Consider the following 143,722-nt stretch of genomic DNA (forward strand, 5'->3'; position numbering starts at 1 on the left):
CTGAAACATCCCCTCGTCCATACAGCATACAAAAAGACAGTAGGCAAGCAATCCTGATGGCCCACTCAGTCTGTTTCACCAGGCTCGGCTTCATCGAGGCCGTAGTTCCTGCCTGGGAAGCCCTGCCTCCATAACCCTAACCCTAATTTGTGTTTTAATGCTAATGTTCTTCTGCAATGGAAACATCCCCCCATGGATACGGTGTACTAAAACGAAGTAGGGAAGCCATCCTGATGGCCCACTCAAGTCTGTTTCACCAAGCTAGGCTTCACAGAGGGTCTGGTTCCCTGCAGGGAAGCCTAGCCTCCCCAACCTTACCCCTAACTAGAGTCTTGGCCCTAATTTTCTTGTGCAACTGAAACATTCCCCCGTCCAAACGGTGTACAAAAAGAAAGTAGGCAAGCTATCCCGATGGCCCACTCAGTCTTTTTCACCAAGCTGGCCTGCACCGAAGCCCAGGATCACGCTTGGGATCCGCAGTCTCCCCAACCCTAACCCTAACTTGAGTTTTTACACAAATTTTCTTGTGCAACTGAAAAGATACCCTGTCCTTACAGTGCACAGAAAGCCAGAAGGAAAGCTATCCCGATGGCCCACTCAGTCTGTTTCACCAAGCTAGGCTACACCGAAGCCCAGGATCCCGCCTGGGAAGCCCAGTCTCCCCAACCCTAACACTAACTTGAGTCTTAACCCTACTTTTCTTGTGCAAGTGAAACATCCCCCCGTCCATACGGTTTAGAAAAAGTCAGTAGGCAAGCCATCCCGATTGCCAACTCAATCTGTTCCACCAAGCTAGCCTTCACAGAGGCCCTGGTTCCTGCCTGGGAAGCCCGGTCTCACCAACCCTAACCCTAACTTCAGTCTTCTTAACCCTAATTTTCTTGTGCAAGTGAAACATCCCCCCGTCCATACGGTTTAGAAAAAGTCAGTAGGCAAGCCATCCCGATTGCCAACTCAATCTGTTCCACCAAGCTAGCCTTCACAGAGGCCCTGGTTCCTGCCTGGGAAGCACAGTCTCCCCAACCCAGACCTACCTTGGGTATTAATCCTAATTTTCCTGTGCAACTGAAACATCCCCTCGTCCATACAGCGTACAAAAAGACAGTAGGCAAGCAATCCTGATGGCCCACTCAGTCTGTTTCACCAGGCTCGGCTTCATCGAGGCCGTAGTTCCTGCCTGGGAAGCCCTGCCTCCATAACCCTAACCCTAATTTGTGTTTTAATGCTAATGTTCTTCTGCAATGGAAACATCCCCCCATGGATACGGTGTACTAAAACGAAGTAGGGAAGCCATCCTGATGGCCCACTCAAGTCTGTTTCACCAAGCTAGGCTTCACAGAGGGTCTGGTTCCCTGCAGGGAAGCCTAGCCTCCCCAACCTTAACCCTAACTAGAGTCTTGGCCCTAATTTTCTTGTGCAACTGAAACATTCCCCCGTCCAAACGGTGTACAAAAAGAAAGTAGGCAAGCTATCCCGATGGCCCACTCAGTCTTTTTCACCAAGCTGGCCTGCACCGAAGCCCAGGATCACGCTTGGGATCCGCAGTCTCCCCAACCCTAACCCTAACTTGAGTTTTTACACAAATTTTCTTGTGCAACTGAAAAGATACCCTGTCCTTACAGTGCACAGAAAGCCAGAAGGAAAGCTATCCCGATGGCCCACTCAGTCTGTTTCACCAAGCTAGGCTACACCGAAGCCCAGGATCCCGCCTGGGAAGCCCAGTCTCCCCAACCCTAACACTAACTTGAGTCTTAACCCTACTTTTCTTGTGCAAGTGAAACATCCCCCCGTCCATACGGTTTAGAAAAAGTCAGTAGGCAAGCCATCCCGATTGCCAACTCAATCTGTTCCACCAAGCTAGCCTTCACAGAGGCCCTGGTTCCTGCCTGGGAAGCCCGGTCTCACCAACCCTAACCCTAACTTCAGTCTTCTTAACCCTAATTTTCTTGTGCAAGTGAAACATCCCCCCGTCCATACGGTTTAGAAAAAGTCAGTAGGCAAGCCATCCCGATTGCCAACTCAATCTGTTCCACCAAGCTAGCCTTCACAGAGGCCCTGGTTCCTGCCTGGGAAGCACAGTCTCCCCAACCCAGACCTACCTTGGGTATTAATCCTAATTTTCCTGTGCAACTGAAACATCCCCTCGTCCATACAGCGTACAAAAAGACAGTAGGCAAGCAATCCTGATGGCCCACTCAGTCTGTTTCACCAGGCTCGGCTTCATCGAGGACGTAGTTCCTGCCTGGGAAGCCCAGCCTCCATAACCCTAACCCTAATTTGGGTCTTAGGGCTAATGTACTTCTGCAACGGAAACATCCCCCCATGGACACGATGTACTAAAACGGAGTAGGGAAGCCATCCTGGTGGCCCACTCAAGTCTGTTTCACCAAGCTAGGCTTCACAGAGGGTCTGGTTCCCTGCAGAGAAGCCTAGCCTCCACAACCTTAACCCTAACTAGAGTCTTGGCCCTAATTTTCTTGTGCAACTGAAACATTCCCCCGTCCAAACGGTGTACAAAAAGAAAGTAGGCAAGCTATCCCGATGGCCCACTCAGTCTTTTTCACCAAGCTGGCCTGCACCGAAGCCCAGGATCACGCTTGGGATCCGCAGTCTCCCCAACCCTAACCCTAACTTGAGTTTTTACACAAATTTTCTTGTGCAACTGAAACGATACCCTGTCCTTACAGTGCACAGAAAGCCAGAAGGAAAGCTATCCCGATGGCCCACTCAGTCTGTTTCACCAAGCTAGGCTACACCGAAACCCAGGATACCGCCTGGGAAGCCCAGTCTCCCCAACCCTAACCCTAAATTGAGTCTTAACCCTAATTTTCTTGTGCAAGTGAAACCTCCCCCTGTCCATACGGTTTAGAAAAAGTCAGGAGGCAAGCCATCCCGATTGCCAACTCAATCTGTTCCACCAAGCTATCCTTCACAGAGGCCCTGGTTCCTGCCTGGGAAGCCCGGTCTCACCAACCCTAACCCTAACTTGAGTCTTCTTAACCCTAATTTTCTTGTGCAAGTGAAACCTCCCCCCGTCCATACGGTTTAGAAAAAGTCAGTAGGCAAGCCATCCCGATGGCCAACTCAATCTGTTCCACCAAGCTAGCATTCACAGAGGCCCTGGTTGCTGCCTGGGAAGCACAGTCTCCCCAACCCAGCCCTACCTTGGGTATTAATCCTAATTTTCCTGTGCAACTGAAACATCCCCTCGTCCATACAGCGTACAAAAAGACCTTAGGCAAGCAATCCTGATGGCCCACTCAGTCTGTTTCACCAGGCTCGGCTTCATCGAGGCCGTAGTTCCTGCCTGGGAAGCCCAGCCTCCATAACCCTAACCCTAATTTGGGTTTTAATGCTAATGTTCTTCTGCAATGGAAACATCCCCCCATGGATACGGTGTACTAAAACGGAGTAGGAAAGCCATCCTGGTGGCCCACTCAAGTCTGTTTCACCAAGCTAGGCTTCACAGAGGGTCTGGTTCCCTCCAGGGAAGCCTAGCCTCCCCAACCTTACCCCTAACTAGAGTCTTGGCCCTAATTTTCTTGTGCAACTGAAACATTCCCCCGTCCAAACGGTGTACAAAAAGAAAGTAGGCAAGCTATCCCGATGGCCCACTCAGTCTTTTTCACCAAGCTGGCCTGCACCGAAGCCCAGGATCACGCTTGGGATCCGCAGTCTCCCCAACCCTAACCCTAACTTGAGTTTTTACACAAATTTTCTTGTGCAACTGAAACGATACCCTGTCCTTACAGTGCACAGAAAGCCAGAAGGAAAGCTATCCCAATGGCCCACTCAGTCTGTTTCACCAAGCTAGGCTACACCGAAGCCCAGGATCCCGCCTGGGAAGCCCAGTCTCCCCAACCCTAACCCTAACTTGAGTCTTAACCCTAATTTTCTTGTGCAAGTGAAACATCCCCCCGTCCATACGGTTTAGAAAAAGTCAGTAGGCAAGCCATCCCGATTGCCAACTCAATCTGTTCCACCAAGCTAGCATTCACAGAGGCCCTGGTTCCTGCCTGGGAAGCCCGGTCTCACCAACCCTAACCCTAACTTGAGTCTTCTTAACCCTAATTTTCTTGGTCAAGTGAAACATCCCCCCGTCCATACGGTTTAGAAAAAGTCAGTAGGCAAGCCATCCCGATTGCCAACTCAATCTGTTCCACCAAGCTAGCATTCACAGAGGCCCTGGTTGCTGCCTGGGAACCACAGTCTCCCCAACCCAGCCCTACCTTGGGTATTAATCCTAATTTTCCTGTGCGACTGAAACATCCCCTCGTCCATACAGCATACAAAAAGACAGTAGGCAAGCAATCCTGATGGCCCACTCAGTCTGTTTCACCAGGCTCGGCTTCATCGAGGACGTAGTTCCTGCCTGGGAAGCCCAGCCTCCATAACCCTAACCCTAATTTGGGTCTTAAGGCTAATGTACTTCTGCAATGGAAACATCCCCCCATGGACACGATGTACTAAAACGGAGTAGGGAAGGCATCCTGGTGGCCCACTCAAGTCTGTTTCACCAAGCTAGGCTTTACAGAGTGTCTGGTTCCCTGCAGGGAAGCCTAGCCTCCCCAACCTTAACCCTAACTAGAGTCTTGGCCCTAATTTTCTTGTGCAACTGAAACATTCCCCCGTCCAAACGGTGTACAAAAAGAAAGTAGGCAAGCTATCCCGATGGCCCACTCAGTCTTTTTCACCAAGCTGGCCTGCACCGAAGCCCAGGATCACGCTTGGGATCCGCAGTCTCCCCAACCCTAACCCTAACTTGAGTTTTTACACAAATTTTCTTGTGCAACTGAAACGATACCCTGTCCTTACAGTGCACAGAAAGCCAGAAGGAAAGCTATCCCGATGGCCCACTCAGTCTGTTTCACCAAGTTAGGCTACACCGAAGCCCAGGATCCTGCCTGGGAAGCCCGGTCTCACCAACCCTAACCCTAACTTGAGTCTTCTTAACCCTAATTTTCTTGTGCAAGTGAAACCTCCCCCCGTCCATACGGTTTAGAAAAAGTCAGTAGGCAAGCCATCCCGATTGCCAACTCAATCTGTTCCACCAAGCTAGCATTCACGGAGGCCCTGGTTCCTGCCTGGGAACCACAGTCTCCCCAACCCAGCCCTCACTTGGGTATTAATCCTAATTTTCCTGTGCAACTGAAACATCCCCTCGTCCATACAGCATACAAAAAGACAGTAGGCAAGCAATCCTGATGGCCCACTCAGTTTGTTTCACCAGGCTCGGCTTCATCGAGGCCGTAGTTCCTGCCTGGGAAGCCCTGCCTCCATAACCCTAACCCTAATTTGGCTTTTAATGCTAATGTTCTTCTGCAATGGAAACATCCCCCCATGGATAGGGTGTACTAAAACGGAGTAGGAAAGCCATCCTGGTGGCCCACTCAAGTCTGTTTCACCAAGCTAGGCTTCACAGAGTGTCTGGTTCCCTCCAAGGAAGCCTAACCTCCCCAACCTTACCCCTAACTACAGTCTTGGCCCTAATTTTCTTGTGCAACTGAAACATTCCGCCGTCCAAACGGTGTACAAAAAGAAAGTAGGCAAGCTATCCCGATGGCCCACTCAGTCTTTTTCACCAAGCTAGGCTGCACCGAAGCCCAGGATCACGCTTGGGATCCGCAGTCTCCCCAACCCTAACCCTAACTTGAGTTTTAACACAAATTTTCTTGTGCAACTGAAACGATACCCCGTCCTCACAGTGCACAGAAAGCCAGTAGGAAAGCTATCCCGATGGCCCACTCAGTCTGTTTCACCAAGCTGGCCTGCACCGAAGCCCAGGATCCCGCCTGGGAAGCCCAGTCTCCCCAACCCTAACACTAACTTGAGTCTTAACCCTAATTTTCTTGTGTAAGTGAAACATCCTCCCGTCCTTACGGTTTAGAAAATGTCAGTAGGCAAGCCATCCCGATTGCCAACTCAATCTGTTCCACCAAGCTAGCCTTCACAGAGGCCCTGGTTCCTGCCTGGGAAGCCCGGTCTCACCAACCCTAACCCTAACTTCAGTCTTCTTAACCCTAATTTTCTTGTGCAAGTGAAACATCCCCCCGTCCATACGGTTTAGAAAAAGTCAGTAGGCAAGCCATCCCGATTGCCAACTCAATCTGTTCCACCAAGCTAGCCTTCACAGAGGCCCTGGTTCCTGCCTGGGAAGCACAGTCTCCCCAACCCAGACCTACCTTGGGTATTAATCCTAATTTTCCTGTGCAACTGAAACATCCCCTCGTCCATACAGCGTACAAAAAGACAGTAGGCAAGCAATCCTGATGGCCCACTCAGTTAGTTTCACCAGGCTCGGCTTCATCGAGGCCGTAGTTCCTGCCTGGGAAGCCCAGCCTCCATAACCCTAACCCTAATTTGGGTCTTAAGGCTAATGTACTTCTGCAACGGAAACATCCCCCCATGGACACGATGTACTAAAACGGAGTAGGGAAGCCATCCTGGTGGCCCACTCAAGTCTGTTTCACCAAGCTAGGCTTCACAGAGGGTCTGGTTCCCTGCAGGGAAGCCTAGCCTCTCCAACGTTAACCCTAACTAGAGTCTTGGCCCTAATTTTCTTGTGCAACTGAAACATTCCCCCGTCCAAACGGTGTACAAAAAGAAAGTAGGCAAGCTATCCCGATGGCCCACTCAGTCTTTTTCACCAAGCTGGGCTGCACCGAAGCCCAGGATCACGCTTGGGATCCGCAGTCTCCCCAACCCTAACCCTAACTTGAGTTTTTACACAAATTTTCTTGTGCAACTGAAACGATACCCTGTCCTTACAGTGCACAGAAAGCCAGAAGGAAAGCTATCCCGATGGCCCACTCAGTCTGTTTCACCAAGCTAGGCTACACCGAAGCCCAGGATCCCGCCTGGGAAGCCCAGTCTCCCCAACCCTAACCCTAACTTGAGTCTTAACCCTAATTTTCTTGTGCAAGTGAAACATCCCCCCGTCCATACGGTTTAGAAAAAGTCAGTAGGCAAGCCATCCCGATTGCCAACTCAATCTGTTCCACCAAGCTAGCATTCACAGAGGCCCTGGTTCCTACCTGGGAAGCCCGGTCTCACCAACCCTAACCCTAACTTGAGTCTTCTTAACCCTAATTTTCTTGTGCAAGTGAAACATCCCCCCGTCCATACGGTTTAGAAAAAGTCAGTAGGCAAGCCATCCCGATTGCCAACTCAATCTGTTCCACCAAGCTAGCATTCACAGAGGCCCTGGTTGCTGCCTGGGAACCACAGTCTCCCCAACCCAGCCCTACCTTGGGTATTAATCCTAATTTTCCTGTGCGACTGAAACATCCCCTCGTCCATACAGCATACAAAAAGACAGTAGGCAAGCAATCCTGATGGCCCACTCAGTCTGTTTCACCAGGCTCGGCTTCATCGAGGACGTAGTTCCTGCCTGGGAAGCCCAGCCTCCATAACCCTAACCCTAATTTGGGTCTTAAGGCTAATGTACTTCTGCAACGGAAACATCCCCCCATGGACACGATGTACTAAAACGGAGTAGGGAAGCCATCCTGGTGGCCCACTCAAGTCTGTTTCACCAAGCTAGGCTTCACAGAGGGTCTGGTTCCCTGCAGGGAAGCCTAGCCTCCACAACCTTAACCCTAACTAGAGTCTTGGCCCTAATTTTCTTGTGCAACTGAAACATTCCCCCGTCCAAACGGTGTACAAAAAGAAAGTAGGCAAGCTATCCCGATGGCCCACTCAGTCTTTTTCACCAAGCTGGCCTGCACCGAAGCCCAGGATCACGCTTGGGATCCGCAGTCTCCCCAACCCTAACCCTAACTTGAGTTTTTACACAAATTTTCTTGTGCAACTGAAACGATACCCTGTCCTTACAGTGCACAGAAAGCCAGAAGGAAAGCTATCCCGATGGCCCACTCAGTCTGTTTCACCAAGCTAGGCTACACCGAAACCCAGGATACCGCCTGGGAAGCCCAGTCTCCCCAACCCTAACCCTAAATTGAGTCTTAACCCTAATTTTCTTGTGCAAGTGAAACATCCCCCCGTCCATACGGTTTAGAAAAAGGCAGTAGGCAAGCCATCCCGATTGCCAACTGCATCTGTTCCACCAAGCTATCCTTCACAGAGGCCCTGGTTCCTGCCTGGGAAGCCCGGTCTCACCAACCCTAACCCTAACTTCAGTCTTCTTAACCCTAATTTTCTTGTGCAAGTGAAACCTCCCCCCGTCCATACGGTTTAGAAAAAGTCAGTAGGCAAGCCATCCCGATTGCCAACTCAATCTGTTCCACCAAGCTAGCCTTCACAGAGGCCCTGGTTCCTGCCTGGGAAGCACAGTCTCCCCAACCCAGCCCTCACTTGGGTATTAATCCTAATTTTCCTGTGCAACTGAAACATCCCCTCGTCCATACAGCGTACAAAAAGACAGTAGGCAAGCAATCCTGATGGCCCACTCAGTTTGTTTCACCAGGCTCGGCTTCATCGAGGCCGTAGTTCCTGCCTGGGAAGCCCTGCCTCCATAACCCTAACCCTAATTTGTGTTTTAATGCTAATGTTCTTCTGCAATGGAAACATCCCCCCATGGATACGGTGTACTAAAACGGAGTAGGAAAGCCATCCTGGTGTCCCACTCAAGTCTGTTTCACCAAGCTAGGCTTCACAGAGTGTCTGGTTCCCTCCAGGGAAGCCTAACCTCCCCAACCTTACCCCTAACTAGAGTCTTGGCCCTAATTTTCTTGTGCAACTGAAACATTCCCCCGTCCAAACGGTGTACAAAAAGAAAGTAGGCAAGCTATCCCGATGGCCCACTCAGTCTTTTTCACCAAGCTAGGCTGCACCGAAGCCCAGGATCACGCTTGGGATCCGCAGTCTCCCCAACCCTAACCCTAACTTGAGTTTTTACACAAAGTTTCTTGTGCAACTGAAACGATACCCCGTCCTTACAGTGCACAGAAAGCCAGAAGGAAAGCTATCCCGATGGCCCACTCAGTCTGTTTCACCAAGCTAGGCTACACCGAAGCCCAGGATCCCGCCTGGGAAGCCCAGTCTCCCCAACCCTAACCCTAACTTGAGTCTTAACCCTAATTTTCTTGTGCAAGTGAAACATCCCCCCGTCCATACGGTTTAGAAAAAGTCAGTAGGCAAGCCATCCCGATTGCCAACTCAATCTGTTCCACCAAGCTAGCCTTCACAGAGGCCCTGGTTCCTGCCTGGGAAGCCCGGTCTCACCAACCCTAACCCTTACTTGAGTCTTCTTAACCCTAATTTTCTTGTGCAAGTGAAACCTCCCCCCGTCCATACGGTTTAGAAAAAGTCAGTAGGCAAGCCATCCCGATTGCCAACTCAATCTGTTCCACCAAGCTAGCATTCACAGAGGCCCTGGTTGCTGCCTGGGAACCACAGTCTCCCCAACCCAGCCCTCACTTGGGTATTAATCCTAATTTTCCTGTGCGACTGAAACATCCCCTCGTCCATACAGCATACAAAAAGACAGTAGGCAAGCAATCCTGATGGCCCACTCAGTCTGTTTCACCAGGCTCGGCTTCATCGAGGCCGTAGTTCCTGCCTGGGAAGCCCAGCCTCCATAACCCTAACCCTAATTTGGGTCTTAAGGCTAATGTACTTCTGCAACGGAAACATCCCCCCATGGACACGATGTACTAAAACGGAGTAGGGAAGCCATCCTGGTGGCCCACTCAAGTCTGTTTCACCAAGCTAGGCTTCACAGAGGGTCTGGTTCCCTGCAGGGAAGCCTAGCCTCCCCAACCTTAACCCTAACTAGAGTCTTGGCCCTAATTTTCTTGTGCAACTGAAACATTCCCCCGTCCAAACGGTGTACAAAAAGAAAGTAGGCAAGCTATCCCGATGGCCCACTCAGTCTTTTTCACCAAGCTGGCCTGCACCGAAGCCCAGGATCACGCTTGGGATCCGCAGTCTCCCCAACCCTAACCCTAACTTGAGTTTTTACACAAATTTTCTTGTGCAACTGAAACGATACCCTGTCCTTACAGTGCACAGAAAGCCAGAAGGAAAGCTATCCCGATGGCCCACTCAGTCTGTTTCACCAAGCTAGGCTACACCGAAGCCCAGGATCCCGCCTGGGAAGCCCAGTCTCCCCAACCCTAACCCTAACTTGAGTCTTAACCCTAATTTTCTTGTGCAAGTGAAACATCCCCCCGTCCATACGGTTTAGAAAAAGTCAGTAGGCAAGCCATCCCGATTGCCAACTCAATCTGTTCCACCAAGCTATCCTTCACAGAGGCCCTGGTTCCTGCCTGGGAAGCCCGGTCTCACCAACCCTAACCCTAACTTCAGTCTTCTTAACCCTAATTTTCTTGTGCAAGTGAAACCTCCCCCCGTCCATACGGTTTAGAAAAAGTCAGTAGGCAAGCCATCCCGATTGCCAACTCAATCTGTTCCACCAAGCTAGCATTCACAGACGCCCTGGTTGCTGCCTGGGAACCACAGTCTCCCCAACCCAGCCCTACCTTGGGTATTAATCCTAATTTTCCTGTGCGACTGAAACATCCCCTCGTCCATACAGCATACAAAAAGACAGTAGGCAAGCAATCCTGATGGCCCACTCAGTCTGTTTCACCAGGCTCGGCTTCATCGAGGCCGTAGTTCCTGCCTGGGAAGCCCTGCCTCCATAACCCTAACCCTAATTTGTGTTTTAATGCTAATGTTCTTCTGCAATGGAAACATCCCCCCATGGATACGGTGTACTAAAACGAAGTAGGGAAGCCATCCTGATGGCCCACTCAAGTCTGTTTCACCAAGCTAGGCTTCACAGAGGGTCTGGTTCCCTGCAGGGAAGCCTAGCCTCCCCAACCTTAACCCTAACTAGAGTCTTGGCCCTAATTTTCTTGTGCAACTGAAACATTCCCCCGTCCAAACGGTGTACAAAAAGAAAGTAGGCAAGCTATCCCGATGGCCCACTCAGTCTTTTTCACCAAGCTGGCCTGCACCGAAGCCCAGGATCACGCTTGGGATCCGCAGTCTCCCCAACCCTAACCCTAACTTGAGTTTTTACACAAATTTTCTTGTGCAACTGAAAAGATACCCTGTCCTTACAGTGCACAGAAAGCCAGAAGGAAAGCTATCCCGATGGCCCACTCAGTCTGTTTCACCAAGCTAGGCTACACCGAAGCCCAGGATCCCGCCTGGGAAGCCCAGTCTCCCCAACCCTAACACTAACTTGAGTCTTAACCCTACTTTTCTTGTGCAAGTGAAACATCCCCCCGTCCATACGGTTTAGAAAAAGTCAGTAGGCAAGCCATCCCGATTGCCAACTCAATCTGTTCCACCAAGCTAGCCTTCACAGAGGCCCTGGTTCCTGCCTGGGAAGCCCGGTCTCACCAACCCTAACCCTAACTTGAGTCTTCTTAACCCTAATTTTCTTGTGCAAGTGAAACATCCCCCCGTCCATACGGTTTAGAAAAAGTCAGTAGGCAAGCCATCCCGATTGCCAACTCAATCTGTTCCACCAAGCTAGCCTTCACAGAGGCCCTGGTTCCTGCCTGGGAAGCACAGTCTCCCCAACCCAGACCTACCTTGGGTATTAATCCTAATTTTCCTGTGCAACTGAAACATCCCCTCGTCCATACAGCGTACAAAAAGACAGTAGGCAAGCAATCCTGATGGCCCACTCAGTTAGTTTCACCAGGCTCGGCTTCATCGAGGCCGTAGTTCCTGCCTGGGAAGCCCAGCCTCCATAACCCTAACCCTAATTTGGGTCTTAAGGCTAATGTACTTCTGCAACGGAAACATCCCCCCATGGACACGATGTACTAAAACGGAGTAGGGAAGCCATCCTGGTGGCCCACTCAAGTCTGTTTCACCAAGCTAGGCTTCACAGAGGGTCTGGTTCCCTGCAGGGAAGCCTAGCCTCTCCAACGTTAACCCTAACTAGAGTCTTGGCCCTAATTTTCTTGTGCAACTGAAACATTCCCCCGTCCAAACGGTGTACAAAAAGAAAGTAGGCAAGCTATCCCGATGGCCCACTCAGTCTTTTTCACCAAGCTGGGCTGAACCGAAGCCCAGGATCACGCTTGGGATCCGCAGTCTCCCCAACCCTAACCCTAACTTGAGTTTTTACACAAATTTTCTTGTGCAACTGAAACGATACCCTGTCCTTACAGTGCACAGAAAGCCAGAAGGAAAGCTATCCCGATGGCCCACTCAGTCTGTTTCACCAAGCTAGGCTACACCGAAGCCCAGGATCCCGCCTGGGAAGCCCAGTCTCCCCAACCCTAACCCTAACTTGAGTCTTAACCCTAATTTTCTTGTGCAAGTGAAACATCCCCCCGTCCATACGGTTTAGAAAAAGTCAGTAGGCAAGCCATCCCGATTGCCAACTCAATCTGTTCCACCAAGCTAGCATTCACAGAGGCCCTGGTTCCTGCCTGGGAAGCCCGGTCTCACCAACCCTAACCCTAACTTCAGTCTTCTTAACCCTAATTTTCTTGTGCAAGTGAAACATCCCCCCGTCCATACGGTTTAGAAAAAGTCAGTAGGCAAGCCATCCCGATTGCCAACTCAATCTGTTCCACCAAGCTAGCATTCACAGAGGCCCTGGTTGCTGCCTGGGAACCACAGTCTCCCCAACCCAGCCCTACCTTGGGTATTAATCCTAATTTTCCTGTGCGACTGAAACATCCCCTCGTCCATACAGCATACAAAAAGACAGTAGGCAAGCAATCCTGATGGCCCACTCAGTCTGTTTCACCAGGCTCGGCTTCATCGAGGCCGTAGTTCCTGCCTGGGAAGCCCAGCCTCCATAACCCTAACCCTAATTTGGGTCTTAAGGCTAATGTACTTCTGCAACGGAAACATCCCCCCATGGACACGATGTACTAAAACAGAGTAGGGAAGCCATCCTGGTGGCCCACTCAAGTCTGTTTCACCAAGCTAGGCTTCACAGAGGGTCTGGTTCCCTGCAGGGAAGCCTAGCCTCCACAACCTTAACCCTAACTAGAGTCTTGGCCCTAATTTTCTTGTGCAACTGAAACATTCCCCCGTCCAAACGGTGTACAAAAAGAAAGTAGGCAAGCTATCCCGATGGCCCACTCAGTCTTTTTCACCAAGCTGGCCTGCACCGAAGCCCAGGATCACGCTTGGGATCCGCAGTCTCCCCAACCCTAACCCTAACTTGAGTTTTTACACAAATTTTCTTGTGCAACTGAAACGATACCCTGTCCTTACAGTGCACAGAAAGCCAGAAGGAAAGCTATCCCGATGGCCCACTCAGTCTGTTCCACCAAGCTAGCCTTCACAGAGGCCCTGGTTCCTGCCTGGGAAGCACAGTCTCCCTAACCCAGCCCTAACTTGAGTCTTCTTAACCCTAATTTTCTTGTGCAAGTGAAACATCCCCCCGTCCATACGGTTTAGAAAAAGGCAGTACGCAAGCCATCCCGATTGCCAACTCAATCTGTTCCACCAAGCTAGCATTCACAGAGGCCCTGGTTCCTGCCTGGGAAGCCCGGTCTCACCAACCCTAACCCTAACTTCAGTCTTCTTAACCCTAATTTTCTTGTGCAAGTGAAACCTCCCCCCGTCCATACGGTTTAGAAAAAGTCAGTAGGCAAGCCATCCCGATTGCCAACTCAATCTGTTCCACCAAGCTAGCCTTCACAGAGGCCCTGGTTCCTGCCTGGGAAGCACAGTCTCCCCAACCCAGCCCTCACTTGGGTATTAATCCTAATTTTCCTGTGCAACTGAAACATCCCCTCGTCCATACAGCGTACAAAAAGACAGTAAGCAAGCAATCCTGATGGCCCACTCAGTTTGTTTCACCAGGCTCGGCTTCATCGAGGCCGTAGTTCCTGCCTGGGAAGCCCTGCCTCCATAACCCTAACCCTAATTTGGGTTTTAATGCTAATGTTCTTCTGCAATGGAAACATCCCCCCATGGATACGGTGTACTAAAACAGAGTAGGAAAGCCATCCTGGTGGCCCACTCAAGTCTGTTTCACCAAGCTAGGCTTCACAGAGGGTCTGGTTCCCTGCAGGGAAGCCTAGCCTCCCCAACCTTAACCCTAACTAGAGTCTTGGCCCTAATTTTCTTGTGCAACTGAAACATTCCCCCGTCCAAACGGTGTACAAAAAGAAAGTAGGCAAGCTATCCCGATGGCCCACTCAGTCTTTTTCACCAAGCTGGCCTGCACCGAAGCCCAGGATCACGCTTGGGATCCGCAGTCTCCCCAACCCTAACCCTAACTTGAGTTTTTACACAAATTTTCTTGTGCAACTGAAACGATACCCTGTCCTTACAGTGCACAGAAAGCCAGAAGGAAAGCTATCCCGATGGCCCACTCAGTCTGTTTCACCAAGCTAGGCTACACCGAAACCCAGATTCCCGCCTGGGAAGCCCAGTCTCCCCAACCCTAACCCTAACTTGAGTCTTAACCCTAATTTTCTTGTGCAAGTGAAACATCCCCCCGTCCATACGGTTTAGAAAAAGGCAGTAGGCAAGCCATCCCGATTGCCAACTCCATCTGTTCCACCAAGCTATCCTTCACAGAGGCCCTGGTTCCTGCCTGGGAAGCCCGGTCTCACCAACCCTAACCCTAACTTCAGTCTTCTTAACCCTAATTTTCTTGTGCAAGTGAAACCTCCCCCCGTCCATACGGTTTAGAAAAAGTCAGTAGGCAAGCCATCCCGATTGCCAACTCAATCTGTTCCACCAAGCTAGCCTTCACAGAGGCCCTGGTTCCTGCCTGGGAAGCACAGTCTCCCCAACCCAGCCCTCACTTGGGTATTAATCCTAATTTTCCTGTGCAACTGAAACATCCCCTCGTCCATACAGCGTACAAAAAGACAGTAGGCAAGCAATCCTGATGGCCCACTCAGTCTGTTTCACCAGGCTCGGCTTCATCGAGGCCGTAGTTCCTGCCTGGGAAGCCCTGCCTCCATAACCCTAACCCTAATTTGTGTTTTAATGCTAATGTTCTTCTGCAATGGAAACATCCCCCCATGGATACGGTGTACTAAAACGGAGTAGGAAAGCCATCCTGGTGTCCTACTCAAGTCTGTTTCACCAAGCTAGGCTTCACAGAGTGTCTGGTTCCCTCCAGGGAAGCCTAACCTCCCCAACCTTACCCCTAACTAGAGTCTTGGCCCTAATTTTCTTGTGCAACTGAAACATTCCCCCGTCCAAACGGTGTACAAAAAGAAAGTAGGCAAGCTATCCCGATGGCCCACTCAGTCTTTTTCACCAAGCTAGGCTGCACCGAAGCCCAAGATCACGCTTGGGATCCGCAGTCTCCCCAACCCTAACCCTAACTTGAGTTTTTACACAAAGTTTCTTGTGCAACTGAAACGATACCCCGTCCTTACAGTGCACAGAAAGCCAGAAGGAAAGCTATCCCGATGGCCCACTCAGTCTGTTTCACCAAGCTAGGCTACACCGAAGCCCAGGATCCCGCCTGGGAAGCCCAGTCTCCCCAACCCTAACCCTAACTTGAGTCTTAACCCTAATTTTCTTGTGCAAGTGAAACCTCCCCCCGTCCATACGGTTTAGAAAAAGTCAGTAGGCAAGCCATCCCGATTGCCAACTCAATCTGTTCCACCAAGCTAGCATTCACAGAGGCCCTGGTTGCTGCCTGGGAAGCACAGTCTCCCCAACCCAGCCCTACCTTGGGTATTAATCCTAATTTTCCTGTGCAACTGAAACATCCCCTCGTCCATACAGCGTACAAAAAGACAGTAGGCAAGCAATCCTGATGGCCCACTCAGTCTGTTTCACCAGGCTCGGCTTCATCGAGGCCGTAGTTCCTGCCTGGGAAGCCCAGCCTCCATAACCCTAACCCTAATTTGGGTTTTAATGCTAATGTTCTTCTGCAATGGAAACATCCCCCCATGGATACGGTGTACTAAAACGGAGTAGGAAAGCCATCCTGGTGGCCCACTCAAGTCTGTTTCACCAAGCTAGGCTTCACAGAGGGTCTGGTTCCCTCCAGGGAAGCCTAGCCTCCCCAACCTTAACCCTAACTAGAGTCTTGGCCCTAATTTTCTTGTGCAACTGAAACATTCCCCCGTCCAAACGGTGTACAAAAAGAAAGTAGGCAAGCTATCCCGATGGCCCACTCAGTCTTTTTCACCAAGCTGGCCTGCACCGAAGCCCAGGATCACGCTTGGGATCCGCAGTCTCCCCAACCCTAACCCTAACTTGAGTTTTTACACAAATTTTCTTGTGCAACTGAAATGATACCCTGTCCTTACAGTGCACAGAAAGCCAGAAGGAAAGCTATCCCAATGGCCCACTCAGTCTGTTTCACCAAGCTAGGCTACACCGAAGCCCAGGATCCCGCCTGGGAAGCCCAGTCTCCCCAACCCTAACCCTAACTTGAGTCTTAACCCTAATTTTCTTGTGCAAGTGAAACATCCCCCCGTCCATACGGTTTAGAAAAAGTCAGTAGGCAAGCCATCCCGATTGCCAACTCAATCTGTTCCACCAAGCTATCCTTCACAGAGGCCCTGGTTCCTGCCTGGGAAGCCCGGTCTCACCAACCCTAACCCTAACTTCAGTCTTCTTAACCCTAATTTTCTTGTGCAAGTGAAACATCCCCCCGTCCATACGGTTTAGAAAAAGTCAGTAGGCAAGCCATCCCGATTGCCAACTCAATCTGTTCCACCAAGCTAGCATTCACAGAGGCCCTGGTTGCTGCCTGGGAACCACAGTCTCCCCAACCCAGCCCTCACTTGGGTATTAATCCTAATTTTCCTGTGCGACTGAAACATCCCCTCGTCCATACAGCGTACAAAAAGACAGTAGGCAAGCAATCCTGATGGCCCACTCAGTCTGTTTCACCAGGCTCGGCTTCATCGAGGACGTAGTTCCTGCCTGGGAAGCCCAGCCTCCATAACCCTAACCCTAATTTGGGTCTTAAGGCTAATGTACTTCTGCAATGGAAACATCCCCCCATGGACACGATGTACTAAAACGGAGTAGGGAAGGCATCCTGGTGGCCCACTCAAGTCTGTTTCACCAAGCTAGGCTTTACAGAGTGTCTGGTTCCCTGCAGGGAAGCCTAGCCTCCCCAACCTTAACCCTAACTAGAGTCTTGGCCCTAATTTTCTTGTGCAACTGAAACATTCCCCCGTCCAAACGGTGTACAAAAAGAAAGTAGGCAAGCTATCCCGATGGCCCACTCAGTCTTTTTCACCAAGCTGGCCTGCACCGAAGCCCAGGATCACGCTTGGGATCCGCAGTCTCCCCAACCCTAACCCTAACTTGAGTTTTTACACAAATTTTCTTGTGCAACTGAAACGATACCCTGTCCTTACAGTGCACAGAAAGCCAGAAGGAAAGCTATCCCGATGGCCCACTCAGTCTGTTTCACCAAGTTAGGCTACACCGAAGCCCAGGATCCTGCCTGGGAAGCCCGGTCTCACCAACCCTAACCCTAACTTGAGTCTTCTTAACCCTAATTTTCTTGTGCAAGTGAAACCTCCCCCCGTCCATACGGTTTAGAAAAAGTCAGTAGGCAAGCCATCCCGATTGCCAACTCAATCTGTTCCACCAAGCTAGCATTCACAGAGGCCCTGGTTGCTGCCTGGGAAGCACAGTCTCCCCAACCCAGCCCTACCTTGGGTATTAATCCTAATTTTCCTGTGCAACTGAAACATCCCCTCGTCCATACAGCGTACAAAAAGACAGTAGGCAAGCAATCCTGATGGCCCACTCAGTCTGTTTCACCAGGCTCGGCTTCATCGAGGCCGTAGTTCCTGCCTGGGAAGCCCAGCCTCCATAACCCTAACCCTAATTTGGGTCTTAAGGCTAATGTACTTCTGCAATGGAAACATCCCCCCATTGACACGATGTACTAAAACGGAGTAGGGAAGCCATCCTGGTGGCCCACTCAAGTCTGTTTCACCAAGCTAGGCTTCACAGAGGGTCTGGTTCCCTGCAGGGAAGCCTAGCCTCCCCAACCTTACCCCTAACTAGAGTCTTGGCCCTAATTTTCTTGTGCAACCGAAACATTCCCCCGTCCAAACGGTGTACAAAAAGAAAGTAGGCAAGCTATCCCGATGGCCCACTCAGTCTTTTTCACCAAGCTGGCCTGCACCGAAGCCCAGGATCACGCTTGGGATCCGCAGTCTCCCCAACCCTAACCCTAACTTGAGTTTTTACACAAATTTTCTTGTGCAACTGAAACGATACCCCGTCCTTACAGTGCACAGAAAGCCAGTAGGAAAGCTATCCCGATGGCCCACTCAGTCTGTTTCACCAAGCTAGACTACACCGAAGCCCAGGATCCCGCCTGGGAAGCCCAGTCTCCCCAACCCTAACCCTAACTTGAGTATTAACCCTAATTTTCTTGTGCAAGTGAAACATCCCCCCGTCCATACGGTTTAGAAAAAGTCAGTAGGCAAGCCATCCCGATTGCCAACTCAATCTGTTCCACCAAGCTAGCCTTCACAGAGGCCCTGGTTCCTGCCTGGGAAGCCCGGTCTCACCAACCCTAACCCTTACTTGAGTCTTCTTAACCCTAATTTTCTTGTGCAAGTGAAACATCCCCCCGTCCATACGGTTTAGAAAAAGTCAGTAGGCAAGCCATCCCGATTGCCAACTCAATCTGTTCCACCAAGCTAGCATTCACAGAGGCCCTGGTTGCTGCCTGGGAACCACAGTCTCCCCAACCCAGCCCTACCTTGGGTATTAATCCTAATTTTCCTGTGCGACTGAAACATCCCCTCGTCCATACAGCATACAAAAAGACAGTAGGCAAGCAATCCTGATGGCCCACTCAGTCTGTTTCACCAGGCTCGGCTTCATCGAGGCCGTAGTTCCTGCCTGGGAAGCCCAGCCTCCATAACCCTAACCCTAATTTGGGTCTTAAGGCTAATGTACTTCTGCAACGGAAACATCCCCCCATGGACACGATGTACTAAAACGGAGTAGGGAAGCCATCCTGGTGGCCCACTCAAGTCTGTTTCACCAAGCTAGGCTTCACAGAGGGTCTGGTTCCCTGCAGGGAAGCCTAGCCTCCACAACCTTAACCCTAACTAGAGTCTTGGCCCTAATTTTCTTGTGCAACTGAAACATTCCCCCGTCCAAACGGTGTACAAAAAGAAAGTAGGCAAGCTATCCCGATGGCCCACTCAGTCTTTTTCACCAAGCTGGCCTGCACCGAAGCCCAGGATCACGCTTGGGATCCGGAGTCTCCCCAACCCTAACCCTAACTTGAGTTTTTACACAAATTTTCTTGTGCAACTGAAACGATACCCTGTCCTTACAGTGCACAGAAAGCCAGAAGGAAAGCTATCCCGATGGCCCACTCAGTCTGTTTCACCAAGCTAGGCTACACCGAAGCCCAGGATCCCGCCTGGGAAGCCCAGTCTCCCCAACCCTAACCCTAACTTGAGTCTTAACCCTAATTTTCTTGTGCAAGTGAAACATCCCCCCGTCCATACGGTTTAGAAAAAGTCAGTAGGCAAGCCATCCCGATTGCCAACTCAATCTGTTCCACCAAGCTAGCATTCACAGAGGCCCTGGTTCCTGCCTGGGAAGCCCGGTCTCACCAACCCTAACCCTAACTTGAGTCTTCTTAACCCTAATTTTCTTGTGCAAGTGAAACATCCCCCCGTCCATACGGTTTAGAAAAAGTCAGTAGGCAAGCCATCCCGATTGCCAACTCAATCTGTTCCACCAAGCTAGCATTCACAGAGGCCCTGGTTGCTGCCTGGGAACCACAGTCTCCCCAACCCAGCCCTCACTTGGGTATTAATCCTAATTTTCCTGTGCGACTGAAACATCCCCTCGTCCATACAGCATACAAAAAGACAGTAGGCAAGCAATCCTGATGGCCCACTCAGTTTGTTTCACCAGGCTCGGCTTCATCGAGGACGTAGTTCCTGCCTGGGAAGCCCAGCCTCCATAACCCTAACCCTAATTTGGGTCTTAAGGCTAATGTACTTCTGCAACGGAAACATCCCCCCATGGACACGATGTACTAAAACGGAGTAGGGAAGCCATCCTGGTGGCCCACTCAAGTCTGTTTCACCAAGCTAGGCTTCACAGAGGGTCTGGTTCCCTGCAGGGAAGCCTAGCCTCCCCAACCTTAACCCTAACTAGAGTCTTGGCCCTAATTTTCTTGTGCAACTGAAACATTCCCCCGTCCAAACGGTGTACAAAAAGAAAGTAGGCAAGCTATCCCGATGGCCCACTCAGTCTTTTTCACCAAGCTGGCCTGCACCGAAGCCAAGGATCACGCTTGGGATCCGCAGTCTCCCCAACCCTAACCCTAACTTGAGTTTTTACACAAATTTTCTTGTGCAACTGAAACGATACCCTGTCCTTACAGTGCACAGAAAGCCAGAAGGAAAGCTATCCCGATGGCCCACTCAGTCTGTTTCACCAAGCTAGGCTACACCGAAACCCAGATTCCCGCCTGGGAAGCCCAGTCTCCCCAACCCTAACCCTAACTTGAGTCTTAACCCTAATTTTCTTGTGCAAGTGAAACATCCCCCCGTCCATACGGTTTAGAAAAAGGCAGTAGGCAAGCCATCCCGATTGCCAACTCCATCTGTTCCACCAAGCTATCCTTCACAGAGGCCCTGGTTCCTGCCTGGGAAGCCCGGTCTCACCAACCCTAACCCTAACTTCAGTCTTCATAACCCTAATTTTCTTGTGCAAGTGAAACCTCCCCCCGTCCATACGGTTTAGAAAAAGTCAGTAGGCAAGCCATCCCGATTGCCAACTCAATCTGTTCCACCAAGCTAGCCTTCACAGAGGCCCTGGTTCCTGCCTGGGAAGCACAGTCTCCCCAACCCAGCCCTCACTTGGGTATTAATCCTAATTTTCCTGTGCAACTGAAACATCCCCTCGTCCATACAGCGTACAAAAAGACAGTAGGCAAGCAATCCTGATGGCCCACTCAGTTTGTTTCACCAGGCTCGGCTTCATCGAGGCCGTAGTTCCTGCCTGGGAAGCCCTGCCTCCATAACCATAACGCTAATTTGGGTCTTAAGGCTAATGTACTTCTGCAACGGAAACATCCCCCCATGGACACGATGTACTAAAACGGAGTAGGGAAGCCATCCTGGTGGCCCACTCAAGTCTGTTTCACCAAGCTAGGCTTCACAGAGGGTCTGGTTCCCTGCAGGGAAGCCTAGCCTCCCCAACCTTAACCCTAACTAGAGTCTTGGCCCTAATTTTCTTGTGCAACTGAAACATTCCCCCGTCCAAACGGTGTACAAAAAGAAAGTAGGCAAGCTATCCCGATGGCCCACTCAGTCTTTTTCACCAAGCTGGCCTGCACCGAAGCCCAGGATCACGCTTGGGATCCGCAGTCTCCCCAACCCTAACCCTAACTTGAGTTTTTACACAAATTTTCTTGTGCAACTGAAACGATACCCTGTCCTTACAGTGCACAGAAAGCCAGAAGGAAAGCTATCCCGATGGCCCACTCAGTCTGTTTCACCAAGCTAGGCTACACCGAAGCCCAGATTCCCGCCTGGGAAGCCCAGTCTCCCCAACCCTAACCCTAACTTGAGTCTTAACCCTAATTTTCTTGTGCAAGTGAAACATCCCCCCGTCCATACGGTTTAGAAAAAGGCAGTAGGCAAGCCATCCCGATTGCCAACTCCATCTGTTCCACCAAGCTATCCTTCACAGAGGCCCTGGTTCCTGCCTGGGAAGCCCGGTCTCACCAACCCTAACCCTAACTTCAGTCTTCTTAACCCTAATTTTCTTGTGCAAGTGAAACCTCCCCCCGTCCATACGGTTTAGAAAAAGTCAGTAGGCAAGCCATCCCGATTGCCAACTCAATCTGTTCCACCAAGCTAGCCTTCACAGAGGCCCTGGTTCCTGCCTGGGAAGCACAGTCTCCCCAACCCAGCCCTCACTTGGGTATTAATCCTAATTTTCCTGTGCAACTGAAACATCCCCTCGTCCATACAGCGTACAAAAAGACAGTAGGCAAGCAATCCTGATGGCCCACTCAGTTTGTTTCACCAGGCTCGGCTTCATCGAGGCCGTAGTTCCTGCCTGGGAAGCCCTGCCTCCATAACCATAACCCTAATTTGTGTTTTAATGCTAATGTTCTTCTGCAATGGAAACATCCCCCCATGGATACGGTGTACTAAAACGGAGTAGGAAAGCCATCCTGGTGGCCCACTCAAGTCTGTTTCACCAAGCTAGGCTTCACAGAGGGTCTGGTTCCCTCCAGGGAAGCCTAACCTCCCCAACCTTACCCCTAACTAGAGTCTTGGCCCTAATTTTCTTGTGCAACTGAAACATTCCCCCGTCCAAACGGTGTACAAAAAGAAAGTAGGCAAGCTATCCCGATGGCCCACTCAGTCTTTTTCACCAAGCTAGGCTGCACCGAAGCCCAGGATCACGCTTGGGATCCGCAGTCTCCCCAACCCTAACCCTAACTTGAGTTTTTACACAAATTTTCTTGTGCAACTGAAACGATACCCCGTCCTTACAGTGCACAGAAAGCCAGTAGGAAAGCTATCCCGATGGCCCACTCAGTCTGTTTCACCAAGCTAGACTACACCGAAGCCCAGGATCCCACCTGGGAAGCCCAGTCTCCCCAACCCTAACCCTAACTTGAGTCTTAACCCTAATTTTCTTGTGCAAGTGAAACATCCCCCCGTCCATACGGTTTAGAAAAAGTCAGTAGGCAAGCCATCCCGATTGCCAACTCAATCTGTTCCACCAAGCTAGCCTTCACAGAGGCCCTGGTTCCTGCCTGGGAAGCCCGGTCTCACCAACCCTAACCCTTACTTGAGTCTTCTTAACCCTAATTTTCTTGTGCAAGTGAAACATCCCCCCGTCCATACGGTTTAGAAAAAGTCAGTAGGCAAACCATCCCGATTGCCAACTCAATCTGTTCCAACAAGCTAGCATTCACAGAGGCCCTGGTTGCTGCCTGGGAACCACAGTCTCCCCAACCCAGCCCTCACTTGGGTATTAATCCTAATTTTCCTGTGCGACTGAAACATCCCCTCGTCCATACAGCATACAAAAAGACAGTAGGCAAGCAATCCTGATGGCCCACTCAGTCTGTTTCACCAGGCTCGGCTTCATCGAGGCCGTAGTTCCTGCCTGGGAAGCCCAGCCTCCATAACCCTAACCCTAATTTGGGTCTTAAGGCTAATGTACTTCTGCAACGGAAACATCCCCCCATGGACACGATGTACTAAAACGGAGTAGGGAAGCCATCCTGGTGGCCCACTCAAGTCTGTTTCACCAAGCTAGGCTTCACAGAGGGTCTGGTTCCCTGCAGGGAAGCCTAGCCTCCACAACCTTAACCCTAACTAGAGTCTTGGCCCTAATTTTCTTGTGCAACTGAAACATTCCCCCGTACAAACGGTGTACAAAAAGAAAGTAGGCAAGCTATCCCGATGGCCCACTCAGTCTTTTTCACCAAGCTGGCCTGCACCGAAGCCCAGGATCACACTTGGGATCCGGAGTCTCCCCAACCCTAACCCTAACTTGAGTTTTTACACAAATTTTCTTGTGCAACTGAAACGATACCCTGTCCTTACAGTGCACAGAAAGCCAGAAGGAAAGCTATCCCGATGGCCCACTCAGTCTGTTTCACCAAGCTAGGCTACACCGAAGCCCAGGATCCTGCCTGGGAAGCCCAGTCTCCCCAACCCTAACCCTAACTTGAGTCTTAACCCTAATTTTCTTGTGCAAGTGAAACATCCCCCCGTCCATACGGTTTAGAAAAAGTCAGTAGGCAAGCCATCCCGATTGCCAACTCAATCTGTTCCACCAAGCTAGCCTTCACAGAGGCCCTGGTTCCTGCCTGGGAAGCCCGGTCTCACCAACCCTAACCCTAACTTGAGTCTTCTTAACCCTAATTTTCTTGTGCAAGTGAAACATCCCCCCGTCCATACGGTTTAGAAAAAGTCAGTAGGCAAGCCATCCCGATTGCCAACTCAATCTGTTCCACCAAGCTAGCATTCACAGAGGCCCTGGTTGCTGCCTGGGAACCACAGTCTCCCCAACCCAGCCCTCACTTGTGTATTAATCCTAATTTTCCTGTGCGACTGAAACATCCCCTCGTCCATACAGCATACAAAAAGACAGTAGGCAAGCAATCCTGATGGCCCACTCAGTCTGTTTCACCAGGCTCGGCTTCATCGAGGACGTAGTTCCTGCCTGGGAAGCCCAGCCTCCATAACCCTAACCCTAATTTGGGTCTTAAGGCTAATGTACTTCTGCAACGGAAACATCCCCCCATGGACACGATGTACTAAAACGGAGTAGGGAAGCCATCCTGGTGGCCCACTCAAGTCTGTTTCACCAAGCTAGGCTTCACAGAGGGTCTGGTTCCCTGCAGGGAAGCCTAGCCTCCCCAACCTTAACCCTAACTAGAGTCTTGGCCCTAATTTTCTTGTGCAACTGAAACATTCCCCCGTCCAAACGGTGTACAAAAAGAAAGTAGGCAAGCTATCCCGATGGCCCACTCAGTATTTTTCACCAAGCTGGCCTGCACCGAAGCCCAGGATCACGCTTGGGATCCGCAGTCTCCCCAACCCTAACCCTAACTTGAGTTTTTACACAAATTTTCTTGTGCAACTGAAATGATACCCTGTCCTTACAGTGCACAGAAAGCCAGAAGGAAAGCTATCCCGATGGCCCACTCAGTCTGTTTCACCAAGCTAGGCTACACCGAAACCCAGATTCCCGCCTGGGAAGCCCAGTCTCCCCAACCCTAACCCTAACTTGAGTCTTAACCCTAATTTTCTTGTGCAAGTGAAACATCCCCCCGTCCATAGGGTTTAGAAAAAGGCAGTAGGCAAGCCATCCCGATTGCCAACTGCATCTGTTCCACCAAGCTATCCTTCACAGAGGCCCTGGTTCCTGCCTGGGAAGCCCGGTCTCACCAACCCTAACCCTAACTTCAGTCTTCTTAACCCTAATTTTCTTGTGCAAGTGAAACCTCCCCCCGTCCATACGGTTTAGAAAAAGTCAGTAGGCAAGCCATCCCGATTGCCAACTCAATCTGTTCCACCAAGCTAGCCTTCACAGAGGCCCTGGTTCCTGCCTGGGAACCACAGTCTCCCCAACCCAGCCCTCACTTGGGTATTAATCCTAATTTTCCTGTGCGACTGAAACATCCCCTCGTCCATACAGCATACAAAAAGACAGTAGGCAAGCAATCCTGATGGCCCACTCAGTCTGTTTCACCAGGCTCGGCTTCATCGAGGCTGTAGTTCCTGCCTGGGAAGCCCAGCCTCCATAACCCTAACCCTAATTTGGGTCTTAAGGCTAATGTACTTCTGCAACGGAAACATCCCCCCATGGATACGATGTACTAAAACGGAGTAGGGAAGCCATCCTGGTGGCCCACTCAAGTCTGTTTCACCAAGCTAGGCTTCACAGAGGGTCTGGTTCCCTGCAGGGAAGCCTAGCCTCCCCAACCTTAACCCTAACTAGAGTCTTGGCCCTAATTTTCTTGTGCAACTGAAACATTCCCGCGTCCAAACGGTGTACAAAAAGAAAGTAGGCAAGCTATCCCGATGGCCCACTCAGTCTTTTTCACCAAGCTGGCCTGCACCGAAGCCCAGGATCACGCTTGGGATCCGCAGTCTCCCCAACCCTAACCCTAACTTGAGTTTTTACACAAATTTTCTTGTGCAACTGAAAAGATACCCTGTCCTTACAGTGCACAGAAAGCCAGAAGGAAAGCTATCCCGATGGCCCACTCAGTCTGTTTCACCAAGCTAGGCTACACCGAAACCCAGGATACCGCCTGGGAAGCCCAGTCTCCCCAACCCTAACCCTAAATTGAGTCTTAACCCTAATTTTCTTGTGCAAGTGAAACATCCCCCCGTCCATACGGTTTAGAAAAAGGCAGTAGGCAAGCCATCCCGATTGCCAACTGCATCTGTTCCACCAAGCTATCCTTCACAGAGGCCCTGGTTCCTGCCTGGGAAGCCCGGTCTCACCAACCCTAACCCTAACTTCAGTCTTCTTAACCCTAATTTTCTTGTGCAAGTGAAACCTCCCCCCGTCCATACGGTTTAGAAAAAGTCAGGAGGCAAGCCATCCCGATTGCCAACTCAATCTGTTCCACCAAGCTAGCCTTCACAGAGGCCCTGGTTCCTGCCTGGGAAGCACAGTCTCCCCAACCCAGCCCTCACTTGGGTATTAATCCTAATTTTCCTGTGCAACTGAAACATCCCCTCGTCCATACAGCGTACAAAAAGACAGTAGGCAAGCAATCCTGATGGCCCACTCAGTTTGTTTCACCAGGCTCGGCTTCATCGAGGCCGTAGTTCCTGCCTGGGAAGCCCTGCCTCCATAACCCTAACCCTAATTTGTGTTTTAATGCTAATGTTCTTCTGCAATGGAAACATCCCCCCATGGATACGGTGTACTAAAACGGAGTAGGAAAGCCATCCTGGTGTCCCACTCAAGTCTGTTTCACCAAGCTAGGCTTCACAGAGTGTCTGGTTCCCTCCAGGGAAGCCTAACCTCCCCAACCTTACCCCTAACTAGAGTCTTGGCCCTAATTTTCTTGTGCAACTGAAACATTCCCCCGTCCAAACGGTGTACAAAAAGAAAGTAGGCAAGCTATCCCGATGGCCCACTCAGTCTTTTTCACCAAGCTAGGCTGCACCGAAGCCCAGGATCACGCTTGGGATCCGCAGTCTCCCCAACCCTAACCCTAACTTGAGTTTTTACACAAAGTTTCTTGTGCAACTGAAACGATACCCCGTCCTTACAGTGCACAGAAAGCCAGAAGGAAAGCTATCCCGATGGCCCACTCAGTCTGTTTCACCAAGCTAGGCTACACCGAAGCCCAGGATCCCGCCTGGGAAGCCCAGTCTCCCCAACCCTAACCCTAACTTGAGTCTTAACCCTAATTTTCTTGTGCAAGTGAAACATCCCCCCGTCCATACGGTTTAGAAAAAGTCAGTAGGCAAGCCATCCCGATTGCCAACTCAATCTGTTCCACCAAGCTAGCCTTCACAGAGGCCCTGGTTCCTGCCTGGGAAGCCCGGTCTCACCAACCCTAACCCTTACTTGAGTCTTCTTAACCCTAATTTTCTTGTGCAAGTGAAACCTCCCCCCGTCCATACGGTTTAGAAAAAGTCAGTAGGCAAGCCATCCCGATTGCCAACTCAATCTGTTCCACCAAGCTAGCATTCACAGAGGCCCTGGTTGCTGCCTGGGAACCACAGTCTCCCCAACCCAGCCCTCACTTGGGTATTAATCCTAATTTTCCTGTGCGACTGAAACATCCCCTCGTCCATACAGCATACAAAAAGACAGTAGGCAAGCAATCCTGATGGCCCACTCAGTCTGTTTCACCAGGCTCGGCTTCATCGAGGCCGTAGTTCCTGCCTGGGAAGCCCAGCCTCCATAACCCTAACCCTAATTTGGGTCTTAAGGCTAATGTACTTCTGCAACGGAAACATCCCCCCATGGACACGATGTACTAAAACGGAGTAGGGAAGCCATCCTGGTGGCCCACTCAAGTCTGTTTCAGCAAGCTAGGCTTCACAGAGGGTCTGGTTCCCTGCAGGGAAGCCTAGCCTCCACAACCTTAACCCTAACTAGAGTCTTGGCCCTAACTTTCTTGTGCAACTGAAACATTCCCCCGTCCAAACGGTGTACAAAAAGAAAGTAGGCAAGCTATCCCGATGGCCCACTCAGTCTTTTTCACCAAGCTGGCCTGCACCGAAGCCCAGGATCACGCTTGGGATCCGCAGTCTCCCCAACCCTAACCCTAACTTGAGTTTTTACACAAATTTTCTTGTGCAACTGAAACGATACCCTGTCCTTACAGTGCACAGAAAGCCAGAAGGAAAGCTATCCCGATGGCCCACTCAGTCTGTTTCACCAAGCTAGGCTACACCGAAGCCCAGGATCCCGCCTGGGAAGCCCAGTCTCCCCAACCCTAACCCTAACTTGAGTCTTAACCCTAATTTTCTTGTGCAAGTGAAACATCCCCCCGTCCATACGGTTTAGAAAAAGTCAGTAGGCAAGCCATCCCGATTGCCAACTCAATCTGTTCCACCAAGCTATCCTTCACAGAGGCCCTGGTTCCTGCCTGGGAAGCCCGGTCTCACCAACCCTAACCCTAACTTCAGTCTTCTTAACCCTAATTTTCTTGTGCAAGTGAAACCTCCCTCCGTCCATACGGTTTAGAAAAAGTCAGTAGGCAAGCCATCCCGATTGCCAACTCAATCTGTTCCACCAAGCTAGCATTCACAGACGCCCTGGTTGCTGCCTGGGAACCACAGTCTCCCCAACCCAGCCCTACCTTGGGTATTAATCCTAATTTTCCTGTGCGACTGAAACATCCCCTCGTCCATACAGCATACAAAAAGACAGTAGGCAAGCAATCCTGATGGCCCACTCAGTCTGTTTCACCAGGCTCGGCTTCATCGAGGCCGTAGTTCCTGCCTGGGAAGCCCTGCCTCCATAACCCTAACCCTAATTTGTGTTTTAATGCTAATGTTCTTCTGCAATGGAAACATCCCCCCATGGATACGGTGTACTAAAACGAAGTAGGGAAGCCATCCTGATGGCCCACTCAAGTCTGTTTCACCAAGCTAGGCTTCACAGAGGGTCTGGTTCCCTGCAGGGAAGCCTAGCCTCCCCAACCTTAACCCTAACTAGAGTCTTGGCCCTAATTTTCTTGTGCAACTGAAACATTCCCCCGTCCAAACGGTGTACAAAAAGAAAGTAGGCAAGCTATCCCGATGGCCCACTCAGTCTTTTTCACCAAGCTGGCCTGCACCGAAGCCCAGGATCACGCTTGGGATCCGCAGTCTCCCCAACCCTAACCCTAACTTGAGTTTTTACACAAATTTTCTTGTGCAACTGAAAAGATACCCTGTCCTTACAGTGCACAGAAAGCCAGAAGGAAAGCTATCCCGATGGCCCACTCAGTCTGTTTCACCAAGCTAGGCTACACCGAAGCCCAGGATCCCGCCTGGGAAGCCCAGTCTCCCCAACCCTAACACTAACTTGAGTCTTAACCCTACTTTTCTTGTGCAAGTGAAACATCCCCCCGTCCATACGGTTTAGAAAAAGTCAGTAGGCAAGCCATCCCGATTGCCAACTCAATCTGTTCCACCAAGCTAGCCTTCACAGAGGCCCTGGTTCCTGCCTGGGAAGCCCGGTCTCACCAACCCTAACCCTAACTTCAGTCTTCTTAACCCTAATTTTCTTGTGCAAGTGAAACATCCCCCCGTCCATACGGTTTAGAAAAAGTCAGTAGGCAAGCCATCCCGATTGCCAACTCAATCTGTTCCACCAAGCTAGCCTTCACAGAGGCCCTGGTTCCTGCCTGGGAAGCACAGTCTCCCCAACCCAGACCTACCTTGGGTATTAATCCTATTTTTCCTGTGCAACTGAAACATCCCCTCGTCCATACAGCGTACAAAAAGACAGTAGGCAAGCAATCCTGATGGCCCACTCAGTTAGTTTCACCAGGCTCGGCTTCATCGAGGCCGTAGTTCCTGCCTGGGAAGCCCAGCCTCCATAACCCTAACCCTAATTTGGGTCTTAAGGCTAATGTACTTCTGCAACGGAAACATCCCCCCATGGACACGATGTACTAAAACGGAGTAGGGAAGCCATCCTGGTGGCCCACTCAAGTCTGTTTCACCAAGCTAGGCTTCACAGAGGGTCTGGTTCCCTGCAGGGAAGCCTAGCCTCTCCAACGTTAACCCTAACTAGAGTCTTGGCCCTAATTTTCTTGTGCAACTGAAACATTCCCCCGTCCAAACGGTGTACAAAAAGAAAGTAGGCAAGCTATCCCGATGGCCCACTCAGTCTTTTTCACCAAGCTGGGCTGCACCGAAGCCCAGGATCACGCTTGGGATCCGCAGTCTCCCCAACCCTAACCCTAACTTGAGTTTTTACACAAATTTTCTTGTGCAACTGAAACGATACCCTGTCCTTACAGTGCACAGAAAGCCAGAAGGAAAGCTATCCCGATGGCCCACTCAGTCTGTTTCACCAAGCTAGGCTACACCGAAGCCCAGGATCCCGCCTGGGAAGCCCAGTCTCCCCAACCCTAACCCTAACTTGAGTCTTAACCCTAATTTTCTTGTGCAAGTGAAACATCCCCCCGTCCATACGGTTTAGAAAAAGTCAGTAGGCAAGCCATCCCGATTGCCAACTCAATCTGTTCCACCAAGCTAGCATTCACAGAGGCCCTGGTTCCTGCCTGGGAAGCCCGGTCTCACCAACCCTAACCCTAACTTGAGTCTTCTTAACCCTAATTTTCTTGTGCAAGTGAAACATCCCCCCGTCCATACGGTTTAGAAAAAGTCAGTAGGCAAGCCATCCCGATTGCCAACTCAATCTGTTCCACCAAGCTAGCCTTCACAGAGGCCCTGGTTCCTGCCTGGGAAGCACAGTCTCCCCAACCCAGCCCTACCTTGGGTATTAATCCTAATTTTCCTGTGCGACTGAAACATCCCCTCGTCCATACAGCATACAAAAAGACAGTAGGCAAGCAATCCTGATGGCCCACTCAGTCTGTTTCACCAGGCTCGGCTTCATCGAGGACGTAGTTCCTGCCTGGGAAGCCCAGCCTCCATAACCCTAACCCTAATTTGGGTCTTAGGGCTAATGTACTTCTGCAACGGAAACATCCCCCCATGGACACGATGTACTAAAACGGAGTAGGGAAGCCATCCTGGTGGCCCACTCAAGTCTGTTTCACCAAGCTAGGCTTCACAGAGGGTCTGGTTCCCTGCAGAGAAGCCTAGCCTCCACAACCTTAACCCTAACTAGAGTCTTGGCCCTAATTTTCTTGTGCAACTGAAACATTCCCCCGTCCAAACGGTGTACAAAAAGAAAGTAGGCAAGCTATCCCGATGGCCCACTCAGTCTTTTTCACCAAGCTGGCCTGCACCGAAGCCCAGGATCACGCTTGGGATCCGCAGTCTCCCCAACCCTAACCCTAACTTGAGTTTTTACACAAATTTTCTTGTGCAACTGAAACGATACCCTGTCCTTACAGTGCACAGAAAGCCAGAAGGAAAGCTATCCCGATGGCCCACTCAGTCTGTTTCACCAAGCTAGGCTACACCGAAACCCAGGATCCCGCCTGGGAAGCCCAGTCTCCCCAACCCTAACCCTAAATTGAGTCTTAACCCTAATTTTCTTGTGCAAGTGAAACCTCCCCCTGTCCATACGGTTTAGAAAAAGTCAGGAGGCAAGCCATCCCGATTGCCAACTCAATCTGTTCCACCAAGCTATCCTTCACAGAGGCCCTGGTTCCTGCCTGGGAAGCCCGGTCTCACCAACCCTAACCCTAACTTGAGTCTTCTTAACCCTAATTTTCTTGTGCAAGTGAAACCTCCCCCCGTCCATACGGTTTAGAAAAAGTCAGTAGGCAAGCCATCCCGATGGCCAACTCAATCTGTTCCACCAAGCTAGCATTCACAGAGGCCCTGGTTGCTGCCTGGGAACCACAGTCTCCCCAACCCAGCCCTACCTTGGGTATTAATCCTAATTTTCCTGTGCAACTGAAACATCCCCTCGTCCATACAGCGTACAAAAAGACCTTAGGCAAGCAATCCTGATGGCCCACTCAGTCTGTTTCACCAGGCTCGGCTTCATCGAGGCCGTAGTTCCTGCCTGGGAAGCCCAGCCTCCATAACCCTAACCCTAATTTGGGTTTTAATGCTAATGTTCTTCTGCAATGGAAACATCCCCCCATGGATACGGTGTACTAAAACGGAGTAGGAAAGCCATCCTGGTGGCCCACTCAAGTCTGTTTCACCAAGCTAGGCTTCACAGAGGGTCTGGTTCCCTCCAGGGAAGCCTAGCCTCCCCAACCTTACCCCTAACTAGAGTCTTGGCCCTAATTTTCTTGTGCAACTGAAACATTCCCCCGTCCAAACGGTGTACAAAAAGAAAGTAGGCAAGCTATCCCGATGGCCCACTCAGTCTTTTTCACCAAGCTGGCCTGCACCGAAGCCCAGGATCACGCTTGGGATCCGCAGTCTCCCCAACCCTAACCCTAACTTGAGTTTTTACACAAATTTTCTTGTGCAACTGAAACGATACCCTGTCCTTACAGTGCACAGAAAGCCAGAAGGAAAGCTATCCCAATGGCCCACTCAGTCTGTTTCACCAAGCTAGGCTACACCGAAGCCCAGGATCCCGCCTGGGAAGCCCAGTCTCCCCAACCCTAACCCTAACTTGAGTCTTAACCCTAATTTTCTTGTGCAAGTGAAACATCCCCCCGTCCATACGGTTTAGAAAAAGTCAGTAGGCAAGCCATCCCGATTGCCAACTCAATCTGTTCCACCAAGCTAGCCTTCACAGAGGCCCTGGTTCCTGCCTGGGAAGCCCGGTCTCACCAACCCTAACCCTAACTTGAGTCTTCTTAACCCTAATTTTCTTGGTCAAGTGAAACATCCCCCCGTCCATACGGTTTAGAAAAAGTCAGTAGGCAAGCCATCCCGATTGCCAACTCAATCTGTTCCACCAAGCTAGCATTCACAGAGGCCCTGGTTGCTGCCTGGGAACCACAGTCTCCCCAACCCAGCCCTACCTTGGGTATTAATCCTAATTTTCCTGTGCGACTGAAACATCCCCTCGTCCATACAGCATACAAAAAGACAGTAGGCAAGCAATCCTGATGGCCCACTCAGTCTGTTTCACCAGGCTCGGCTTCATCGAGGACGTAGTTCCTGCCTGGGAAGCCCAGCCTCCATAACCCTAACCCTAATTTGGGTCTTAAGGCTAATGTACTTCTGCAATGGAAACATCCCCCCATGGACACGATGTACTAAAACGGAGTAGGGAAGGCATCCTGGTGGCCCACTCAAGTCTGTTTCACCAAGCTAGGCTTTACAGAGTGTCTGGTTCCCTGCAGGGAAGCCTAGCCTCCCCAACCTTAACCCTAACTAGAGTCTTGGCCCTAATTTTCTTGTGCAACTGAAACATTCCCCCGTCCAAACGGTGTACAAAAAGAAAGTAGGCAAGCTATCCCGATGGCCCACTCAGTCTTTTTCACCAAGCTGGCCTGCACCGAAGCCCAGGATCACGCTTGGGATCCGCAGTCTCCCCAACCCTAACCCTAACTTGAGTTTTTACACAAATTTTCTTGTGCAACTGAAACGATACCCTGTCCTTACAGTGCACAGAAAGCCAGAAGGAAAGCTATCCCGATGGCCCACTCAGTCTGTTTCACCAAGTTAGGCTACACCGAAGCCCAGGATCCTGCCTGGGAAGCCCGGTCTCACCAACCCTAACCCTAACTTGAGTCTTCTTAACCCTAATTTTCTTGTGCAAGTGAAACCTCCCCCCGTCCATACGGTTTAGAAAAAGTCAGTAGGCAAGCCATCCCGATTGCCAACTCAATCTGTTCCACCAAGCTAGCATTCACGGAGGCCCTGGTTCCTGCCTGGGAACCACAGTCTCCCCAACCCAGCCCTCACTTGGGTATTAATCCTAATTTTCCTGTGCAACTGAAACATCCCCTCGTCCATACAGCATACAAAAAGACAGTAGGCAAGCAATCCTGATGGCCCACTCAGTTTGTTTCACCAGGCTCGGCTTCATCGAGGCCGTAGTTCCTGCCTGGGAAGCCCTGCCTCCATAACCCTAACCCTAATTTGGCTTTTAATGCTAATGTTCTTCTGCAATGGAAACATCCCCCCATGGATAGGGTGTACTAAAACGGAGTAGGAAAGCCATCCTGGTGGCCCACTCAAGTCTGTTTCACCAAGCTAGGCTTCACAGAGTGTCTGGTTCCCTCCAAGGAAGCCTAACCTCCCCAACCTTACCCCTAACTACAGTCTTGGCCCTAATTTTCTTGTGCAACTGAAACATTCCCCCGTCCAAACGGTGTACAAAAAGAAAGTAGGCAAGCTATCCCGATGGCCCACTCAGTCTTTTTCACCAAGCTAGGCTGCACCGAAGCCCAGGATCACGCTTGGGATCCGCAGTCTCCCCAACCCTAACCCTAACTTGAGTTTTAACACAAATTTTCTTGTGCAACTGAAACGATACCCCGTCCTCACAGTGCACAGAAAGCCAGTAGGAAAGCTATCCCGATGGCCCACTCAGTCTGTTTCACCAAGCTGGCCTGCACCGAAGCCCAGGATCCCGCCTGGGAAGCCCAGTCTCCCCAACCCTAACACTAACTTGAGTCTTAACCCTAATTTTCTTGTGTAAGTGAAACATCCTCCCGTCCTTACGGTTTAGAAAATGTCAGTAGGCAAGCCATCCCGATTGCCAACTCAATCTGTTCCACCAAGCTAGCCTTCACAGAGGCCCTGGTTCCTGCCTGGGAAGCCCGGTCTCACCAACCCTAACCCTTACTTGAGTCTTCTTAACCCTAATTTTCTTGTGCAAGTGAAACCTCCCCCCGTCCATACGGTTTAGAAAAAGTCAGGAGGCAAGCCATCCCGATTGCCAACTCAATCTGTTCCACCAAGCTATCCTTCACAGAGGCCCTGGTTCCTGCCTGGGAAGCCCGGTCTCACCAACCCTAACCCTAACTTGAGTCTTCTTAACCCTAATTTTCTTGTGCAAGTGAAACCTCCCCCCGTCCATACGGTTTAGAAAAAGTCAGTAGGCAAGCCATCCCGATGGCCAACTCAATCTGTTCCACCAAGCTAGCATTCACAGAGGCCCTGGTTGCTGCCTGGGAAGCACAGTCTCCCCAACCCAGCCCTACCTTGGGTATTAATCCTAATTTTCCTGTGCAACTGAAACATCCCCTCGTCCATACAGCGTACAAAAAGACCTTAGGCAAGCAATCCTGATGGCCCACTCAGTCTGTTTCACCAGGCTCGGCTTCATCGAGGCCGTAGTTCCTGCCTGGGAAGCCCAGCCTCCATAACCCTAACCCTAATTTGGGTTTTAATGCTAATGTTCTTCTGCAATGGAAACATCCCCCCATGGATACGGTGTACTAAAACGGAGTAGGAAAGCCATCCTGGTGGCCCACTCAAGTCTGTTTCACCAAGCTAGGCTTCACAGAGGGTCTGGTTCCCTCCAGGGAAGCCTAGCCTCCCCAACCTTACCCCTAACTAGAGTCTTGGCCCTAATTTTCTTGTGCAACTGAAACATTCCCCCGTCCAAACGGTGTACAAAAAGAAAGTAGGCAAGCTATCCCGATGGCCCACTCAGTCTTTTTCACCAAGCTGGCCTGCACCGAAGCCCAGGATCACGCTTGGGATCCGCAGTCTCCCCAACCCTAACCCTAACTTGAGTTTTTACACAAATTTTCTTGTGCAACTGAAACGATACCCTGTCCTTACAGTGCACAGAAAGCCAGAAGGAAAGCTATCCCAATGGCCCACTCAGTCTGTTTCACCAAGCTAGGCTACACCGAAGCCCAGGATCCCGCCTGGGAAGCCCAGTCTCCCCAACCCTAACCCTAACTTGAGTCTTAACCCTAATTTTCTTGTGCAAGTGAAACATCCCCCCGTCCATACGGTTTAGAAAAAGTCAGTAGGCAAGCCATCCCGATTGCCAACTCAATCTGTTCCACCAAGCTAGCATTCACAGAGGCCCTGGTTCCTGCCTGGGAAGCCCCGTCTCACCAACCCTAACCCTAACTTGAGTCTTCTTAACCCTAATTTTCTTGGTCAAGTGAAACATCCCCCCGTCCATACGGTTTAGAAAAAGTCAGGAGGCAAGCCATCCCGATTGCCAACTCAATCTGTTCCACCAAGCTAGCATTCACAGAGGCCCTGGTTCCTGCCTGGGAAGCCCCGTCTCACCAACCCTAACCCTAACTTGAGTCTTCTTAACCCTAATTTTCTTGGTCAAGTGAAACATCCCCCCGTCCATACGGTTTAGAAAAAGTCAGTAGGCAAGCCATCCCGATTGCCAACTCAATCTGTTCCACCAAGCTAGCATTCACAGAGGCCCTGGTTGCTGCCTGGGAACCACAGTCTCCCCAACCCAGCCCTACCTTGGGTATTAATCCTAATTTTCCTGTGCGACTGAAACATCCCCTCGTCCATACAGCATACAAAAAGACAGTAGGCAAGCAATCCTGATGGCCCACTCAGTCTGTTTCACGAGGCTCGGCTTCATCGAGGACGTAGTTCCTGCCTGGGAAGCCCAGCCTCCATAACCCTAACCCTAATTTGGGTCTTAAGGCTAATGTACTTCTGCAATGGAAACATCCCCCCATGGACACGATGTACTAAAACGGAGTAGGGAAGGCATCCTGGTGGCCCACTCAAGTCTGTTTCACCAAGCTAGGCTTTACAGAGTGTCTGGTTCCCTGCAGGGAAGCCTAGCCTCCCCAACCTTAACCCTAACTAGAGTCTTGGCCCTAATTTTCTTGTGCAACTGAAACATTCCCCCGTCCAAACGGTGTACAAAAAGAAAGTAGGCAAGCTATCCCGATGGCCCACTCAGTCTTTTTCACCAAGCTGGCCTGCACCGAAGCCCAGGATCACGCTTGGGATCCGCAGTCTCCCCAACCCTAACCCTAACTTGAGTTTTTACACAAATTTTCTTGTGCAACTGAAACGATACCCTGTCCTTACAGTGCACAGAAAGCCAGAAGGAAAGCTATCCCGATGGCCCACTCAGTCTGTTTCACCAAGTTAGGCTACACCGAAGCCCAGGATCCTGCCTGGGAAGCCCGGTCTCACCAACCCTAACCCTAACTTGAGTCTTCTTAACCCTAATTTTCTTGTGCAAGTGAAACCTCCCCCCGTCCATACGGTTTAGAAAAAGTCAGTAGGCAAGCCATCCCGATTGCCAACTCAATCTGTTCCACCAAGCTAGCATTCACAGAGGCCCTGGTTGCTGCCTGGGAAGCACAGTCTCCCCAACCCAGCCCTACCTTGGGTATTAATCCTAATTTTCCTGTGCAACTGAAACATCCCCTCGTCCATACAGCGTACAAAAAGACAGTAGGCAAGCAATCCTGATGGCCCACTCAGTCTGTTTCACCAGGCTCGGCTTCATCGAGGCCGTAGTTCCTGCCTGGGAAGCCCAGCCTCCATAACCCTAACCCTAATTTGGGTCTTAAGGCTAATGTACTTCTGCAATGGAAACATCCCCCCATTGACACGATGTACTAAAACGGAGTAGGGAAGCCATCCTGGTGGCCCACTCAAGTCTGTTTCACCAAGCTAGGCTTCACAGAGGGTCTGGTTCCCTGCAGGGAAGCCTAGCCTCCCCAACCTTAACCCTAACTAGAGTCTTGGCCCTAATTTTCTTGTGCAACCGAAACATTCCCCCGTCCAAACGGTGTACAAAAAGAAAGTAGGCAAGCTATCCCGATGGCCCACTCAGTCTTTTTCACCAAGCTGGCCTGCACCGAAGCCCAGGATCACGCTTGGGATCCGCAGTCTCCCCAACCCTAACCCTAACTTGAGTTTTTACACAAATTTTCTTGTGCAACTGAAAAGATACCCTGTCCTTACAGTGCACAGAAAGCCAGAAGGAAAGCTATCCCGATGCCCCACTCAGTCTGTTTCACCAAGCTAGGCTACACCGAAGCCCAGGATCCCGCCTGGGAAGCCCAGTCTCCCCAACCCTAACCCTAACTTGAGTCTTAACCCTAATTTTCTTGTGCAAGTGAAACATCCCCCCGTCCATACGGTTTAGAAAAAGTCAGTAGGCAAGCCATCCCGATTGCCAACTCAATCTGTTCCACCAAGCTAGCATTCACGGAGGCCCTGGTTCCTGCCTGGGAAGCCCGGTCTCACCAACCCTAACCCTAACTTGAGTCTTCTTAACCCTAATTTTCTTGTGCAAGTGAAACATCCCCCCGTCCATACGGTTTAGAAAAAGTCAGTAGGCAAGCCATCCCGATTGCCAACTCAATCTGTTCCACCAAGCTAGCATTCACAGAGGCCCTGGTTGCTGCCTGGGAACCACAGTCTCCCCAACCCAGCCCTCACTTGGGTATTAATCCTAATTTTCCTGTGCGACTGAAACATCCCCTCGTCCATACAGCATACAAAAAGACAGTAGGCAAGCAATCCTGATGGCCCACTCAGTCTGTTTCACCAGGCTCGGCTTCATCGAGGCCGTAGTTCCTGCCTGGGAAGCCCAGCCTCCATAACCCTAACCCTAATTTGGGTCTTAAGGCTAATGTTCTTCTGCAACGGAAACATCCCCCCATGGACACGATGTACTAAAACGGATTAGGGAAGCCATCCTGGTGGCCCACTCAAGTCTGTTTCACCAAGCTAGGCTTCACAGAGGGTCTGGTTCCCTGCAGGGAAGCCTAGCCTCCCCAACCTTAACCCTAACTAGAGTCTTGGCCCTAATTTTCTTGTGCAACTGAAACATTCCCCCGTCCAAACGGTGTACAAAAAGAAAGTAGGCAAGCTATCCCGATGGCCCACTCAGTCTTTTTCACCAAGCTGGCCTGCACCGAAGCCCAGGATCACGCTTGGGATCCGCAGTCTCCCCAACCCTAACCCTAACTTGAGCTTTTACACAAATTTTCTTGTGCAACTGAAACGATACCCTGTCCTTACAGTGCACAGAAAGCCAGAAGGAAAGCTATCCCGATGGCCCACTCAGTCTGTTTCACCAAGCTAGGCTACACCGAAACCCAGATTCCCGCCTGGGAAGCCCAGTCTCCCCAACCCTAACCCTAACTTGAGTCTTAACCCTAATTTTCTTGTGCAAGTGAAACATCCCCCCGTCCATACGGTTTAGAAAAAGTCAGTAGGCAAGCCATCCCGATTGCCAACTCAATCTGTTCCACCAAGCTAGCCTTCACAGAGGCCCTGGTTCCTGCCTGGGAAGCACAGTCTCCCCAACCCAGCCCTCACTTGGGTATTAATCCTAATTTTCCTGTGCAACTGAAACATCCCCTCGTCCATACAGCATACAAAAAGACAGTAGGCAAGCAATCCTGATGGCCCACTCAGTTTGTTTCACCAGGCTCGGCTTCATCGAGGCCGTAGTTCCTGCCTGGGAAGCCCTGCCTCCATAACCATAACCCTAATTTGTGTTTTAATGCTAATGTTCTTCTGCAATGGAAACATCCCCCCATGGATACGGTGTACTAAAACGGAGTAGGAAAGCCATCCTGGTGGCCCACTCAAGTCTGTTTCACCAAGCTAGGCTTCACAGAGTGTCTGGTTCCCTCCAGGGAAGCCTAACCTCCCCAACCTTACCCCTAACTAGAGTCTTGGCCCTAATTTTCTTGTGCAACTGAAACATTCCCCCGTCCAAACGGTGTACAAAAAGAAAGTAGGCAAGCTATCCCGATGGCCCACTCAGTCTTTTTCACCAAGCTAGGCTGCACCGAAGCCCAGGATCACGCTTGGGATCCGCAGTCTCCCCAACCCTAACCCTAACTTGAGTTTTTACACAAATTTTCTTGTGCAACTGAAACGATACCCCGTCCTTACAGTGCACAGAAAGCCAGTAGGAAAGCTATCCCGATGGCCCACTCAGTCTGTTTCACCAAGCTAGACTACACCGAAGCCCAGGATCCCGCCTGGGAAGCCCAGTCTCCCCAACCCTAACCCTAACTTGAGTCTTAACCCTAATTTTCTTGTGCAAGTGAAACATCCCCCCGTCCATACGGTTTAGAAAAAGTCAGTAGGCAAGCCATCCCGATTGCCAACTCAATCTGTTCCACCAAGCTAGCCTTCACAGAGGCCCTGGTTCCTGCCTGGGAAGCCCGGTCTCACCAACCCTAACCCTTACTTGAGTCTTCTTAACCCTAATTTTCTTGTGCAAGTGAAACATCCCCCCGTCCATACGGTTTAGAAAAAGTCAGTAGGCAAACCATCCCGATTGCCAACTCAATCTGTTCCAACAAGCTAGCATTCACAGAGGCCCTGGTTGCTGCCTGGGAACCACAGTCTCCCCAACCCAGCCCTCACTTGGGTATTAATCCTAATTTTCCTGTGCGACTGAAACATCCCCTCGTCCATACAGCATACAAAAAGACAGTAGGCAAGCAATCCTGATGGCCCACTCAGTCTGTTTCACCAGGCTCGGCTTCATCGAGGCCGTAGTTCCTGCCTGGGAAGCCCAGCCTCCATAACCCTAACCCTAATTTGGGTTTTAATGCTAATGTTCTTCTGCAATGGAAACATCCCCCCATGGATACGGTGTACTAAAACGGAGTAGGAAAGCCATCCTGGTGGCCCACTCAAGTCTGTTTCACCAAGCTAGGCTTCACAGAGGGTCTGGTTCCCTCCAGGGAAGCCTAGCCTCCCCAACCTTAACCCTAACTAGAGTCTTGGCCCTAATTTTCTTGTGCAACTGAAACATTCCCCCATCCAAACGGTGTACAAAAAGAAAGTAGGCAAGCTATCCCGATGGCCCACTCAGTCTTTTTCACCAAGCTGGCCTGCACCGAAGCCCAGGATCACGCTTGGGATCCGCAGTCTCCCCAACCCTAACCCTAACTTGAGTTTTTACACAAATTTTCTTGTGCAACTGAAATGATACCCTGTCCTTACAGTGCACAGAAAGCCAGAAGGAAAGCTATCCCAATGGCCCACTCAGTCTGTTTCACCAAGCTAGGCTACACCGAAGCCCAGGATCCCGCCTGGGAAGCCCAGTCTCCCCAACCCTAACCCTAACTTGAGTCTTAACCCTAATTTTCTTGTGCAAGTGAAACATCCCCCCGTCCATACGGTTTAGAAAAAGTCAGTAGGCAAGCCATCCCGATTGCCAACTCAATCTGTTCCACCAAGCTATCCTTCACAGAGGCCCTGGTTCCTGCCTGGGAAGCCCGGTCTCACCAACCGTAACCCTAACTTCAGTCTTCTTAACCCTAATTTTCTTGTGCAAGTGAAACATCCCCCCGTCCATACGGTTTAGAAAAAGTCAGTAGGCAAGCCATCCCGATTGCCAACTCAATCTGTTCCACCAAGCTAGCATTCACAGAGGCCCTGGTTGCTGCCTGGGAACCACAGTCTCCCCAACCCAGCCCTCACTTGGGTATTAATCCTAATTTTCCTGTGCGACTGAAACATCCCCTCGTCCATACAGCGTACAAAAAGACAGTAGGCAAGCAATCCTGATGGCCCACTCAGTCTGTTTCACCAGGCTCGGCTTCATCGAGGACGTAGTTCCTGCCTGGGAAGCCCAGCCTCCATAACCCTAACCCTAATTTGGGTCTTAAGGCTAATGTACTTCTGCAATGGAAACATCCCCCCATGGACACGATGTACTAAAACGGAGTAGGGAAGGCATCCTGGTGGCCCACTCAAGTCTGTTTCACCAAGCTAGGCTTTACAGAGTGTCTGGTTCCCTGCAGGGAAGCCTAGCCTCCCCAACCTTAACCCTAACTAGAGTCTTGGCCCTAATTTTCTTGTGCAACTGAAACATTCCCCCGTCCAAACGGTGTACAAAAAGAAAGTAGGCAAGCTATCCCGATGGCCCACTCAGTCTTTTTCACCAAGCTGGCCTGCACCGAAGCCCAGGATCACGCTTGGGATCCGCAGTCTCCCCAACCCTAACCCTAACTTGAGTTTTTACACAAATTTTCTTGTGCAACTGAAACGATACCCTGTCCTTACAGTGCACAGAAAGCCAGAAGGAAAGCTATCCCGATGGCCCACTCAGTCTGTTTCACCAAGTTAGGCTACACCGAAGCCCAGGATCCTGCCTGGGAAGCCCGGTCTCACCAACCCTAACCCTAACTTGAGTCTTCTTAACCCTAATTTTCTTGTGCAAGTGAAACCTCCCCCCGTCCATACGGTTTAGAAAAAGTCAGTAGGCAAGCCATCCCGATTGCCAACTCAATCTGTTCCACCAAGCTAGCATTCACAGAGGCCCTGGTTGCTGCCTGGGAAGCACAGTCTCCCCAACCCAGCCCTACCTTGGGTATTAATCCTAATTTTCCTGTGCAACTGAAACATCCCCTCGTCCATACAGCGTACAAAAAGACAGTAGGCAAGCAATCCTGATGGCCCACTCAGTCTGTTTCACCAGGCTCGGCTTCATCGAGGCCGTAGTTCCTGCCTGGGAAGCCCAGCCTCCATAACCCTAACCCTAATTTGGGTTTTAATGCTAATGTTCTTCTGCAATGGAAACATCCCCCCATGGATACGGTGTACTAAAACGGAGTAGGAAAGCCATCCTGGTGGCCCACTCAAGTCTGTTTCACCAAGCTAGGCTTCACAGAGGGTCTGGTTCCCTCCAGGGAAGCCTAGCCTCCCCAACCTTAACCCTAACTAGAGTCTTGGCCCTAATTTTCTTGTGCAACTGAAACATTCCCCCGTCCAAACGGTGTACAAAAAGAAAGTAGGCAAGCTATCCCGATGGCCCACTCAGTCTTTTTCACCAAGCTGGCCTGCACCGAAGCCCAGGATCACGCTTGGGATCCGCAGTCTCCCCAACCCTAACCCTAACTTGAGTTTTTACACAAATTTTCTTGTGCAACTGAAATGATACCCTGTCCTTACAGTGCACAGAAAGCCAGAAGGAAAGCTATCCCAATGGCCCACTCAGTCTGTTTCACCAAGCTAGGCTACACCGAAGCCCAGGATCCCGCCTGGGAAGCCCAGTCTCCCCAACCCTAACCCTAACTTGAGTCTTAACCCTAATTTTCTTGTGCAAGTGAAACATCCCCCCGTCCATACGGTTTAGAAAAAGTCAGTAGGCAAGCCATCCCGATTGCCAACTCAATCTGTTCCACCAAGCTATCCTTCACAGAGGCCCTGGTTCCTGCCTGGGAAGCCCGGTCTCACCAACCCTAACCCTAACTTCAGTCTTCTTAACCCTAATTTTCTTGTGCAAGTGAAACATCCCCCCGTCCATACGGTTTAGAAAAAGTCAGTAGGCAAGCCATCCCGATTGCCAACTCAATCTGTTCCACCAAGCTAGCATTCACAGAGGCCCTGGTTGCTGCCTGGGAACCACAGTCTCCCCAACCCAGCCCTCACTTGGGTATTAATCCTAATTTTCCTGTGCGACTGAAACATCCCCTCGTCCATACAGCGTACAAAAAGACAGTAGGCAAGCAATCCTGATGGCCCACTCAGTCTGTTTCACCAGGCTCGGCTTCATCGAGGACGTAGTTCCTGCCTGGGAAGCCCAGCCTCCATAACCCTAACCCTAATTTGGGTCTTAAGGCTAATGTACTTCTGCAATGGAAACATCCCCCCATGGACACGATGTACTAAAACGGAGTAGGGAAGGCATCCTGGTGGCCCACTCAAGTCTGTTTCACCAAGCTAGGCTTTACAGAGTGTCTGGTTCCCTGCAGGGAAGCCTAGCCTCCCCAACCTTAACCCTAACTAGAGTCTTGGCCCTAATTTTCTTGTGCAACTGAAACATTCCCCCGTCCAAACGGTGTACAAAAAGAAAGTAGGCAAGCTATCCCGATGGCCCACTCAGTCTTTTTCACCAAGCTGGCCTGCACCGAAGCCCAGGATCACGCTTGGGATCCGCAGTCTCCCCAACCCTAACCCTAACTTGAGTTTTTACACAAATTTTCTTGTGCAACTGAAACGATACCCTGTCCTTACAGTGCACAGAAAGCCAGAAGGAAAGCTATCCCGATGGCCCACTCAGTCTGTTTCACCAAGTTAGGCTACACCGAAGCCCAGGATCCTGCCTGGGAAGCCCGGTCTCACCAACCCTAACCCTAACTTGAGTCTTCTTAACCCTAATTTTCTTGTGCAAGTGAAACCTCCCCCCGTCCATACGGTTTAGAAAAAGTCAGTAGGCAAGCCATCCCGATTGCCAACTCAATCTGTTCCACCAAGCTAGCATTCACAGAGGCCCTGGTTGCTGCCTGGGAAGCACAGTCTCCCCAACCCAGCCCTACCTTGGGTATTAATCCTAATTTTCCTGTGCAACTGAAACATCCCCTCGTCCATACAGCGTACAAAAAGACAGTAGGCAAGCAATCCTGATGGCCCACTCAGTCTGTTTCACCAGGCTCGGCTTCATCGAGGCCGTAGTTCCTGCCTGGGAAGCCCAGCCTCCATAACCCTAACCCTAATTTGGGTCTTAAGGCTAATGTACTTCTGCAATGGAAACATCCCCCCATTGACACGATGTACTAAAACGGAGTAGGGAAGCCATCCTGGTGGCCCACTCAAGTCTGTTTCACCAAGCTAGGCTTCACAGAGGGTCTGGTTCCCTGCAGGGAAGCCTAGCCTCCCCAACCTTACCCCTAACTAGAGTCTTGGCCCTAATTTTCTTGTGCAACCGAAACATTCCCCCGTCCAAACGGTGTACAAAAAGAAAGTAGGCAAGCTATCCCGATGGCCCACTCAGTCTTTTTCACCAAGCTGGCCTGCACCGAAGCCCAGGATCACGCTTGGGATCCGCAGTCTCCCCAACCCTAACCCTAACTTGAGTTTTTACACAAATTTTCTTGTGCAACTGAAACGATACCCCGTCCTTACAGTGCACAGAAAGCCAGTAGGAAAGCTATCCCGATGGCCCACTCAGTCTGTTTCACCAAGCTAGACTACACCGAAGCCCAGGATCCCGCCTGGGAAGCCCAGTCTCCCCAACCCTAACCCTAACTTGAGTATTAACCCTAATTTTCTTGTGCAAGTGAAACATCCCCCCGTCCATACGGTTTAGAAAAAGTCAGTAGGCAAGCCATCCCGATTGCCAACTCAATCTGTTCCACCAAGCTAGCCTTCACAGAGGCCCTGGTTCCTGCCTGGGAAGCCCGGTCTCACCAACCCTAACCCTTACTTGAGTCTTCTTAACCCTAATTTTCTTGTGCAAGTGAAACATCCCCCCGTCCATACGGTTTAGAAAAAGTCAGTAGGCAAGCCATCCCGATTGCCAACTCAATCTGTTCCAACAAGCTAGCATTCACAGAGGCCCTGGTTGCTGCCTGGGAACCACAGTCTCCCCAACCCAGCCCTCACTTGGGTATTAATCCTAATTTTCCTGTGCGACTGAAACATCCCCTCGTCCATACAGCATACAAAAAGACAGTAGGCAAGCAATCCTGATGGCCCACTCAGTCTGTTTCACCAGGCTCGGCTTCATCGAGGCCGTAGTTCCTGCCTGGGAAGCCCAGCCTCCATAACCCTAACCCTAATTTGGGTCTTAAGGCTAATGTACTTCTGCAACGGAAACATCCCCCCATGGACACGATGTACTAAAACGGAGTAGGGAAGCCATCCTGGTGGCCCACTCAAGTCTGTTTCACCAAGCTAGGCTTCACAGAGGGTCTGGTTCCCTGCAGGGAAGCCTAGCCTCCACAACCTTAACCCTAACTAGAGTCTTGGCCCTAATTTTCTTGTGCAACTGAAACATTCCCCCGTCCAAACGGTGTACAAAAAGAAAGTAGGCAAGCTATCCCGATGGCCCACTCAGTCTTTTTCACCAAGCTGGCCTGCACCGAAGCCCAGGATCACGCTTGGGATCCGCAGTCTCCCCAACCCTAACCCTAACTTGAGTTTTTACACAAATTTTCTTGTGCAACTGAAACGATACCCTGTCCTTACAGTGCACAGAAAGCCAGAAGGAAAGCTATCCCGATGGCCCACTCAGTCTGTTTCACCAAGCTAGGCTACACCGAAGCCCAGGATCCCGCCTGGGAAGCCCAGTCTCCCCAACCCTAACCCTAACTTGAGTCTTAACCCTAATTTTCTTGTGCAAGTGAAACCTCCCCCCGTCCATACGGTTTAGAAAAAGTCAGTAGGCAAGCCATCCCGATTGCCAACTCAATCTGTTCCACCAAGCTAGCATTCACAGAGGCCCTGGTTGCTGCCTGGGAAGCACAGTCTCCCCAACCCAGCCCTACCTTGGGTATTAATCCTAATTTTCCTGTGCAACTGAAACATCCCCTCGTCCATACAGCGTACAAAAAGACAGTAGGCAAGCAATCCTGATGGCCCACTCAGTCTGTTTCACCAGGCTCGGCTTCATCGAGGCCGTAGTTCCTGCCTGGGAAGCCCAGCCTCCATAACCCTAACCCTAATTTGGGTCTTAAGGCTAATGTACTTCTGCAATGGAAACATCCCCCCATTGACACGATGTACTAAAACGGAGTAGGGAAGCCATCCTGGTGGCCCACTCAAGTCTGTTTCACCAAGCTAGGCTTCACAGAGGGTCTGGTTCCCTGCAGGGAAGCCTAGCCTCCCCAACCTTACCCCTAACTAGAGTCTTGGCCCTAATTTTCTTGTGCAACCGAAACATTCCCCCGTCCAAACGGTGTACAAAAAGAAAGTAGGCAAGCTATCCCGATGGCCCACTCAGTCTTTTTCACCAAGCTGGCCTGCACCGAAGCCCAGGATCACGCTTGGGATCCGCAGTCTCCCCAACCCTAACCCTAACTTGAGTTTTTACACAAATTTTCTTGTGCAACTGAAACGATACCCCGTCCTTACAGTGCACAGAAAGCCAGTAGGAAAGCTATCCCGATGGCCCACTCAGTCTGTTTCACCAAGCTAGACTACACCGAAGCCCAGGATCCCGCCTGGGAAGCCCAGTCTCCCCAACCCTAACCCTAACTTGAGTATTAACCCTAATTTTCTTGTGCAAGTGAAACATCCCCCCGTCCATACGGTTTAGAAAAAGTCAGTAGGCAAGCCATCCCGATTGCCAACTCAATCTGTTCCACCAAGCTAGCCTTCACAGAGGCCCTGGTTCCTGCCTGGGAAGCCCGGTCTCACCAACCCTAACCCTTACTTGAGTCTTCTTAACCCTAATTTTCTTGTGCAAGTGAAACATCCCCCCGTCCATACGGTTTAGAAAAAGTCAGTAGGCAAGCCATCCCGATTGCCAACTCAATCTGTTCCAACAAGCTAGCATTCACAGAGGCCCTGGTTGCTGCCTGGGAACCACAGTCTCCCCAACCCAGCCCTCACTTGGGTATTAATCCTAATTTTCCTGTGCGACTGAAACATCCCCTCGTCCATACAGCATACAAAAAGACAGTAGGCAAGCAATCCTGATGGCCCACTCAGTCTGTTTCACCAGGCTCGGCTTCATCGAGGCCGTAGTTCCTGCCTGGGAAGCCCAGCCTCCATAACCCTAACCCTAATTTGGGTCTTAAGGCTAATGTACTTCTGCAACGGAAACATCCCCCCATGGACACGATGTACTAAAACGGAGTAGGGAAGCCATCCTGGTGGCCCACTCAAGTCTGTTTCACCAAGCTAGGCTTCACAGAGGGTCTGGTTCCCTGCAGGGAAGCCTAGCCTCCACAACCTTAACCCTAACTAGAGTCTTGGCCCTAATTTTCTTGTGCAACTGAAACATTCCCCCGTCCAAACGGTGTACAAAAAGAAAGTAGGCAAGCTATCCCGATGGCCCACTCAGTCTTTTTCACCAAGCTGGCCTGCACCGAAGCCCAGGATCACGCTTGGGATCCGGAGTCTCCCCAACCCTAACCCTAACTTGAGTTTTTACACAAATTTTCTTGTGCAACTGAAACGATACCCTGTCCTTACAGTGCACAGAAAGCCAGAAGGAAAGCTATCCCGATGGCCCACTCAGTCTGTTTCACCAAGCTAGGCTACACCGAAGCCCAGGATCCCGCCTGGGAAGCCCAGTCTCCCCAACCCTAACCCTAACTTGAGTCTTAACCCTAATTTTCTTGTGCAAGTGAAACATCCCCCCGTCCATACGGTTTAGAAAAAGTCAGTAGGCAAGCCATCCCGATTGCCAACTCAATCTGTTCCACCAAGCTAGCATTCACAGAGGCCCTGGTTCCTGCCTGGGAAGCCCGGTCTCACCAACCCTAACCCTAACTTGAGTCTTCTTAACCCTAATTTTCTTGTGCAAGTGAAACATCCCCCCGTCCATACGGTTTAGAAAAAGTCAGTAGGCAAGCCATCCCGATTGCCAACTCAATCTGTTCCACCAAGCTAGCATTCACAGAGGCCCTGGTTGCTGCCTGGGAACCACAGTCTCCCCAACCCAGCCCTCACTTGGGTATTAATCCTAATTTTCCTGTGCGACTGAAACATCCCCTCGTCCATACAGCATACAAAAAGACAGTAGGCAAGCAATCCTGATGGCCCACTCAGTCTGTTTCACCAGGCTCGGCTTCATCGAGGACGTAGTTCCTGCCTGGGAAGCCCAGCCTCCATAACCCTAACCCTAATTTGGGTCTTAAGGCTAATGTACTTCTGCAACGGAAACATCCCCCCATGGACACGATGTACTAAAACGGAGTAGGGAAGCCATCCTGGTGGCCCACTCAAGTCTGTTTCACCAAGCTAGGCTTCACAGAGGGTCTGGTTCCCTGCAGGGAAGCCTAGCCTCCCCAACCTTAACCCTAACTAGAGTCTTGGCCCTAATTTTCTTGTGCAACTGAAACATTCCCCCGTCCAAACGGTGTACAAAAAGAAAGTAGGCAAGCTATCCCGATGGCCCACTCAGTCTTTTTCACCAAGCTGGCCTGCACCGAAGCCAAGGATCACGCTTGGGATCCGCAGTCTCCCCAACCCTAACCCTAACTTGAGTTTTTACACAAATTTTCTTGTGCAACTGAAACGATACCCTGTCCTTACAGTGCACAGAAAGCCAGAAGGAAAGCTATCCCGATGGCCCACTCAGTCTGTTTCACCAAGCTAGGCTACACCGAAACCCAGATTCCCGCCTGGGAAGCCCAGTCTCCCCAACCCTAACCCTAACTTGAGTCTTAACCCTAATTTTCTTGTGCAAGTGAAACATCCCCCCGTCCATACGGTTTAGAAAAAGGCAGTAGGCAAGCCATCCCGATTGCCAACTCCATCTGTTCCACCAAGCTATCCTTCACAGAGGCCCTGGTTCCTGCCTGGGAAGCCCGGTCTCACCAACCCTAACCCTAACTTCAGTCTTCATAACCCTAATTTTCTTGTGCAAGTGAAACCTCCCCCCGTCCATACGGTTTAGAAAAAGTCAGTAGGCAAGCCATCCCGATTGCCAACTCAATCTGTTCCACCAAGCTAGCCTTCACAGAGGCCCTGGTTCCTGCCTGGGAAGCACAGTCTCCCCAACCCAGCCCTCACTTGGGTATTAATCCTAATTTTCCTGTGCAACTGAAACATCCCCTCGTCCATACAGCGTACAAAAAGACAGTAGGCAAGCAATCCTGATGGCCCACTCAGTTTGTTTCACCAGGCTCGGCTTCATCGAGGCCGTAGTTCCTGCCTGGGAAGCCCTGCCTCCATAACCATAACCCTAATTTGGGTCTTAAGGCTAATGTACTTCTGCAACGGAAACATCCCCCCATGGACACGATGTACTAAAACGGAGTAGGGAAGCCATCCTGGTGGCCCACTCAAGTCTGTTTCACCAAGCTAGGCTTCACAGAGGGTCTGGTTCCCTGCAGGGAAGCCTAGCCTCCCCAACCTTAACCCTAACTAGAGTCTTGGCCCTAATTTTCTTGTGCAACTGAAACATTCCCCCGTCCAAACGGTGTACAAAAAGAAAGTAGGCAAGCTATCCCGATGGCCCACTCAGTCTTTTTCACCAAGCTGGCCTGCACCGAAGCCCAGGATCACGCTTGGGATCCGCAGTCTCCCCAACCCTAACCCTAACTTGAGTTTTTACACAAATTTTCTTGTGCAACTGAAACGATACCCTGTCCTTACAGTGCACAGAAAGCCAGAAGGAAAGCTATCCCGATGGCCCACTCAGTCTGTTTCACCAAGCTAGGCTACACCGAAGCCCAGATTCCCGCCTGGGAAGCCCAGTCTCCCCAACCCTAACCCTAACTTGAGTCTTAACCCTAATTTTCTTGTGCAAGTGAAACATCCCCCCGTCCATACGGTTTAGAAAAAGGCAGTAGGCAAGCCATCCCGATTGCCAACTCCATCTGTTCCACCAAGCTATCCTTCACAGAGGCCCTGGTTCCTGCCTGGGAAGCCCGGTCTCACCAACCCTAACCCTAACTTCAGTCTTCTTAACCCTAATTTTCTTGTGCAAGTGAAACCTCCCCCCGTCCATACGGTTTAGAAAAAGTCAGTAGGCAAGCCATCCCGATTGCCAACTCAATCTGTTCCACCAAGCTAGCCTTCACAGAGGCCCTGGTTCCTGCCTGGGAAGCACAGTCTCCCCAACCCAGCCCTCACTTGGGTATTAATCCTAATTTTCCTGTGCAACTGAAACATCCCCTCGTCCATACAGCGTACAAAAAGACAGTAGGCAAGCAATCCTGATGGCCCACTCAGTTTGTTTCACCAGGCTCGGCTTCATCGAGGCCGTAGTTCCTGCCTGGGAAGCCCTGCCTCCATAACCATAACCCTAATTTGTGTTTTAATGCTAATGTTCTTCTGCAATGGAAACATCCCCCCATGGATACGGTGTACTAAAACGGAGTAGGAAAGCCATCCTGGTGGCCCACTCAAGTCTGTTTCACCAAGCTAGGCTTCACAGAGGGTCTGGTTCCCTCCAGGGAAGCCTAACCTCCCCAACCTTACCCCTAACTAGAGTCTTGGCCCTAATTTTCTTGTGCAACTGAAACATTCCCCCGTCCAAACGGTGTACAAAAAGAAAGTAGGCAAGCTATCCCGATGGCCCACTCAGTCTTTTTCACCAAGCTAGGCTGCACCGAAGCCCAGGATCACGCTTGGGATCCGCAGTCTCCCCAACCCTAACCCTAACTTGAGTTTTTACACAAATTTTCTTGTGCAACTGAAACGATACCCCGTCCTTACAGTGCACAGAAAGCCAGTAGGAAAGCTATCCCGATGGCCCACTCAGTCTGTTTCACCAAGCTAGACTACACCGAAGCCCAGGATCCCGCCTGGGAAGCCCAGTCTCCCCAACCCTAACCCTAACTTGAGTCTTAACCCTAATTTTCTTGTGCAAGTGAAACATCCCCCCGTCCATACGGTTTAGAAAAAGTCAGTAGGCAAGCCATCCCGATTGCCAACTCAATCTGTTCCACCAAGCTAGCCTTCACAGAGGCCCTGGTTCCTGCCTGGGAAGCCCGGTCTCACCAACCCTAACCCTTACTTGAGTCTTCTTAACCCTAATTTTCTTGTGCAAGTGAAACATCCCCCCGTCCATACGGTTTAGAAAAAGTCAGTAGGCAAACCATCCCGATTGCCAACTCAATCTGTTCCAACAAGCTAGCATTCACAGAGGCCCTGGTTGCTGCCTGGGAACCACAGTCTCCCCAACCCAGCCCTCACTTGGGTATTAATCCTAATTTTCCTGTGCGACTGAAACATCCCCTCGTCCATACAGCATACAAAAAGACAGTAGGCAAGCAATCCTGATGGCCCACTCAGTCTGTTTCACCAGGCTCGGCTTCATCGAGGCCGTAGTTCCTGCCTGGGAAGCCCAGCCTCCATAACCCTAACCCTAATTTGGGTCTTAAGGCTAATGTACTTCTGCAACGGAAACATCCCCCCATGGACACGATGTACTAAAACGGAGTAGGGAAGCCATCCTGGTGGCCCACTCAAGTCTGTTTCACCAAGCTAGGCTTCACAGAGGGTCTGGTTCCCTGCAGGGAAGCCTAGCCTCCACAACCTTAACCCTAACTAGAGTCTTGGCCCTAATTTTCTTGTGCAACTGAAACATTCCCCCGTCCAAACGGTGTACAAAAAGAAAGTAGGCAAGCTATCCCGATGGCCCACTCAGTCTTTTTCACCAAGCTGGCCTGCACCGAAGCCCAGGATCACGCTTGGGATCCGGAGTCTCCCCAACCCTAACCCTAACTTGAGTTTTTACACAAATTTTCTTGTGCAACTGAAACGATACCCTGTCCTTACAGTGCACAGAAAGCCAGAAGGAAAGCTATCCCGATGGCCCACTCAGTCTGTTTCACCAAGCTAGGCTACACCGAAGCCCAGGATCCCGCCTGGGAAGCCCAGTCTCCCCAACCCTAACCCTAACTTGAGTCTTAACCCTAATTTTCTTGTGCAAGTGAAACATCCCCCCGTCCATACGGTTTAGAAAAAGTCAGTAGGCAAGCCATCCCGATTGCCAACTCAATCTGTTCCACCAAGCTAGCCTTCACAGAGGCCCTGGTTCCTGCCTGGGAAGCCCGGTCTCACCAACCCTAACCCTAACTTGAGTCTTCTTAACCCTAATTTTCTTGTGCAAGTGAAACATCCCCCCGTCCATACGGTTTAGAAAAAGTCAGTAGGCAAGCCATCCCGATTGCCAACTCAATCTGTTCCACCAAGCTAGCATTCACAGAGGCCCTGGTTGCTGCCTGGGAACCACAGTCTCCCCAACCCAGCCCTCACTTGGGTATTAATCCTAATTTTCCTGTGCGACTGAAACATCCCCTCGTCCATACAGCATACAAAAAGACAGTAGGCAAGCAATCCTGATGGCCCACTCAGTCTGTTTCACCAGGCTCGGCTTCATCGAGGCCGTAGTTCCTGCCTGGGAAGCCCAGCCTCCATAACCCTAACCCTAATTTGGGTCTTAAGGCTAATGTTCTTCTGCAACGGAAACATCCCCCCATGGATACGATGTACTAAAACGGAGTAGGGAAGCCATCCTGGTGGCCCACTCAAGTCTGTTTCACCAAGCTAGGCTTCACAGAGGGTCTGGTTCCCTGCAGGGAAGCCTAGCCTCCCCAACCTTAACCCTAACTAGAGTCTTGGCCCTAATTTTCTTGTGCAACTGAAACATTCCCGCGTCGAAACGGTGTACAAAAAGAAAGTAGGCAAGCTATCCCGATGGCCCACTCAGTCTTTTTCACCAAGCTGGCCTGCACCGAAGCCCAGGATCACGCTTGGGATCCGCAGTCTCCCCAACCCTAACCCTAACTTGAGTTTTTACACAAATTTTCTTGTGCAACTGAAAAGATACCCTGTCCTTACAGTGCACAGAAAGCCAGAAGGAAAGCTATCCCGATGGCCCACTCAGTCTGTTTCACCAAGCTAGGCTACACCGAAACCCAGGATACCGCCTGGGAAGCCCAGTCTCCCCAACCCTAACCCTAAATTGAGTCTTAACCCTAATTTTCTTGTGCAAGTGAAACATCCCCCCGTCCATACGGTTTAGAAAAAGGCAGTAGGCAAGCCATCCCGATTGCCAACTGCATCTGTTCCACCAAGCTATCCTTCACAGAGGCCCTGGTTCCTGCCTGGGAAGCCCGGTCTCACCAACCCTAACCCTAACTTCAGTCTTCTTAACCCTAATTTTCTTGTGCAAGTGAAACCTCCCCCCGTCCATACGGTTTAGAAAAAGTCAGGAGGCAAGCCATCCCGATTGCCAACTCAATCTGTTCCACCAAGCTAGCCTTCACAGAGGCCCTGGTTCCTGCCTGGGAAGCACAGTCTCCCCAACCCAGCCCTCACTTGGGTATTAATCCTAATTTTCCTGTGCAACTGAAACATCCCCTCGTCCATACAGCGTACAAAAAGACAGTAGGCAAGCAATCCTGATGGCCCACTCAGTTTGTTTCACCAGGCTCGGCTTCATCGAGGCCGTAGTTCCTGCCTGGGAAGCCCTGCCTCCATAACCCTAACCCTAATTTGTGTTTTAATGCTAATGTTCTTCTGCAATGGAAACATCCCCCCATGGATACGGTGTACTAAAACGGAGTAGGAAAGCCATCCTGGTGTCCCACTCAAGTCTGTTTCACCAAGCTAGGCTTCACAGAGTGTCTGGTTCCCTCCAGGGAAGCCTAACCTCCCCAACCTTACCCCTAACTAGAGTCTTGGCCCTAATTTTCTTGTGCAACTGAAACATTCCCCCGTCCAAACGGTGTACAAAAAGAAAGTAGGCAAGCTATCCCGATGGCCCACTCAGTCTTTTTCACCAAGCTAGGCTGCACCGAAGCCCAGGATCACGCTTGGGATCCGCAGTCTCCCCAACCCTAACCCTAACTTGAGTTTTTACACAAAGTTTCTTGTGCAACTGAAACGATACCCCGTCCTTACAGTGCACAGAAAGCCAGAAGGAAAGCTATCCCGATGGCCCACTCAGTCTGTTTCACCAAGCTAGGCTACACCGAAGCCCAGGATCCCGCCTGGGAAGCCCAGTCTCCCCAACCCTAACCCTAACTTGAGTCTTAACCCTAATTTTCTTGTGCAAGTGAAACATCCCCCCGTCCATACGGTTTAGAAAAAGTCAGTAGGCAAGCCATCCCGATTGCCAACTCAATCTGTTCCACCAAGCTAGCCTTCACAGAGGCCCTGGTTCCTGCCTGGGAAGCCCGGTCTCACCAACCCTAACCCTTACTTGAGTCTTCTTAACCCTAATTTTCTTGTGCAAGTGAAACCTCCCCCCGTCCATACGGTTTAGAAAAAGTCAGTAGGCAAGCCATCCCGATTGCCAACTCAATCTGTTCCACCAAGCTAGCATTCACAGAGGCCCTGGTTGCTGCCTGGGAACCACAGTCTCCCCAACCCAGCCCTCACTTGGGTATTAATCCTAATTTTCCTGTGCGACTGAAACATCCCCTCGTCCATACAGCATACAAAAAGACAGTAGGCAAGCAATCCTGATGGCCCACTCAGTCTGTTTCACCAGGCTCGGCTTCATCGAGGCCGTAGTTCCTGCCTGGGAAGCCCAGCCTCCATAACCCTAACCCTAATTTGGGTCTTAAGGCTAATGTACTTCTGCAACGGAAACATCCCCCCATGGACACGATGTACTAAAACGGAGTAGGGAAGCCATCCTGGTGGCCCACTCAAGTCTGTTTCACCAAGCTAGGCTTCACAGAGGGTCTGGTTCCCTGTAGGGAAGCCTAGCCTCCACAACCTTAACCCTAACTAGAGTCTTGGCCCTAACTTTCTTGTGCAACTGAAACATTCCCCCGTCCAAACGGTGTACAAAAAGAAAGTAGGCAAGCTATCCCGATGGCCCACTCAGTCTTTTTCACCAAGCTGGCCTGCACCGAAGCCCAGGATCACGCTTGGGATCCGCAGTCTCCCCAACCCTAACCCTAACTTGAGTTTTTACACAAATTTTCTTGTGCAACTGAAACGATACCCTGTCCTTACAGTGCACAGAAAGCCAGAAGGAAAGCTATCCCGATGGCCCACTCAGTCTGTTTCACCAAGCTAGGCTACACCGAAGCCCAGGATCCCGCCTGGGAAGCCCAGTCTCCCCAACCCTAACCCTAACTTGAGTCTTAACCCTAATTTTCTTGTGCAAGTGAAACATCCCCCCGTCCATACGGTTTAGAAAAAGTCAGTAGGCAAGCCATCCCGATTGCCAACTCAATCTGTTCCACCAAGCTATCCTTCACAGAGGCCCTGGTTCCTGCCTGGGAAGCCCGGTCTCACCAACCCTAACCCTAACTTCAGTCTTCTTAACCCTAATTTTCTTGTGCAAGTGAAACCTCCCTCCGTCCATACGGTTTAGAAAAAGTCAGTAGGCAAGCCATCCCGATTGCCAACTCAATCTGTTCCACCAAGCTAGCATTCACAGATGCCCTGGTTGCTGCCTGGGAACCACAGTCTCCCCAACCCAGCCCTACCTTGGGTATTAATCCTAATTTTCCTGTGCGACTGAAACATCCCCTCGTCCATACAGCATACAAAAAGACAGTAGGCAAGCCATCCCGATTGCCAACTCAATCTGTTCCACCAAGCTAGCCTTCACAGAGGCCCTGGTTCCTGCCTGGGAAGCCCGGTCTCACCAACCCTAACCCTAACTTCAGTCTTCTTAACCCTAATTTTCTTGTGCAAGTGAAACATCCCCCCGTCCATACGGTTTAGAAAAAGTCAGTAGGCAAGCCATCCCGATTGCCAACTCAATCTGTTCCACCAAGCTAGCCTTCACAGAGGCCCTGGTTCCTGCCTGGGAAGCACAGTCTCCCCAACCCAGACCTACCTTGGGTATTAATCCTAATTTTCCTGTGCAACTGAAACATCCCCTCGTCCATACAGCGTACAAAAAGACAGTAGGCAAGCAATCCTGATGGCCCACTCAGTTAGTTTCACCAGGCTCGGCTTCATCGAGGCCGTAGTTCCTGCCTGGGAAGCCCAGCCTCCATAACCCTAACCCTAATTTGGGTCTTAAGGCTAATGTACTTCTGCAACGGAAACATCCCCCCATGGACACGATGTACTAAAACGGAGTAGGGAAGCCATCCTGGTGGCCCACTCAAGTCTGTTTCACCAAGCTAGGCTTCACAGAGGGTCTGGTTCCCTGCAGGGAAGCCTAGCCTCTCCAACGTTAACCCTAACTAGAGTCTTGGCCCTAATTTTCTTGTGCAACTGAAACATTTCCCCGTCCAAACGGTGTACAAAAAGAAAGTAGGCAAGCTATCCCGATGGCCCACTCAGTCTTTTTCACCAAGCTGGGCTGCACCGAAGCCCAGGATCACGCTTGGGATCCGCAGTCTCCCCAACCCTAACCCTAACTTGAGTTTTTACACAAATTTTCTTGTGCAACTGAAACGATACCCTGTCCTTACAGTGCACAGAAAGCCAGAAGGAAAGCTATCCCGATGGCCCACTCAGTCTGTTTCACCAAGCTAGGCTACACCGAAGCCCAGGATCCCGCCTGGGAAGCCCAGTCTCCCCAACCCTAACCCTAACTTGAGTCTTAACCCTAATTTTCTTGTGCAAGTGAAACATCCCCCCGTCCATACGGTTTAGAAAAAGTCAGTAGGCAAGCCATCCCGATTGCCAACTCAATCTGTTCCACCAAGCTAGCATTCACAGAGGCCCTGGTTCCTGCCTGGGAAGCCCGGTCTCACCAACCCTAACCCTAACTTGAGTCTTCTTAACCCTAATTTTCTTGTGCAAGTGAAACATCCCCCCGTCCATACGGTTTAGAAAAAGTCAGTAGGCAAGCCATCCCGATTGCCAACTCAATCTGTTCCACCAAGCTAGCATTCACAGAGGCCCTGGTTGCTGCCTGGGAACCACAGTCTCCCCAACCCAGCCCTACCTTGGGTATTAATCCTAATTTTCCTGTGCGACTGAAACATCCCCTCGTCCATACAGCATACAAAAAGACAGTAGGCAAGCAATCCTGATGGCCCACTCAGTCTGTTTCACCAGGCTCGGCTTCATCGAGGACGTAGTTCCTGCCTGGGAAGCCCAGCCTCCATAACCCTAACCCTAATTTGGGTCTTAGGGCTAATGTACTTCTGCAACGGAAACATCCCCCCATGGACACGATGTACTAAAACGGAGTAGGGAAGCCATCCTGGTGGCCCACTCAAGTCTGTTTCACCAAGCTAGGCTTCACAGAGGGTCTGGTTCCCTGCAGAGAAGCCTAGCCTCCACAACCTTAACCCTAACTAGAGTCTTGGCCCTAATTTTCTTGTGCAACTGAAACATTCCCCCGTCCAAACGGTGTACAAAAAGAAAGTAGGCAAGCTATCCCGATGGCCCACTCAGTCTTTTTCACCAAGCTGGCCTGCACCGAAGCCCAGGATCACGCTTGGGATCCGCAGTCTCCCCAACCCTAACCCTAACTTGAGTTTTTACACAAATTTTCTTGTGCAACTGAAACGATACCCTGTCCTTACAGTGCACAGAAAGCCAGAAGGAAAGCTATCCCGATGGCCCACTCAGTCTGTTTCACCAAGCTAGGCTACACCGAAACCCAGGATACCGCCTGGGAAGCCCAGTCTCCCCAACCCTAACCCTAAATTGAGTCTTAACCCTAATTTTCTTGTGCAAGTGAAACATCCCCCCGTCCATAGGGTTTAGAAAAAGGCAGTAGGCAAGCCATCCCGATTGCCAACTGCATCTGTTCCACCAAGCTATCCTTCACAGAGGCCCTGGTTCCTGCCTGGGAAGCCCGGTCTCACCAACCCTAACCCTAACTTCAGTCTTCTTAACCCTAATTTTCTTGTGCAAGTGAAACCTCCCCCCATCCATACGGTTTAGAAAAAGTCAGTAGGCAAGCCATCCCGATTGCCAACTCAATCTGTTCCACCAAGCTAGCCTTCACAGAGGCCCTGGTTCCTGCCTGGGAAGCACAGTCTCCCCAACCCAGCCCTCACTTGGGTATTAATCCTAATTTTCCTGTGCAACTGAAACATCCCCTCGTCCATACAGCGTACAAAAAGACAGTAGGCAAGCAATCCTGATGGCCCACTCAGTTTGTTTCACCAGGCTCGGCTTCATCGAGGCCGTAGTTCCTGCCTGGGAAGCCCTGCCTCCATAACCCTAACCCTAATTTGTGTTTTAATGCTAATGTTCTTCTGCAATGGAAACATCCCCCCATGGATACGGTGTACTAAAACGGAGTAGGAAAGCCATCCTGGTGTCCCACTCAAGTCTGTTTCACCAAGCTAGGCTTCACAGAGTGTCTGGTTCCCTCCAGGGAAGCCTAACCTCCCCAACCTTACCCCTAACTAGAGTCTTGGCCCTAATTTTCTTGTGCAACTGAAACATTCCCCCGTCCAAACGGTGTACAAAAAGAAAGTAGGCAAGCTATCCCGATGGCCCACTCAGTCTTTTTCACCAAGCTAGGCTGCACCGAAGCCCAGGATCACGCTTGGGATCCGCAGTCTCCCCAACCCTAACCCTAACTTGAGTTTTTACACAAAGTTTCTTGTGCAACTGAAACGATACCCCGTCCTTACAGTGCACAGAAAGCCAGAAGGAAAGCTATCCCGATGGCCCACTCAGTCTGTTTCACCAAGCTAGGCTACACCGAAGCCCAGGATCCCGCCTGGGAAGCCCAGTCTCCCCAACCCTAACCCTAACTTGAGTCTTAACCCTAATTTTCTTGTGCAAGTGAAACATCCCCCCGTCCATACGGTTTAGAAAAAGTCAGTAGGCAAGCCATCCCGATTGCCAACTCAATCTGTTCCACCAAGCTAGCCTTCACAGAGGCCCTGGTTCCTGCCTGGGAAGCCCGGTCTCACCAACCCTAACCCTTACTTGAGTCTTCTTAACCCTAATTTTCTTGTGCAAGTGAAACCTCCCCCCGTCCATACGGTTTAGAAAAAGTCAGTAGGCAAGCCATCCCGATTGCCAACTCAATCTGTTCCACCAAGCTAGCATTCACAGACGCCCTGGTTGCTGCCTGGGAACCACAGTCTCCCCAACCCAGCCCTACCTTGGGTATTAATCCTAATTTTCCTGTGCGACTGAAACATCCCCTCGTCCATACAGCATACAAAAAGACAGTAGGCAAGCAATCCTGATGGCCCACTCAGTCTGTTTCACCAGGCTCGGCTTCATCGAGGCCGTAGTTCCTGCCTGGGAAGCCCTGCCTCCATAACCCTAACCCTAATTTGTGTTTTAATGCTAATGTTCTTCTGCAATGGAAACATCCCCCCATGGATACGGTGTACTAAAACGAAGTAGGGAAGCCATCCTGATGGCCCACTCAAGTCTGTTTCACCAAGCTAGGCTTCACAGAGGGTCTGGTTCCCTGCAGGGAAGCCTAGCCTCCCCAACCTTAACCCTAACTAGAGTCTTGGCCCTAATTTTCTTGTGCAACTGAAACATTCCCCCGTCCAAACGGTGTACAAAAAGAAAGTAGGCAAGCTATCCCGATGGCCCACTCAGTCTTTTTCACCAAGCTGGCCTGCACCGAAGCCCAGGATCACGCTTGGGATCCGCAGTCTCCCCAACCCTAACCCTAACTTGAGTTTTTACACAAATTTTCTTGTGCAACTGAAAAGATACCCTGTCCTTACAGTGCACAGAAAGCCAGAAGGAAAGCTATCCCGATGGCCCACTCAGTCTGTTTCACCAAACTAGGCTACACCGAAGCCCAGGATCCCGCCTGGGAAGCCCAGTCTCCCCAACCCTAACACTAACTTGAGTCTTAACCCTACTTTTCTTGTGCAAGTGAAACATCCCCCCGTACATACGGTTTAGAAAAAGTCAGTAGGCAAGCCATCCCGATTGCCAACTCAATCTGTTCCACCAAGCTAGCCTTCACAGAGGCCCTGGTTCCTGCCTGGGAAGCCCGGTCTCACCAACCCTAACCCTAACTTCAGTCTTCTTAACCCTAATTTTCTTGTGCAAGTGAAACATCCCCCCGTCCATACGGTTTAGAAAAAGTCAGTAGGCAAGCCATCCCGATTGCCAACTCAATCTGTTCCACCAAGCTAGCCTTCACAGAGGCCCTGGTTCCTGCCTGGGAAGCACAGTCTCCCCAACCCAGACCTACCTTGGGTATTAATCCTAATTTTCCTGTGCAACTGAAACATCCCCTCGTCCATACAGCGTACAAAAAGACAGTAGGCAAGCAATCCTGATGGCCCACTCAGTTAGTTTCACCAGGCTCGGCTTCATCGAGGCCGTAGTTCCTGCCTGGGAAGCCCAGCCTCCATAACCCTAACCCTAATTTGGGTCTTAAGGCTAATGTACTTCTGCAACGGAAACATCCCCCCATGGACACGATGTACTAAAACGGAGTAGGGAAGCCATCCTGGTGGCCCACTCAAGTCTGTTTCACCAAGCTAGGCTTCACAGAGGGTCTGGTTCCCTGCAGGGAAGCCTAGCCTCTCCAACGTTAACCCTAACTAGAGTCTTGGCCCTAATTTTCTTGTGCAACTGAAACATTCCCCCGTCCAAACGGTGTACAAAAAGAAAGTAGGCAAGCTATCCCGATGGCCCACTCAGTCTTTTTCACCAAGCTGGGCTGCACCGAAGCCCAGGATCACGCTTGGGATCCGCAGTCTCCCCAACCCTAACCCTAACTTGAGTTTTTACACAAATTTTCTTGTGCAACTGAAACGATACCCTGTCCTTACAGTGCACAGAAAGCCAGAAGGAAAGCTATCCCGATGGCCCACTCAGTCTGTTTCACCAAGCTAGGCTACACCGAAGCCCAGGATCCCGCCTGGGAAGCCCAGTCTCCCCAACCCTAACCCTAACTTGAGTCTTAACCCTAATTTTCTTGTGCAAGTGAAACATCCCCCCGTCCATACGGTTTAGAAAAAGTCAGTAGGCAAGCCATCCCGATTGCCAACTCAATCTGTTCCACCAAGCTAGCATTCACAGAGGCCCTGGTTCCTGCCTGGGAAGCCCGGTCTCACCAACCCTAACCCTAACTTGAGTCTTCTTAACCCTAATTTTCTTGTGCAAGTGAAACATCCCCCCGTCCATACGGTTTAGAAAAAGTCAGTAGGCAAGCCATCCCGATTGCCAACTCAATCTGTTCCACCAAGCTAGCATTCACAGAGGCCCTGGTTGCTGCCTGGGAACCACAGTCTCCCCAACCCAGCCCTACCTTGGGTATTAATCCTAATTTTCCTGTGCGACTGAAACATCCCCTCGTCCATACAGCATACAAAAAGACAGTAGGCAAGCAATCCTGATGGCCCACTCAGTCTGTTTCACCAGGCTCGGCTTCATCGAGGACGTAGTTCCTGCCTGGGAAGCCCAGCCTCCATAACCCTAACCCTAATTTGGGTCTTAAGGCTAATGTACTTCTGCAACGGAAACATCCCCCCATGGACACGATGTACTAAAACGGAGTAGGGAAGCCATCCTGGTGGCCCACTCAAGTCTGTTTCACCAAGCTAGGCTTCACAGAGGGTCTGGTTCCCTGCAGGGAAGCCTAGCCTCCCCAACCTTAACCCTAACTAGAGTCTTGGCCCTAATTTTCTTGTGCAACTGAAACATTCCCCCGTCCAAACGGTGTACAAAAAGAAAGTAGGCAAGCTATCCCGATGGCCCACTCAGTCTTTTTCACCAAGCTGGCCTGCACCGAAGCCCAGGATCACGCTTGGGATCCGCAGTCTCCCCAACCCTAACCCTAACTTGAGTTTTTACACAAATTTTCTTGTGCAACTGAAACGATACCCTGTCCTTACAGTGCACAGAAAGCCAGAAGGAAAGCTATCCCGATGGCCCACTCAGTCTGTTTCACCAAGCTAGGCTACACCGAAACCCAGGATACCGCCTGGGAAGCCCAGTCTCCCCAACCCTAACCCTAAATTGAGTCTTAACCCTAATTTTCTTGTGCAAGTGAAACATCCCCCCGTCCATACGGTTTAGAAAAAGGCAGTAGGCAAGCCATCCCGATTGCCAACTGCATCTGTTCCACCAAGCTATCCTTCACAGAGGCCCTGGTTCCTGCCTGGGAAGCCCGGTCTCACCAACCCTAACCCTAACTTCAGTCTTCTTAACCCTAATTTTCTTGTGCAAGTGAAACATCCCCCCGTCCATACGGTTTAGAAAAAGTCAGTAGGCAAGCCATCCCGATTGCCAACTCAATCTGTTCCACCAAGCTAGCCTTCACAGAGGCCCTGGTTCCTGCCTGGGAAGCACAGTCTCCCCAACCCAGCCCTCACTTGGGTATTAATCCTAATTTTCCTGTGCAACTGAAACATCCCCTCGTCCATACAGCGTACAAAAAGACAGTAGGCAAGCAATCCTGATGGCCCACTCAGTTTGTTTCACCAGGCTCGGCTTCATCGAGGCCGTAGTTCCTGCCTGGGAAGCCCTGCCTCCATAACCCTAACCCTAATTTGTGTTTTAATGCTAATGTTCTTCTGCAATGGAAACATCCCCCCATGGATACGGTGTACTAAAACGGAGTAGGAAAGCCATCCTGGTGTCCCACTCAAGTCTGTTTCACCAAGCTAGGCTTCACAGAGTGTCTGGTTCCCTCCAGGGAAGCCTAACCTCCCCAACCTTACCCCTAACTAGAGTCTTGGCCCTAATTTTCTTGTGCAACTGAAACATTCCCCCGTCCAAACGGTGTACAAAAAGAAAGTAGGCAAGCTATCCCGATGGCCCACTCAGTCTTTTTCACCAAGCTAGGCTGCACCGAAGCCCAGGATCACGCTTGGGATCCGCAGTCTCCCCAACCCTAACCCTAACTTGAGTTTTTACACAAAGTTTCTTGTGCAACTGAAACGATACCCCGTCCTTACAGTGCACAGAAAGCCAGAAGGAAAGCTATCCCGATGGCCCACTCAGTCTGTTTCACCAAGCTAGGCTACACCGAAGCCCAGGATCCCGCCTGGGAAGCCCAGTCTCCCCAACCCTAACCCTAACTTGAGTCTTAACCCTAATTTTCTTGTGCAAGTGAAACATCCCCCCGTCCATACGGTTTAGAAAAAGTCAGTAGGCAAGCCATCCCGATTGCCAACTCAATCTGTTCCACCAAGCTAGCCTTCACAGAGGCCCTGGTTCCTGCCTGGGAAGCCCGGTCTCACCAACCCTAACCCTTACTTGAGTCTTCTTAACCCTAATTTTCTTGTGCAAGTGAAACCTCCCCCCGTCCATACGGTTTAGAAAAAGTCAGTAGGCAAGCCATCCCGATTGCCAACTCAATCTGTTCCACCAAGCTAGCATTCACAGAGGCCCTGGTTGCTGCCTGGGAACCACAGTCTCCCCAACCCAGCCCTCACTTGGGTATTAATCCTAATTTTCCTGTGCGACTGAAACATCCCCTCGTCCATACAGCATACAAAAAGACAGTAGGCAAGCAATCCTGATGGCCCACTCAGTCTGTTTCACCAGGCTCGGCTTCATCGAGGCCGTAGTTCCTGCCTGGGAAGCCCAGCCTCCATAACCCTAACCCTAATTTGGGTCTTAAGGCTAATGTACTTCTGCAACGGAAACATCCCCCCATGGACACGATGTACTAAAACGGAGTAGGGAAGCCATCCTGGTGGCCCACTCAAGTCTGTTTCACCAAGCTAGGCTTCACAGAGGGTCTGGTTCCCTGCAGGGAAGCCTAGCCTCCCCAACCTTAACCCTAACTAGAGTCTTGGCCCTAATTTTCTTGTGCAACTGAAACATTCCCCCGTCCAAACGGTGTACAAAAAGAAAGTAGGCAAGCTATCCCGATGGCCCACTCAGTCTTTTTCACCAAGCTGGCCTGCACCGAAGCCCAGGATCACGCTTGGGATCCGCAGTCTCCCCAACCCTAACCCTAACTTGAGTTTTTACACAAATTTTCTTGTGCAACTGAAACGATACCCTGTCCTTACAGTGCACAGAAAGCCAGAAGGAAAGCTATCCCGATGGCCCACTCAGTCTGTTTCACCAAGCTAGGCTACACCGAAGCCCAGGATCCCGCCTGGGAAGCCCAGTCTCCCCAACCCTAACCCTAACTTGAGTCTTAACCCTAATTTTCTTGTGCAAGTGAAACATCCCCCCGTCCATACGGTTTAGAAAAAGTCAGTAGGCAAGCCATCCCGATTGCCAACTCAATCTGTTCCACCAAGCTATCCTTCACAGAGGCCCTGGTTCCTGCCTGGGAAGCCCGGTCTCACCAACCCTAACCCTAACTTCAGTCTTCTTAACCCTAATTTTCTTGTGCAAGTGAAACCTCCCCCCGTCCATACGGTTTAGAAAAAGTCAGTAGGCAAGCCATCCCGATTGCCAACTCAATCTGTTCCACCAACCTAGCATTCACAGACGCCCTGGTTGCTGCCTGGGAACCACAGTCTCCCCAACCCAGCCCTACCTTGGGTATTAATCCTAATTTTCCTGTGCGACTGAAACATCCCCTCGTCCATACAGCATACAAAAAGACAGTAGGCAAGCAATCCTGATGGCCCACTCAGTCTGTTTCACCAGGCTCGGCTTCATCGAGGCCGTAGTTCCTGCCTGGGAAGCCCTGCCTCCATAACCCTAACCCTAATTTGTGTTTTAATGCTAATGTTCTTCTGCAATGGAAACATCCCCCCATGGATACGGTGTACTAAAACGAAGTAGGGAAGCCATCCTGATGGCCCACTCAAGTCTGTTTCACCAAGCTAGGCTTCACAGAGGGTCTGGTTCCCTGCAGGGAAGCCTAGCCTCCCCAACCTTAACCCTAACTAGAGTCTTGGCCCTAATTTTCTTGTGCAACTGAAACATTCCCCCGTCCAAACGGTGTACAAAAAGAAAGTAGGCAAGCTATCCCGATGGCCCACTCAGTCTTTTTCACCAAGCTGGCCTGCACCGAAGCCCAGGATCACGCTTGGGATCCGCAGTCTCCCCAACCCTAACCCTAACTTGAGTTTTTACACAAATTTTCTTGTGCAACTGAAAAGATACCCTGTCCTTACAGTGCACAGAAAGCCAGAAGGAAAGCTATCCCGATGGCCCACTCAGTCTGTTTCACCAAGCTAGGCTACACCGAAGCCCAGGATCCCGCCTGGGAAGCCCAGTCTCCCCAACCCTAACACTAACTTGAGTCTTAACCCTACTTTTCTTGTGCAAGTGAAACATCCCCCCGTCCATACGGTTTAGAAAAAGTCAGTAGGCAAGCCATCCCGATTGCCAACTCAATCTGTTCCACCAAGCTAGCCTTCACAGAGGCCCTGGTTCCTGCCTGGGAAGCACAGTCTCCCCAACCCAGACCTACCTTGGGTATTAATCCTAATTTTCCTGTGCAACTGAAACATCCCCTCGTCCATACAGCGTACAAAAAGACAGTAGGCAAGCAATCCTGATGGCCCACTCAGTTAGTTTCACCAGGCTCGGCTTCATCGAGGCCGTAGTTCCTGCCTGGGAAGCCCAGCCTCCATAACCCTAACCCTAATTTGGGTCTTAAGGCTAATGTACTTCTGCAACGGAAACATCCCCCCATGGACACGATGTACTAAAACGGAGTAGGGAAGCCATCCTGGTGGCCCACTCAAGTCTGTTTCACCAAGCTAGGCTTCACAGAGGGTCTGGTTCCCTGCAGGGAAGCCTAGCCTCTCCAACGTTAACCCTAACTAGAGTCTTGGCCCTAATTTTCTTGTGCAACTGAAACATTCCCCCGTCCAAACGGTGTACAAAAAGAAAGTAGGCAAGCTATCCCGATGGCCCACTCAGTCTTTTTCACCAAGCTGGGCTGAACCGAAGCCCAGGATCACGCTTGGGATCCGCAGTCTCCCCAACCCTAACCCTAACTTGAGTTTTTACACAAATTTTCTTGTGCAACTGAAACGATACCCTGTCCTTACAGTGCACAGAAAGCCAGAAGGAAAGCTATCCCGATGGCCCACTCAGTCTGTTTCACCAAGCTAGGCTACACCGAAGCCCAGGATCCCGCCTGGGAAGCCCAGTCTCCCCAACCCTAACCCTAACTTGAGTCTTAACCCTAATTTTCTTGTGCAAGTGAAACATCCCCCCGTCCATACGGTTTAGAAAAAGTCAGTAGGCAAGCCATCCCGATTGCCAACTCAATCTGTTCCACCAAGCTAGCATTCACAGAGGCCCTGGTTCCTGCCTGGGAAGCCCGGTCTCACCAACCCTAACCCTAACTTGAGTCTTCTTAACCCTAATTTTCTTGTGCAAGTGAAACATCCCCCCGTCCATACGGTTTAGAAAAAGTCAGTAGGCAAGCCATCCCGATTGCCAACTCAATCTGTTCCACCAAGCTAGCATTCACAGAGGCCCTGGTTGCTGCCTGGGAACCACAGTCTCCCCAACCCAGCCCTACCTTGGGTATTAATCCTAATTTTCCTGTGCGACTGAAACATCCCCTCGTCCATACAGCATACAAAAAGACAGTAGGCAAGCAATCCTGATGGCCCACTCAGTCTGTTTCACCAGGCTCGGCTTCATCGAGGCCGTAGTTCCTGCCTGGGAAGCCCAGCCTCCATAACCCTAACCCTAATTTGGGTCTTAAGGCTAATGTACTTCTGCAACGGAAACATCCCCCCATGGACACGATGTACTAAAACAGAGTAGGGAAGCCATCCTGGTGGCCCACTCAAGTCTGTTTCACCAAGCTAGGCTTCACAGAGGGTCTGGTTCCCTGCAGGGAAGCCTAGCCTCCACAACCTTAACCCTAACTAGAGTCTTGGCCCTAATTTTCTTGTGCAACTGAAACATTCCCCCGTCCAAACGGTGTACAAAAAGAAAGTAGGCAAGCTATCCCGATGGCCCACTCAGTCTTTTTCACCAAGCTGGCCTGCACCGAAGCCCAGGATCACGCTTGGGATCCGCAGTCTCCCCAACCCTAACCCTAACTTGAGTTTTTACACAAATTTTCTTGTGCAACTGAAACGATACCCTGTCCTTACAGTGCACAGAAAGCCAGAAGGAAAGCTATCCCGATGGCCCACTCAGTCTGTTCCACCAAGCTAGCCTTCACAGAGGCCCTGGTTCCTGCCTGGGAAGCACAGTCTCCCTAACCCAGCCCTAACTTGAGTCTTCTTAACCCTAATTTTCTTGTGCAAGTGAAACATCCCCCCGTCCATACGGTTTAGAAAAAGGCAGTACGCAAGCCATCCCGATTGCCAACTCAATCTGTTCCACCAAGCTAGCATTCACAGAGGCCCTGGTTCCTGCCTGGGAAGCCCGGTCTCACCAACCCTAACCCTAACTTGAGTCTTCTTAACCCTAATTTTCTTGTGCAAGTGAAACCTCCCCCCGTCCATACGGTTTAGAAAAAGTCAGTAGGCAAGCCATCCCGATTGCCAACTCAATCTGTTCCACCAAGCTAGCCTTCACAGAGGCCCTGGTTCCTGCCTGGGAAGCACAGTCTCCCCAACCCAGCCCTCACTTGGGTATTAATCCTAATTTTCCTGTGCAACTGAAACATCCCCTCGTCCATACAGCGTACAAAAAGACAGTAAGCAAGCAATCCTGATGGCCCACTCAGTTTGTTTCACCAGGCTCGGCTTCATCGAGGCCGTAGTTCCTGCCTGGGAAGCCCTGCCTCCATAACCCTAACCCTAATTTGGGTTTTAATGCTAATGTTCTTCTGCAATGGAAACATCCCCCCATGGATACGGTGTACTAAAACAGAGTAGGAAAGCCATCCTGGTGGCCCACTCAAGTCTGTTTCACCAAGCTAGGCTTCACAGAGGGTCTGGTTCCCTGCAGGGAAGCCTAGCCTCCCCAACCTTAACCCTAACTAGAGTCTTGGCCCTAATTTTCTTGTGCAACTGAAACATTCCCCCGTCCAAACGGTGTACAAAAAGAAAGTAGGCAAGCTATCCCGATGGCCCACTCAGTCTTTTTCACCAAGCTGGCCTGCACCGAAGCCCAGGATCACGCTTGGGATCCGCAGTCTCCCCAACCCTAACCCTAACTTGAGTTTTTACACAAATTTTCTTGTGCAACTGAAACGATACCCTGTCCTTACAGTGCACAGAAAGCCAGAAGGAAAGCTATCCCGATGGCCCACTCAGTCTGTTTCACCAAACTAGGCTACACCGAAACCCAGATTCCCGCCTGGGAAGCCCAGTCTCCCCAACCCTAACCCTAACTTGAGTCTTAACCCTAATTTTCTTGTGCAAGTGAAACATCCCCCCGTCCATACGGTTTAGAAAAAGGCAGTAGGCAAGCCATCCCGATTGCCAACTCCATCTGTTCCACCAAGCTATCCTTCACAGAGGCCCTGGTTCCTGCCTGGGAAGCCCGGTCTCACCAACCCTAACCCTAACTTCAGTCTTCTTAACCCTAATTTTCTTGTGCAAGTGAAACCTCCCCCCGTCCATACGGTTTAGAAAAAGTCAGTAGGCAAGCCATCCCGATTGCCAACTCAATCTGTTCCACCAAGCTAGCCTTCACAGAGGCCCTGGTTCCTGCCTGGGAAGCACAGTCTCCCCAACCCAGCCCTCACTTGGGTATTAATCCTAATTTTCCTGTGCAACTGAAACATCCCCTCGTCCATACAGCGTACAAAAAGACAGTAGGCAAGCAATCCTGATGGCCCACTCAGTCTGTTTCACCAGGCTCGGCTTCATCGAGGCCGTAGTTCCTGCCTGGGAAGCCCTGCCTCCATAACCCTAACCCTAATTTGTGTTTTAATGCTAATGTTCTTCTGCAATGGAAACATCCCCCCATGGATACGGTGTACTAAAACGGAGTAGGAAAGCCATCCTGGTGTCCTACTCAAGTCTGTTTCACCAAGCTAGGCTTCACAGAGTGTCTGGTTCCCTCCAGGGAAGCCTAACCTCCCCAACCTTACCCCTAACTAGAGTCTTGGCCCTAATTTTCTTGTGCAACTGAAACATTCCCCCGTCCAAACGGTGTACAAAAAGAAAGTAGGCAAGCTATCCCGATGGCCCACTCAGTCTTTTTCACCAAGCTAGGCTGCACCGAAGCCCAAGATCACGCTTGGGATCCGCAGTCTCCCCAACCCTAACCCTAACTTGAGTTTTTACACAAAGTTTCTTGTGCAACTGAAACGATACCCCGTCCTTACAGTGCACAGAAAGCCAGAAGGAAAGCTATCCCGATGGCCCACTCAGTCTGTTTCACCAAGCTAGGCTACACCGAAGCCCAGGATCCCGCCTGGGAAGCCCAGTCTCCCCAACCCTAACCCTAACTTGAGTCTTAACCCTAATTTTCTTGTGCAAGTGAAACATCCCCCCGTCCATACGGTTTAGAAAAAGTCAGTAGGCAAGCCATCCCGATTGCCAACTCAATCTGTTCCACCAAGCTAGCCTTCACAGAGGCCCTGGTTCCTGCCTGGGAAGCCCGGTCTCACCAACCCTAACCCTAACTTCAGTCTTCTTAACCCTAATTTTCTTGTGCAAGTGAAACCTCCCCCCGTCCATACGGTTTAGAAAAAGTCAGTAGGCAAGCCATCCCGATTGCCAACTCAATCTGTTCCACCAAGCTAGCATTCACAGAGGCCCTGGTTGCTGCCTGGGAACCACAGTCTCCCCAACCCAGCCCTCACTTGGGTATTAATCCTAATTTTCCTGTGCGACTGAAACATCCCCTCGTCCATACAGCATACAAAAAGACAGTAGGCAAGCAATCCTGATGGCCCACTCAGTCTGTTTCACCAGGCTCGGCTTCATCGAGGACGTAGTTCCTGCCTGGGAAGCCCAGCCTCCATAACCCTAACCCTAATTTGGGTCTTAAGGCTAATGTACTTCTGCAACGGAAACATCCCCCCATGGACACGATGTACTAAAACGGAGTAGGGAAGCCATCCTGGTGGCCCACTCAAGTCTGTTTCACCAAGCTAGGCTTCACAGAGGGTCTGGTTCCCTGCAGGGAAGCCTAGCCTCCCCAACCTTAACCCTAACTAGAGTCTTGGCCCTAATTTTCTTGTGCAACTGAAACATTCCCCCGTCCAAACGGTGTACAAAAAGAAAGTAGGCAAGCTATCCCGATGGCCCACTCAGTCTTTTTCACCAAGCTGGCCTGCACCGAAGCCCAGGATCACGCTTGGGATCCGCAGTCTCCCCAACCCTAACCCTAACTTGAGTTTTTACACAAATTTTCTTGTGCAACTGAAACGATACCCTGTCCTTACAGTGCACAGAAAGCCAGAAGGAAAGCTATCCCGATGGCCCACTCAGTCTGTTTCACCAAGCTAGGCTACACCGAAGCCCAGGATCCCGCCTGGGAAGCCCAGTCTCCCCAACCCTAACCCTAACTTGAGTCTTAACCCTAATTTTCTTGTGCAAGTGAAACATCCCCCCGTCCATACGGTTTAGAAAAAGTCAGTAGGCAAGCCATCCCGATTGCCAACTCAATCTGTTCCACCAAGCTAGCCTTCACAGAGGCCCTGGTTCCTGCCTGGGAAGCCCGGTCTCACCAACCCTAACCCTAACTTGAGTCTTCTTAACCCTAATTTTCTTGTGCAAGTGAAACATCCCCCCGTCCATACGGTTTAGAAAAAGTCAGTAGGCAAGCCATCCCGATTGCCAACTCAATCTGTTCCACGAAGCTAGCCTTCACAGAGGCCCTGGTTCCTGCCTGGGAAGCACAGTCTCCCCAACCCAGACCTACCTTGGGTATTAATCCTAATTTTCCTGTGCAACTGAAACATCCCCTCGTCCATACAGCGTACAAAAAGACAGTAGGCAAGCAATCCTGATGGCCCACTCAGTTAGTTTCACCAGGCTCGGCTTCATCGAGGCCGTAGTTCCTGCCTGGGAAGCCCAGCCTCCATAACCCTAACCCTAATTTGGGTCTTAAGGCTAATGTACTTCTGCAACGGAAACATCCCCCCATGGACACGATGTACTAAAACGGAGTAGGGAAGCCATCCTGGTGGCCCACTCAAGTCTGTTTCACCAAGCTAGGCTTCACAGAGGGTCTGGTTCCCTGCAGGGAAGCCTAGCCTCTCCAACGTTAACCCTAACTATAGTCTTGGCCCTAATTTTCTTGTGCAACTGAAACATTCCCCCGTCCAAACGGTGTACAAAAAGAAAGTAGGCAAGCTATCCCGATGGCCCACTCAGTCTTTTTCACCAAGCTGGGCTGAACCGAAGCCCAGGATCACGCTTGGGATCCGCAGTCTCCCCAACCCTAACCCTAACTTGAGTTTTTACACAAATTTTCTTGTGCAACTGAAACGATACCCTGTCCTTACAGTGCACAGAAAGCCAGAAGGAAAGCTATCCCGATGGCCCACTCAGTCTGTTTCACCAAGCTAGGCTACACCGAAGCCCAGGATCCCGCCTGGGAAGCCCAGTCTCCCCAACCCTAACCCTAACTTGAGTCTTAACCCTAATTTTCTTGTGCAAGTGAAACATCCCCCCGTCCATACGGTTTAGAAAAAGTCAGTAGGCAAGCCATCCCGATTGCCAACTCAATCTGTTCCACCAAGCTAGCATTCACAGAGGCCCTGGTTCCTGCCTGGGAAGCCCGGTCTCACCAACCCTAACCCTAACTTGAGTCTTCTTAACCCTAATTTTCTTGTGCAAGTGAAACATCCCCCCGTCCATACGGTTTAGAAAAAGTCAGTAGGCAAGCCATCCCGATTGCCAACTCAATCTGTTCCACCAAGCTAGCATTCACAGAGGCCCTGGTTGCTGCCTGGGAACCACAGTCTCCCCAACCCAGCCCTACCTTGGGTATTAATCCTAATTTTCCTGTGCGACTGAAACATCCCCTCGTCCATACAGCATACAAAAAGACAGTAGGCAAGCAATCCTGATGGCCCACTCAGTCTGTTTCACCAGGCTCGGCTTCATCGAGGCCGTAGTTCCTGCCTGGGAAGCCCAGCCTCCATAACCCTAACCCTAATTTGGGTCTTAAGGCTAATGTACTTCTGCAACGGAAACATCCCCCCATGGACACGATGTACTAAAACAGAGTAGGGAAGCCATCCTGGTGGCCCACTCAAGTCTGTTTCACCAAGCTAGGCTTCACAGAGGGTCTGGTTCCCTGCAGGGAAGCCTAGCCTCCACAACCTTAACCCTAACTAGAGTCTTGGCCCTAATTTTCTTGTGCAACTGAAACATTCCCCCGTCCAAACGGTGTACAAAAAGAAAGTAGGCAAGCTATCCCGATGGCCCACTCAGTCTTTTTCACCAAGCTGGCCTGCACCGAAGCCCAGGATCACGCTTGGGATCCGCAGTCTCCCCAACCCTAACCCTAACTTGAGTTTTTACACAAAGTTTCTTGTGCAACTGAAACGATACCCTGTCCTTACAGTGCACAGAAAGCCAGAAGGAAAGCTATCCCGATGGCCCACTCAGTCTGTTCCACCAAGCTAGCCTTCACAGAGGCCCTGGTTCCTGCCTGGGAAGCACAGTCTCCCTAACCCAGCCCTAACTTGAGTCTTCTTAACCCTAATTTTCTTGTGCAAGTGAAACATCCCCCCGTCCATACGGTTTAGAAAAAGGCAGTACGCAAGCCATCCCGATTGCCAACTCAATCTGTTCCACCAAGCTAGCATTCACAGAGGCCCTGGTTCCTGCCTGGGAAGCCCGGTCTCACCAACCCTAACCCTAACTTCAGTCTTCTTAACCCTAATTTTCTTGTGCAAGTGAAACCTCCCCCCGTCCATACGGTTTAGAAAAAGTCAGTAGGCAAGCCATCCCGATTGCCAACTCAATCTGTTCCACCAACCTAGCCTTCACAGAGGCCCTGGTTCCTGCCTGGGAAGCACAGTCTCCCCTACCCAGCCCTCACTTGGGTATTAATCCTAATTTTCCTGTGCAACTGAAACATCCCCTCGTCCATACAGCGTACAAAAAGACAGTAAGCAAGGAATCCTGATGGCCCACTCAGTTTGTTTCACCAGGCTCGGCTTCATCGAGGCCGTAGTTCCTGCCTGGGAAGCCCTGCCTCCATAACCCTAACCCTAATTTGGGTTTTAATGCTAATGTTCTTCTGCAATGGAAACATCCCCCCATGGATACGGTGTACTAAAACAGAGTAGGAAAGCCATCCTGGTGGCCCACTCAAGTCTGTTTCACCAAGCTAGGCTTCACAGAGGGTCTGGTTCCCTGCAGGGAAGCCTAGCCTCCCCAACCTTAACCCTAACTAGAGTCTTGGCCCTAATTTTCTTGTGCAACTGAAACATTCCCCCGTCCAAACGGTGTACAAAAAGAAAGTAGGCAAGCTATCCCGATGGCCCACTCAGTCTTTTTCACCAAGCTGGCCTGCACCGAAGCCCAGGATCACGCTTGGGATCCGCAGTCTCCCCAACCCTAACCCTAACTTGAGTTTTTACACAAATTTTCTTGTGCAACTGAAACGATACCCTGTCCTTACAGTGCACAGAAAGCCAGAAGGAAAGCTATCCCGATGGCCCACTCAGTCTGTTTCACCAAGCTAGGCTACACCGAAACCCAGATTCCCGCCTGGGAAGCCCAGTCTCCCCAACCCTAACCCTAACTTGAGTCTTAACCCTAATTTTCTTGTGCAAGTGAAACATCCCCCCGTCCATACGGTTTAGAAAAAGGCAGTAGGCAAGCCATCCCGATTGCCAACTCCATCTGTTCCACCAAGCTATCCTTCACAGAGGCCCTGGTTCCTGCCTGGGAAGCCCGGTCTCACCAACCCTAACCCTAACTTCAGTCTTCTTAACCCTAATTTTCTTGTGCAAGTGAAACCTCCCCCCGTCCATACGGTTTAGAAAAAGTCAGTAGGCAAGCCATCCCGATTGCCAACTCAATCTGTTCCACCAAGCTAGCCTTCACAGAGGCCCTGGTTCCTGCCTGGGAAGCACAGTCTCCCCAACCCAGCCCTCACTTGGGTATTAATCCTAATTTTCCTGTGCAACTGAAACATCCCCTCGTCCATACAGCGTACAAAAAGACAGTAGGCAAGCAATCCTGATGGCCCACTCAGTCTGTTTCACCAGGCTCGGCTTCATCGAGGCCGTAGTTCCTGCCTGGGAAGCCCTGCCTCCATAACCCTAACCCTAATTTGTGTTTTAATGCTAATGTTCTTCTGCAATGGAAACATCCCCCCATGGATACGGTGTACTAAAACGGAGTAGGAAAGCCATCCTGGTGTCCTACTCAAGTCTGTTTCACCAAGCTAGGCTTCACAGAGTGTCTGGTTCCCTCCAGGGAAGCCTAACCTCCCCAACCTTACCCCTAACTAGAGTCTTGGCCCTAATTTTCTTGTGCAACTGAAACATTCCCCCGTCCAAACGGTGTACAAAAAGAAAGTAGGCAAGCTATCCCGATGGCCCACTCAGTCTTTTTCACCAAGCTAGGCTGCACCGAAGCCCAAGATCACGCTTGGGATCCGCAGTCTCCCCAACCCTAACCCTAACTTGAGTTTTTACACAAAGTTTCTTGTGCAACTGAAACGATACCCCGTCCTTACAGTGCACAGAAAGCCAGAAGGAAAGCTATCCCGATGGCCCACTCAGTCTGTTTCACCAAGCTAGGCTACACCGAAGCCCAGGATCCCGCCTGGGAAGCCCAGTCTCCCCAACCCTAACCCTAACTTGAGTCTTAACCCTAATTTTCTTGTGCAAGTGAAACATCCCCCCGTCCATACGGTTTAGAAAAAGTCAGTAGGCAAGCCATCCCGATTGCCAACTCAATCTGTTCCACCAAGCTAGCCTTCACAGAGGCCCTGGTTCCTGCCTGGGAAGCCCGGTCTCACCAACCCTAACCCTAACTTCAGTCTTCTTAACCCTAATTTTCTTGTGCAAGTGAAACCTCCCCCCGTCCATACGGTTTAGAAAAAGTCAGTAGGCAAGCCATCCCGATTGCCAACTCAATCTGTTCCACCAAGCTAGCATTCACAGAGGCCCTGGTTGCTGCCTGGGAACCACAGTCTCCCCAACCCAGCCCTCACTTGGGTATTAATCCTAATTTTCCTGTGCGACTGAAACATCCCCTCGTCCATACAGCATACAAAAAGACAGTAGGCAAGCAATCCTGATGGCCCACTCAGTCTGTTTCACCAGGCTCGGCTTCATCGAGGACGTAGTTCCTGCCTGGGAAGCCCAGCCTCCATAACCCTAACCCTAATTTGGGTCTTAAGGCTAATGTACTTCTGCAACGGAAACATCCCCCCATGGACACGATGTACTAAAACGGAGTAGGGAAGCCATCCTGGTGGCCCACTCAAGTCTGTTTCACCAAGCTAGGCTTCACAGAGGGTCTGGTACCCTGCAGGGAAGCCTAGCCTCCCCAACCTTAACCCTAACTAGAGTCTTGGCCCTAATTTTCTTGTGCAACTGAAACATTCCCCCGTCCAAACGGTGTACAAAAAGAAAGTAGGCAAGCTATCCCGATGGCCCACTCAGTCTTTTTCACCAAGCTGGCCTGCACCGAAGCCCAGGATCACGCTTGGGATCCGCAGTCTCCCCAACCCTAACCCTAACTTGAGTTTTTACACAAATTTTCTTGTGCAACTGAAACGATACCCTGTCCTTACAGTGCACAGAAAGCCAGAAGGAAAGCTATCCCGATGGCCCACTCAGTCTGTTTCACCAAGCTAGGCTACACCGAAGCCCAGGATCCCGCCTGGGAAGCCCAGTCTCCCCAACCCTAACCCTAACTTGAGTCTTAACCCTAATTTTCTTGTGCAAGTGAAACATCCCCCCGTCCATACGGTTTAGAAAAAGTCAGTAGGCAAGCCATCCCGATTGCCAACTCAATCTGTTCCACCAAGCTAGCCTTCACAGAGGCCCTGGTTCCTGCCTGGGAAGCCCGGTCTCACCAACCCTAACCCTAACTTGAGTCTTCTTAACCCTAATTTTCTTGTGCAAGTGAAACATCCCCCCGTCCATACGGTTTAGAAAAAGTCAGTAGGCAAGCCATCCCGATTGCCAACTCAATCTGTTCCACCAAGCTAGCCTTCACAGAGGCCCTGGTTCCTGCCTGGGAAGCACAGTCTCCCCAACCCAGACCTACCTTGGGTATTAATCCTAATTTTCCTGTGCAACTGAAACATCCCCTCGTCCATACAGCGTACAAAAAGACAGTAGGCAAGCAATCCTGATGGCCCACTCAGTTAGTTTCACCAGGCTCGGCTTCATCGAGGCCGTAGTTCCTGCCTGGGAAGCCCAGCCTCCATAACCCTAACCCTAATTTGGGTCTTAAGGCTAATGTACTTCTGCAACGGAAACATCCCCCCATGGACACGATGTACTAAAACGGAGTAGGGAAGCCATCCTGGTGGCCCACTCAAGTCTGTTTCACCAAGCTAGGCTTCACAGAGGGTCTGGTTCCCTGCAGGGAAGCCTAGCCTCTCCAACGTTAACCCTAACTAGAGTCTTGGCCCTAATTTTCTTGTGCAACTGAAACATTCCCCCGTCCAAACGGTGTACAAAAAGAAAGTAGGCAAGCTATCCCGATGGCCCACTCAGTCTTTTTCACCAAGCTGGGCTGCACCGAAGCCCAGGATCACGCTTGGGATCCGCAGTCTCCCCAACCCTAACCCTAACTTGAGTTTTTACACAAATTTTCTTGTGCAACTGAAACGATACCCTGTCCTTACAGTGCACAGAAAGCCAGAAGGAAAGCTATCCCGATGGCCCACTCAGTCTGTTTCACCAAGCTAGGCTACACCGAAGCCCAGGATCCCGCCTGGGAAGCCCAGTCTCCCCAACCCTAACCCTAACTTGAGTCTTAACCCTAATTTTCTTGTGCAAGTGAAACATCCCCCCGTCCATACGGTTTAGAAAAAGTCAGTAGGCAAGCCATCCCGATTGCCAACTCAATCTGTTCCACCAAGCTAGCATTCACAGAGGCCCTGGTTCCTGCCTGGGAAGCCCGGTCTCACCAACCCTAACCCTAACTTGAGTCTTCTTAACCCTAATTTTCTTGTGCAAGTGAAACATCCCCCCGTCCATACGGTTTAGAAAAAGTCAGTATGCAAGCCATCCCGATTGCCAACTCAATCTGTTCCACCAAGCTAGCATTCACAGAGGCCCTGGTTGCTGCCTGGGAACCACAGTCTCCCCAACCCAGCCCTAACTTGGGTATTAATCCTAATTTTCCTGTGCGACTGAAACATCCCCTCGTCCATACAGCATACAAAAAGACAGTAGGCAAGCAATCCTGATGGCCCACTCAGTCTGTTTCACCAGGCTCGGCTTCATCGAGGCCGTAGTTCCTGCCTGGGAAGCCCTGCCTCCATAACCCTAACCCTAATTTGGGTTTTAATGCTAATGTTCTTCTGCAATGGAAACATCCCCCCATGGATACGGTGTACTAAAACAGAGTAGGAAAGCCATCCTGGTGGCCCACTCAAGTCTGTTTCACCAAGCTAGGCTTCACAGAGGGTCTGGTTCCCTGCAGGGAAGCCTAGCCTCCCCAACCTTAACCCTAACTAGAGTCTTGGCCCTAATTTTCTTGTGCAACTGAAACATTCCCCCGTCCAAACGGTGTACAAAAAGAAAGTAGGCAAGCTATCCCGATGGCCCACTCAGTCTTTTTCACCAAGCTGGGCTGAACCGAAGCCCAGGATCACGCTTGGGATCCGCAGTCTCCCCAACCCTAACCCTAACTTGAGTTTTTACACAAATTTTCTTGTGCAACTGAAACGATACCCTGTCCTTACAGTGCACAGAAAGCCAGAAGGAAAGCTATCCCGATGGCCCACTCAGTCTGTTTCACCAAGCTAGGCTACACCGAAGCCCAGGATCCCGCCTGGGAAGCCCAGTCTCCCCAACCCTAACCCTAACTTGAGTCTTAACCCTAATTTTCTTGTGCAAGTGAAACATCCCCCCGTCCATACGGTTTAGAAAAAGTCAGTAGGCAAGCCATCCCGATTGCCAACTCAATCTGTTCCACCAAGCTAGCATTCACAGAGGCCCTGGTTCCTGCCTGGGAAGCCCGGTCTCACCAACCCTAACCCTAACTTGAGTCTTCTTAACCCTAATTTTCTTGTGCAAGTGAAACATCCCCCCGTCCATACGGTTTAGAAAAAGTCAGTAGGCAAGCCATCCCGATTGCCAACTCAATCTGTTCCACCAAGCTAGCATTCACAGAGGCCCTGGTTGCTGCCTGGGAACCACAGTCTCCCCAACCCAGCCCTACCTTGGGTATTAATCCTAATTTTCCTGTGCGACTGAAACATCCCCTCGTCCATACAGCATACAAAAAGACAGTAGGCAAGCAATCCTGATGGCCCACTCAGTCTGTTTCACCAGGCTCGGCTTCATCGAGGCCGTAGTTCCTGCCTGGGAAGCCCAGCCTCCATAACCCTAACCCTAATTTGGGTCTTAAGGCTAATGTACTTCTGCAACGGAAACATCCCCCCATGGACACGATGTACTAAAACAGAGTAGGGAAGCCATCCTGGTGGCCCACTCAAGTCTGTTTCACCAAGCTAGGCTTCACAGAGGGTCTGGTTCCCTGCAGGGAAGCCTAGCCTCCACAACCTTAACCCTAACTAGAGTCTTGGCCCTAATTTTCTTGTGCAACTGAAACATTCCCCCGTCCAAACGGTGTACAAAAAGAAAGTAGGCAAGCTATCCCGATGGCCCACTCAGTCTTTTTCACCAAGCTGGCCTGCACCGAAGCCCAGGATCACGCTTGGGATCCGCAGTCTCCCCAACCCTAACCCTAACTTGAGTTTTTATGTTGCAGAACCCAGAGTCAGAGAGACCACGGAGTGAAGGAAAAAGAGATTCTTTATTTAACGCGCGGGCTTAAGGCTGGAATCGTTTCCAAAGAGCCAGAAGCCCCGATTTACATTAGCACATTGGTTTTATAGACATTGTGACACATATGAAACGGCTCCTCCTCCCCCTCTCGCATGGGGTTGCAATCCTCAACATTTTTCCTCCTAGCACCATTGTTTATAATACAAGAACTGGGTTATAGGGTAGCCATGATAAGGAGAGAACAGAAGAGAACAGCAGAGAACAAGATATACAATTGTATGACCTTTGACAAGATAAGGAATTCCTGTGTCTCGTCAGCTTACAACAATATATTAAAGGGAGAAAGAGCTCAGCAAGAACATGAAGCATGAGACTGCATGAGGCTACTTAGTCTGACCCCCGATATGGCTGCTACATTCCCCCCTTAAATGCATAATTTCATTACAATTATAGCATTTTTGATAACCATACAAAGCTTTTTGTGACATACATATTACTTAGCCTCTTGTTGGGCTATTAGAGCATAGAGGGCAGCAGTTTTATTAGCTGAGACATAAAACAGATTGGTTAAACAGCGCATAAGACAAGGAACGCAGAGACATAACAGAACTTTTATGAACAATACTGGTAGAATTAGGATGAACAATGCTTTTAAGCTAGCTAAGATCTGGAAGCCAAGGGGTTAACTAATTGAGCTAATTGTTTTGTCTTATTGTTTTGTTAGCTACTATATTGTGCAGCTTGTTGATCTGTTCATCTACAGCATTGCCATTATCAGTTAAGTTAAAACAACAGAGCTTTTGGTGTGTCTCACAACTTAAATGATGAAGAAGGAAGAGGTAATCTATACCAGCTCTGTTTTCTAGAACTGCACCTTTTAGATCACGCAGCTCTTTATTTAATAATGACAATGCTTGTGAGGTGGCATTTATGCTTTTGGCTAAGCTGCAAGCTAACCAGTTGTTCTTTAGACCATTAGCCAAGGCTAAACCTGGAACCCCAACTAGTGACATTGCTAAGGCCAATTTTTCTGAGTCAGAATATAACTGCACATGACTATTACAATTTTTAGTTAGTTGGAGTGCTCGAGGCTGCCGTTGACGGATTTTCTCGGGCTACAGGGGAAGAATTGGCACCAGTTTAATTGGCGGCTGAGGCAACATGGGTGGTTATCAGACAAGTTGGCAGGAATCAATGACCAAGTGCGGGAATTACATGTCTAAAACCATCCATGAGGCAAAAGTATGTGGGCATCATTAAAAGATATGTTTTGAATTTTATTACAGTGGAAGGGGGCCAGGGATAGCTTTATATTTTCTGGAAAATTTTTGACAATTAAGCATTCGTGCACACGTAGCATTTGTTTCAGCAATGATGGGGGTGCGTAGAGTGAACTCTGTAGGGGGTAGGATCTTTGCAACCACGCCCCAATTAGCATTTTGGGAATAAGTTAAACTTACACCATAAACTCTTAACATGGTATCTTTTTGAATTTTCCCAGGATGTCTACAGACAGGTATTAGACAAGAGCTAATAAGCCTGTTTGCAGGTATACCTCTTGGCAAACAAAAATGTTTTACTCTTGTGATGTTAGCCAGGTGAAGCCAGTAATTATCAGCAAATCACTGGGACAAACTTCTTTTTCCAGGGGCAGACCCCCCTTTTTGCACCTTATTAAGGAAACACAATGCAACACTACTAACACTACAACACGCATGTTTGATCTTCTTTGGGATCTGACCGTACGCTGGGCAGCTATTCACCTGGCAAGCTGCAGTAGGGTCTAGTCCCCTTCTTCAATTCTCCAGTTGCAGGTCTGACCGTACGCAGGGGGACAGTTTCCCGGTGTGTCCACAGTAAGGTCTAGCCTGAGTCTTCTTACTGCTTTTTCAGAATGATTTTTAAAGGATTTTCAGGATTTCTGTTTACAGTCTACTCTCCCCCTCTCGCTCTCTTAACTCGTGTCCAATGTATCTAGGGTTTAACTCTAGCTGCTTTCATAGCTGCGGGGGTGGAAAGTATGACAGTTCTGAGTTCTTTCCATCTGGGAGTCAAAGGGTTATTTTTCCCTCTTTAACTCATACTTTAACTCTTGGTTGGAAAGGATGAACTTCTGTGATGGGAATGGCTTATTTTTTTAAGACAAAGCGACGCTGGGCTTGAAGACCTTTGCTCAGTGTTTGGACTTCTTGTTGCTTGCTTTTGATGCTGCTCCAGTGTCAATCATGAAGTCAATGTCACGGCCCCTCACAGTCAATGTCACGGCCCCTCTCAAGCTGTCTCCCTCTTCGCCCATTCTGGCCCCTTTGGTTTTCTCTTTTGTGTATTTGATTTATTTTATTTGGGCATTCATGCCACTAATGTCCATCTTGTCCACACTGGGCACACTGGTTTTAAGAATCTTCTGCCTCTGCTGGGTCTTCTTCTTTTTTCTTTCGTTTACGTCTTCTTGGGCCTCTGGGTCGAGGGGGGTGTACTGGCGATAGGCATTTGAAAGACGCTCCAAGTACGCTCTGGGGCCTTGGTGGCACCTTGCAGCACTTTAGACACTTTGGTCATATTAATTGACTTCTTTATACCTGCCTTTCATGGCTTCTAACAGCAGGGTTTGATACTGGGTGAGGCGCTCTAGCCGCACTTGTGTTTTGGGATTCCAGCAGGGGGGGGTTACTTACAAGGAGACTTTATTGGGTAACTTACAGCACACAGGCGTACTTAATGGCTGGATCAGACAGCTTCTCTGAACCACGAGCTATTGGGCTAAATGGGTTTTTATACCATACATGTTACCCATGAGGCAGCACAACACTAGCAAGCATTTTCAGCATAGGCTAGAAGTGTTTGGTTCTCAGGCACAGCTTCCTGTAAACAACTTCGCTTCCCAAAGTGCTTGATAACACTTTTTATTTATTAGTATGGGAAGACAAATTTTTTCTCTTTCTTTTGCTTTCTTTTTCTTTGCTGATCTGCCTGTATTGCAGATCATGTTTCAAACTTTTTATATAAAACTTTCTGATCTATGCACCAGCCTTGTTTCTTTATTTGTCTTTTTCAAGTTAAACTTACTTAAACTTTTCTGCCTTACACTAGTCCCACTGACACACATTTGGGATAGGCTCTTCTTCTCCTTCTAGTTACATTTTCTTTATCTTAAAGAACTATTACATTATTGTGGCTACTTTACCCCAGGTAATAAGCTCCAGGCACAATCAGCTGCTTTTAATTTATCCTGGGGGCAACTATGGCCACGCTTCTTTTTTACAAATGTTTTTTCTTTGCCTTTTGCCTTTTCTTTTTCTCTCTTCTCTATCTGTCTTCTACTTTCTCTATTCCTTCTTTTCTACTTGCTTTTGTCTTTTCTCTTCGTTATCCATTGGGAACCACACTTAGTATCATTTGGAGTTGCAACTAACACTAATCTGCAAATATCACATATATTTTATGATATTTAAGAAATCATAAAATATATACAACAAACTTTTTCTGCAATTTAACACAATGAATGGAAAACACTTCTTGCATGGTAAGGCATGATGGAGCAGATCCAGCAATCATACTGCTCTTCTGGCTGAAAGCTCAGGGCTCATTAAAATCAAGGGACGGGCATACCCACACACACAAAGAGTTCTAGGTCACCATTTTTGCATCGGCAACTCTATGCTGCATGAGTTCTGGCAGAAGGAAATCTAAAAGTTATAGATCAAACTCAGCCTGCTGTACACTGAGCTGACTACAAACATAGACACACGGTCCACAGCGATGAGAGTTCAAGTTTATCAAAAGCTTCATAGCACTGTCCATGGCAAGTTTGTGACAATTTAAAATTTTAGTTCATGTGCAGAGTGTCTCTAAAAAGCCTAGATGATGATGGAGGCAAACAGTGAAGGCTCTGGGCAATGAAGATGCGATGTTTCCAGCAAAGGCTCTCCACTTTTGCATGAGTTTAAAAAGGGAAAGTGTGGCCCTACACCCCTTCTGACAGACAAGGGCCTTTAACTTTTTAGCAAGGCTTCTGTTTAAACAGAGCGGCACAGCTCAGCTCTCTAGCCATGATGCTTTAACTTGGGCAACTCCTCTGTAAATTTTATTTTACTTCTGTCAGGTTCTCTCACAGACATTTTAAAAACTTACTCTTTTTTTTTTTTTTTTCTCTTCTAACCTGGTACACGAAAGCACTGAAACACTGAGTGCCGAAACTCAGGACGCTGGGGGGTGATGGGCATCGCCTTATACTTGCATTTTTCAGGCAGCCATTAATCTTCGGGGAGGCGGTGGGGTGATTTGCAGGACTTCAAAGGCAAGCTTCTCAGTTTGTTTGTATTTGTAAATCCCAAGCTTAAAACAGGACACGATGAGGTACAGGGCAGCTAAATTCTTGCTTTGGCACGGGCAACAAATAACTCGGGTCAGCTTTCTTCGCTGGGGTCTCAAACAGGAAAACAGTCTTAATTTAAAGTTGTAACATCACTGACAGCGTCAGCCAGCCAGCTACACAGATCTCATTGTTTTTTAAGACAGTTGCTCCAATATCTTCTTTTCTTCTCAATCAGGTTGGGTCTCCCAGCTTACACAGTTTATTGCAGCTTTCAGGAGCATGGTAGTAGCGCGATTTTGGCTTGGCCAGGAACATGCTGTCTGGTTTCTCGGTCTCTTTAGCACACACACTTAGGCAGTGTAACACTGGACACTCAAATCAGTGAGATTTCTTCATTGCAGGGAATCCCACGGCAAAAGCTTAATGGTTACGCTCTTCAGAAATCATATAGCTGATGGTCAGTAGCTACAGGCTCTATGCAATTCTAACACAGTTCAAAGCTAAACACGGTTACCTTGACAGAGATCTTCAACATGGTCTTTCCGCTTCATTCTGCTTTGGGACAGTCTTATGGCACACTTTTCACTCGAAGAGGGGTCTAGCCTGTGCTCTGGGGGCTGATTCTTCACCTTTATTTTCTATTTTGCCTTCATCTTCTGGGTCTTCATTTTCAGTTTCCATTTCTTAGGGATTTTATCTCAATTAGGCGAGGTGATGATGTTGCACAACTCAGAAGGTTGTGGGCAATTTTCCTGCCCCCCCTCTCTCGGCGCGCTAGGCTAACAGCTACTTCTTTGGCCTTACACTCTCACGCTCCCACGCTTTGTTAAAAGTCAGACTGTCCTGCAACATTTTTCTAATTAACAGCCTCAGATCTTGTTTTTTTTTCCTCTCAGCTCGACCTTGAGCTTTTTGCTGTTTTCTCTCTTTATTCTGAATCTTTTTTAAAAAAACCTTTTTCCTTCTTTGTTTGACATACATCTCAAGGGGGTGCAAGGTTTGCTTCCCCCACCACCCATAGCCTCCCTCCTAAATTGAAGACAGACACAATTAGGGAATGGGAATTGGTCAGTGAGTAAGGGGTCTCACTGGCCGACACAAGAGGATTTTTTACATCACGCACTTTGCTACTGGCCTGGGCACCCGGACGGTCAACGGTATGCTTCAGAAACCGCAGTAGCCACTCACACAATCATCAATCTCTCCACTACATCCATATGTCCCTGCCACCCACTTTTCCCACTTTTTACCAGAGCGGAAAACGGCTTCCCCAGCTTCCTCAGCTTCCTACTGAGTACTGGCGTGCTAGGTACTGGCGCCCACTCGGGGGTGTGATCAGGCCCCCCTTCTACCCGCAAGGAGTAGGTTCTTTTGTATACGTATACCACCAACACTGACCTTCTTCATAAGGCGGGGCCCTCTTTTTTTCTGCCCAGTGGCCTTTCTCCCTAAAGGCGGGGCCCTCTTTTTCCCATATACTTGCCTTTCTCCTGAAGGCTTCCAATGTGGGTTTCAACTCAATTGCAGCTGCGATACAGGCAGGGCTCAAGTTCCTTCCTCCGCTTCCCAAGGTTCTCTTGCTGCTCGCTGCCGTTTGGGCGATCCCGGTGCAGGCTTTCTCCCATTCACTCGACAAAAAGGTCGGTGGCGCCAAGAAAGGGAGGGATGCGCCGAGCTCGTCTTCCCGGTGCGGCGATCAAGAGCAGGCAACTGCCACCTGTCTGGCTCAGAGCCTGCCACATCCGAGTCACGGCACCATTTATGTTGCAGAACCCAGAGTCAGAGAGACCACGGAGTGAAGGAAAAAGAGATTCTTTATTTAACGCGCGGGCTTAAGGCTGGAATCGTTTCCAAAGAGCCAGAAGCCCCGATTTACATTAGCACATTGGTTTTATAGACATTGTGACACATATGAAACGGCTCCTCCTCCCCCTCTCGCATGGGGTTGCAATCCTCAACATTTTTCCTCCTAGCACCATTGTTTATAATACAAGAACTGGGTTATAGGGTAGCCATGATAAGGAGAGAACAGAAGAGAACAGCAGAGAACAAGATATACAATTGTATGACCTTTGACAAGATAAGGAATTCCTGTGTCTCGTCAGCTTACAACAATATATTAAAGGGAGAAAGAGCTCAGCAAGAACATGAAGCATGAGACTGCATGAGGCTACTTAGTCTGACCCCCGATATGGCTGCTACATTTACACAAAGTTTCTTGTGCAACTGAAACGATACCCTGTCCTTACAGTGCACAGAAAGCCAGAAGGAAAGCTATCCCGATGGCCCACTCAGTCTGTTCCACCAAGCTAGCCTTCACAGAGGCCCTGGTTCCTGCCTGGGAAGCACAGTCTCCCTAACCCAGCCCTAACTTGAGTCTTCTTAACCCTAATTTTCTTGTGCAAGTGAAACATCCCCCCGTCCATACGGTTTAGAAAAAGGCAGTACGCAAGCCATCCCGATTGCCAACTCAATCTGTTCCACCAAGCTAGCATTCACAGAGGCCCTGGTTCCTGCCTGGGAAGCCCGGTCTCACCAACCCTAACCCTAACTTCAGTCTTCTTAACCCTAATTTTCTTGTGCAAGTGAAACCTCCCCCCGTCCATACGGTTTAGAAAAAGTCAGTAGGCAAGCCATCCCGATTGCCAACTCAATCTGTTCCACCAACCTAGCCTTCACAGAGGCCCTGGTTCCTGCCTGGGAAGCACAGTCTCCCCTACCCAGCCCTCACTTGGGTATTAATCCTAATTTTCCTGTGCAACTGAAACATCCCCTCGTCCATACAGCGTACAAAAAGACAGTAAGCAAGCAATCCTGATGGCCCACTCAGTTTGTTTCACCAGGCTCGGCTTCATCGAGGCCGTAGTTCCTGCCTGGGAAGCCCTGCCTCCATAACCCTAACCCTAATTTGGGTTTTAATGCTAATGTTCTTCTGCAATGGAAACATCCCCCCATGGATACGGTGTACTAAAACAGAGTAGGAAAGCCATCCTGGTGGCCCACTCAAGTCTGTTTCACCAAGCTAGGCTTCACAGAGGGTCTGGTTCCCTGCAGGGAAGCCTAGCCTCCCCAACCTTAACCCTAACTAGAGTCTTGGCCCTAATTTTCTTGTGCAACTGAAACATTCCCCCGTCCAAACGGTGTACAAAAAGAAAGTAGGCAAGCTATCCCGATGGCCCACTCAGTCTTTTTCACCAAGCTGGCCTGCACCGAAGCCCAGGATCACGCTTGGGATCCGCAGTCTCCCCAACCCTAACCCTAACTTGAGTTTTTACACAAATTTTCTTGTGCAACTGAAACGATACCCTGTCCTTACAGTGCACAGAAAGCCAGAAGGAAAGCTATCCCGATGGCCCACTCAGTCTGTTTCACCAAGCTAGGCTACACCGAAACCCAGATTCCCGCCTGGGAAGCCCAGTCTCCCCAACCCTAACCCTAACTTGAGTCTTAACCCTAATTTTCTTGTGCAAGTGAAACATCCCCCCGTCCATACGGTTTAGAAAAAGGCAGTAGGCAAGCCATCCCGATTGCCAACTCCATCTGTTCCACCAAGCTATCCTTCACAGAGGCCCTGGTTCCTGCCTGGGAAGCCCGGTCTCACCAACCCTAACCCTAACTTCAGTCTTCTTAACCCTAATTTTCTTGTGCAAGTGAAACCTCCCCCCGTCCATACGGTTTAGAAAAAGTCAGTAGGCAAGCCATCCCGATTGCCAACTCAATCTGTTCCACCAAGCTAGCCTTCACAGAGGCCCTGGTTCCTGCCTGGGAAGCACAGTCTCCCCAACCCAGCCCTCACTTGGGTATTAATCCTAATTTTCCTGTGCAACTGAAACATCCCCTCGTCCATACAGCGTACAAAAAGACAGTAGGCAAGCAATCCTGATGGCCCACTCAGTCTGTTTCACCAGGCTCGGCTTCATCGAGGCCGTAGTTCCTGCCTGGGAAGCCCTGCCTCCATAACCCTAACCCTAATTTGTGTTTTAATGCTAATGTTCTTCTGCAATGGAAACATCCCCCCATGGATACGGTGTACTAAAACGGAGTAGGAAAGCCATCCTGGTGTCCTACTCAAGTCTGTTTCACCAAGCTAGGCTTCACAGAGTGTCTGGTTCCCTCCAGGGAAGCCTAACCTCCCCAACCTTACCCCTAACTAGAGTCTTGGCCCTAATTTTCTTGTGCAACTGAAACATTCCCCCGTCCAAACGGTGTACAAAAAGAAAGTAGGCAAGCTATCCCGATGGCCCACTCAGTCTTTTTCACCAAGCTAGGCTGCACCGAAGCCCAAGATCACGCTTGGGATCCGCAGTCTCCCCAACCCTAACCCTAACTTGAGTTTTTACACAAAGTTTCTTGTGCAACTGAAACGATACCCCGTCCTTACAGTGCACAGAAAGCCAGAAGGAAAGCTATCCCGATGGCCCACTCAGTCTGTTTCACCAAGCTAGGCTACACCGAAGCCCAGGATCCCGCCTGGGAAGCCCAGTCTCCCCAACCCTAACCCTAACTTGAGTCTTAACCCTACTTTTCTTGTGCAAGTGAAACATCCCCCCGTCCATACGGTTTAGAAAAAGTCAGTAGGCAAGCCATCCCGATTGCCAACTCAATCTGTTCCACCAAGCTAGCCTTCACAGAGGCCCTGGTTCCTGCCTGGGAAGCCCGGTCTCACCAACCCTAACCCTAACTTCAGTCTTCTTAACCCTAATTTTCTTGTGCAAGTGAAACCTCCCCCCGTCCATACGGTTTAGAAAAAGTCAGTAGGCAAGCCATCCCGATTGCCAACTCAATCTGTTCCACCAAGCTAGCATTCACAGAGGCCCTGGTTGCTGCCTGGGAACCACAGTCTCCCCAACCCAGCCCTCACTTGGGTATTAATCCTAATTTTCCTGTGCGACTGAAACATCCCCTCGTCCATACAGCATACAAAAAGACAGTAGGCAAGCAATCCTGATGGCCCACTCAGTCTGTTTCACCAGGCTCAGCTTCATCGAGGACGTAGTTCCTGCCTGGGAAGCCCAGCCTCCATAACCCTAACCCTAATTTGGGTCTTAAGGCTAATGTACTTCTGCAACGGAAACATCCCCCCATGGACACGATGTACTAAAACGGAGTAGGGAAGCCATCCTGGTGGCCCACTCAAGTCTGTTTCACCAAGCTAGGCTTCACAGAGGGTCTGGTTCCCTGCAGGGAAGCCTAGCCTCCCCAACCTTAACCCTAACTAGAGTCTTGGCCCTAATTTTCTTGTGCAACTGAAACATTCCCCCGTCCAAACGGTGTACAAAAAGAAAGTAGGCAAGCTATCCCGATGGCCCACTCAGTCTTTTTCACCAAGCTGGCCTGCACCGAAGCCCAGGATCACGCTTGGGATCCGCAGTCTCCCCAACCCTAACCCTAACTTGAGTTTTTACACAAATTTTCTTGTGCAACTGAAACGATACCCTGTCCTTACAGTGCACAGAAAGCCAGAAGGAAAGCTATCCCGATGGCCCACTCAGTCTGTTTCACCAAGCTAGGCTACACCGAAGCCCAGGATCCCGCCTGGGAAGCCCAGTCTCCCCAACCCTAACCCTAACTTGAGTCTTAACCCTAATTTTCTTGTGCAAGTGAAACATCCCCCCGTCCATACGGTTTAGAAAAAGTCAGTAGGCAAGCCATCCCGATTGCCAACTCAATCTGTTCCACCAAGCTAGCCTTCACAGAGGCCCTGGTTCCTGCCTGGGAAGCCCGGTCTCACCAACCCTAACCCTAACTTGAGTCTTCTTAACCCTAATTTTCTTGTGCAAGTGAAACATCCCCCCGTCCATACGGTTTAGAAAAAGTCAGTAGGCAAGCCATCCCGATTGCCAACTCAATCTGTTCCACCAAGCTAGCCTTCACAGAGGCCCTGGTTGCTGCCTGGGAACCACAGTCTCCCCAACCCAGCCCTACCTTGGGTATTAATCCTAATTTTCCTGTGCGACTGAAACATCCCCTCGTCCATACAGCATACAAAAAGACAGTAGGCAAGCAATCCTGATGGCCCACTCAGTCTGTTTCACCAGGCTCGGCTTCATCGAGGACGTAGTTCCTGCCTGGGAAGCCCAGCCTCCATAACCCTAACCCTAATTTGGGTCTTAAGGCTAATGTACTTCTGCAACGGAAACATCCCCCCATGGACACGATGTACTAAAACGGAGTAGGGAAGCCATCCTGGTGGCCCACTCAAGTCTGTTTCACCAAGCTAGGCTTCACAGAGGGTCTGGTTCCCTGCAGGGAAGCCTAGCCTCCCCAACCTTAACCCTAACTAGAGTCTTGGCCCTAATTTTCTTGTGCAACTGAAACATTCCCCCGTCCAAACGGTGTACAAAAAGAAAGTAGGCAAGCTATCCCGATGGCCCACTCAGTCTTTTTCACCAAGCTGGCCTGCACCGAAGCCCAGGATCACGCTTGGGATCCGCAGTCTCCCCAACCCTAACCCTAACTTGAGTTTTTACACAAATTTTCTTGTGCAACTGAAACGATACCCTGTCCTTACAGTGCACAGAAAGCCAGAAGGAAAGCTATCCCGATGGCCCACTCAGTCTGTTTCACCAAGCTAGGCTACACCGAAACCCAGATTCCCGCCTGGGAAGCCCAGTCTCCCCAACCCTAACCCTAACTTGAGTCTTAACCCTAATTTTCTTGTGCAAGTGAAACATCCCCCCGTCCATACGGTTTAGAAAAAGGCAGTAGGCAAGCCATCCCGATTGCCAACTCCATCTGTTCCACCAAGCTATCCTTCACAGAGGCCCTGGTTCCTGCCTGGGAAGCCCGGTCTCACCAACCCTAACCCTAACTTCAGTCTTCTTAACCCTAATTTTCTTGTGCAAGTGAAACCTCCCCCCGTCCATACGGTTTAGAAAAAGTCAGTAGGCAAGCCATCCCGATTGCCAACTCAATCTGTTCCACCAAGCTAGCCTTCACAGAGGCCCTGGTTCCTGCCTGGGAAGCACAGTCTCCCCAACCCAGCCCTCACTTGGGTATTAATCCTAATTTTCCTGTGCAACTGAAACATCCCCTCGTCCATACAGCGTACAAAAAGACAGTAGGCAAGCAATCCTGATGGCCCACTCAGTCTGTTTCACCAGGCTCGGCTTCATCGAGGCCGTAGTTCCTGCCTGGGAAGCCCTGCCTCCATAACCCTAACCCTAATTTGTGTTTTAATGCTAATGTTCTTCTGCAATGGAAACATCCCCCCATGGATACGGTGTACTAAAACGGAGTAGGAAAGCCATCCTGGTGTCCTACTCAAGTCTGTTTCACCAAGCTAGGCTTCACAGAGTGTCTGGTTCCCTCCAGGGAAGCCTAACCTCCCCAACCTTACCCCTAACTAGAGTCTTGGCCCTAATTTTCTTGTGCAACTGAAACATTCCCCCGTCCAAACGGTGTACAAAAAGAAAGTAGGCAAGCTATCCCGATGGCCCACTCAGTCTTTTTCACCAAGCTAGGCTGCACCGAAGCCCAGGATCACGCTTGGGATCCGCAGTCTCCCCAACCCTAACCCTAACTTGAGTTTTTACACAAAGTTTCTTGTGCAACTGAAACGATACCCCATCCTTACAGTGCACAGAAAGCCAGAAGGAAAGCTATCCCGATGGCCCACTCAGTCTGTTTCACCAAGCTAGGCTACACCGAAGCCCAGGATCCCGCCTGGGAAGCCCAGTCTCCCCAACCCTAACCCTAACTTGAGTCTTAACCCTAATTTTCTTGTGCAAGTGAAACATCCCCCCGTCCATACGGTTTAGAAAAAGTCAGTAGGCAAGCCATCCCGATTGCCAACTCAATCTGTTCCACCAAGCTAGCCTTCACAGAGGCCCTGGTTCCTGCCTGGGAAGCCCGGTCTCACCAACCCTAACCCTAACTTCAGTCTTCTTAACCCTAATTTTCTTGTGCAAGTGAAACCTCCCCCCGTCCATACGGTTTAGAAAAAGTCAGTAGGCAAGCCATCCCGATTGCCAACTCAATCTGTTCCACCAAGCTAGCATTCACAGACGCCCTGGTTGCTGCCTGGGAACCACAGTCTCCCCAACCCAGCCCTACCTTGGGTATTAATCCTAATTTTCCTGTGCGACTGAAACATCCCCTCGTCCATACAGCATACAAAAAGACAGTAGGCAAGCAATCCTGATGGCCCACTCAGTCTGTTTCACCAGGCTCGGCTTCATCGAGGCCGTAGTTCCTGCCTGGGAAGCCCTGCCTCCATAACCCTAACCCTAATTTGTGTTTTAATGCTAATGTTCTTCTGCAATGGAAACATCCCCCCATGGATACGGTGTACTAAAACGAAGTAGGGAAGCCATCCTGATGGCCCACTCAAGTCTGTTTCACCAAGCTAGGCTTCACAGAGGGTCTGGTTCCCTGCAGGGAAGCCTAGCCTCCCCAACCTTAACCCTAACTAGAGTCTTGGCCCTAATTTTCTTGTGCAACTGAAACATTCCCCCGTCCAAACGGTGTACAAAAAGAAAGTAGGCAAGCTATCCCGATGGCCCACTCAGTCTTTTTCACCAAGCTGGCCTGCACCGAAGCCCAGGATCACGCTTGGGATCCGCAGTCTCCCCAACCCTAACCCTAACTTGAGTTTTTACACAAATTTTCTTGTGCAACTGAAAAGATACCCTGTCCTTACAGTGCACAGAAAGCCAGAAGGAAAGCTATCCCGATGGCCCACTCAGTCTGTTTCACCAAACTAGGCTACACCGAAGCCCAGGATCCCGCCTGGGAAGCCCAGTCTCCCCAACCCTAACACTAACTTGAGTCTTAACCCTACTTTTCTTGTGCAAGTGAAACATCCCCCCATACATACGGTTTAGAAAAAGTCAGTAGGCAAGCCATCCCGATTGCCAACTCAATCTGTTCCACCAAGCTAGCCTTCACAGAGGCCCTGGTTCCTGCCTGGGAAGCCCGGTCTCACCAACCCTAACCCTAACTTCAGTCTTCTTAACCCTAATTTTCTTGTGCAAGTGAAACATCCCCCCGTCCATACGGTTTAGAAAAAGTCAGTAGGCAAGCCATCCCGATTGCCAACTCAATCTGTTCCACCAAGCTAGCCTTCACAGAGGCCCTGGTTCCTGCCTGGGAAGCACAGTCTCCCCAACCCAGACCTACCTTGGGTATTAATCCTAATTTTCCTGTGCAACTGAAACATCCCCTCGTCCATACAGCGTACAAAAAGACAGTAGGCAAGCAATCCTGATGGCCCACTCAGTTAGTTTCACCAGGCTCGGCTTCATCGAGGCCGTAGTTCCTGCCTGGGAAGCCCAGCCTCCATAACCCTAACCCTAATTTGGGTCTTAAGGCTAATGTACTTCTGCAACGGAAACATCCCCCCATGGACACGATGTACTAAAACGGAGTAGGGAAGCCATCCTGGTGGCCCACTCAAGTCTGTTTCACCAAGCTAGGCTTCACAGAGGGTCTGGTTCCCTGCAGGGAAGCCTAGCCTCTCCAACGTTAACCCTAACTAGAGTCTTGGCCCTAATTTTCTTGTGCAACTGAAACATTCCCCCGTCCAAACGGTGTACAAAAAGAAAGTAGGCAAGCTATCCCGATGGCCCACTCAGTCTTTTTCACCAAGCTGGCCTGCACCGAAGCCCAGGATCACGCTTGGGATCCGCAGTCTCCCCAACCCTAACCCTAACTTGAGTTTTTACACAAATTTTCTTGTGCAACTGAAACGATACCCTGTCCTTACAGTGCACAGAAAGCCAGAAGGAAAGCTATCCCGATGGCCCACTCAGTCTGTTTCACCAAGCTAGGCTACACCGAAGCCCAGGATCCCGCCTGGGAAGCCCAGTCTCCCCAACCCTAACCCTAACTTGAGTCTTAACCCTAATTTTCTTGTGCAAGTGAAACATCCCCCCGTCCATACGGTTTAGAAAAAGTCAGTAGGCAAGCCATCCCGATTGCCAACTCAATCTGTTCCACCAAGCTAGCATTCACAGAGGCCCTGGTTCCTGCCTGGGAAGCCCGGTCTCACCAACCCTAACCCTAACTTGAGTCTTCTTAACCCTAATTTTCTTGTGCAAGTGAAACATCCCCCCGTCCATACGGTTTAGAAAAAGTCAGTAGGCAAGCCATCCCGATTGCCAACTCAATCTGTTCCACCAAGCTAGCATTCACAGAGGCCCTGGTTGCTGCCTGGGAACCACAGTCTCCCCAACCCAGCCCTACCTTGGGTATTAATCCTAATTTTCCTGTGCGACTGAAACATCCCCTCGTCCATACAGCATACAAAAAGACAGTAGGCAAGCAATCCTGATGGCCCACTCAGTCTGTTTCACCAGGCTCGGCTTCATCGAGGACGTAGTTCCTGCCTGGGAAGCCCAGCCTCCATAACCCTAACCCTAATTTGGGTCTTAAGGCTAATGTACTTCTGCAACGGAAACATCCCCCCATGGACACGATGTACTAAAACGGAGTAGGGAAGCCATCCTGGTGGCCCACTCAAGTCTGTTTCACCAAGCTAGGCTTCACAGAGGGTCTGGTTCCCTGCAGGGAAGCCTAGCCTCCACAACCTTAACCCTAACTAGAGTCTTGGCCCTAATTTTCTTGTGCAACTGAAACATTCCCCCGTCCAAACGGTGTACAAAAAGAAAGTAGGCAAGCTATCCCGATGGCCCACTCAGTCTTTTTCACCAAGCTGGCCTGCACCGAAGCCCAGGATCACGCTTGGGATCCGCAGTCTCCCCAAGCCTAACCCTAACTTGAGTTTTTACACAAATTTTCTTGTGCAACTGAAACGATACCCTGTCCTTACAGTGCACAGAAAGCCAGAAGGAAAGCTATCCCGATGGCCCACTCAGTCTGTTTCACCAAGCTAGGCTACACCGAAACCCAGGATACCGCCTGGGAAGCCCAGTCTCCCCAACCCTAACCCTAAATTGAGTCTTAACCCTAATTTTCTTGTGCAAGTGAAACATCCCCCCGTCCATACGGTTTAGAAAAAGGCAGTAGGCAAGCCATCCCGATTGCCAACTGCATCTGTTCCACCAAGCTATCCTTCACAGAGGCCCTGGTTCCTGCCTGGGAAGCCCGGTCTCACCAACCCTAACCCTAACTTCAGTCTTCTTAACCCTAATTTTCTTGTGCAAGTGAAACCTCCCCCCGTCCATACGGTTTAGAAAAAGTCAGTAGGCAAGCCATCCCGATTGCCAACTCAATCTGTTCCACCAAGCTAGCCTTCACAGAGGCCCTGGTTCCTGCCTGGGAAGCACAGTCTCCCCAACCCAGCCCTCACTTGGGTATTAATCCTAATTTTCCTGTGCAACTGAAACATCCCCTCGTCCATACAGCGTACAAAAAGACAGTAGGCAAGCAATCCTGATGGCCCACTCAGTTTGTTTCACCAGGCTCGGCTTCATCGAGGCCGTAGTTCCTGCCTGGGAAGCCCTGCCTCCATAACCCTAACCCTAATTTGTGTTTTAATGCTAATGTTCTTCTGCAATGGAAACATCCCCCCATGGATACGGTGTACTAAAACGGAGTAGGAAAGCCATCCTGGTGTCCCACTCAAGTCTGTTTCACCAAGCTAGGCTTCACAGAGTGTCTGGTTCCCTCCAGGGAAGCCTAACCTCCCCAACCTTACCCCTAACTAGAGTCTTGGCCCTAATTTTCTTTTGCAACTGAAACATTCCCCCGTCCAAACGGTGTACAAAAAGAAAGTAGGCAAGCTATCCCGATGGCCCACTCAGTCTTTTTCACCAAGCTAGGCTGCACCGAAGCCCAGGATCACGCTTGGGATCCGCAGTCTCCCCAACCCTAACCCTAACTTGAGTTTTTACACAAAGTTTCTTGTGCAACTGAAACGATACCCCGTCCTTACAGTGCACAGAAAGCCAGAAGGAAAGCTATCCCGATGGCCCACTCAGTCTGTTTCACCAAGCTAGGCTACACCGAAGCCCAGGATCCCGCCTGGGAAGCCCAGTCTCCCCAACCCTAACCCTAACTTGAGTCTTAACCCTAATTTTCTTGTGCAAGTGAAACATCCCCCCGTCCATACGGTTTAGAAAAAGTCAGTAGGCAAGCCATCCCGATTGCCAACTCAATCTGTTCCACCAAGCTAGCCTTCACAGAGGCCCTGGTTCCTGCCTGGGAAGCCCGGTCTCACCAACCCTAACCCTTACTTGAGTCTTCTTAACCCTAATTTTCTTGTGCAAGTGAAACCTCCCCCCGTCCATACGGTTTAGAAAAAGTCAGTAGGCAAGCCATCCCGATTGCCAACTCAATCTGTTCCACCAAGCTAGCATTCACAGAGGCCCTGGTTGCTGCCTGGGAACCACAGTCTCCCCAACCCAGCCCTCACTTGGGTATTAATCCTAATTTTCCTGTGCGACTGAAACATCCCCTCGTCCATACAGCATACAAAAAGACAGTAGGCAAGCAATCCTGATGGCCCACTCAGTCTGTTTCACCAGGCTCGGCTTCATCGAGGCCGTAGTTCCTGCCTGGGAAGCCCAGCCTCCATAACCCTAACCCTAATTTGGGTCTTAAGGCTAATGTACTTCTGCAACGGAAACATCCCCCCATGGACACGATGTACTAAAACGGAGTAGGGAAGCCATCCTGGTGGCCCACTCAAGTCTGTTTCACCAAGCTAGGCTTCACAGAGGGTCTGGTTCCCTGCAGGGAAGCCTAGCCTCCCCAACCTTAACCCTAACTAGAGTCTTGGCCCTAATTTTCTTGTGCAACTGAAACATTCCCCCGTCCAAACGGTGTACAAAAAGAAAGTAGGCAAGCTATCCCGATGGCCCACTCAGTCTTTTTCACCAAGCTGGCCTGCACCGAAGCCCAGGATCACGCTTGGGATCCGCAGTCTCCCCAACCCTAACCCTAACTTGAGTTTTTACACAAATTTTCTTGTGCAACTGAAACGATACCCTGTCCTTACAGTGCACAGAAAGCCAGAAGGAAAGCTATCCCGATGGCCCACTCAGTCTGTTTCACCAAGCTAGGCTACACCGAAGCCCAGGATCCCGCCTGGGAAGCCCAGTCTCCCCAACCCTAACCCTAACTTGAGTCTTAACCCTAATTTTCTTGTGCAAGTGAAACATCCCCCCGTCCATACGGTTTAGAAAAAGTCAGTAGGCAAGCCATCCCGATTGCCAACTCAATCTGTTCCACCAAGCTATCCTTCACAGAGGCCCTGGTTCCTGCCTGGGAAGCCCGGTCTCACCAACCCTAACCCTAACTTCAGTCTTCTTAACCCTAATTTTCTTGTGCAAGTGAAACCTCCCCCCGTCCATACGGTTTAGAAAAAGTCAGTAGGCAAGCCATCCCGATTGCCAACTCAATCTGTTCCACCAAGCTAGCATTCACAGACGCCCTGGTTGCTGCCTGGGAACCACAGTCTCCCCAACCCAGCCCTACCTTGGGTATTAATCCTAATTTTCCTGTGCGACTGAAACATCCCCTCGTCCATACAGCATACAAAAAGACAGTAGGCAAGCAATCCTGATGGCCCACTCAGTCTGTTTCACCAGGCTCGGCTTCATCGAGGCCGTAGTTCCTGCCTGGGAAGCCCTGCCTCCATAACCCTAACCCTAATTTGTGTTTTAATGCTAATGTTCTTCTGCAATGGAAACATCCCCCCATGGATACGGTGTACTAAAACGAAGTAGGGAAGCCATCCTGATGGCCCACTCAAGTCTGTTTCACCAAGCTAGGCTTCACAGAGGGTCTGGTTCCCTGCAGGGAAGCCTAGCCTCCCCAACCTTAACCCTAACTAGAGTCTTGGCCCTAATTTTCTTGTGCAACTGAAACATTCCCCCGTCCAAACGGTGTACAAAAAGAAAGTAGGCAAGCTATCCCGATGGCCCACTCAGTCTTTTTCACCAAGCTGGCCTGCACCGAAGCCCAGGATCACGCTTGGGATCCGCAGTCTCCCCAACCCTAACCGTAACTTGAGTTTTTACACAAATTTTCTTGTGCAACTGAAAAGATACCCTGTCCTTACAGTGCACAGAAAGCCAGAAGGAAAGCTATCCCGATGGCCCACTCAGTCTGTTTCACCAAGCTAGGCTACACCGAAGCCCAGGATCCCGCCTGGGAAGCCCAGTCTCCCCAACCCTAACACTAACTTGAGTCTTAACCCTACTTTTCTTGTGCAAGTGAAACATCCCCCCGTCCATACGGTTTAGAAAAAGTCAGTAGGCAAGCCATCCCGATTGCCAACTCAATCTGTTCCACCAAGCTAGCCTTCACAGAGGCCCTGGTTCCTGCCTGGGAAGCCCGGTCTCACCAACCCTAACCCTAACTTGAGTCTTCTTAACCCTAATTTTCTTGTGCAAGTGAAACATCCCCCCGTCCATACGGTTTAGAAAAAGTCAGTAGGCAAGCCATCCCGATTGCCAACTCAATCTGTTCCACCAAGCTAGCCTTCACAGAGGCCCTGGTTCCTGCCTGGGAAGCACAGTCTCCCCAACCCAGACCTACCTTGGGTATTAATCCTAATTTTCCTGTGCAACTGAAACATCCCCTCGTCCATACAGCGTACAAAAAGACAGTAGGCAAGCAATCCTGATGGCCCACTCAGTTAGTTTCACCAGGCTCGGCTTCATCGAGGCCGTAGTTCCTGCCTGGGAAGCCCAGCCTCCATAACCCTAACCCTAATTTGGGTCTTAAGGCTAATGTACTTCTGCAACGGAAACATCCCCCCATGGACACGATGTACTAAAACAGAGTAGGGAAGCCATCCTGGTGGCCCACTCAAGTCTGTTTCACCAAGCTAGGCTTCACAGAGGGTCTGGTTCCCTGCAGGGAAGCCTAGCCTCCACAACCTTAACCCTAACTAGAGTCTTGGCCCTAATTTTCTTGTGCAACTGAAACATTCCCCCGTCCAAACGGTGTACAAAAAGAAAGTAGGCAAGCTATCCCGATGGCCCACTCAGTCTTTTTCACCAAGCTGGCCTGCACCGAAGCCCAGGATCACGCTTGGGATCCGCAGTCTCCCCAACCCTAACCCTAACTTGAGTTTTTACACAAATTTTCTTGTGCAACTGAAACGATACCCTGTCCTTACAGTGCACAGAAAGCCAGAAGGAAAGCTATCCCGATGGCCCACTCAGTCTGTTCCACCAAGCTAGCCTTCACAGAGGCCCTGGTTCCTGCCTGGGAAGCACAGTCTCCCTAACCCAGCCCTAACTTGAGTCTTCTTAACCCTAATTTTCTTGTGCAAGTGAAACATCCCCCCGTCCATACGGTTTAGAAAAAGGCAGTACGCAAGCCATCCCGATTGCCAACTCAATCTGTTCCACCAAGCTAGCATTCACAGAGGCCCTGGTTCCTGCCTGGGAAGCCCGGTCTCACCAACCCTAACCCTAACTTCAGTCTTCTTAACCCTAATTTTCTTGTGCAAGTGAAACATCCCCCCGTCCATACGGTTTAGAAAAAGTCAGTAGGCAAGCCATCCCGATTGCCAACTCAATCTGTTCCACCAAGCTAGCCTTCACAGAGGCCCTGGTTCCTGCCTGGGAAGCACAGTCTCCCCAACCCAGCCCTACCTTGGGTATTAATCCTAATTTTCCTGTGCAACTGAAACATCCCCTCGTCCATACAGCGTACAAAAAGACAGTAAGCAAGCAATCCTGATGGCCCACTCAGTTTGTTTCACCAGGCTCGGCTTCATCGAGGCCGTAGTTCCTGCCTGGGAAGCCCTGCCTCCATAACCCTAACCCTAATTTGGGTTTTAATGCTAATGTTCTTCTGCAATGGAAACATCCCCCCATGGATACGGTGTACTAAAACAGAGTAGGAAAGCCATCCTGGTGGCCCACTCAAGTCTGTTTCACCAAGCTAGTCTTCACAGAGGGTCTGGTTCCCTGCAGGGAAGCCTAGCCTCCCCAACCTTAACCCTAACTAGAGTCTTGGCCCTAATTTTCTTGTGCAACTGAAACATTCCCCCGTCCAAACGGTGTACAAAAAGAAAGTAGGCAAGCTATCCCGATGGCCCACTCAGTCTTTTTCACCAAGCTGGCCTGCACCGAAGCCCAGGATCACGCTTGGGATCCGCAGTCTCCCCAACCCTAACCCTAACTTGAGTTTTTACACAAATTTTCTTGTGCAACTGAAACGATACCCTGTCCTTACAGTGCACAGAAAGCCAGAAGGAAAGCTATCCCGATGGCCCACTCAGTCTGTTTCACCAAGCTAGGCTACACCGAAACCCAGATTCCCGCCTGGGAAGCCCAGTCTCCCCAACCCTAACCCTAACTTGAGTCTTAACCCTAATTTTCTTGTGCAAGTGAAACATCCCCCCGTCCATACGGTTTAGAAAAAGGCAGTAGGCAAGCCATCCCGATTGCCAACTCCATCTGTTCCACCAAGCTATCCTTCACAGAGGCCCTGGTTCCTGCCTGGGAAGCCCGGTCTCACCAACCCTAACCCTAACTTCAGTCTTCTTAACCCTAATTTTCTTGTGCAAGTGAAACCTCCCCCCGTCCATACGGTTTAGAAAAAGTCAGTAGGCAAGCCATCCCGATTGCCAACTCAATCTGTTCCACCAAGCTAGCCTTCACAGAGGCCCTGGTTCCTGCCTGGGAAGCACAGTCTCCCCAACCCAGCCCTCACTTGGGTATTAATCCTAATTTTCCTGTGCAACTGAAACATCCCCTCGTCCATACAGCGTACAAAAAGACAGTAGGCAAGCAATCCTGATGGCCCACTCAGTCTGTTTCACCAGGCTCGGCTTCATCGAGGCCGTAGTTCCTGCCTGGGAAGCCCTGCCTCCATAACCCTAACCCTAATTTGTGTTTTAATGCTAATGTTCTTCTGCAATGGAAACATCCCCCCATGGATACGGTGTACTAAAACGGAGTAGGAAAGCCATCCTGGTGTCCTACTCAAGTCTGTTTCACCAAGCTAGGCTTCACAGAGTGTCTGGTTCCCTCCAGGGAAGCCTAACCTCCCCAACCTTACCCCTAACTAGAGTCTTGGCCCTAATTTTCTTGTGCAACTGAAACATTCCCCCGTCCAAACGGTGTACAAAAAGAAAGTAGGCAAGCTATCCCGATGGCCCACTCAGTCTTTTTCACCAAGCTAGGCTGCACCGAAGCCCAAGATCACGCTTGGGATCCGCAGTCTCCCCAACCCTAACCCTAACTTGAGTTTTTACACAAAGTTTCTTGTGCAACTGAAACGATACCCCGTCCTTACAGTGCACAGAAAGCCAGAAGGAAAGCTATCCCGATGGCCCACTCAGTCTGTTTCACCAAGCTAGGCTACACCGAAGCCCAGGATCCCGCCTGGGAAGCCCAGTCTCCCCAACCCTAACCCTAACTTGAGTCTTAACCCTAATTTTCTTGTGCAAGTGAAACATCCCCCCGTCCATACGGTTTAGAAAAAGTCAGTAGGCAAGCCATCCCGATTGCCAACTCAATCTGTTCCACCAAGCTAGCCTTCACAGAGGCCCTGGTTCCTGCCTGGGAAGCCCGGTCTCACCAACCCTAACCCTAACTTCAGTCTTCTTAACCCTAATTTTCTTGTGCAAGTGAAACCTCCCCCCGTCCATACGGTTTAGAAAAAGTCAGTAGGCAAGCCATCCCGATTGCCAACTCAATCTGTTCCACCAAGCTAGCCTTCACAGAGGCCCTGGTTGCTGCCTGGGAACCACAGTCTCCCCAACCCAGCCCTCACTTGGGTATTAATCCTAATTTTCCTGTGCGACTGAAACATCCCCTCGTCCATACAGCATACAAAAAGACAGTAGGCAAGCAATCCTGATGGCCCACTCAGTCTGTTTCACCAGGCTCGGCTTCATCGAGGACGTAGTTCCTGCCTGGGAAGCCCAGCCTCCATAACCCTAACCCTAATTTGGGTCTTAAGGCTAATGTACTTCTGCAACGGAAACATCCCCCCATGGACACGATGTACTAAAACGGAGTAGGGAAGCCATCCTGGTGGCCCACTCAAGTCTGTTTCACCAAGCTAGGCTTCACAGAGGGTCTGGTTCCCTGCAGGGAAGCCTAGCCTCCCCAACCTTAACCCTAACTAGAGTCTTGGCCCTAATTTTCTTGTGCAACTGAAACATTCCCCCGTCCAAACGGTGTACAAAAAGAAAGTAGGCAAGCTATCCCGATGGCCCACTCAGTCTTTTTCACCAAGCTGGCCTGCACCGAAGCCCAGGATCACGCTTGGGATCCGCAGTCTCCCCAACCCTAACCCTAACTTGAGTTTTTACACAAATTTTCTTGTGCAACTGAAACGATACCCTGTCCTTACAGTGCACAGAAAGCCAGAAGGAAAGCTATCCCGATGGCCCACTCAGTCTGTTTCACCAAGCTAGGCTACACCGAAGCCCAGGATCCCGCCTGGGAAGCCCAGTCTCCCCAACCCTAACCCTAACTTGAGTCTTAACCCTAATTTTCTTGTGCAAGTGAAACATCCCCCCGTCCATACGGTTTAGAAAAAGTCAGTAGGCAAGCCATCCCGATTGCCAACTCAATCTGTTCCACCAAGCTAGCCTTCACAGAGGCCCTGGTTCCTGCCTGGGAAGCCCGGTCTCACCAACCCTAACCCTAACTTGAGTCTTCTTAACCCTAATTTTCTTGTGCAAGTGAAACATCCCCCCGTCCATACGGTTTAGAAAAAGTCAGTAGGCAAGCCATCCCGATTGCCAACTCAATCTGTTCCACGAAGCTAGCCTTCACAGAGGCCCTGGTTCCTGCCTGGGAAGCACAGTCTCCCCAACCCAGACCTACCTTGGGTATTAATCCTAATTTTCCTGTGCAACTGAAACATCCCCTCGTCCATACAGCGTACAAAAAGACAGTAGGCAAGCAATCCTGATGGCCCACTCAGTTAGTTTCACCAGGCTCGGCTTCATCGAGGCCGTAGTTCCTGCCTGGGAAGCCCAGCCTCCATAACCCTAACCCTAATTTGGGTCTTAAGGCTAATGTACTTCTGCAACGGAAACATCCCCCCATGGACACGATGTACTAAAACGGAGTAGGGAAGCCATCCTGGTGGCCCACTCAAGTCTGTTTCACCAAGCTAGGCTTCACAGAGGGTCTGGTTCCCTGCAGGGAAGCCTAGCCTCTCCAACGTTAACCCTAACTAGAGTCTTGGCCCTAATTTTCTTGTGCAACTGAAACATTCCCCCGTCCAAACGGTGTACAAAAAGAAAGTAGGCAAGCTATCCCGATGGCCCACTCAGTCTTTTTCACCAAGCTGGGCTGAACCGAAGCCCAGGATCACGCTTGGGATCCGCAGTCTCCCCAACCCTAACCCTAACTTGAGTTTTTACACAAATTTTCTTGTGCAACTGAAACGATACCCTGTCCTTACAGTGCACAGAAAGCCAGAAGGAAAGCTATCCCGATGGCCCACTCAGTCTGTTTCACCAAGCTAGGCTACACCGAAGCCCAGGATCCCGCCTGGGAAGCCCAGTCTCCCCAACCCTAACCCTAACTTGAGTCTTAACCCTAATTTTCTTGTGCAAGTGAAACATCCCCCCGTCCATACGGTTTAGAAAAAGTCAGTAGGCAAGCCATCCCGATTGCCAACTCAATCTGTTCCACCAAGCTAGCATTCACAGAGGCCCTGGTTCCTGCCTGGGAAGCCCGGTCTCACCAACCCTAACCCTAACTTCAGTCTTCTTAACCCTAATTTTCTTGTGCAAGTGAAACATCCCCCCGTCCATACGGTTTAGAAAAAGTCAGTAGGCAAGCCATCCCGATTGCCAACTCAATCTGTTCCACCAAGCTAGCATTCACAGAGGCCCTGGTTGCTGCCTGGGAACCACAGTCTCCCCAACCCAGCCCTACCTTGGGTATTAATCCTAATTTTCCTGTGCGACTGAAACATCCCCTCGTCCATACAGCATACAAAAAGACAGTAGGCAAGCAATCCTGATGGCCCACTCAGTCTGTTTCACCAGGCTCGGCTTCATCGAGGCCGTAGTTCCTGCCTGGGAAGCCCAGCCTCCATAACCCTAACCCTAATTTGGGTCTTAAGGCTAATGTACTTCTGCAACGGAAACATCCCCCCATGGACACGATGTACTAAAACAGAGTAGGGAAGCCATCCTGGTGGCCCACTCAAGTCTGTTTCACCAAGCTAGGCTTCACAGAGGGTCTGGTTCCCTGCAGGGAAGCCTAGCCTCCACAACCTTAACCCTAACTAGAGTCTTGGCCCTAATTTTCTTGTGCAACTGAAACATTCCCCCGTCCAAACGGTGTACAAAAAGAAAGTAGGCAAGCTATCCCGATGGCCCACTCAGTCTTTTTCACCAAGCTGGCCTGCACCGAAGCCCAGGATCACGCTTGGGATCCGCAGTCTCCCCAACCCTAACCCTAACTTGAGTTTTTACACAAAGTTTCTTGTGCAACTGAAACGATACCCCGTCCTTACAGTGCACAGAAAGCCAGAAGGAAAGCTATCCCGATGGCCCACTCAGTCTGTTTCACCAAGCTAGGCTACACCGAAGCCCAGGATCCCGCCTGGGAAGCCCAGTCTCCCCAACCCTAACCCTAACTTGAGTCTTAACCCTAATTTTCTTGTGCAAGTGAAACATCCCCCCGTCCATACGGTTTAGAAAAAGTCAGTAGGCAAGCCATCCCGATTGCCAACTCAATCTGTTCCACCAAGCTAGCCTTCACAGAGGCCCTGGTTCCTGCCTGGGAAGCCCGGTCTCACCAACCCTAACCCTAACTTCAGTCTTCTTAACCCTAATTTTCTTGTGCAAGTGAAACCTCCCCCCGTCCATACGGTTTAGAAAAAGTCAGTAGGCAAGCCATCCCGATTGCCAACTCAATCTGTTCCACCAAGCTAGCCTTCACAGAGGCCCTGGTTGCTGCCTGGGAACCACAGTCTCCCCAACCCAGCCCTCACTTGGGTATTAATCCTAATTTTCCTGTGCGACTGAAACATCCCCTCGTCCATACAGCATACAAAAAGACAGTAGGCAAGCAATCCTGATGGCCCACTCAGTCTGTTTCACCAGGCTCGGCTTCATCGAGGACGTAGTTCCTGCCTGGGAAGCCCAGCCTCCATAACCCTAACCCTAATTTGGGTCTTAAGGCTAATGTACTTCTGCAACGGAAACATCCCCCCATGGACACGATGTACTAAAACGGAGTAGGGAAGCCATCCTGGTGGCCCACTCAAGTCTGTTTCACCAAGCTAGGCTTCACAGAGGGTCTGGTTCCCTGCAGGGAAGCCTAGCCTCCCCAACCTTAACCCTAACTAGAGTCTTGGCCCTAATTTTCTTGTGCAACTGAAACATTCCCCCGTCCAAACGGTGTACAAAAAGAAAGTAGGCAAGCTATCCCGATGGCCCACTCAGTCTTTTTCACCAAGCTGGCCTGCACCGAAGCCCAGGATCACGCTTGGGATCCGCAGTCTCCCCAACCCTAACCCTAACTTGAGTTTTTACACAAATTTTCTTGTGCAACTGAAACGATACCCTGTCCTTACAGTGCACAGAAAGCCAGAAGGAAAGCTATCCCGATGGCCCACTCAGTCTGTTTCACCAAGCTAGGCTACACCGAAGCCCAGGATCCCGCCTGGGAAGCCCAGTCTCCCCAACCCTAACCCTAACTTGAGTCTTAACCCTAATTTTCTTGTGCAAGTGAAACATCCCCCCGTCCATACGGTTTAGAAAAAGTCAGTAGGCAAGCCATCCCGATTGCCAACTCAATCTGTTCCACCAAGCTATCCTTCACAGAGGCCCTGGTTCCTGCCTGGGAAGCCCGGTCTCACCAACCCTAACCCTAACTTGAGTCTTCTTAACCCTAATTTTCTTGTGCAAGTGAAACATCCCCCCGTCCATACGGTTTAGAAAAAGTCAGTAGGCAAGCCATCCCGATTGCCAACTCAATCTGTTCCACGAAGCTAGCCTTCACAGAGGCCCTGGTTCCTGCCTGGGAAGCACAGTCTCCCCAACCCAGACCTACCTTGGGTATTAATCCTAATTTTCCTGTGCAACTGAAACATCCCCTCGTCCATACAGCGTACAAAAAGACAGTAGGCAAGCAATCCTGATGGCCCACTCAGTTAGTTTCACCAGGCTCGGCTTCATCGAGGCCGTAGTTCCTGCCTGGGAAGCCCAGCCTCCATAACCCTAACCCTAATTTGGGTCTTAAGGCTAATGTACTTCTGCAACGGAAACATCCCCCCATGGACACGATGTACTAAAACGGAGTAGGGAAGCCATCCTGGTGGCCCACTCAAGTCTGTTTCACCAAGCTAGGCTTCACAGAGGGTCTGGTTCCCTGCAGGGAAGCCTAGCCTCTCCAACGTTAACCCTAACTAGAGTCTTGGCCCTAATTTTCTTGTGCAACTGAAACATTCCCCCGTCCAAACGGTGTACAAAAAGAAAGTAGGCAAGCTATCCCGATGGCCCACTCAGTCTTTTTCACCAAGCTGGGCTGAACCGAAGCCCAGGATCACGCTTGGGATCCGCAGTCTCCCCAACCCTAACCCTAACTTGAGTTTTTACACAAATTTTCTTGTGCAACTGAAACGATACCCTGTCCTTACAGTGCACAGAAAGCCAGAAGGAAAGCTATCCCGATGGCCCACTCAGTCTGTTTCACCAAGCTAGGCTACACCGAAGCCCAGGATCCCGCCTGGGAAGCCCAGTCTCCCCAACCCTAACCCTAACTTGAGTCTTAACCCTAATTTTCTTGTGCAAGTGAAACATCCCCCCGTCCATACGGTTTAGAAAAAGTCAGTAGGCAAGCCATCCCGATTGCCAACTCAATCTGTTCCACCAAGCTAGCATTCACAGAGGCCCTGGTTCCTGCCTGGGAAGCCCGGTCTCACCAACCCTAACCCTAACTTCAGTCTTCTTAACCCTAATTTTCTTGTGCAAGTGAAACATCCCCCCGTCCATACGGTTTAGAAAAAGTCAGTAGGCAAGCCATCCCGATTGCCAACTCAATCTGTTCCACCAAGCTAGCATTCACAGAGGCCCTGGTTGCTGCCTGGGAACCACAGTCTCCCCAACCCAGCCCTACCTTGGGTATTAATCCTAATTTTCCTGTGCGACTGAAACATCCCCTCGTCCATACAGCATACAAAAAGACAGTAGGCAAGCAATCCTGATGGCCCACTCAGTCTGTTTCACCAGGCTCGGCTTCATCGAGGCCGTAGTTCCTGCCTGGGAAGCCCAGCCTCCATAACCCTAACCCTAATTTGGGTCTTAAGGCTAATGTACTTCTGCAACGGAAACATCCCCCCATGGACACGATGTACTAAAACAGAGTAGGGAAGCCATCCTGGTGGCCCACTCAAGTCTGTTTCACCAAGCTAGGCTTCACAGAGGGTCTGGTTCCCTGCAGGGAAGCCTAGCCTCCACAACCTTAACCCTAACTAGAGTCTTGGCCCTAATTTTCTTGTGCAACTGAAACATTCCCCCGTCCAAACGGTGTACAAAAAGAAAGTAGGCAAGCTATCCCGATGGCCCACTCAGTCTTTTTCACCAAGCTGGCCTGCACCGAAGCCCAGGATCACGCTTGGGATCCGCAGTCTCCCCAACCCTAACCCTAACTTGAGTTTTTACACAAAGTTTCTTGTGCAACTGAAACGATACCCTGTCCTTACAGTGCACAGAAAGCCAGAAGGAAAGCTATCCCGATGGCCCACTCAGTCTGTTCCACCAAGCTAGCCTTCACAGAGGCCCTGGTTCCTGCCTGGGAAGCACAGTCTCCCTAACCCAGCCCTAACTTGAGTCTTCTTAACCCTAATTTTCTTGTGCAAGTGAAACATCCCCCCGTCCATACGGTTTAGAAAAAGGCAGTACGCAAGCCATCCCGATTGCCAACTCAATCTGTTCCACCAAGCTAGCATTCACAGAGGCCCTGGTTCCTGCCTGGGAAGCCCGGTCTCACCAACCCTAACCCTAACTTCAGTCTTCTTAACCCTAATTTTCTTGTGCAAGTGAAACCTCCCCCCGTCCATACGGTTTAGAAAAAGTCAGTAGGCAAGCCATCCCGATTGCCAACTCAATCTGTTCCACCAACCTAGCCTTCACAGAGGCCCTGGTTCCTGCCTGGGAAGCACAGTCTCCCCTACCCAGCCCTCACTTGGGTATTAATCCTAATTTTCCTGTGCAACTGAAACATCCCCTCGTCCATACAGCGTACAAAAAGACAGTAAGCAAGCAATCCTGATGGCCCACTCAGTTTGTTTCACCAGGCTCGGCTTCATCGAGGCCGTAGTTCCTGCCTGGGAAGCCCTGCCTCCATAACCCTAACCCTAATTTGGGTTTTAATGCTAATGTTCTTCTGCAATGGAAACATCCCCCCATGGATACGGTGTACTAAAACAGAGTAGGAAAGCCATCCTGGTGGCCCACTCAAGTCTGTTTCACCAAGCTAGGCTTCACAGAGGGTCTGGTTCCCTGCAGGGAAGCCTAGCCTCCCCAACCTTAACCCTAACTAGAGTCTTGGCCCTAATTTTCTTGTGCAACTGAAACATTCCCCCGTCCAAACGGTGTACAAAAAGAAAGTAGGCAAGCTATCCCGATGGCCCACTCAGTCTTTTTCACCAAGCTGGCCTGCACCGAAGCCCAGGATCACGCTTGGGATCCGCAGTCTCCCCAACCCTAACCCTAACTTGAGTTTTTACACAAATTTTCTTGTGCAACTGAAACGATACCCTGTCCTTACAGTGCACAGAAAGCCAGAAGGAAAGCTATCCCGATGGCCCACTCAGTCTGTTTCACCAAGCTAGGCTACACCGAAACCCAGATTCCCGCCTGGGAAGCCCAGTCTCCCCAACCCTAACCCTAACTTGAGTCTTAACCCTAATTTTCTTGTGCAAGTGAAACATCCCCCCGTCCATACGGTTTAGAAAAAGGCAGTAGGCAAGCCATCCCGATTGCCAACTCCATCTGTTCCACCAAGCTATCCTTCACAGAGGCCCTGGTTCCTGCCTGGGAAGCCCGGTCTCACCAACCCTAACCCTAACTTCAGTCTTCTTAACCCTAATTTTCTTGTGCAAGTGAAACCTCCCCCCGTCCATACGGTTTAGAAAAAGTCAGTAGGCAAGCCATCCCGATTGCCAACTCAATCTGTTCCACCAAGCTAGCCTTCACAGAGGCCCTGGTTCCTGCCTGGGAAGCACAGTCTCCCCAACCCAGCCCTCACTTGGGTATTAATCCTAATTTTCCTGTGCAACTGAAACATCCCCTCGTCCATACAGCGTACAAAAAGACAGTAGGCAAGCAATCCTGATGGCCCACTCAGTCTGTTTCACCAGGCTCGGCTTCATCGAGGCCGTAGTTCCTGCCTGGGAAGCCCTGCCTCCATAACCCTAACCCTAATTTGTGTTTTAATGCTAATGTTCTTCTGCAATGGAAACATCCCCCCATGGATACGGTGTACTAAAACGGAGTAGGAAAGCCATCCTGGTGTCCTACTCAAGTCTGTTTCACCAAGCTAGGCTTCACAGAGTGTCTGGTTCCCTCCAGGGAAGCCTAACTTCCCCAACCTTACCCCTAACTAGAGTCTTGGCCCTAATTTTCTTGTGCAACTGAAACATTCCCCCGTCCAAACGGTGTACAAAAAGAAAGTAGGCAAGCTATCCCGATGGCCCACTCAGTCTTTTTCACCAAGCTAGGCTGCACCGAAGCCCAAGATCACGCTTGGGATCCGCAGTCTCCCCAACCCTAACCCTAACTTGAGTTTTTACACAAAGTTTCTTGTGCAACTGAAACGATACCCCGTCCTTACAGTGCACAGAAAGCCAGAAGGAAAGCTATCCCGATGGCCCACTCAGTCTGTTTCACCAAGCTAGGCTACACCGAAGCCCAGGATCCCGCCTGGGAAGCCCAGTCTCCCCAACCCTAACCCTAACTTGAGTCTTAACCCTAATTTTCTTGTGCAAGTGAAACATCCCCCCGTCCATACGGTTTAGAAAAAGTCAGTAGGCAAGCCATCCCGATTGCCAACTCAATCTGTTCCACCAAGCTAGCCTTCACAGAGGCCCTGGTTCCTGCCTGGGAAGCCCGGTCTCACCAACCCTAACCCTAACTTCAGTCTTCTTAACCCTAATTTTCTTGTGCAAGTGAAACCTCCCCCCGTCCATACGGTTTAGAAAAAGTCAGTAGGCAAGCCATCCCGATTGCCAACTCAATCTGTTCCACCAAGCTAGCATTCACAGAGGCCCTGGTTGCTGCCTGGGAACCACAGTCTCCCCAACCCAGCCCTCACTTGGGTATTAATCCTAATTTTCCTGTGCGACTGAAACATCCCCTCGTCCATACAGCATACAAAAAGACAGTAGGCAAGCAATCCTGATGGCCCACTCAGTCTGTTTCACCAGGCTCGGCTTCATCGAGGACGTAGTTCCTGCCTGGGAAGCCCAGCCTCCATAACCCTAACCCTAATTTGGGTCTTAAGGCTAATGTACTTCTGCAACGGAAACATCCCCCCATGGACACGATGTACTAAAACGGAGTAGGGAAGCCATCCTGGTGGCCCACTCAAGTCTGTTTCACCAAGCTAGGCTTCACAGAGGGTCTGGTTCCCTGCAGGGAAGCCTAGCCTCCCCAACCTTAACCCTAACTAGAGTCTTGGCCCTAATTTTCTTGTGCAACTGAAACATTCCCCCGTCCAAACGGTGTACAAAAAGAAAGTAGGCAAGCTATCCCGATGGCCCACTCAGTCTTTTTCACCAAGCTGGCCTGCACCGAAGCCCAGGATCACGCTTGGGATCCGCAGTCTCCCCAACCCTAACCCTAACTTGAGTTTTTACACAAATTTTCTTGTGCAACTGAAACGATACCCTGTCCTTACAGTGCACAGAAAGCCAGAAGGAAAGCTATCCCGATGGCCCACTCAGTCTGTTTCACCAAGCTAGGCTACACCGAAGCCCAGGATCCCGCCTGGGAAGCCCAGTCTCCCCAACCCTAACCCTAACTTGAGTCTTAACCCTAATTTTCTTGTGCAAGTGAAACATCCCCCCGTCCATACGGTTTAGAAAAAGTCAGTAGGCAAGCCATCCCGATTGCCAACTCAATCTGTTCCACCAAGCTAGCCTTCACAGAGGCCCTGGTTCCTGCCTGGGAAGCCCGGTCTCACCAACCCTAACCCTAACTTGAGTCTTCTTAACCCTAATTTTCTTGTGCAAGTGAAACATCCCCCCGTCCATACGGTTTAGAAAAAGTCAGTAGGCAAGCCATCCCGATTGCCAACTCAATCTGTTCCACGAAGCTAGCCTTCACAGAGGCCCTGGTTCCTGCCTGGGAAGCACAGTCTCCCCAACCCAGACCTACCTTGGGTATTAATCCTAATTTTCCTGTGCAACTGAAACATCCCCTCGTCCATACAGCGTACAAAAAGACAGTAGGCAAGCAATCCTGATGGCCCACTCAGTTAGTTTCACCAGGCTCGGCTTCATCGAGGCCGTAGTTCCTGCCTGGGAAGCCCAGCCTCCATAACCCTAACCCTAATTTGGGTCTTAAGGCTAATGTACTTCTGCAACGGAAACATCCCCCCATGGACACGATGTACTAAAACGGAGTAGGGAAGCCATCCTGGTGGCCCACTCAAGTCTGTTTCACCAAGCTAGGCTTCACAGAGGGTCTGGTTCCCTGCAGGGAAGCCTAGCCTCTCCAACGTTAACCCTAACTAGAGTCTTGGCCCTAATTTTCTTGTGCAACTGAAACATTCCCCCGTCCAAACGGTGTACAAAAAGAAAGTAGGCAAGCTATCCCGATGGCCCACTCAGTCTTTTTCACCAAGCTGGGCTGCACCGAAGCCCAGGATCACGCTTGGGATCCGCAGTCTCCCCAACCCTAACCCTAACTTGAGTTTTTACACAAATTTTCTTGTGCAACTGAAACGATACCCTGTCCTTACAGTGCACAGAAAGCCAGAAGGAAAGCTATCCCGATGGCCCACTCAGTCTGTTTCACCAAGCTAGGCTACACCGAAGCCCAGGATCCCGCCTGGGAAGCCCAGTCTCCCCAACCCTAACCCTAACTTGAGTCTTAACCCTAATTTTCTTGTGCAAGTGAAACATCCCCCCGTCCATACGGTTTAGAAAAAGGCAGTAGGCAAGCCATCCCGATTGCCAACTCAATCTGTTCCACCAAGCTAGCATTCACAGAGGCCCTGGTTCCTGCCTGGGAAGCCCGGTCTCACCAACCCTAACCCTAACTTGAGTCTTCTTAACCCTAATTTTCTTGTGCAAGTGAAACATCCCCCCGTCCATACGGTTTAGAAAAAGTCAGTATGCAAGCCATCCCGATTGCCAACTCAATCTGTTCCACCAAGCTAGCATTCACAGAGGCCCTGGTTGCTGCCTGGGAACCACAGTCTCCCCAACCCAGCCCTACCTTGGGTATTAATCCTAATTTTCCTGTGCGACTGAAACATCCCCTCGTCCATACAGCATACAAAAAGACAGTAGGCAAGCAATCCTGATGGCCCACTCAGTCTGTTTCACCAGGCTCGGCTTCATCGAGGCCGTAGTTCCTGCCTGGGAAGCCCTGCCTCCATAACCCTAACCCTAATTTGGGTTTTAATGCTAATGTTCTTCTGCAATGGAAACATCCCCCCATGGATACGGTGTACTAAAACAGAGTAGGAAAGCCATCCTGGTGGCCCACTCAAGTCTGTTTCACCAAGCTAGGCTTCACAGAGGGTCTGGTTCCCTGCAGGGAAGCCTAGCCTCCCCAACCTTAACCCTAACTAGAGTCTTGGCCCTAATTTTCTTGTGCAACTGAAACATTCCCCCGTCCAAACGGTGTACAAAAAGAAAGTAGGCAAGCTATCCCGATGGCCCACTCAGTCTTTTTCACCAAGCTGGCCTGCACCGAAGCCCAGGATCACGCTTGGGATCCGCAGTCTCCCCAACCCTAACCCTAACTTGAGTTTTTACACAAATTTTCTTGTGCAACTGAAACGATACCCTGTCCTTACAGTGCACAGAAAGCCAGAAGGAAAGCTATCCCGATGGCCCACTCAGTCTGTTTCACCAAGCTAGGCTACACCGAAACCCAGATTCCCGCCTGGGAAGCCCAGTCTCCCCAACCCTAACCCTAACTTGAGTCTTAACCCTAATTTTCTTGTGCAAGTGAAACATCCCCCCGTCCATACGGTTTAGAAAAAGGCAGTAGGCAAGCCATCCCGATTGCCAACTCCATCTGTTCCACCAAGCTATCCTTCACAGAGGCCCTGGTTCCTGCCTGGGAAGCCCGGTCTCACCAACCCTAACCCTAACTTCAGTCTTCTTAACCCTAATTTTCTTGTGCAAGTGAAACCTCCCCCCGTCCATACGGTTTAGAAAAAGTCAGTAGGCAAGCCATCCCGATTGCCAACTCAATCTGTTCCACCAAGCTAGCCTTCACAGAGGCCCTGGTTCCTGCCTGGGAAGCACAGTCTCCCCAACCCAGCCCTCACTTGGGTATTAATCCTAATTTTCCTGTGCAACTGAAACATCCCCTCGTCCATACAGCGTACAAAAAGACAGTAGGCAAGCAATCCTGATGGCCCACTCAGTCTGTTTCACCAGGCTCGGCTTCATCGAGGCCGTAGTTCCTGCCTGGGAAGCCCTGCCTCCATAACCCTAACCCTAATTTGTGTTTTAATGCTAATGTTCTTCTGCAATGGAAACATCCCCCCATGGATACGGTGTACTAAAACGGAGTAGGAAAGCCATCCTGGTGTCCTACTCAAGTCTGTTTCACCAAGCTAGGCTTCACAGAGTGTCTGGTTCCCTCCAGGGAAGCCTAACCTCCCCAACCTTACCCCTAACTAGAGTCTTGGCCCTAATTTTCTTGTGCAACTGAAACATTCCCCCGTCCAAACGGTGTACAAAAAGAAAGTAGGCAAGCTATCCCGATGGCCCACTCAGTCTTTTTCACCAAGCTAGGCTGCACCGAAGCCCAAGATCACGCTTGGGATCCGCAGTCTCCCCAACCCTAACCCTAACTTGAGTTTTTACACAAAGTTTCTTGTGCAACTGAAACGATACCCCGTCCTTACAGTGCACAGAAAGCCAGAAGGAAAGCTATCCCGATGGCCCACTCAGTCTGTTTCACCAAGCTAGGCTACACCGAAGCCCAGGATCCCGCCTGGGAAGCCCAGTCTCCCCAACCCTAACCCTAACTTGAGTCTTAACCCTAATTTTCTTGTGCAAGTGAAACATCCCCCCGTCCATACGGTTTAGAAAAAGTCAGTAGGCAAGCCATCCCGATTGCCAACTCAATCTGTTCCACCAAGCTAGCCTTCACAGAGGCCCTGGTTCCTGCCTGGGAAGCCCGGTCTCACCAACCCTAACCCTAACTTCAGTCTTCTTAACCCTAATTTTCTTGTGCAAGTGAAACCTCCCCCCGTCCATACGGTTTAGAAAAAGTCAGTAGGCAAGCCATCCCGATTGCCAACTCAATCTGTTCCACCAAGCTAGCATTCACAGAGGCCCTGGTTGCTGCCTGGGAACCACAGTCTCCCCAACCCAGCCCTCACTTGGGTATTAATCCTAATTTTCCTGTGCGACTGAAACATCCCCTCGTCCATACAGCATACAAAAAGACAGTAGGCAAGCAATCCTGATGGCCCACTCAGTCTGTTTCACCAGGCTCGGCTTCATCGAGGACGTAGTTCCTGCCTGGGAAGCCCAGCCTCCATAACCCTAACCCTAATTTGGGTCTTAAGGCTAATGTACTTCTGCAACGGAAACATCCCCCCATGGACACGATGTACTAAAACGGAGTAGGGAAGCCATCCTGGTGGCCCACTCAAGTCTGTTTCACCAAGCTAGGCTTCACAGAGGGTCTGGTTCCCTGCAGGGAAGCCTAGCCTCCCCAACCTTAACCCTAACTAGAGTCTTGGCCCTAATTTTCTTGTGCAACTGAAACATTCCCCCGTCCAAACGGTGTACAAAAAGAAAGTAGGCAAGCTATCCCGATGGCCCACTCAGTCTTTTTCACCAAGCTGGCCTGCACCGAAGCCCAGGATCACGCTTGGGATCCGCAGTCTCCCCAACCCTAACCCTAACTTGAGTTTTTACACAAATTTTCTTGTGCAACTGAAACGATACCCTGTCCTTACAGTGCACAGAAAGCCAGAAGGAAAGCTATCCCGATGGCCCACTCAGTCTGTTTCACCAAGCTAGGCTACACCGAAGCCCAGGATCCCGCCTGGGAAGCCCAGTCTCCCCAACCCTAACCCTAACTTGAGTCTTAACCCTAATTTTCTTGTGCAAGTGAAACATCCCCCCGTCCATACGGTTTAGAAAAAGTCAGTAGGCAAGCCATCCCGATTGCCAACTCAATCTGTTCCACCAAGCTAGCCTTCACAGAGGCCCTGGTTCCTGCCTGGGAAGCCCGGTCTCACCAACCCTAACCCTAACTTGAGTCTTCTTAACCCTAATTTTCTTGTGCAAGTGAAACATCCCCCCGTCCATACGGTTTAGAAAAAGTCAGTAGGCAAGCCATCCCGATTGCCAACTCAATCTGTTCCACGAAGCTAGCCTTCACAGAGGCCCTGGTTCCTGCCTGGGAAGCACAGTCTCCCCAACCCAGACCTACCTTGGGTATTAATCCTAATTTTCCTGTGCAACTGAAACATCCCCTCGTCCATACAGCGTACAAAAAGACAGTAGGCAAGCAATCCTGATGGCCCACTCAGTTAGTTTCACCAGGCTCGGCTTCATCGAGGCCGTAGTTCCTGCCTGGGAAGCCCAGCCTCCATAACCCTAACCCTAATTTGGGTCTTAAGGCTAATGTACTTCTGCAACGGAAACATCCCCCCATGGACACGATGTACTAAAACGGAGTAGGGAAGCCATCCTGATGGCCCACTCAAGTCTGTTTCACCAAGCTAGGCTTCACAGAGGGTCTGGTTCCCTGCAGGGAAGCCTAGCCTCCCCAACCTTAACCCTAACTAGAGTCTTGGCCCTAATTTTCTTGTGCAACTGAAACATTCCCCCGTCCAAACGGTGTACAAAAAGAAAGTAGGCAAGCTATCCCGATGGCCCACTCAGTCTTTTTCACCAAGCTGGCCTGCACCGAAGCCCAGGATCACGCTTGGGATCCGCAGTCTCCCCAACCCTAACCCTAACTTGAGTTTTTACACAAATTTTCTTGTGCAACTGAAAAGATACCCTGTCCTTACAGTGCACAGAAAGCCAGAAGGAAAGCTATCCCGATGGCCCACTCAGTCTGTTTCACCAAGCTAGGCTACACCGAAGCCCAGGATCCCGCCTGGGAAGCCCAGTCTCCCCAACCCTAACACTAACTTGAGTCTTAACCCTACTTTTCTTGTGCAAGTGAAACATCCCCCCGTCCATACGGTTTAGAAAAAGTCAGTAGGCAAGCCATCCCGATTGCCAACTCAATCTGTTCCACCAAGCTAGCCTTCACAGAGGCCCTGGTTCCTGCCTGGGAAGCCCGGTCTCACCAACCCTAACCCTAACTTGAGTCTTCTTAACCCTAATTTTCTTGTGCAAGTGAAACATCCCCCCGTCCATACGGTTTAGAAAAAGTCAGTAGGCAAGCCATCCCGATTGCCAACTCAATCTGTTCCACCAAGCTAGCCTTCACAGAGGCCCTGGTTCCTGCCTGGGAAGCACAGTCTCCCCAACCCAGACCTACCTTGGGTATTAATCCTAATTTTCCTGTGCAACTGAAACATCCCCTCGTCCATACAGCGTACAAAAAGACAGTAGGCAAGCAATCCTGATGGCCCACTCAGTTAGTTTCACCAGGCTCGGCTTCATCGAGGCCGTAGTTCCTGCCTGGGAAGCCCAGCCTCCATAACCCTAACCCTAATTTGGGTCTTAAGGCTAATGTACTTCTGCAACGGAAACATCCCCCCATGGACACGATGTACTAAAACAGAGTAGGGAAGCCATCCTGGTGGCCCACTCAAGTCTGTTTCACCAAGCTAGGCTTCACAGAGGGTCTGGTTCCCTGCAGGGAAGCCTAGCCTCCACAACCTTAACCCTAACTAGAGTCTTGGCCCTAATTTTCTTGTGCAACTGAAACATTCCCCCGTCCAAACGGTGTACAAAAAGAAAGTAGGCAAGCTATCCCGATGGCCCACTCAGTCTTTTTCACCAAGCTGGCCTGCACCGAAGCCCAGGATCACGCTTGGGATCCGCAGTCTCCCCAACCCTAACCCTAACTTGAGTTTTTACACAAATTTTCTTGTGCAACTGAAACGATACCCTGTCCTTACAGTGCACAGAAAGCCAGAAGGAAAGCTATCCCGATGGCCCACTCAGTCTGTTCCACCAAGCTAGCCTTCACAGAGGCCCTGGTTCCTGCCTGGGAAGCACAGTCTCCCTAACCCAGCCCTAACTTGAGTCTTCTTAACCCTAATTTTCTTGTGCAAGTGAAACATCCCCCCGTCCATACGGTTTAGAAAAAGGCAGTACGCAAGCCATCCCGATTGCCAACTCAATCTGTTCCACCAAGCTAGCATTCACAGAGGCCCTGGTTCCTGCCTGGGAAGCCCGGTCTCACCAACCCTAACCCTAACTTCAGTCTTCTTAACCCTAATTTTCTTGTGCAAGTGAAACATCCCCCCGTCCATACGGTTTAGAAAAAGTCAGTAGGCAAGCCATCCCGATTGCCAACTCAATCTGTTCCACCAAGCTAGCCTTCACAGAGGCCCTGGTTCCTGCCTGGGAAGCACAGTCTCCCCAACCCAGCCCTACCTTGGGTATTAATCCTAATTTTCCTGTGCAACTGAAACATCCCCTCGTCCATACAGCGTACAAAAAGACAGTAAGCAAGCAATCCTGATGGCCCACTCAGTTTGTTTCACCAGGCTCGGCTTCATCGAGGCCGTAGTTCCTGCCTGGGAAGCCCTGCCTCCATAACCCTAACCCTAATTTGGGTTTTAATGCTAATGTTCTTCTGCAATGGAAACATCCCCCCATGGATACGGTGTACTAAAACAGAGTAGGAAAGCCATCCTGGTGGCCCACTCAAGTCTGTTTCACCAAGCTAGTCTTCACAGAGGGTCTGGTTCCCTGCAGGGAAGCCTAGCCTCCCCAACCTTAACCCTAACTAGAGTCTTGGCCCTAATTTTCTTGTGCAACTGAAACATTCCCCCGTCCAAACGGTGTACAAAAAGAAAGTAGGCAAGCTATCCCGATGGCCCACTCAGTCTTTTTCACCAAGCTGGCCTGCACCGAAGCCCAGGATCACGCTTGGGATCCGCAGTCTCCCCAACCCTAACCCTAACTTGAGTTTTTACACAAATTTTCTTGTGCAACTGAAACGATACCCTGTCCTTACAGTGCACAGAAAGCCAGAAGGAAAGCTATCCCGATGGCCCACTCAGTCTGTTTCACCAAGCTAGGCTACACCGAAACCCAGATTCCCGCCTGGGAAGCCCAGTCTCCCCAACCCTAACCCTAACTTGAGTCTTAACCCTAATTTTCTTGTGCAAGTGAAACATCCCCCCGTCCATACGGTTTAGAAAAAGGCAGTAGGCAAGCCATCCCGATTGCCAACTCCATCTGTTCCACCAAGCTATCCTTCACAGAGGCCCTGGTTCCTGCCTGGGAAGCCCGGTCTCACCAACCCTAACCCTAACTTCAGTCTTCTTAACCCTAATTTTCTTGTGCAAGTGAAACCTCCCCCCGTCCATACGGTTTAGAAAAAGTCAGTAGGCAAGCCATCCCGATTGCCAACTCAATCTGTTCCACCAAGCTAGCCTTCACAGAGGCCCTGGTTCCTGCCTGGGAAGCACAGTCTCCCCAACCCAGCCCTCACTTGGGTATTAATCCTAATTTTCCTGTGCAACTGAAACATCCCCTCGTCCATACAGCGTACAAAAAGACAGTAGGCAAGCAATCCTGATGGCCCACTCAGTCTGTTTCACCAGGCTCGGCTTCATCGAGGCCGTAGTTCCTGCCTGGGAAGCCCTGCCTCCATAACCCTAACCCTAATTTGTGTTTTAATGCTAATGTTCTTCTGCAATGGAAACATCCCCCCATGGATACGGTGTACTAAAACGGAGTAGGAAAGCCATCCTGGTGTCCTACTCAAGTCTGTTTCACCAAGCTAGGCTTCACAGAGTGTCTGGTTCCCTCCAGGGAAGCCTAACCTCCCCAACCTTACCCCTAACTAGAGTCTTGGCCCTAATTTTCTTGTGCAACTGAAACATTCCCCCGTCCAAACGGTGTACAAAAAGAAAGTAGGCAAGCTATCCCGATGGCCCACTCAGTCTTTTTCACCAAGCTAGGCTGCACCGAAGCCCAAGATCACGCTTGGGATCCGCAGTCTCCCCAACCCTAACCCTAACTTGAGTTTTTACACAAAGTTTCTTGTGCAACTGAAACGATACCCCGTCCTTACAGTGCACAGAAAGCCAGAAGGAAAGCTATCCCGATGGCCCACTCAGTCTGTTTCACCAAGCTAGGCTACACCGAAGCCCAGGATCCCGCCTGGGAAGCCCAGTCTCCCCAACCCTAACCCTAACTTGAGTCTTAACCCTAATTTTCTTGTGCAAGTGAAACATCCCCCCGTCCATACGGTTTAGAAAAAGTCAGTAGGCAAGCCATCCCGATTGCCAACTCAATCTGTTCCACCAAGCTAGCCTTCACAGAGGCCCTGGTTCCTGCCTGGGAAGCCCGGTCTCACCAACCCTAACCCTAACTTCAGTCTTCTTAACCCTAATTTTCTTGTGCAAGTGAAACCTCCCCCCGTCCATACGGTTTAGAAAAAGTCAGTAGGCAAGCCATCCCGATTGCCAACTCAATCTGTTCCACCAAGCTAGCCTTCACAGAGGCCCTGGTTGCTGCCTGGGAACCACAGTCTCCCCAACCCAGCCCTCACTTGGGTATTAATCCTAATTTTCCTGTGCGACTGAAACATCCCCTCGTCCATACAGCATACAAAAAGACAGTAGGCAAGCAATCCTGATGGCCCACTCAGTCTGTTTCACCAGGCTCGGCTTCATCGAGGACGTAGTTCCTGCCTGGGAAGCCCAGCCTCCATAACCCTAACCCTAATTTGGGTCTTAAGGCTAATGTACTTCTGCAACGGAAACATCCCCCCATGGACACGATGTACTAAAACGGAGTAGGGAAGCCATCCTGGTGGCCCACTCAAGTCTGTTTCACCAAGCTAGGCTTCACAGAGGGTCTGGTTCCCTGCAGGGAAGCCTAGCCTCCCCAACCTTAACCCTAACTAGAGTCTTGGCCCTAATTTTCTTGTGCAACTGAAACATTCCCCCGTCCAAACGGTGTACAAAAAGAAAGTAGGCAAGCTATCCCGATGGCCCACTCAGTCTTTTTCACCAAGCTGGCCTGCACCGAAGCCCAGGATCACGCTTGGGATCCGCAGTCTCCCCAACCCTAACCCTAACTTGAGTTTTTACACAAATTTTCTTGTGCAACTGAAACGATACCCTGTCCTTACAGTGCACAGAAAGCCAGAAGGAAAGCTATCCCGATGGCCCACTCAGTCTGTTTCACCAAGCTAGGCTACACCGAAGCCCAGGATCCCGCCTGGGAAGCCCAGTCTCCCCAACCCTAACCCTAACTTGAGTCTTAACCCTAATTTTCTTGTGCAAGTGAAACATCCCCCCGTCCATACGGTTTAGAAAAAGTCAGTAGGCAAGCCATCCCGATTGCCAACTCAATCTGTTCCACCAAGCTAGCCTTCACAGAGGCCCTGGTTCCTGCCTGGGAAGCCCGGTCTCACCAACCCTAACCCTAACTTGAGTCTTCTTAACCCTAATTTTCTTGTGCAAGTGAAACATCCCCCCGTCCATACGGTTTAGAAAAAGTCAGTAGGCAAGCCATCCCGATTGCCAACTCAATCTGTTCCACGAAGCTAGCCTTCACAGAGGCCCTGGTTCCTGCCTGGGAAGCACAGTCTCCCCAACCCAGACCTACCTTGGGTATTAATCCTAATTTTCCTGTGCAACTGAAACATCCCCTCGTCCATACAGCGTACAAAAAGACAGTAGGCAAGCAATCCTGATGGCCCACTCAGTTAGTTTCACCAGGCTCGGCTTCATCGAGGCCGTAGTTCCTGCCTGGGAAGCCCAGCCTCCATAACCCTAACCCTAATTTGGGTCTTAAGGCTAATGTACTTCTGCAACGGAAACATCCCCCCATGGACACGATGTACTAAAACGGAGTAGGGAAGCCATCCTGGTGGCCCACTCAAGTCTGTTTCACCAAGCTAGGCTTCACAGAGGGTCTGGTTCCCTGCAGGGAAGCCTAGCCTCTCCAACGTTAACCCTAACTAGAGTCTTGGCCCTAATTTTCTTGTGCAACTGAAACATTCCCCCGTCCAAACGGTGTACAAAAAGAAAGTAGGCAAGCTATCCCGATGGCCCACTCAGTCTTTTTCACCAAGCTGGGCTGAACCGAAGCCCAGGATCACGCTTGGGATCCGCAGTCTCCCCAACCCTAACCCTAACTTGAGTTTTTACACAAATTTTCTTGTGCAACTGAAACGATACCCTGTCCTTACAGTGCACAGAAAGCCAGAAGGAAAGCTATCCCGATGGCCCACTCAGTCTGTTTCACCAAGCTAGGCTACACCGAAGCCCAGGATCCCGCCTGGGAAGCCCAGTCTCCCCAACCCTAACCCTAACTTGAGTCTTAACCCTAATTTTCTTGTGCAAGTGAAACATCCCCCCGTCCATACGGTTTAGAAAAAGTCAGTAGGCAAGCCATCCCGATTGCCAACTCAATCTGTTCCACCAAGCTAGCATTCACAGAGGCCCTGGTTCCTGCCTGGGAAGCCCGGTCTCACCAACCCTAACCCTAACTTGAGTCTTCTTAACCCTAATTTTCTTGTGCAAGTGAAACATCCCCCCGTCCATACGGTTTAGAAAAAGTCAGTAGGCAAGCCATCCCGATTGCCAACTCAATCTGTTCCACCAAGCTAGCATTCACAGAGGCCCTGGTTGCTGCCTGGGAACCACAGTCTCCCCAACCCAGCCCTACCTTGGGTATTAATCCTAATTTTCCTGTGCGACTGAAACATCCCCTCGTCCATACAGCATACAAAAAGACAGTAGGCAAGCAATCCTGATGGCCCACTCAGTCTGTTTCACCAGGCTAGGCTTCATCGAGGCCGTAGTTCCTGCCTGGGAAGCCCAGCCTCCATAACCCTAACCCTAATTTGGGTCTTAAGGCTAATGTACTTCTGCAACGGAAACATCCCCCCATGGACACGATGTACTAAAACAGAGTAGGGAAGCCATCCTGGTGGCCCACTCAAGTCTGTTTCACCAAGCTAGGCTTCACAGAGGGTCTGGTTCCCTGCAGGGAAGCCTAGCCTCCACAACCTTAACCCTAACTAGAGTCTTGGCCCTAATTTTCTTGTGCAACTGAAACATTCCCCCGTCCAAACGGTGTACAAAAAGAAAGTAGGCAAGCTATCCCGATGGCCCACTCAGTCTTTTTCACCAAGCTGGCCTGCACCGAAGCCCAGGATCACGCTTGGGATCCGCAGTCTCCCCAACCCTAACCCTAACTTGAGTTTTTACACAAAGTTTCTTGTGCAACTGAAACGATACCCTGTCCTTACAGTGCACAGAAAGCCAGAAGGAAAGCTATCCCGATGGCCCACTCAGTCTGTTCCACCAAGCTAGCCTTCACAGAGACCCTGGTTCCTGCCTGGGAAGCACAGTCTCCCTAACCCAGCCCTAACTTGAGTCTTCTTAACCCTAATTTTCTTGTGCAAGTGAAACATCCCCCCGTCCATACGGTTTAGAAAAAGGCAGTACGCAAGCCATCCCGATTGCCAACTCAATCTGTTCCACCAAGCTAGCATTCACAGAGGCCCTGGTTCCTGCCTGGGAAGCCCGGTCTCACCAACCCTAACCCTAACTTCAGTCTTCTTAACCCTAATTTTCTTGTGCAAGTGAAACCTCCCCCCGTCCATACGGTTTAGAAAAAGTCAGTAGGCAAGCCATCCCGATTGCCAACTCAATCTGTTCCACCAACCTAGCCTTCACAGAGGCCCTGGTTCCTGCCTGGGAAGCACAGTCTCCCCTACCCAGCCCTCACTTGGGTATTAATCCTAATTTTCCTGTGCAACTGAAACATCCCCTCGTCCATACAGCGTACAAAAAGACAGTAAGCAAGCAATCCTGATGGCCCACTCAGTTTGTTTCACCAGGCTCGGCTTCATCGAGGCCGTAGTTCCTGCCTGGGAAGCCCTGCCTCCATAACCCTAACCCTAATTTGGGTTTTAATGCTAATGTTCTTCTGCAATGGAAACATCCCCCCATGGATACGGTGTACTAAAACAGAGTAGGAAAGCCATCCTGGTGGCCCACTCAAGTCTGTTTCACCAAGCTAGGCTTCACAGAGGGTCTGGTTCCCTGCAGGGAAGCCTAGCCTCCCCAACCTTAACCCTAACTAGAGTCTTGGCCCTAATTTTCTTGTGCAACTGAAACATTCCCCCGTCCAAACGGTGTACAAAAAGAAAGTAGGCAAGCTATCCCGATGGCCCACTCAGTCTTTTTCACCAAGCTGGCCTGCACCGAAGCCCAGGATCACGCTTGGGATCCGCAGTCTCCCCAACCCTAACCCTAACTTGAGTTTTTACACAAATTTTCTTGTGCAACTGAAACGATACCCTGTCCTTACAGTGCACAGAAAGCCAGAAGGAAAGCTATCCCGATGGCCCACTCAGTCTGTTTCACCAAGCTAGGCTACACCGAAACCCAGATTCCCGCCTGGGAAGCCCAGTCTCCCCAACCCTAACCCTAACTTGAGTCTTAACCCTAATTTTCTTGTGCAAGTGAAACATCCCCCCGTCCATACGGTTTAGAAAAAGGCAGTAGGCAAGCCATCCCGATTGCCAACTCCATCTGTTCCACCAAGCTATCCTTCACAGAGGCCCTGGTTCCTGCCTGGGAAGCCCGGTCTCACCAACCCTAACCCTAACTTCAGTCTTCTTAACCCTAATTTTCTTGTGCAAGTGAAACCTCCCCCCGTCCATACGGTTTAGAAAAAGTCAGTAGGCAAGCCATCCCGATTGCCAACTCAATCTGTTCCACCAAGCTAGCCTTCACAGAGGCCCTGGTTCCTGCCTGGGAAGCACAGTCTCCCCAACCCAGCCCTCACTTGGGTATTAATCCTAATTTTCCTGTGCAACTGAAACATCCCCTCGTCCATACAGCGTACAAAAAGACAGTAGGCAAGCAATCCTGATGGCCCACTCAGTCTGTTTCACCAGGCTCGGCTTCATCGAGGCCGTAGTTCCTGCCTGGGAAGCCCTGCCTCCATAACCCTAACCCTAATTTGTGTTTTAATGCTAATGTTCTTCTGCAATGGAAACATCCCCCCATGGATACGGTGTACTAAAACGGAGTAGGAAAGCCATCCTGGTGTCCTACTCAAGTCTGTTTCACCAAGCTAGGCTTCACAGAGTGTCTGGTTCCCTCCAGGGAAGCCTAACCTCCCCAACCTTACCCCTAACTAGAGTCTTGGCCCTAATTTTCTTGTGCAACTGAAACATTCCCCCGTCCAAACGGTGTACAAAAAGAAAGTAGGCAAGCTATCCCGATGGCCCACTCAGTCTTTTTCACCAAGCTAGGCTGCACCGAAGCCCAAGATCACGCTTGGGATCCGCAGTCTCCCCAACCCTAACCCTAACTTGAGTTTTTACACAAAGTTTCTTGTGCAACTGAAACGATACCCCGTCCTTACAGTGCACAGAAAGCCAGAAGGAAAGCTATCCCGATGGCCCACTCAGTCTGTTTCACCAAGCTAGGCTACACCGAAGCCCAGGATCCCGCCTGGGAAGCCCAGTCTCCCCAACCCTAACCCTAACTTGAGTCTTAACCCTAATTTTCTTGTGCAAGTGAAACATCCCCCCGTCCATACGGTTTAGAAAAAGTCAGTAGGCAAGCCATCCCGATTGCCAACTCAATCTGTTCCACCAAGCTAGCCTTCACAGAGGCCCTGGTTCCTGCCTGGGAAGCCCGGTCTCACCAACCCTAACCCTAACTTCAGTCTTCTTAACCCTAATTTTCTTGTGCAAGTGAAACCTCCCCCCGTCCATACGGTTTAGAAAAAGTCAGTAGGCAAGCCATCCCGATTGCCAACTCAATCTGTTCCACCAAGCTAGCATTCACAGAGGCCCTGGTTGCTGCCTGGGAACCACAGTCTCCCCAACCCAGCCCTCACTTGGGTATTAATCCTAATTTTCCTGTGCGACTGAAACATCCCCTCGTCCATACAGCATACAAAAAGACAGTAGGCAAGCAATCCTGATGGCCCACTCAGTCTGTTTCACCAGGCTCGGCTTCATCGAGGACGTAGTTCCTGCCTGGGAAGCCCAGCCTCCATAACCCTAACCCTAATTTGGGTCTTAAGGCTAATGTACTTCTGCAACGGAAACATCCCCCCATGGACACGATGTACTAAAACGGAGTAGGGAAGCCATCCTGGTGGCCCACTCAAGTCTGTTTCACCAAGCTAGGCTTCACAGAGGGTCTGGTTCCCTGCAGGGAAGCCTAGCCTCCCCAACCTTAACCCTAACTAGAGTCTTGGCCCTAATTTTCTTGTGCAACTGAAACATTCCCCCGTCCAAACGGTGTACAAAAAGAAAGTAGGCAAGCTATCCCGATGGCCCACTCAGTCTTTTTCACCAAGCTGGCCTGCACCGAAGCCCAGGATCACGCTTGGGATCCGCAGTCTCCCCAACCCTAACCCTAACTTGAGTTTTTACACAAATTTTCTTGTGCAACTGAAACGATACCCTGTCCTTACAGTGCACAGAAAGCCAGAAGGAAAGCTATCCCGATGGCCCACTCAGTCTGTTTCACCAAGCTAGGCTACACCGAAGCCCAGGATCCCGCCTGGGAAGCCCAGTCTCCCCAACCCTAACCCTAACTTGAGTCTTAACCCTAATTTTCTTGTGCAAGTGAAACATCCCCCCGTCCATACGGTTTAGAAAAAGTCAGTAGGCAAGCCATCCCGATTGCCAACTCAATCTGTTCCACCAAGCTAGCCTTCACAGAGGCCCTGGTTCCTGCCTGGGAAGCCCGGTCTCACCAACCCTAACCCTAACTTGAGTCTTCTTAACCCTAATTTTCTTGTGCAAGTGAAACATCCCCCCGTCCATACGGTTTAGAAAAAGTCAGTAGGCAAGCCATCCCGATTGCCAACTCAATCTGTTCCACGAAGCTAGCCTTCACAGAGGCCCTGGTTCCTGCCTGGGAAGCACAGTCTCCCCAACCCAGACCTACCTTGGGTATTAATCCTAATTTTCCTGTGCAACTGAAACATCCCCTCGTCCATACAGCGTACAAAAAGACAGTAGGCAAGCAATCCTGATGGCCCACTCAGTTAGTTTCACCAGGCTCGGCTTCATCGAGGCCGTAGTTCCTGCCTGGGAAGCCCAGCCTCCATAACCCTAACCCTAATTTGGGTCTTAAGGCTAATGTACTTCTGCAACGGAAACATCCCCCCATGGACACGATGTACTAAAACGGAGTAGGGAAGCCATCCTGGTGGCCCACTCAAGTCTGTTTCACCAAGCTAGGCTTCACAGAGGGTCTGGTTCCCTGCAGGGAAGCCTAGCCTCTCCAACGTTAACCCTAACTAGAGTCTTGGCCCTAATTTTCTTGTGCAACTGAAACATTCCCCCGTCCAAACGGTGTACAAAAAGAAAGTAGGCAAGCTATCCCGATGGCCCACTCAGTCTTTTTCACCAAGCTGGGCTGCACCGAAGCCCAGGATCACGCTTGGGATCCGCAGTCTCCCCAACCCTAACCCTAACTTGAGTTTTTACACAAATTTTCTTGTGCAACTGAAACGATACCCTGTCCTTACAGTGCACAGAAAGCCAGAAGGAAAGCTATCCCGATGGCCCACTCAGTCTGTTTCACCAAGCTAGGCTACACCGAAGCCCAGGATCCCGCCTGGGAAGCCCAGTCTCCCCAACCCTAACCCTAACTTGAGTCTTAACCCTAATTTTCTTGTGCAAGTGAAACATCCCCCCGTCCATACGGTTTAGAAAAAGGCAGTAGGCAAGCCATCCCGATTGCCAACTCAATCTGTTCCACCAAGCTAGCATTCACAGAGGCCCTGGTTCCTGCCTGGGAAGCCCGGTCTCACCAACCCTAACCCTAACTTGAGTCTTCTTAACCCTAATTTTCTTGTGCAAGTGAAACATCCCCCCGTCCATACGGTTTAGAAAAAGTCAGTATGCAAGCCATCCCGATTGCCAACTCAATCTGTTCCACCAAGCTAGCATTCACAGAGGCCCTGGTTGCTGCCTGGGAACCACAGTCTCCCCAACCCAGCCCTACCTTGGGTATTAATCCTAATTTTCCTGTGCGACTGAAACATCCCCTCGTCCATACAGCATACAAAAAGACAGTAGGCAAGCAATCCTGATGGCCCACTCAGTCTGTTTCACCAGGCTCGGCTTCATCGAGGCCGTAGTTCCTGCCTGGGAAGCCCTGCCTCCATAACCCTAACCCTAATTTGGGTTTTAATGCTAATGTTCTTCTGCAATGGAAACATCCCCCCATGGATACGGTGTACTAAAACAGAGTAGGAAAGCCATCCTGGTGGCCCACTCAAGTCTGTTTCACCAAGCTAGGCTTCACAGAGGGTCTGGTTCCCTGCAGGGAAGCCTAGCCTCCCCAACCTTAACCCTAACTAGAGTCTTGGCCCTAATTTTCTTGTGCAACTGAAACATTCCCCCGTCCAAACGGTGTACAAAAAGAAAGTAGGCAAGCTATCCCGATGGCCCACTCAGTCTTTTTCACCAAGCTGGCCTGCACCGAAGCCCAGGATCACGCTTGGGATCCGCAGTCTCCCCAACCCTAACCCTAACTTGAGTTTTTACACAAATTTTCTTGTGCAACTGAAACGATACCCTGTCCTTACAGTGCACAGAAAGCCAGAAGGAAAGCTATCCCGATGGCCCACTCAGTCTGTTTCACCAAGCTAGGCTAAACCGAAACCCAGATTCCCGCCTGGGAAGCCCAGTCTCCCCAACCCTAACCCTAACTTGAGTCTTAACCCTAATTTTCTTGTGCAAGTGAAACATCCCCCCGTCCATACGGTTTAGAAAAAGGCAGTAGGCAAGCCATCCCGATTGCCAACTCCATCTGTTCCACCAAGCTATCCTTCACAGAGGCCCTGGTTCCTGCCTGGGAAGCCCGGTCTCACCAACCCTAACCCTAACTTCAGTCTTCTTAACCCTAATTTTCTTGTGCAAGTGAAACCTCCCCCCGTCCATACGGTTTAGAAAAAGTCAGTAGGCAAGCCATCCCGATTGCCAACTCAATCTGTTCCACCAAGCTAGCCTTCACAGAGGCCCTGGTTCCTGCCTGGGAAGCACAGTCTCCCCAACCCAGCCCTCACTTGGGTATTAATCCTAATTTTCCTGTGCAACTGAAACATCCCCTCGTCCATACAGCGTACAAAAAGACAGTAGGCAAGCAATCCTGATGGCCCACTCAGTCTGTTTCACCAGGCTCGGCTTCATCGAGGCCGTAGTTCCTGCCTGGGAAGCCCTGCCTCCATAACCCTAACCCTAATTTGTGTTTTAATGCTAATGTTCTTCTGCAATGGAAACATCCCCCCATGGATACGGTGTACTAAAACGGAGTAGGAAAGCCATCCTGGTGTCCTACTCAAGTCTGTTTCACCAAGCTAGGCTTCACAGAGTGTCTGGTTCCCTCCAGGGAAGCCTAACCTCCCCAACCTTACCCCTAACTAGAGTCTTGGCCCTAATTTTCTTGTGCAACTGAAACATTCCCCCGTCCAAACGGTGTACAAAAAGAAAGTAGGCAAGCTATCCCGATGGCCCACTCAGTCTTTTTCACCAAGCTAGGCTGCACCGAAGCCCAAGATCACGCTTGGGATCCGCAGTCTCCCCAACCCTAACCCTAACTTGAGTTTTTACACAAAGTTTCTTGTGCAACTGAAACGATACCCTGTCCTTACAGTGCACAGAAAGCCAGAAGGAAAGCTATCCCGATGGCCCACTCAGTCTGTTTCACCAAGCTAGGCTACACCGAAGCCCAGGATCCCGCCTGGGAAGCCCAGTCTCCCCAACCCTAACCCTAACTTGAGTCTTAACCCTAATTTTCTTGTGCAAGTGAAACATCCCCCCGTCCATACGGTTTAGAAAAAGTCAGTAGGCAAGCCATCCCGATTGCCAACTCAATCTGTTCCACCAAGCTAGCCTTCACAGAGGCCCTGGTTCCTGCCTGGGAAGCCCGGTCTCACCAACCCTAACCCTAACTTCAGTCTTCTTAACCCTAATTTTCTTGTGCAAGTGAAACCTCCCCCCGTCCATACGGTTTAGAAAAAGTCAGTAGGCAAGCCATCCCGATTGCCAACTCAATCTGTTCCACCAAGCTAGCATTCACAGAGGCCCTGGTTGCTGCCTGGGAACCACAGTCTCCCCAACCCAGCCCTCACTTGGGTATTAATCCTAATTTTCCTGTGCGACTGAAACATCCCCTCGTCCATACAGCATACAAAAAGACAGTAGGCAAGCAATCCTGATGGCCCACTCAGTCTGTTTCACCAGGCTCGGCTTCATCGAGGACGTAGTTCCTGCCTGGGAAGCCCAGCCTCCATAACCCTAACCCTAATTTGGGTCTTAAGGCTAATGTACTTCTGCAACGGAAACATCCCCCCATGGACACGATGTACTAAAACGGAGTAGGGAAGCCATCCTGGTGGCCCACTCAAGTCTGTTTCACCAAGCTAGGCTTCACAGAGGGTCTGGTTCCCTGCAGGGAAGCCTAGCCTCCCCAACCTTAACCCTAACTAGAGTCTTGGCCCTAATTTTCTTGTGCAACTGAAACATTCCCCCGTCCAAACGGTGTACAAAAAGAAAGTAGGCAAGCTATCCCGATGGCCCACTCAGTCTTTTTCACCAAGCTGGCCTGCACCGAAGCCCAGGATCACGCTTGGGATCCGCAGTCTCCCCAACCCTAACCCTAACTTGAGTTTTTACACAAATTTTCTTGTGCAACTGAAACGATACCCTGTCCTTACAGTGCACAGAAAGCCAGAAGGAAAGCTATCCCGATGGCCCACTCAGTCTGTTTCACCAAGCTAGGCTACACCGAAGCCCAGGATCCCGCCTGGGAAGCCCAGTCTCCCCAACCCTAACCCTAACTTGAGTCTTAACCCTAATTTTCTTGTGCAAGTGAAACATCCCCCCGTCCATACGGTTTAGAAAAAGTCAGTAGGCAAGCCATCCCGATTGCCAACTCAATCTGTTCCACCAAGCTAGCCTTCACAGAGGCCCTGGTTCCTGCCTGGGAAGCCCGGTCTCACCAACCCTAACCCTAACTTGAGTCTTCTTAACCCTAATTTTCTTGTGCAAGTGAAACATCCCCCCGTCCATACGGTTTAGAAAAAGTCAGTAGGCAAGCCATCCCGATTGCCAACTCAATCTGTTCCACGAAGCTAGCCTTCACAGAGGCCCTGGTTCCTGCCTGGGAAGCACAGTCTCCCCAACCCAGACCTACCTTGGGTATTAATCCTAATTTTCCTGTGCAACTGAAACATCCCCTCGTCCATACAGCGTACAAAAAGACAGTAGGCAAGCAATCCTGATGGCCCACTCAGTTAGTTTCACCAGGCTCGGCTTCATCGAGGCCGTAGTTCCTGCCTGGGAAGCCCAGCCTCCATAACCCTAACCCTAATTTGGGTCTTAAGGCTAATGTACTTCTGCAACGGAAACATCCCCCCATGGACACGATGTACTAAAACGGAGTAGGGAAGCCATCCTGGTGGCCCACTCAAGTCTGTTTCACCAAGCTAGGCTTCACAGAGGGTCTGGTTCCCTGCAGGGAAGCCTAGCCTCTCCAACGTTAACCCTAACTAGAGTCTTGGCCCTAATTTTCTTGTGCAACTGAAACATTCCCCCGTCCAAACGGTGTACAAAAAGAAAGTAGGCAAGCTATCCCGATGGCCCACTCAGTCTTTTTCACCAAGCTGGGCTGCACCGAAGCCCAGGATCACGCTTGGGATCCGCAGTCTCCCCAACCCTAACCCTAACTTGAGTTTTTACACAAATTTTCTTGTGCAACTGAAACGATACCCTGTCCTTACAGTGCACAGAAAGCCAGAAGGAAAGCTATCCCGATGGCCCACTCAGTCTGTTTCACCAAGCTAGGCTACACCGAAGCCCAGGATCCCGCCTGGGAAGCCCAGTCTCCCCAACCCTAACCCTAACTTGAGTCTTAACCCTAATTTTCTTGTGCAAGTGAAACATCCCCCCGTCCATACGGTTTAGAAAAAGTCAGTAGGCAAGCCATCCCGATTGCCAACTCAATCTGTTCCACCAAGCTAGCATTCACAGAGGCCCTGGTTCCTGCCTGGGAAGCCCGGTCTCACCAACCCTAACCCTAACTTGAGTCTTCTTAACCCTAATTTTCTTGTGCAAGTGAAACATCCCCCCGTCCATACGGTTTAGAAAAAGTCAGTAGGCAAGCCATCCCGATTGCCAACTCAATCTGTTCCACCAAGCTAGCATTCACAGAGGCCCTGGTTGCTGCCTGGGAACCACAGTCTCCCCAACCCAGCCCTACCTTGGGTATTAATCCTAATTTTCCTGTGCGACTGAAACATCCCCTCGTCCATACAGCATACAAAGAGACAGTAGGCAAGCAATCCTGATGGCCCACTCAGTCTGTTTCACCAGGCTCGGCTTCATCGAGGACGTAGTTCCTGCCTGGGAAGCCCAGCCTCCATAACCCTAACCCTAATTTGGGTCTTAAGGCTAATGTACTTCTGCAACGGAAACATCCCCCCATGGACACGATGTACTAAAACGGAGTAGGGAAGCCATCCTGGTGGCCCACTCAAGTCTGTTTCACCAAGCTAGGCTTCACAGAGGGTCTGGTTCCCTGCAGGGAAGCCTAGCCTCCACAACCTTAACCCTAACTAGAGTCTTGGCCCTAATTTTCTTGTGCAACTGAAACATTCCCCCGTCCAAACGGTGTACAAAAAGAAAGTAGGCAAGCTATCCCGATGGCCCACTCAGTCTTTTTCACCAAGCTGGCCTGCACCGAAGCCCAGGATCACGCTTGGGATCCGCAGTCTCCCCAACCCTAACCCTAACTTGAGTTTTTACACAAATTTTCTTGTGCAACTGAAACGATACCCTGTCCTTACAGTGCACAGAAAGCCAGAAGGAAAGCTATCCCGATGGCCCACTCAGTCTGTTTCACCAAGCTAGGCTACACCGAAACCCAGGATACCGCCTGGGAAGCCCAGTCTCCCCAACCCTAACCCTAAATTGAGTCTTAACCCTAATTTTCTTGTGCAAGTGAAACATCCCCCCGTCCATACGGTTTAGAAAAAGGCAGTAGGCAAGCCATCCCGATTGCCAACTGCATCTGTTCCACCAAGCTATCCTTCACAGAGGCCCTGGTTCCTGCCTGGGAAGCCCGGTCTCACCAACCCTAACCCTAACTTCAGTCTTCTTAACCCTAATTTTCTTGTGCAAGTGAAACCTCCCCCCGTCCATACGGTTTAGAAAAAGTCAGTAGGCAAGCCATCCCGATTGCCAACTCAATCTGTTCCACCAAGCTAGCCTTCACAGAGGCCCTGGTTCCTGCCTGGGAAGCACAGTCTCCCCAACCCAGCCCTCACTTGGGTATTAATCCTAATTTTCCTGTGCAACTGAAACATCCCCTCGTCCATACAGCGTACAAAAAGACAGTAGGCAAGCAATCCTGAGGGCCCACTCAGTTTGTTTCACCAGGCTCGGCTTCATCGAGGCCGTAGTTCCTGCCTGGGAAGCCCTGCCTCCATAACCCTAACCCTAATTTGTGTTTTAATGCTAATGTTCTTCTGCAATGGAAACATCCCCCCATGGATACGGTGTACTAAAACGGAGTAGGAAAGCCATCCTGGTGTCCCACTCAAGTCTGTTTCACCAAGCTAGGCTTCACAGAGTGTCTGGTTCCCTCCAGGGAAGCCTAACCTCCCCAACCTTACCCCTAACTAGAGTCTTGGCCCTAATTTTCTTGTGCAACTGAAACATTCCCCCGTCCAAATGGTGTACAAAAAGAAAGTAGGCAAGCTATCCCGATGGCCCACTCAGTCTTTTTCACCAAGCTAGGCTGCACCGAAGCCCAGGATCACGCTTGGGATCCGCAGTCTCCCCAACCCTAACCCTAACTTGAGTTTTTACACAAAGTTTCTTGTGCAACTGAAACGATACCCCGTCCTTACAGTGCACAGAAAGCCAGAAGGAAAGCTATCCCGATGGCCCACTCAGTCTGTTTCACCAAGCTAGGCTACACCGAAGCCCAGGATCCCGCCTGGGAAGCCCAGTCTCCCCAACCCTAACCCTAACTTGAGTCTTAACCCTAATTTTCTTGTGCAAGTGAAACATCCCCCCGTCCATACGGTTTAGAAAAAGTCAGTAGGCAAGCCATCCCGATTGCCAACTCAATCTGTTCCACCAAGCTAGCCTTCACAGAGGCCCTGGTTCCTGCCTGGGAAGCCCGGTCTCACCAACCCTAACCCTTACTTGAGTCTTCTTAACCCTAATTTTCTTGTGCAAGTGAAACCTCCCCCCGTCCATACGGTTTAGAAAAAGTCAGTAGGCAAGCCATCCCGATTGCCAACTCAATCTGTTCCACCAAGCTAGCATTCACAGAGGCCCTGGTTGCTGCCTGGGAACCACAGTCTCCCCAACCCAGCCCTCACTTGGGTATTAATCCTAATTTTCCTGTGCGACTGAAACATCCCCTCGTCCATACAGCATACAAAAAGACAGTAGGCAAGCAATCCTGATGGCCCACTCAGTCTGTTTCACCAGGCTCGGCTTCATCGAGGCCGTAGTTCCTGCCTGGGAAGCCCAGCCTCCATAACCCTAACCCTAATTTGGGTCTTAAGGCTAATGTACTTCTGCAACGGAAACATCCCCCCATGGACACGATGTACTAAAACGGAGTAGGGAAGCCATCCTGGTGGCCCACTCAAGTCTGTTTCACCAAGCTAGGCTTCACAGAGGGTCTGGTTCCCTGCAGGGAAGCCTAGCCTCCCCAACCTTAACCCTAACTAGAGTCTTGGCCCTAATTTTCTTGTGCAACTGAAACATTCCCCCGTCCAAACGGTGTACAAAAAGAAAGTAGGCAAGCTATCCCGATGGCCCACTCAGTCTTTTTCACCAAGCTGGCCTGCACCGAAGCCCAGGATCACGCTTGGGATCCGCAGTCTCCCCAACCCTAACCCTAACTTGAGTTTTTACACAAATTTTCTTGTGCAACTGAAACGATACCCTGTCCTTACAGTGCACAGAAAGCCAGAAGGAAAGCTATCCCGATGGCCCACTCAGTCTGTTTCACCAAGCTAGGCTACACCGAAGCCCAGGATCCCGCCTGGGAAGCCCAGTCTCCCCAACCCTAACCCTAACTTGAGTCTTAACCCTAATTTTCTTGTGCAAGTGAAACATCCCCCCGTCCATACGGTTTAGAAAAAGTCAGTAGGCAAGCCATCCCGATTGCCAACTCAATCTGTTCCACCAAGCTATCCTTCACAGAGGCCCTGGTTCCTGCCTGGGAAGCCCGGTCTCACCAACCCTAACCCTAACTTCAGTCTTCTTAACCCTAATTTTCTTGTGCAAGTGAAACCTCCCCCCGTCCATACGGTTTAGAAAAAGTCAGTAGGCAAGCCATCCCGATTGCCAACTCAATCTGTTCCACCAAGCTAGCATTCACAGACGCCCTGGTTGCTGCCTGGGAACCACAGTCTCCCCAACCCAGCCCTACCTTGGGTATTAATCCTAATTTTCCTGTGCGACTGAAACATCCCCTCGTCCATACAGCATACAAAAAGACAGTAGGCAAGCAATCCTGATGGCCCACTCAGTCTGTTTCACCAGGCTCGGCTTCATCGAGGCCGTAGTTCCTGCCTGGGAAGCCCTGCCTCCATAACCCTAACCCTAATTTGTGTTTTAATGCTAATGTTCTTCTGCAATGGAAACATCCCCCCATGGATACGGTGTACTAAAACGAAGTAGGGAAGCCATCCTGATGGCCCACTCAAGTCTGTTTCACCAAGCTAGGCTTCACAGAGGGTCTGGTTCCCTGCAGGGAAGCCTAGCCTCCCCAACCTTAACCCTAACTAGAGTCTTGGCCCTAATTTTCTTGTGCAACTGAAACATTCCCCCGTCCAAACGGTGTACAAAAAGAAAGTAGGCAAGCTATCCCGATGGCCCACTCAGTCTTTTTCACCAAGCTGGGCTGCACCGAAGCCCAGGATCACGCTTGGGATCCGCAGTCTCCCCAACCCTAACCCTAACTTGAGTTTTTACACAAATTTTCTTGTGCAACTGAAAAGATACCCTGTCCTTACAGTGCACAGAAAGCCAGAAGGAAAGCTATCCCGATGGCCCACTCAGTCTGTTTCACCAAGCTAGGCTACACCGAAGCCCAGGATCCCGCCTGGGAAGCCCAGTCTCCCCAACCCTAACACTAACTTGAGTCTTAACCCTACTTTTCTTGTGCAAGTGAAACATCCCCCCGTCCATACGGTTTAGAAAAAGTCAGTAGGCAAGCCATCCCGATTGCCAACTCAATCTGTTCCACCAAGCTAGCCTTCACAGAGGCCCTGGTTCCTGCCTGGGAAGCCCGGTCTCACCAACCCTAACCCTAACTTCAGTCTTCTTAACCCTAATTTTCTTGTGCAAGTGAAACATCCCCCCGTCCATACGGTTTAGAAAAAGTCAGTAGGCAAGCCATCCCGATTGCCAACTCAATCTGTTCCACCAAGCTAGCCTTCACAGAGGCCCTGGTTGCTGCCTGGGAACCACAGTCTCCCCAACCCAGACCTACCTTGGGTATTAATCCTAATTTTCCTGTGCAACTGAAACATCCCCTCGTCCATACAGCGTACAAAAAGACAGTAGGCAAGCAATCCTGATGGCCCACTCAGTTAGTTTCACCAGGCTCGGCTTCATCGAGGCCGTAGTTCCTGCCTGGGAAGCCCAGCCTCCATAACCCTAACCCTAATTTGGGTCTTAAGGCTAATGTACTTCTGCAACGGAAACATCCCCCCATGGACACGATGTACTAAAACGGAGTAGGGAAGCCATCCTGGTGGCCCACTCAAGTCTGTTTCACCAAGCTAGGCTTCACAGAGGGTCTGGTTCCCTGCAGGGAAGCCTAGCCTCTCCAACGTTAACCCTAACTAGAGTCTTGGCCCTAATTTTCTTGTGCAACTGAAACATTCCCCCGTCCAAACGGTGTACAAAAAGAAAGTAGGCAAGCTATCCCGATGGCCCACTCAGTCTTTTTCACCAAGCTGGGCTGCACCGAAGCCCAGGATCACGCTTGGGATCCGCAGTCTCCCCAACCCTAACCCTAAGTTGAGTTTTTACACAAATTTTCTTGTGCAACTGAAACGATACCCTGTCCTTACAGTGCACAGAAAGCCAGAAGGAAAGCTATCCCGATGGCCCACTCAGTCTGTTTCACCAAGCTAGGCTACACCGAAGCCCAGGATCCCGCCTGGGAAGCCCAGTCTCCCCAACCCTAACCCTAACTTGAGTCTTAACCCTAATTTTCTTGTGCAAGTGAAACATCCCCCCGTCCATACGGTTTAGAAAAAGTCAGTAGGCAAGCCATCCCGATTGCCAACTCAATCTGTTCCACCAAGCTAGCATTCACAGAGGCCCTGGTTCCTGCCTGGGAAGCCCGGTCTCACCAACCCTAACCCTAACTTGAGTCTTCTTAACCCTAATTTTCTTGTGCAAGTGAAACATCCCCCCGTCCATACGGTTTAGAAAAAGTCAGTAGGCAAGCCATCCCGATTGCCAACTCAATCTGTTCCACCAAGCTAGCATTCACAGAGGCCCTGGTTGCTGCCTGGGAACCACAGTCTCCCCAACCCAGCCCTACCTTGGGTATTAATCCTAATTTTCCTGTGCGACTGAAACATCCCCTCGTCCATACAGCATACAAAAAGACAGTAGGCAAGCAATCCTGATGGCCCACTCAGTCTGTTTCACCAGGCTCGGCTTCATCGAGGCCGTAGTTCCTGCCTGGGAAGCCCAGCCTCCATAACCCTAACCCTAATTTGGGTCTTAAGGCTAATGTACTTCTGCAACGGAAACATCCCCCCATGGACACGATGTACTAAAACGGAGTAGGGAAGCCATCCTGGTGGCCCACTCAAGTCTGTTTCACCAAGCTAGGCTTCACAGAGGGTCTGGTTCCCTGCAGGGAAGCCTAGCCTCCACAACCTTAACCCTAACTAGAGTCTTGGCCCTAATTTTCTTGTGCAACTGAAACATTCCCCCGTCCAAACGGTGTACAAAAAGAAAGTAGGCAAGCTATCCCGATGGCCCACTCAGTCTTTTTCACCAAGCTGGCCTGCACCGAAGCCCAGGATCACGCTTGGGATCCGCAGTCTCCCCAACCCTAACCCTAACTTGAGTTTTTACACAAATTTTCTTGTGCAACTGAAACGATACCCTGTCCTTACAGTGCACAGAAAGCCAGAAGGAAAGCTATCCCGATGGCCCACTCAGTCTGTTCCACCAAGCTAGCCTTCACAGAGGCCCTGGTTCCTGCCTGGGAAGCACAGTCTCCCTAACCCAGCCCTAACTTGAGTCTTCTTAACCCTAATTTTCTTGTGCAAGTGAAACATCCCCCCGTCCATACGGTTTAGAAAAAGTCAGTACGCAAGCCATCCCGATTGCCAACTCAATCTGTTCCACCAAGCTAGCCTTCACAGAGGCCCTGGTTCCTGCCTGGGAAGCCCGGTCTCACCAACCCTAACCCTAACTTCAGTCTTCTTAACCCTAATTTTCTTGTGCAAGTGAAACCTCCCCCCGTCCATACGGTTTAGAAAAAGTCAGTAGGCAAGCCATCCCGATTGCCAACTCAATCTGTTCCACCAACCTAGCCTTCACAGAGGCCCTGGTTGCTGCCTGGGAACCACAGTCTCCCCAACCCAGCCCTCACTTGGGTATTAATCCTAATTTTCCTGTGCAACTGAAACATCCCCTCGTCCATACAGCGTACAAAAAGACAGTAAGCAAGCAATCCTGATGGCCCACTCAGTTTGTTTCACCAGGCTCGGCTTCATCGAGGCCGTAGTTCCTGCCTGGGAAGCCCAGCCTCCATAACCCTAACCCTAATTTGGGTTTTAATGCTAATGTTCTTCTGCAATGGAAACATCCCCCCATGGATACGGTGTACTAAAACGGAGTAGGAAAGCCATCCTGGTGGCCCACTCAAGTCTGTTTCACCAAGCTAGGCTTCACAGAGGGTCTGGTTCCCTGCAGGGAAGCCTAGCCTCCCCAACCTTAACCCTAACTAGAGTCTTGGCCCTAATTTTCTTGTGCAACTGAAACATTCCCCCGTCCAAACGGTGTACAAAAAGAAAGGAGGCAAGCTATCCCGATGGCCCACTCAGTCTTTTTCACCAAGCTGGCCTGCACCGAAGCCCAGGATCACGCTTGGGATCCGCAGTCTCCCCAACCCTAACCCTAACTTGAGTTTTTACACAAATTTTCTTGTGCAACTGAAACGATACCCTGTCCTTACAGTGCACAGAAAGCCAGAAGGAAAGCTATCCCGATGGCCCACTCAGTCTGTTTCACCAAGCTAGGCTACACCGAAACCCAGATTCCCGCCTGGGAAGCCCAGTCTCCCCAACCCTAACCCTAACTTGAGTCTTAACCCTAATTTTCTTGTGCAAGTGAAACATCCCCCCGTCCATACGGTTTAGAAAAAGGCAGTAGGCAAGCCATCCCGATTGCCAACTCCATCTGTTCCACCAAGCTATCCTTCACAGAGGCCCTGGTTCCTGCCTGGGAAGCCCGGTCTCACCAACCCTAACCCTAACTTCAGTCTTCTTAACCCTAATTTTCTTGTGCAAGTGAAACCTCCCCCCGTCCATACGGTTTAGAAAAAGTCAGTAGGCAAGCCATCCCGATTGCCAACTCAATCTGTTCCACCAAGCTAGCCTTCACAGAGGCCCTGGTTCCTGCCTGGGAAGCACAGTCTCCCCAACCCAGCCCTCACTTGGGTATTAATCCTAATTTTCCTGTGCAACTGAAACATCCCCTCGTCCATACAGCGTACAAAAAGACAGTAGGCAAGCAATCCTGATGGCCCACTCAGTCTGTTTCACCAGGCTCGGCTTCATCGAGGCCGTAGTTCCTGCCTGGGAAGCCCTGCCTCCATAACCCTAACCCTAATTTGTGTTTTAATGCTAATGTTCTTCTGCAATGGAAACATCCCCCCATGGATACGGTGTACTAAAACGGAGTAGGAAAGCCATCCTGGTGTCCTACTCAAGTCTGTTTCACCAAGCTAGGCTTCACAGAGTGTCTGGTTCCCTCCAGGGAAGCCTAACCTCCCCAACCTTACCCCTAACTAGAGTCTTGGCCCTAATTTTCTTGTGCAACTGAAACATTCCCCCGTCCAAACGGTGTACAAAAAGAAAGTAGGCAAGCTATCCCGATGGCCCACTCAGTCTGTTTCACTAAGCTAGGCTACACCGAAGCCCAGGATCCCGCCTGGGAAGCCCAGTCTCCCCAACCCTAACCCTAACTTGAGTCTTAACCCTAATTTTCTTGTGCAAGTGAAACATCCCCCCGTCCATACGGTTTAGAAAAAGTCAGTAGGCAAGCCATCCCGATTGCCAACTCAATCTGTTCCACCAAGCTATCCTTCACAGAGGCCCTGGTTCCTGCCTGGGAAGCCCGGTCTCACCAACCCTAACCCTAACTTCAGTCTTCTTAACCCTAATTTTCTTGTGCAAGTGAAACCTCCCCCCGTCCATACGGTTTAGAAAAAGTCAGTAGGCAAGCCATCCCGATTGCCAACTCAATCTGTTCCACCAAGCTAGCATTCACAGACGCCCTGGTTGCTGCCTGGGAACCACAGTCTCCCCAACCCAGCCCTACCTTGGGTATTAATCCTAATTTTCCTGTGCGACTGAAACATCCCCTCGTCCATACAGCATACAAAAAGACAGTAGGCAAGCAATCCTGATGGCCCACTCAGTCTGTTTCACCAGGCTCGGCTTCATCGAGGCCGTAGTTCCTGCCTGGGAAGCCCTGCCTCCATAACCCTAACCCTAATTTGTGTTTTAATGCTAATGTTCTTCTGCAATGGAAACATCCCCCCATGGATACGGTGTACTAAAACGAAGTAGGGAAGCCATCCTGATGGCCCACTCAAGTCTGTTTCACCAAGCTAGGCTTCACAGAGGGTCTGGTTCCCTGCAGGGAAGCCTAGCCTCCCCAACCTTAACCCTAACTAGAGTCTTGGCCCTAATTTTCTTGTGCAACTGAAACATTCCCCCGTCCAAACGGTGTACAAAAAGAAAGTAGGCAAGCTATCCCGATGGCCCACTCAGTCTTTTTCACCAAGCTGGGCTGCACCGAAGCCCAGGATCACGCTTGGGATCCGCAGTCTCCCCAACCCTAACCCTAACTTGAGTTTTTACACAAATTTTCTTGTGCAACTGAAAAGATACCCTGTCCTTACAGTGCACAGAAAGCCAGAAGGAAAGCTATCCCGATGGCCCACTCAGTCTGTTTCACCAAGCTAGGCTACACCGAAGCCCAGGATCCCGCCTGGGAAGCCCAGTCTCCCCAACCCTAACACTAACTTGAGTCTTAACCCTACTTTTCTTGTGCAAGTGAAACATCCCCCCGTCCATACGGTTTAGAAAAAGTCAGTAGGCAAGCCATCCCGATTGCCAACTCAATCTGTTCCACCAAGCTAGCCTTCACAGAGGCCCTGGTTCCTGCCTGGGAAGCCCGGTCTCACCAACCCTAACCCTAACTTGAGTCTTCTTAACCCTAATTTTCTTGTGCAAGTGAAACATCCCCCCGTCCATACGGTTTAGAAAAAGTCAGTAGGCAAGCCATCCCGATTGCCAACTCAATCTGTTCCACCAAGCTAGCCTTCACAGAGGCCCTGGTTGCTGCCTGGGAACCACAGTCTCCCCAACCCAGACCTACCTTGGGTATTAATCCTAATTTTCCTGTGCAACTGAAACATCCCCTCGTCCATACAGCGTACAAAAAGACAGTAGGCAAGCAATCCTGATGGCCCACTCAGTTAGTTTCACCAGGCTCGGCTTCATCGAGGCCGTAGTTCCTGCCTGGGAAGCCCAGCCTCCATAACCCTAACCCTAATTTGGGTCTTAAGGCTAATGTACTTCTGCAACGGAAACATCCCCCCATGGACACGATGTACTAAAACGGAGTAGGGAAGCCATCCTGGTGGCCCACTCAAGTCTGTTTCACCAAGCTAGGCTTCACAGAGGGTCTGGTTCCCTGCAGGGAAGCCTAGCCTCTCCAACGTTAACCCTAACTAGAGTCTTGGCCCTAATTTTCTTGTGCAACTGAAACATTCCCCCGTCCAAACGGTGTACAAAAAGAAAGTAGGCAAGCTATCCCGATGGCCCACTCAGTCTTTTTCACCAAGCTGGGCTGCACCGAAGCCCAGGATCACGCTTGGGATCCGCAGTCTCCCCAACCCTAACCCTAACTTGAGTTTTTACACAAATTTTCTTGTGCAACTGAAACGATACCCTGTCCTTACAGTGCACAGAAAGCCAGAAGGAAAGCTATCCCGATGGCCCACTCAGTCTGTTTCACCAAGCTAGGCTACACCGAAGCCCAGGATCCCGCCTGGGAAGCCCAGTCTCCCCAACCCTAACCCTAACTTGAGTCTTAACCCTAATTTTCTTGTGCAAGTGAAACATCCCCCCGTCCATACGGTTTAGAAAAAGTCAGTAGGCAAGCCATCCCGATTGCCAACTCAATCTGTTCCACCAAGCTAGCATTCACAGAGGCCCTGGTTCCTGCCTGGGAAGCCTGGTCTCACCAACCCTAACCCTAACTTGAGTCTTCTTAACCCTAATTTTCTTGTGCAAGTGAAACATCCCCCCGTCCATACGGTTTAGAAAAAGTCAGTAGGCAAGCCATCCCGATTGCCAACTCAATCTGTTCCACCAAGCTAGCATTCACAGAGGCCCTGGTTGCTGCCTGGGAACCACAGTCTCCCCAACCCAGCCCTACCTTGGGTATTAATCCTAATTTTCCTGTGCGACTGAAACATCCCCTCGTCCATACAGCATACAAAAAGACAGTAGGCAAGCAATCCTGATGGCCCACTCAGTCTGTTTCACCAGGCTCGGCTTCATCGAGGCCGTAGTTCCTGCCTGGGAAGCCCAGCCTCCATAACCCTAACCCTAATTTGGGTCTTAAGGCTAATGTACTTCTGCAACGGAAACATCCCCCCATGGACACGATGTACTAAAACGGAGTAGGGAAGCCATCCTGGTGGCCCACTCAAGTCTGTTTCACCAAGCTAGGCTTCACAGAGGGTCTGGTTCCCTGCAGGGAAGCCTAGCCTCCACAACCTTAACCCTAACTAGAGTCTTGGCCCTAATTTTCTTGTGCAACTGAAACATTCCCCCGTCCAAACGGTGTACAAAAAGAAAGTAGGCAAGCTATCCCGATGGCCCACTCAGTCTTTTTCACCAAGCTGGCCTGCACCGAAGCCCAGGATCACGCTTGGGATCCGCAGTCTCCCCAACCCTAACCCTAACTTGAGTTTTTACACAAATTTTCTTGTGCAACTGAAACGATACCCTGTCCTTACAGTGCACAGAAAGCCAGAAGGAAAGCTATCCCGATGGCCCACTCAGTCTGTTCCACCAAGCTAGCCTTCACAGAGGCCCTGGTTCCTGCCTGGGAAGCACAGTCTCCCTAACCCAGCCCTAACTTGAGTCTTCTTAACCCTAATTTTCTTGTGCAAGTGAAACATCCCCCCGTCCATACGGTTTAGAAAAAGGCAGTACGCAAGCCATCCCGATTGCCAACTCAATCTGTTCCACCAAGCTAGCCTTCACAGAGGCCCTGGTTCCTGCCTGGGAAGCCCGGTCTCACCAACCCTAACCCTAACTTCAGTCTTCTTAACCCTAATTTTCTTGTGCAAGTGAAACCTCCCCCCGTCCATACGGTTTAGAAAAAGTCAGTAGGCAAGCCATCCCGATTGCCAACTCAATCTGTTCCACCAACCTAGCCTTCACAGAGGCCCTGGTTCCTGCCTGGGAAGCACAGTCTCCCCAACCCAGCCCTCACTTGGGTATTAATCCTAATTTTCCTGTGCAACTGAAACATCCCCTCGTCCATACAGCGTACAAAAAGACAGTAAGCAAGCAATCCTGATGGCCCACTCAGTTTGTTTCACCAGGCTCGGCTTCATCGAGGCCGTAGTTCCTGCCTGGGAAGCCCTGCCTCCATAACCCTAACCCTAATTTGGGTTTTAATGCTAATGTTCTTCTGCAATGGAAACATCCCCCCATGGATACGGTGTACTAAAACGGAGTAGGAAAGCCATCCTGGTGGCCCACTCAAGTCTGTTTCACCAAGCTAGGCTTCACAGAGGGTCTGGTTCCCTGCAGGGAAGCCTAGCCTCCCCAACCTTAACCCTAACTAGAGTCTTGGCCCTAATTTTCTTGTGCAACTGAAACATTCCCCCGTCCAAACGGTGTACAAAAAGAAAGTAGGCAAGCTATCCCGATGGCCCACTCAGTCTTTTTCACCAAGCTGGCCTGCACCGAAGCCCAGGATCACGCTTGGGATCCGCAGTCTCCCCAACCCTAACCCTAACTTGAGTTTTTACACAAATTTTCTTGTGCAACTGAAACGATACCCTGTCCTTACAGTGCACAGAAAGCCAGAAGGAAAGCTATCCCGATGGCCCACTCAGTCTGTTTCACCAAGCTAGGCTACACCGAAACCCAGATTCCCGCCTGGGAAGCCCAGTCTCCCCAACCCTAACCCTAACTTGAGTCTTAACCCTAATTTTCTTGTGCAAGTGAAACATCCCCCCGTCCATACGGTTTAGAAAAAGTCAGTAGGCAAGCCATCCCGATTGCCAACTCAATCTGTTCCACCAAGCTAGCCTTCACAGAGGCCCTGGTTCCTGCCTGGGAAGCCCGGTCTCACCAACCCTAACCCTAACTTCAGTCTTCTTAACCCTAATTTTCTTGTGCAAGTGAAACCTCCCCCCGTCCATACGGTTTAGAAAAAGTCAGTAGGCAAGCCATCCCGATTGCCAACTCAATCTGTTCCACCAAGCTAGCATTCACAGAGGCCCTGGTTGCTGCCTGGGAACCACAGTCTCCCCAACCCAGCCCTACCTTGGGTATTAATCCTAATTTTCCTGTGCGACTGAAACATCCCCTCGTCCATACAGCATACAAAAAGACAGTAGGCAAGCAATCCTGATGGCCCACTCAGTCTGTTTCACCAGGCTCGGCTTCATCGAGGACGTAGTTCCTGCCTGGGAAGCCCAGCCTCCATAACCCTAACCCTAATTTGGGTCTTAAGGCTAATGTACTTCTGCAACGGAAACATCCCCCCATGGACACGATGTACTAAAACGGAGTAGGGAAGCCATCCTGGTGGCCCACTCAAGTCTGTTTCACCAAGCTAGGCTTCACAGAGGGTCTGGTTCCCTGCAGGGAAGCCTAGCCTCCCCAACCTTAACCCTAACTAGAGTCTTGGCCCTAATTTTCTTGTGCAACTGAAACATTCCCCCGTCCAAACGGTGTACAAAAAGAAAGTAGGCAAGCTATCCCGATGGCCCACTCAGTCTTTTTCACCAAGCTGGCCTGCACCGAAGCCCAGGATCACGCTTGGGATCCGCAGTCTCCCCAACCCTAACCCTAACTTGAGTTTTTACACAAATTTTCTTGTGCAACTGAAACGATACCCTGTCCTTACAGTGCACAGAAAGCCAGAAGGAAAGCTATCCCGATGGCCCACTCAGTCTGTTTCACCAAGCTAGGCTACACCGAAGCCCAGGATCCCGCCTGGGAAGCCCAGTCTCCCCAACCCTAACCCTAACTTGAGTCTTAACCCTAATTTTCTTGTGCAAGTGAAACATCCCCCCGTCCATACGGTTTAGAAAAAGTCAGTAGGCAAGCCATCCCGATTGCCAACTCAATCTGTTCCACCAAGCTATCCTTCACAGAGGCCCTGGTTCCTGCCTGGGAAGCCCGGTCTCACCAACCCTAACCCTAACTTCAGTCTTCTTAACCCTAATTTTCTTGTGCAAGTGAAACCTCCCCCCGTCCATACGGTTTAGAAAAAGTCAGTAGGCAAGCCATCCCGATTGCCAACTCAATCTGTTCCACCAAGCTAGCATTCACAGACGCCCTGGTTGCTGCCTGGGAACCACA

Source organism: Heloderma suspectum, chromosome 2 (genome assembly GCF_057233095.1).
Source record: "Heloderma suspectum isolate Gila_16-S chromosome 2, 16-S_ref, whole genome shotgun sequence".
NCBI lineage: Eukaryota > Metazoa > Chordata > Lepidosauria > Squamata > Helodermatidae > Heloderma > Heloderma suspectum.